The sequence below is a fragment of the Podarcis liolepis genome, assembly GCF_965112155.1.
Source record: "Podarcis liolepis genome assembly, chromosome: 8".
NCBI lineage: Eukaryota > Metazoa > Chordata > Lepidosauria > Squamata > Lacertidae > Podarcis > Podarcis liolepis.
The window spans coordinates 47,942,183-48,064,078 of record NC_139560.1 but is presented as its reverse complement, the minus strand read 5'-3'; the positions used below and the strand labels follow the sequence as shown (position 1 = coordinate 48,064,078).

General features: G+C 41.7%; 1 protein-coding gene and 1 long non-coding RNA gene across 3 annotated transcripts in view; both read right to left on the bottom strand.

The window, feature by feature from the left end:
- Window positions 1–1,777: 1,777 nt before the first annotated feature.
- ARHGAP28 (Rho GTPase activating protein 28) lies at window positions 1,778–64,087 on the bottom strand. 2 transcript variants are annotated; one of them, XM_083518657.1, is made up of 15 exons: window positions 63,720–64,087; window positions 21,942–22,144; window positions 19,876–20,093; window positions 18,925–19,012; window positions 17,554–17,711; window positions 15,492–15,657; window positions 12,448–12,539; window positions 11,556–11,633; window positions 9,833–9,995; window positions 8,663–8,745; window positions 6,794–6,991; window positions 4,997–5,140; window positions 3,990–4,114; window positions 3,484–3,542; window positions 1,778–2,496 (listed from the first exon to the last, which is right to left on the bottom strand). In XM_083518657.1, the coding sequence occupies exons 1-15, from the start codon at window positions 64,070–64,072 to the stop codon at window positions 2,405–2,407; spliced, it is 2,220 nt and encodes a 739-aa protein (XP_083374783.1). In that variant the 5' UTR covers window positions 64,073–64,087; the 3' UTR covers window positions 1,778–2,404. The 2 variants fall into 2 exon arrangements, with proteins under 2 accessions (XP_083374783.1, XP_083374784.1); XM_083518658.1 differs by lacking the exon at window positions 63,720–64,087 and adding an exon at window positions 30,978–31,253.
- A 57,633-nt stretch (window positions 64,088–121,720) lies between these two features.
- LOC310713869 overlaps window positions 121,721–121,896 on the bottom strand; it is a 2,542-nt gene continuing 2,366 nt past the window's right edge. The window contains exon 2 of the long non-coding RNA XR_014529470.1: window positions 121,721–121,896. This exon is cut by the window's right edge and continues 585 nt beyond it. This is a non-coding gene — a long non-coding RNA (uncharacterized lncRNA).

Here is a 121,896-nt window from a genome sequence, read left to right as displayed (position 1 = left end):
TATCCTTAAGCTATTGATCATGCTGGCAGTGGCTGATGAGAGCTGCAATCTGAAACATCTACTTCTGCAGTAATGGGGCCCTGACCCAACAGATGAAAACCAATGGTCTAAAATGCCTCTTACTAAAAACACACTTCATTAAGGCTCTGATTAAAAGAATCTAAGATCACTTCTCCCATATTTCTGTAAACGTGAAAGAGAAGCCATTGTTTTAAACACTGCTGGTTCAAAATTAAAAGGCAAAAGAAATAAAAGGAGGAATGGGCACCTCTCAAATAAGTCATCACATCTCATAGGCTGAGAATGCTTAACAGTATGGCTGGTTTTTCAAAGCAGACTTGAAAATTTCATGAACAATCAAGGCCTCCATCTATCATTTAGTTCTTTCCAAGTGGTTCACGTGTAGCTCAATCAATAGCACAGTATGTGAAATGAATGTGTTACAAATCAACTTGTATTATTTGTTACACATTACCGTAGTTTTCGCTCCATAACACGCGTTTTTTTCCTCCTAGAAAGTAAGGGGAAATGTCTGTGCGTGTTACGGAGCGAATGCTTCCCTCCTCCGTGGTTTCCAGCGGGAGAAGAGCCGCTGAGTGGGGAGGAGAGAGGGACAGAGTGCCTGCTTCTTTAAAGGAGCAAAGCGAGAGGGGAGAGGAGCCGCTTACACGAGTGTAAGCGGCTCCTGTCCGGTTGGCTCCTTTAAAGCAAGCAGGTTCTGCTTCTCTCCCTCCTCCCCACTCAGCGGCTCTTCTCCCCTCTCGCTCTTTCAGCTCGCTAAGGTGGGGGCGGGGAGGGAGAGAAGCAGAGCCTGCTTGCTTTAAAGGAGCAAAGTGGGAGAGGAGCCGCTTACACGAGTGTAAGCGGCTCCTGTCCGGTTGGCTCCTTTAAAGCAAGCTGGCTCTCTGTATCCCTTTCCTGCCGCTTTGCTGGAAATAGCAGGCAAGATTTTCAGTGTCCTCCCGCTTTGCTTTTCAGCTCGCTAAGGGTGGGGGGGAGGGGGAGGAGGGAGAGAAGCAGAATCTGCTTGCTTTAAAGGAGCCTACCGGACAGGAGCCGCTTACACTCGTGTAAGTGGCTCCTGTCCGGTAGGCTCCTTTAAAGCAAGCAGGCTCTCTGTCCCTCCAGCAAAGTTTTTCAGCTTGCTAAGGAGGGAGAGAAGCAGAACCTGCTTGCTTTAAAGGAGCCTACCGGACAGGAGCCACTTACACTCGTGTAAGCGGCTCCTGTCCGGCAGGCTCCTTTAAAGCAAGCAGGCTCTCTGTCCCTTCAGCAAAGTTTTTCAGCTTGCTAAGGGGGGGGGGGAGAGAGAAGCAGAGCCTGCTCCACGCGTGCTCCTTGTCCCTTAAGTGCTTTTCCTTCCCTCCCCACTTAAAACATGGTTACAAAGCACAGATCCACATGGATCCTCAGGATTTTTGCACTGGGTCACCCCAAATTCACCATCAGGTCACATAGCATGTCCATGGCTACAGTTTGTACCAAAAAAATTTACGCACCCACTGTTGCCTGGGGCTGCAGTGGTGCAAAAACATTGTTACAAACATGGATCCACATGGATCCTCAGGATTTTTGCATTGGGCTACCCCAAACTCACCGTCAGATCACATGTCTGTGGCCACAGTATGAACCACAAAAATCATACATCCACTGTTTCGTTTAGAATATTTTTTTCTTGTTTTCCTCCTCTAAAAACTACATGCGTGTTATGGTCGGGTGCGTGTTATAGAGCGAAAAATACGGTAATTTGAACATTGGTAAAGTCAGAGAAATGCCATTAAAATGCTGAATACCTATATGTTTATATACATGCACGGTAAATTAACAGTAAAAAAAAAAAAAGCCTTTACACAGTAGTTTCCCCCTTCTCATTGGCAGTAGTAATAAGAACTGAGGCACAGGTATTAACATTTGACAATAAAAGCTTTCCTTTCAACATGAATAAGTTGTCACAGAATTTTGGCACTGCCTTTTTCCATATTGAATGATACTTCCTGTTTTCCTTTGACTATCTTGTTATTAGTGGTTCATCCTTTGTCTCCTGGGAGGCCTCAGAATTTCTTCCATATAAAAGGCAGGTGGCAAGATAAGGAAAAAATCCAGTTTTTATATTCTGTTAAACAAAAAGTTCTATCTATATTCCTTCATGTCAGTTGAAACAGGCACCAGTAAAACCAGTATTAAAATGTACTCATTTCAAAATAAATTATTATAACAAACCCTAAGGTTGGGTTGTATGATGCATTGGAAGGGACAATATTATAAAATATGTTCAGAAGATCATGCAGAGTAGCAACTACTTTGGTTTCATCCTTAGCAAGATGGCTCTTCTTCATGTGGAAGCTTTTCAACCATCCTTTTGGCATTTTCAGAAGTGATTTGCCAAGGTGTCTTTTTACAAGTTTCAACTTATTTTTGGTTTTATCACCCATTCCGCTTGAGGATTTGCATGGTAAACATCCAGCATGTAAGCATCTGGATCCAAACAGTGCTGTCCTGAAAGAAACATAGGATTAAAAAAAAAAAAGTTTTTAGCTTTGTTTATAAGCTGTGGTAGATTTTTATAAAGTCATTTTTTTCATTCAGGGACAGGGAACCTGTGGCACGCTGTATACTGCTCGGAGTACAACTGCTGTCAGCCCCCACCAGAAGGCTAATAGTCAAGGATGACAAGAGCTATAGTCCAACAACAACTGGAAGGCCACAGATTTCCTTCTCCCTGTTCCAATATAAATCCTCCATAGCTGTAATGTGTGAATTCTACATTTCCTGAAATATCTCCTTTTGCCTTTGAATGATGCTCGAAATTCAGTAAAACCATCAGGGTACAGGAACTCCCATAACTGCGGTAAACCCCACAAATATTTATCTGCTGGCCTTGTAGTTTCTGTTTGAACTGGGGACTCTCTAAACAGGGAAGACAGGGGATTGGGACATAAGGAAGAACAAATTCATTTTCTGTGCAATAAACGGAACATACGTTAAGGTCTTAAGGGTATTCCTGCAGACACATAGTAAATGAAAAATTGCACTCTTCCTACCTGTCCCTCAACAAAGCGTGTGAGCAAGAAGTTCTATGTGTTTTCATCTTTCACATTCAAAACCTATCTTAATGTTTAAAAGCTACAACATTATGCAAATTTGACTTTAATTTAATAATTATTGAAATAATAACGATATTTTTGATGCCCATTTTTGTCCCTACTCAGGTTGGGGCCTTGGGCAGGTGCTTTTATTACCCACTCTAACTAGAGTACTGGCAGTAGTACTTTCATGGTAAGCTATACATGAGGCAGCAGAATGAGACTTTTAATGCTACCCCATGATTCCATTATTTCAGTAGTATGTGGCGCATGGGTCAATTTCGCCTGGCAAAGCTAGATGACTCTGCCTTGCTTGCTGCTTATCACAGTTGACTTTAGGCACATATCTAAAAACCAATCTAGAAGACAAGGTTGTTATTGCTTCGATTTAAGCACTAACCTATATTTCCTCCGATTTCATGTAAACTTTGAATCTGCATCTTCTCTGATGATCCGTGGCTACAAAAGAAAACAAACAAAACATTAACAATCAGACTGCTGGTAGTGGTAAAGTTTAATCTGATGAGATTTTAACCGCCTACAGAGTGCCCTGATGGGCTTGCGTCACCTTTCTGTCTCCCATAATGGTCTCAGCTGTTGTTGTTTGATGCTCAGAGGCAACAAATTATTGGAAGTTGTTTGATGACTGGTGAAAACAAATTGGGCTGTAAACTGTGTGCCTGCAAAGCAATCACCTGGCAGCTTTACATTAGCCTGACTCTTGTCAGCTCTTGCTTGTGTGAAACTTGCACGTATAACCATTCAGAAGAATGTAAAGAATGAATGGAAGCTTCTCTTGCTCCTCACACAGTTAGATACAATGAAGTTGGAATAATGAAAGGAATAGTATGGTTCTCCTCCAAAATCTTCCCATGAGCTGTTGCTCATCTTCTTGCTTTTACTCACCTGTTTTCACAGTAAAACCGTGCCAGAATATCTTTGGCTTTTGTTTGATTGTTCAGCTGGATTGCCATAGAGACTTTTGAATGCAATGGAGCATGAACTCTTATCACCCCTTCTGGTATATCAGACTGTAGAAACAGAGGAGAAAAACAACTTGCTAAAGTCAACAAATTGGTTGGGCAAAGAATCCTTTTCAAAGGCAGTACCATCCATTCATCTAATATAATATGGGATAGCTGCTAGTCTTCATTTTCTGAAAAGCCCTGGGACCGATGAAAAAGACTCTAAAAGAAAGCTGGGGGTGGGGGGCCGGAGATAGGTTGTTCTCCCCCTCCCACCTTTTGCCCTACGGAGCCCAAGCCCAAGCAGAACTTTGATTTGGTGTGTCAGCCACTACCCACCCAGTAGAATTGCACTGCCTGGAAATAAATTAAGGCATGTCTGGGCCTTTTGAGTAGACTGTTGGTGGCTCTTAATTACTTAACTCATTCATATTTTAACACTTTATACCCTGCATTTTAGAGGAACTCCCCCCCAAAGCAGATATCAACAGAAAACAATTCAGCTAATGTAAATTAAAAAACAAAATTCAAAAAAACCTTAAAAGCAATAAAAATAAAATACAGAAGCAAAATAAAACAATGCTTAAGAAGGGCAAAACCACACAGAACAAAAACAGCGAGCAGGAGTCGTGCAAGGAAAGCTCTGAAGGAAGACACCAAGGCATGTCCTAGGCTCCAGCTGATGTCTCAGACTCCACTTGGAGCCCCTTGTATGGAAGGATTGGGGTTCATGCCCGAATTATAATACATCTGTCCTTCAGTAGTTGAAAAGCCTTGCTACTGGCACAATTCAGTGTGTTGGCTTCATTCTATAAAGCCCCAGAACAGCCTTCCCTGTATCACATTCTTTTAATGCCATTGTTGTGAACTGCCTCTGGCATAATTTTTATTTAAAATAAATAAATGCAACTAACTAACCACCACAAACAGTAAAAATATTAATACCACCTCTGTTCTTTCAGGCCTCTCCCGTTCCATAGTTTTTCTTCTCAACAGCCTCCGCACACCCTTGTCAAACATCAGCTGTCTCTTTGTATTGTTTATGGCGGCTTCGTTCATCTTTCTCACCTGAGATATCAGAAATGTTGGAACCTAAAAAGAAGGGAGAAAATAAAACTGAGTCTGCATTACAAATTACTTCCTAAAAGCCTTTCCACCCCAGTGCACACACACACTCCTGGAACATAATCCTACTGTAGAAAATCCCAGCGTACAATCTTGAAAACAGAGGTCTCATTTCAACTTCCTGAAAAGAAGCATGCAGAATCTTAAGTAGCATTTTCTGCACTATCTCATCAATCATAGCTTTCATCCCTGAAATTGAAGTAACAGTTCTGGCTGTAAATCTACTTATTCAGCTTCTTAATTCTCTACAGAGAAAGGTGATGAGTTCCTGCAATATCCCCTTTTAAGCCTTTTTCCTACTGCAAAGTTCTTGAACGTACCAATAGTTTGACATGCTAACAGTGCACTTATTACAAAGCTTCAGAAGTCCCATTTGTAACAAGGTGGATCAAGCCCAGCCTTCATGGTCTTGCATAATGACAAATCAAAGAGATTATAGATGAAAAATGCTTGTCACTACTGGGTTATCATTCTTCCAGCTTCTCAGACTTCCTGCCTTAGGTTTCCCAAATCCTTGCTAAGAGAAAGAAGCTTTAACAAATATATCTTTCATGTGTGCCTTTACTACAGCTGTTCCCCTGATTTATTACTTTAAAAGAAATAGTTTGCCTATAAATGCTCTGTGCGCTTTATATTTTGCACTTCAGTCCCTATTTCTGTGAAATTACTAAACATATCTGCATTAGTTCTCAGCCTGGACTTGTTCAGCTTGTATGAAAATTAGCAACCTCAGCACGAGACTGTGAAATTAGCATTTGTAAAAATAGAGATGATGCATTTGCAAGGGTCTCCAAGACTGCAAGACAGAGATTAGGCTGGCATGAAGCCTGTTTTTTTTTTCTACTGGAAAATGGTACTCAGTATATGCTCAGAGGTGCTTTCTCTTGCCAGCTAGACTGAATGTTCAGAAACAAGTGTGAGAGGTATCATTGATGATCCTCAAAAGTGGATCTTCTTGGTCAAGAAACATGGTCATTTAAATCAAACCTGGAGAAGTAATGTTCATCTGGTATGCAGAGACCAGTATGCAGAAAAACCAGTATATTGCTGTGCAACAACAAGAGGAGTAATCTGGAAAGCCAGCAAGTGGGAAAGCTATACCTGTATGGAAATTAATTTGTATCTTAATATACAAAAAGAACTATTTTAAATTAAGCCCTAGCTGCTATATTTTTCAAGTAACAGAATTTTATCCATTAAAAAAATAAAAAATCTTAACTGCTTGGAATTATCAAGGTAGCATATTCTCTAGCATCAGTTTTATCTCATATTTGGCAGAGCTTCTTCAGAGTTTGCTTGCATAATTGATTAATTGATTGATTGACTGACTGATTGATTGATGTTATTATTTACAGCCCAGCAACTCTGGGCAGTTTCCAGTACATATAAAAACATAATAAAACATCAGATATGAAAAACTACCCGATACAGGGGTGCCTTCAGAAAAACAAGGAATAAACTCCACAAGCATTCTCCATCAATGCATTTCCATGTTTTGAAAATATGCGTCTGTTGGATTCTGCCTGGCACCCATCAGTTAAAATCACAGGAGCTCTATGAAGGAGATGTGATAAGTCTATTTAACCTTAATAATAAGACAGAATAAAAACTTTTGCTTACCATCCACAGGATATCCTGATATTTAATCAAAAGTCTCACGACATGTGCTGTAGTGGCTGCTGCTAGCATCTCTTCTTGGTTTGCACGTTTGCCTTTGTAGATGAAGAGGTTTGGGGCAACAATCATGGATACATTCCATAAAGTCATTTTGTTTTTCCTTTCATTTGCAACCACCTTCTTCAAGAACTGTAAAAGGGCCTAGTAGAGAGAAGGCTACTCAGACTCAATTTACTGGATCACAGAGACCCTTTAGGGTGTTTCCTGACCTGCATGGCTATTAATTTTATTCAGTTTAGCCAAAGTAAATCATAGACTTGGAAGTTGGAAGGGACTGTGAGGGTCATCTAGTCCCAACCCCTTGCAATGCAGGAATCTTTTGCCCAACATGGGGCTTGAACCCACAACACTGAGATTAAGAGTCTCATGTTCTACTGAGTTACACATAAGCTAGGGACGACTTTTCAATGGATTTAATTATGCTTAGTTCAGTACTGAATTGTGGCAAAATAAACATCAAAGGATGCCTGAAATTAATTACCATGCACAATCATTCCTGAATGCCATTGATGTTATTTAACAAGTTATTCAATTTGACCTGCATGTACTTCCACTAAACATATTGTGTAAAGAGATGTTTCCAAAACAGTGGACATTCTGGTGGGATTTGGGCCACTTTCAGGTGGGCCTGAGTGCTGCCACAGCCCCCAGTGCCTCCTCTCTTGCCACCACAGCCATGCTATAGCCTTTTGATTGGACCAAGGACAGCACCTCCTTGCATGCTGACGAAAGGGTGGCTGGGAGACAAAGAAGTTCCAGGGGAGAGGAGGGAAGGGAGGCCTCTCTCCTTTGAGGGGAAAGGACTAGAGGGGTTGAAGGAATTTAGAAAGTGAAATAAAAGGTTGATATTTATTATTAATAATAATAACAAACAGTATTTTGGGTTTTGGGGCAAAGTTAAAAACTGGGTGTGAAAAAAGAAGGGGAGGAGAAATTACAGGACAGTTAAAAACACATCGAAAGGTATGCGACAGCGGAAAGGGCAAAATTATATAAAAGGCTGCCTTCACTTAAGAGTCTCTGCATGAACACATTCTTTGTAAATTGGGAAGCAGAGTCACAATACCTTCAGAGCAAAGGTTTGTGCATAGCGTGAGAAAAACTGGATCTATGGAACTCCTTGTCAAAGGAAAATGCTGTGGCAAATAATTTAGCAATTTCCAATGATGAATTAGATATGAGTAGGCAATTACAGTGGTACCTTGGGTTACATACGCTGCAGGTTACATATGCTTCAGGTTACAGACTCCGCTAACCCAGAAATAGTACCTCGGGTTAAGAACTTTGCTTCAGGATGAGAACAGAAATCGCGTGGCAGCGGTGTGGCAGCAGCGGGAGGCCCCATTAGCTAAAGTGGTGCTTCAGGTTAAGAACAGTTTCAGGTTAAGAACGGACCTCAGGAACGAATTAAGTACTTAACCTGAGGTACCACTGTATGTCAGTAACTGTCAGCTGATTATGCCAAACTGTCTTCATTTGCCACTAATCTGTGACTGACTCTGCCCTTGCATCACCATTTTGTGACTGGTGGGCTTCAGCCATTTCACGTGAGTGCTGGGTGTGTGTGTGTAGAAACTGAGAGTCCTTGCTGCGGAGCATTTTTGTAAGCTTGCAAGAGAAGGAGTTCCATTAATTACAGAAATAATTCAACTAGCCTTCTCTACGTTTTCCCCACAGGAAAGCCTTTTCCTGAGCTGAGGAAAGGAAAATGACAAGTTTGGGGAGTTTTTGCTTCTAGGTTCTACATATAGAATTGGCTCGTTTAAAAATAAACAAATACAGATGGCAAACCTCATTGAGCAACGTGCCTACCTTGGCTGCGTCCCTGCTGGCATCGGGAAGCAACATGATCAGCAAATGCAAAGCTTGCAGCTGTAATTTGACTTTGGAGATTTCTAAGAATAAAATGATGGGGGAGAGTCTGTTAAAGAACCGTCTGGGGGAAAGCCGACACTTTATATTTATATTTGGGGTTTTTTTAAAAAAATTACTGTAATACCTAAGATACTGGCTTTGGGCTGGATGCAAAAGCCTGTGCAATGTCATCTTCTAACACAACTGAGCTTTCCCCCTTCTTCCCTCTGCATCCACACACCCCAAACTGGCTGAGGAGGGTGGGAAGGGGAACTCCCAGAAGCGCACAAGGGGGGAAGAGAGGGGAAATAATTCCCCCAGGCAAACAGAAATGCTTGAGCTGACAGAGTGATCTCCTTAGCTCTGCATTTAATCTCTCCCTTTAATCCTACGCACAGCAGGTTGTATTAAACTAACTTTTACCCATCGAAATTAACAGCCACGATTAACTCAAGTCCATTAATTTCTGCATGTCTACTCTGAGTAAAAGTTAGTTGATTGCAACCCAGTTACTTGAATGTAAGTCCCCCCAAAACTAAGTGGGATTTACTCAAGAGTAAACATTCTCTCTCTTCTTTACACACTGTATCAGGCAGATAATCAGGCAGATAAATTAAATCAGAAAATGTCTGTTCTGGTTTTCAAAGGAGCAAGTCTCTTAGAAGGAAGCCTTGTATTCAGGGACAAATTCCCTTCATACTTTATCCTTTGGGTCACGAGCAGGACATCTTTCACTGCAGACTTCCCATCAACTCTTCTTTGATATCTCAGAAAGCCTGCCCTGTAGCTCAAAGCAGTCTTCTGTAGAACATAGCACATACCAGTCTCAAGGTAAAACAATATAATTCACTTTCAAATGTTTTTGTTTGTGTCACATTGTTTAATGGTGTTCAGGCCCCAGTTATCATTAGGTCATAGATTTATTGTTCTGTTAGTCTCAGTTCACCATATAAACCCATCTCTGTAAATATATATTGGGATTGCCATGTTCTGGCAGATGTAAGTCTTCAAATGGTCTGTATTCAGGGTCTTATAGTGACTGGAGGATGCAGAGACAAAGTTTTTCCTGCTCCCTCTGACTTGCTTTTAAAAACAACAGTTCAACAACTTTAATTCCTCTCTACTTACTTTCCACTAATGTGATGAAAGCAGGCAGATATTCCACAGTGAAGAGTGGGCTTGGAAGGTCTCGTATAAACATCTTCAGCAGACCTGCTGCATCATTGTTGCGTACCTGATCCCAGTCAAATGTATCTTCATCAAATTTTGCTTCAATTTCTTGGCGAAGGCTCTACAGGACAAGACAAAAATGGCATTTATGAATTACTGCTAATAAAGAGAATTCTGTCTTTTTAATTTTGCCATATCCTGTTTGGCAAGAATGTAACATCCTGAATCAAAGCAAACACTAGAGTAAAAATAAACAAATCTTTCTCTTATTAAATTTAAGCTTCTGAAAATCATCTTATATGGCTTGAATATGACCTAGTACCTATTTAGGTAGCTTTTTAAAAAACAAAGCCATAATTCTCAGCTGTTAACTGTCAAAATGCAGACCAACTTGCTTTTGTTGGTAGGTGGCAGATGTTCCAATTCAGGGGTGGTCGATACACGGAGGAAATTAGACACAGCCCTCAGGACACACCCTTTATGTGCCAAAACAATAAATAAATTTTAGGCACAAGGGAACTCCAACTTGGGACTCAGGCAACAAATAACAAATATTTTTATTCCCCACACCACTAGGACAGAAAATGTGTGCAGTCACAGTGACCTAAGCCAAACAACACTGCTAAAAACAAAAGGAAAACAAGGGCTTTAATTGTGCCTTTTAAGGAGAAAAAATGCAGGGAGGAAACTGATTACAAACAAACCAAAACATAAAAATTTATGTCGCTGGCATGGGCTGAAATGCATCTGGAAAGTTATGTGGCCTAGAATGGAATTCCGATGACTCTCATGTAACCACTTCAAAACCATGCATGTATAAATTTAAAAAACTAGTCATGTTACCCTGCTAGTAATTGTATAGGGTTTTTTTTTTTAAAAAAAACACACCACCACCAAAGGACAACTTAAAATTGTATTCACTAATCGTTCTCAAAAGACACAATGTGTAGCAACAGTCTGACTTTGTGTGGTGGTTGGGAGGGAGCTTGAGGGAAAAAAAGAAAATAAAGAGTTTTGGTAGGGATGTTATGAGCAGGATTAGATTTTACATGCTGGTCTTAAGTTCATTGTGGAATATTAAAATTGCTTAAAGAAGAATTTACAAAAGGGTAGTTACTGCACTTCTCATATTGATGTAGGGAAATTAAAGGTCAGGCATGATTATAAAAAATTAGTAAGATAGCTCAAGATTTGTGCCTCAAGCAGGTAGAGGCCAAATGTGCCGAGGAAGTGAATGAGAAGTCATGTGTGGAAACAAGTCCAAATTCTCCTCCTCTGTGTAATAGCCAGGGCAGTATGCATCTGGTCCTTTTTAAAAAATCTGAAATCTCATGAGCAGTTGCTCAGGAGCTGAGGCCTTGGTGAGTGAGGGGCACTGAATTTAGTCCCACCTCCCTTGGTTGCCAGCCTGCATTTGCAGTGTCAATAGCTGCTCTTCAGCAATGAAACCTTGTCTCCTAAGTATTTTGTCTTCATTCTTTTCCCCATCTTCATCACACACTGTCCAGTTTTGCTGAATCTTGACCTATCCGTTTCAGTGGGCTTGAGTTCAAGCAAGCACTAGTCATACAAAAAAGATTTATGCAGCCTTACAAAAGCAAATGCTTTTATACAGCTTGCCCACTTTCTGTCTTCGAAAGCTTCATTGGTCTTTAAAAATAGGTGAGAAAAACCTACGTACTTTAACTCTTGAAGCAGATCCAGGCACTCGAAGAATTCCTTCTGTTTCCAGACCCGTCTCTTCAAGCTTGAGCAACAGCTAAAGCACCACAGACAAAAGATACTGTTTGTTGGTGCAGAAATGAAACATTCACAGTTTGTTGAACACTCAAGTCTCTGAAAACATGAAATGGTAAGGCTGCAAAGCTAGCATAGAGTTAATAATTTTTCTTTCATTGGCTAGATAGCTTCCACTATTTTTATATAAGTAAAAATAAAAAAATTCCTTCCAATAGCACCTTAAAGACCAACTAAGTTAGTTCTTGGTATGAGCTTTCGTGTGCATGCACACTTCTTCAGATACACTGAAACAGAAGTTGCCAGATCCTTTATATAAGTAGTTAGATACTCCAGTCACTGTACAGCTTTTTATACAAGAAGATCCTAGTTTTTAAGTGAAATTAAAGAACAAAGTATCTCATGGCATCTTGAGGACCAAAAATGTAATAAATGTCAACAAATGCCATAAAACCCTAAACTAGGGGTCACCAACCTAAGGCCCACAGAGATCGTTTGACCGGCCCATGAGCCACCCCCAATCCGAGGTGCCCGCTCGCATGCTGCGCTAAAGTGGCGCAGGGACTCGCTTCCGTGGCGCTGGAAATCCAAAGGGCCTGAGAAGTAGATCTTGAGATATGGGCAGTTTGGTACAAGTAAAAGTAATCCTCTGTTCACCTGGTCCTATATTTTTTAATATGACTTTAAAGGTCACATTGAATTGGATTAATCATATGAGAAGTCACCCCAGTTATTTTTCTCAAACCTCACAATAAGGATTCAATCTCAAATGCATCTAAAGTGAAAGATACATTTCCACAAAGAGGGAGGAACTGAAGTCAGTTTGCTCCACTCACTTTCTGAAAGATGAGAGGAACTTTTATTCCAGGAATCTTCTTCTGATCATTTTCCAGCAGGACTGCTAGTGGAACACCAAAAAGGCCATTTTCTTTAGAAAGAGAATTTAAAATTAGAGATTCTTGATTAATAACATGTTGCTGACAAATGGTGTAAATCACTTGTATATCAGTTAAAGGAACAACCAAAGAAAAGAAAAAAATCTCTACAATAAATAGGGGGAAATTATACAGTAAAGTCCTGTGAAGCGCTATCAATTTAAGTTCTATAAGTCAACAAACCTAAGAGTTACTTCATCCAGCCCACATTCTACCAGCTTCTCTGCTCTAATATCACGGGGGGACTTTGTCAAAAGCCTTACTGAATTCAAGCTACACTACATCCACAGCATTCCCTAGATCCATCAAGCTTGTAATTTGTATCATCTGCCCATCTCTAGACTGCAGGGACCTGTTCTCCAAGAATTCACAAAGATTATAAACAGAGGCTCTGAGATAACACCCATAAGTTTCCTTAGCACCCTTGGGTGCACCTCACTAGGTCCTGAAGATTTGAATTCATTTAATGTAGGGAGGTGTTCCCTTTCCACCTCTTTTTGTATCTTCAGCTGTAGCTCCCTCCTTGCATCATTTGTTCTGTTATCACCAGGTTGTGCACTGCTTTTGTTTTAGGTGAAGACAGAGGCAAAGTAGATGTTGAGCAGTTCCACCTTTCTGTCAGCCAATAGCATTTCTCCTTCTTCTCCATGCAGAGGACCTACTACTAGTTTATTCTTCCTCTTGCTTCAAACATAGCCAAAGAAACTTTTATTATTATTTTTTCTAACCTCTCTTACAAGCCTGAGCTGATTCTGAGCTTGGGCCTCCCTGACTTTCTCCCTGCAACTGTTGGCTACTTGTGTACACTATTTCTTCAGGATTTTCCCTTTCTTCAGTTTCTTATATATACCCTTCTCACCCCATCTGTAAGCTACATCTGCTTTACATGCCCTCACTTTTCTTTCTTGTTGGGATTGTCTGCAATTGTACCTCTAGTATTTCACATTTAAGAAACTCCCATCCACCTTGGACTCCCTTTTCTTTGAGTATTTCTGACCATGGTATCTCACCCAGTAGTTCCTTCAGCCTTCAGAAATCAGCCTTCTTAAAGTCCAGAGATAATGTCCAACTACACTCAGCTTTCCCTTGCCTGTGCATAAAACCTAAGAGGACATTATCACTTCCACCCAAGATTCCCAATACTTCCACATCCACATCAGTTCCTCCCTGTTGGTGAGGACCAGGTCCAAGATAGATGATTCCCTTGTTGCTTCTTCCGCCTTCTGGGAAATGAAATTGTCAGCAGGGCAATGGAGGAATTTGTTGGACCTTACATTGTTGGCAGACTTTGAGTTCCAACAGATATCGGGGTAGTTGAAGTCTCCCATGACTACTATATTTCTCCTTTTTGAATGTTTGGTAATCTGCTGTGTTGTTGTTGTTTAGTCATTTAGTCATGTCCGACTCTTCGTGACCCCCTGGACCAGAGCACGCCAGGCACTCCTGTCTTCCACTGCCTCCCACAGTTTGGTCAGACTCATGTTTGTAGCTTCCAACCATCTCATCCTCTGTCGTCCCCTTCTTCTTGTGCCCTCAATCTTTCCCAACGTCAGGGTCTTTTCCAGGGAGTCTTCTCTTCTCATGAGGTGGCCAAAGTATTGGAGCCTCAGGTTCAGGATCTGTCCTTCCAGTGAGCACTCAGGGCTGATTTCCTTAAGAATGGATACGTTTGATCTTCTTGCAGTCCATGGGACTCTCAGGAGTCTCCTCCAGCACCATAATTCAAAAGTATCAATTCTTTGGCGATCAGCCTTCTTTATGGTCCAGCTCTCACTGCTGTAGGAAAGCATAATCCAAGTCTTCAGTCTATAGTCTTGGTGGTCTATAGCAGACACTAACAGTAAGGTCACTGTTGTTTCCCTCTCCTATAATTGTTATTTATATACTCCAAATCCCATGCTCCAGGTCATGGATCTCTTCACATGTGTATATATCCTTTACATATCCTTTACATATAATACTCCTCCTCCTTTCCTGTTTGGTCTATTGTTTTGTAAACCTTGAGTCAATAAATACATCAGTTAGCATTCATATAATGTTAGTGACCATCAGAAACATTTAGGTAACAGATTTTTATAATACCTTGTTGCTACAACTACTACTATTAATTATCCCTCCTTCACCTTAAGGTCCCAGAGCAGGTTACAACGTTAAAAAAAACATGTACAACACAATATTTAAAATCAAGTAGGTCCTAAAAATATACACTTAAAAGTGCCAAAACAAGGGATAGTAAATATAAATGTATATATAGGCACCAAGAAGAAAAGAATGGATCCATGTGATATATCTTTCCTCTAATTATCAGTTTTGTATTGGCAAAATCCTTGAAATTTGTGGATGGTAACGTACTTTTAAATTACATTCCTATTGTATAGGGATTAACAACAGGACCAGAATAGATCTTATGGCTGCTATGGTCTAATAGTCACTAAGAGACTTGTACTTAAAACCTGGAAGAATACTTGCCATCTATTATGCAATGGTTTGATGCCCTTAACACACTTCTGAGTATACTTTCTATAAACCCAACTTCACTTGGATACATATTTATTGATCAAAATGTGTAACCTAAGATGGATGTATTGGTTTTTAAATGCATTGTTAATGTGAGATGGGATGTGTGTGTCCTTATGGTTATTTTTTTCCCTTTTTCCTTTCAGGTTTTGCTTCCTTTTTCTTTAATGAATTTGCAATTTAAAAAAGCAATAAAAATGTAGACTCGCCTCTGATATTGTATTTTAGTGTATATAGAGATAATAGCTTGCAATCCCTTTCTTTTTCTTACTGCATATTTGTATTGTGTAATTTAGTAAAAAAATTAAAAATGTAAAATAAAAATACATTTTTTTTAAAAAAAAGCCTTACTGAGTAATAAAATTCTCAGAAGTTTTTGCTTTTATTTTTTATTTATTAGCCACGGTTTCGTTAACACATGCAGTTACCTCGTCCTTTGACTCTTTCTGTTCGGTTCCTCTTCAGCTCTATTCCTAAAGCATCATAGAAGGCTGTTAGCTCAATCAGAGAGAGATAACGAATTTTCTTCATGTCATCAAGAGACAAATCTCCAACTTCCGTCAGTCCAAAACGGCTTTTCCTAATCGTAAAGTTCTATAATATATGTTAAAGAATTGCTTTAATTAAAAGTTTTGGAAAAAATATTATTTTTTGTGTGAGAGCAAAATTTCATCTTAAAATATGTTTGCGCTACTATTGAAATCTTAAGAATGCAATTGTGCCATTAAAGCTGTAATCCTATGAAACATGTTTTGGTGTAGACCCCATTAAACACAGTGGGTTTTCCTTCCAAATATTGGGCTAAATAATCTCCCACTTTATAAAGAAAACATGCATTCACATACAGCATCGGGGGGAAATACTGTTACAGTTTTACCATGGCAGCTTGGCAGCTTGGGGCTTCCAGGTGTTTTGGCACAAATGGGTTGCCAGGAATTGTAGTAAAAAAACTTCTGGAGGGTACCAGGTAGGCAGAGGGTGGCAGAATGGATTCTACATTAACTTTATAGGCAAGGGCAGAAACACATCCTGTAGTATTGCATAGTGTTCAAGCAGAGAACTTACGGAAAGCTCCATACTTCTTTGGACCCTACATTCATATGCATAGTTTGTGGTTTTAGAAATCATCTGATATTTTACTTCCACAGATTGATAAGAGGACATCCAACCAGTTACAAAAGTCTACAGGTAATAGGCTACCTGTGTGGAAGGGCAGTTTCTGCCTTTCCCCATCTTATGAGAACCTCTGAAGTAATTTGGTATGAATACAAATACAAGTTTATGCATCCCCAGGGAAAGCTGAGGGGTGGAAGTCTAATGGCTTTGGTACAGGACTAAGATACAAGAATGTCTGAACACAGGCCATCTTGCCTGCATTATTCAATTACAATAAATTACTTTAATGTTAAAGGGCAAAGAAACCCACTGAGAATGAATTCATGCATTATTTACATAAATGAAACTCTGTTTAGAAACTATTAGGAGACAGCTATAGTGGTCCAGCAACACAGCTTGGCAGGGCAATGAATTATGGCATTCATCCTTTTAAAATTTTGTTTAACAGTAAGGGGGAAAAAGCTATTTGTTCATGTTTTTTATATTATGGGATTTCCCTCACAATTTTGCCACTTATTATTTTGTCATTAAATGTGTATTATATACTTGACCTTCCTTTGTAATGTCTCATTTTGAAATATTTTAAGATAATAGTTTCCTGTCAATTATGTTGCTCTGAATGCATTTTTTTTTAATATCTGATTTTCTTCTGTAATGTTTTATTTGATGTTTTAATGTAGGTTGTAAATCGCATTGAGTCCCCCCCCCCCCCAATATAAAGTGGTAGAGAAATGGAATGGAATGAATGGATGAATTCTTGAGGCAGCATCCATTCTTCAGGGCATACTTTGATTTTGATCCAGCTTTACTGATGTTAAAATTGATCCACGAACAATGCTTTGACTTTATTAGGCATTTCTTTTTAACAAAAAGAAAAGGAGGTGATGAAGTGGACTCAAGGAAGAAGTAAATGAACAGATTATCTCTTGTCTTTTGTAATTTGCTCCTGAGGCATACTTCTGTCAGGGGCAATGCTTCTTTTGTTCCAACATGAAAATATTGTGAGTCGTCCAAAACAAGGCAAGTCCCAGGGTGGGCAATTTTGGTAGCTTCATCTATGCAACTTGTTACTCACCTAGAAACCATCCCCAGTATTCCAGCAGTTATTATTATTATTATTATCATTGTTGTTGTTGTTTATAGTTGTAAATCACTTTATACAAAATAAGAAGTCTCAAAGCAACTTAACAAGATAAATACCACAGATAAAACTGTCACAACCATAACATTTAAAACAAGGTCTGCTCCCTCACACAACCCCCCCAAAAAGACACACAAGGTACTGTAATCTTTTTTTAAGATAGCCATTGTAGTAGAAAGCAGAAACCAACTGAAGGATTAAATAATGTCAAAATAGGAAGAGCTTCAACTTACAGGCAAGGAAGATTCATCCTTTCTTAATCTTTGGTTTTTGTGCCATTCTCTGTGCTTTGGAATAACCACAATTGATTCGGAGAAGGAGACCTCAAAAGATAGCTCTTCTTTCACCAACTGACTGTCTTTCTCGAATTCACATTCTAGGCAGCTACCAGCTAAAAATAAGAGATATTTTTAATGAATACTGTGTTCTCTGTGGAGGAATAACAGAGAAAGAAAACTGCTAGCCACTGAGAAAGCAGCAATCATTCCAGTCAGAAGACCTTTAAATTGGGGTGGGAAATGGTTAGCTCTCCATTGTTGCTGGACTCCAACTCCCACCAGTCCCAGCCAGCATAGCCATTGGTTAGAGATGAGGATATTGTAGTCCAGCAACATCCGGGAGAGCCACAGCTTCCTCACTCTTGTTTTAAACCATCAGTGTTTGCCTATAGTGAAGGCTAACTATAGATGGAGGCCATTTGCAGATTCACAAAAGACTTGCATATATTTGTAACTGAAATCTCCCTTCCGTTCTTTACTGAGTTTCTGATGCAGACAAAGCATCTGACAGTGAAGAAATGGTGAGGCACTTAATGGCTTATTGCTATGGCACTAGCGATGAAAGCAACACCTGGGTAAGGGAATTCCAAGAAATGCAATTCTGTGCATCCCCCTTGCGAAGCATGGACTAGAGCATTCTGCACACCAGCACCATTAGGTGTAACCTAGATAATTCTTTGTGCATTACCGAAAGAGAGCCCAGAAGAATGCTGTTCCTGCTATTGCTACCACTGAGCAATGGAGCAAGATAACCCCATTTCTTGGCTTAGTGTTAACAGCATTAGCAGTGCATTATCCAGGGACGTAAATGGCTTGGCTAGAGCAGTGGTAGCCAAAGTAGTTTTCTCCAGATGTTGTTGAACTACGATTTCAACAAGCCACAGCCATATGCAATGGGCATTATAGGGCAGAACATATGAAGGGCATCACACTGGCTACCCCTGACCTAGAGAGGAAGAGATGAGGAAAAGGAGTGGAGAAAAGACGGAAGCTGTGCTGTTATCAGAAAGCTGCATGTGCTTTTCTCCCCAACACTGAAATAATGGAACTAAAAAGTGCTTGATTTTAGCCGGATTGTGCCCTTTGTCATTTACAAACACAACCTATATTAACTGAGATTAGGCCATAAGCACTTTGCCAATGGAGTACCTAATAAAAGCACAAATATTTTGCTCATTTAGTACACTGACAGTGGGTTTCAAACCAGAAGTCCCAGTGAGTTTGGTAGGGCTTGCTCAGAGATAATTATGAATAGATAATAGCCTATAAAATAAGGCAATGCTACCATGGACCAAGAATCCCCGTGTTTGTTTCGTGTGTACTTACAGTTAACCTTCTCCCAACCTGGTTTCTGTGCAGGAAGTTGGATGCCATTGGTTGCAACAGGTGACACTGGTATGGCCTCGAATGTGGGCTGAGGACAAGAAAGCATAAGAATTATTAATACAAAGATGCAATATGAAGTTTGTGTCAAGTTTTATTTTTGTTCTATGATTTACTTTTTATGGGATCCGTTATTATAGATATCAGCACCTAATGGGCACCTGGGTGGTGGTGGCAGCTGATTATTATTTTTTTATGACATGCACTTCCTTCACCCATGAAAGTGTGTAGGAAGTGCTCAAGTACACTCTCTGTGTGTGACTGAGATGAATGCACTTGGGCACAGAGAACAGGGTCTGTGTGTAAGTGTGGTCTAGGTGAGGCAGAGATGCACTTGGGCAGAGGAAGGAAGTTATATATGTGTGTGAGTGTGAAAGAGAGGGGACAGAAGGCGGTGGGAGGGAAGTATATGTGGTCTGTTATGAAAGGGACAGGTGTCTGTGGTGTGCATGTGAGAGAGATGCATGAGTGTCTGGGGTCTGGGGTGCACTAAGCACCAAATAAAAAAAGAAGAGAGGAGAAATTGGCAGAATTACAGGTGCAATGCATCAGATGAATCCATATCACAAGGGCAGGTGGAAAGAAGTTTGCCTCTGTTGCACATTATAAGAATATTTTTGTTTATGCTACTAATTACCATCTTTACATAGTCTTCTAATGTATGGACTCTTAAACAGAGACAGGTTATACAAAGCTAAGCAAACTGATGCAGCACTTTTTCCTGGAAAAATGTGCATTTGCTTAACTTGCAGGTTGGAAAATTCAAGGTGTGTTTTCAGTGCGTTTCCTCAACATTTAGGTGCCCACTAGTATGCCCAAAGGCCCTTTAAACCGAACCCTTATCCTTAATAAAAGACAGTTCCAACAATTTCCAGTAATAAACATACTACTTACAGGAGTGTCATGAATACCAAAAATATCACGCACATCTCTGACTGCGTGTTTATTCTTCTTTCTCATGGTTTGAGTATAGGTGTTATATCTCCTTTGCACTGCTGCTGCTTGAGTGCGGGTCAGAGTGGACAGCAGTGCTTCTCCATCTTCCTCTTCAGAGCCTGATATTAATGTAGACAGACCGACATCTTGCAACCATTCAGCTTCCAGCTCCCCTTCTGTGGAAGAGTAGGCATGTGTTAATATGGCAATAAGGAGTGGGAAAGGGAAGCAGCAGCAGCAACAGCACAAAATTCCTTAATAAGTTCTGCTATTCAGAACATCTGGCTTCAAATCTGCATGAGGCAGTTGATCCTCAGATGGGGAGCTGGGCCCCAATGGGCAATGGAAGCCTTGAGAGAGTAGGTAAGCAGAGAGTGTTAAGATCATTGGGGGGTGGGGTGTAGGATGTATGGGGAAAGAGGGTGATGGACATTCCATTGTGCACATGAAACTCTTTCCACATACACAATGGCCGTGCAGAACCCACAGTTTTATGGGGGAAAGTAAAGAAGTGACAGACATTAAAAAAGGAAATTAGAAAATCATATCCCAGCCAATTCTTAAGCCTCTCAGAAAATGTTGGACTAGTCTTGCAGACACAGACATAGAAAATTAAATTGCCATCTGCTCCAAGAAAGTGAAGTTTTCCCTCTCTCAGCCTGAGAGAATGCTTCCTCGTAATCTTTATCAACACAATCTCAGTATAGCAGCATGACCAACTCATTGATTCGGCCCCTGAGGCCAATGAAACTGTATGCGTCTTCTGAAACTGTTTGGAAGACCACAAACAGGACTAATAACTCATTCTCCTGTCTCCAAGCTGATATTTAACCTCCAGGTCGCCTCAATGGCACTTTCACATACTTTTTTTTTAAAAAAATACAATATATAAAGGATCTCTGTTTGGGATACATTTAGAGCCTGGGCTAATCTAGGCAACGTTAAGTACTTTAAAACCTGCAACGCTAAGCAGACTTGCTAGGAAGTAAGTCCTACTGACCTATGTGGGAGTACTCAGAAATGAACACATTTTGGGTCATTCTGCCTGCTTCGCTGATTTCAGTGGGAGAGTTCGAAAGTTGCTTAGCTCCAGGGAATTTACTCCACTTGAAATCAGAGGGACTGAAAAGATGACCTTAATGCTGGCTGGACAGTTGCCAAGATTTTGAAGATGCTACTGTTTAAAAACACGAGTGAGCCAATTAAGGTGCAGCCTTTGATGAATTATAGGGCAAGTTTATAAAATTACACAACTTGTATGACTATAGAGAAGATATTTAAAACTTTTAAGTTTTCTTTTTTAAAAAGAAAATATTTTCAAAAAACTGTTAACTCGCTACCCTACAAAAACCTGAGTTTGTATGAGGTCTTATTCACACCACGTTTAATTAATTTATTACCTAACCAGTCTGCCCACTATAGAGAGAGAATGTGAGATTAGTTTAAAATGTTCCAGATGTCAAAGGACTGTTTAGCAGATCAATATTTTTTGGAGGGGGGGATATATCCATGTGGTTGCAATGGTGAAGGATAGGACTGACCTACCTGGTGTTTGCCTCCCTCCCTCCTCTCTTATGGCACAGACTGTGGCCCATACTGTCACAGGTGGATGTGCCCAATACATGCGCCACTCACTGAACATCTGCATTTATCTTAAATTACTACACCTATATTGTATACACATATAACATGCAGTCCACAACGCTGTGAAATTTACTACTGGTACTTACTGTATAGATTGTACCCAGTTCTTTGTGTAAAACAGGGAGTTTTTCAAAGAATTTGCAATTCTAAAGCAGATGTAATGGGTTGTATTTAATGTTGTGCTAAGGACATCATTCCACCAGCACAAGCAGTTCTTGTGCATGAACCCTCTCCTCCTCCTGCATGCCCTTTTGGGCATTTTCCTGTGTCTCTGAAGCAGATTTGGGGAGGGCGCTGGTGGAGAGGGGGCAAAGTCCCATTTTGCCAGCACAATGTAAGGCAAGCACATGTAAGGATGTATTTGAAGTGTCTATACACACCGTCTGGAGCCTTGACATCTAATAGGGTTTGCTCATCTTGCCTATCTTCTGTGTTCTCTTTGATATTTTCTACCTCACACCAGAAATCTTCCATGGAAGTGCTGTCAACAGAGGCTTGAGAATTGGAGCGGCTGTACACTGGAGGCCGCAAGGATTCATTGGACAGCATTCTGTTAATTCTTTGGCATCGAGGAAGAGATTTCCTGTAGAAAGACACGGATTAAAGAATTTAAAAAATCACAGAATCTTACTAGTCAAGTTTTGAGTGTATTTGCAAAGACTTAACAGCATAATCCAAATCCAAGATCTGCTGGAATGAGTGGGTGGAGTAGGTGGATCTGGGGCTCCCCCGGCTTAGCCATGGCTATGCCATTCTTACATTCTCAACCCCAATTCAGCAGGAAGCATGTAACTTCCTCAAACCAGCTGAGCGCTTATGCTGGCTGAATCTGAAGCCTCTCACAGCCACTTATCCTTTGTCATACCATCAACCAGGAAGCTTCAGCCTTAAGCAGAAAGCCATCTTCCTGCTTGTTTGTTGTTTGGCTACACATAGCATGAAATCAATATCTGCTTAATTTGCGCCCATAGGTTGGAAGAGGTTTTTTTCAACCTTTAAAAAGGTAAAGATAAAGGTAAAGGACCCCTGACAGTTAAGTCCAGTCGCAAATGACTCTGGGGTTGTGGTGCTCATCTCGCTTTACTGGCCAAGGGAGCCGAAGTTTGTCCGCAGACGGTTTTTCTGGGTCATGTGGTCAGCATGACTTTAGCTGATGGCTAAAGAGAATAAGGAGCATAATCATAGCTGTCGTTTCCCTTTTCTAAAGGAAAATTCCCTTATTCTGAATAGGATTCCTGGCAAGAAAAGGGAAAAGTTGACAGCTATGAGCATAATATGGCTTGCTTGGATTACATTTTCTGTCAGTCACTGTGAAGGAATTAGTTTCCAGCCTCCTAGAGGGAGAATACTGACCAAGAACCTTGCCATCCCTACACCTCACACCTTCATCACTTCAGTTAGCCCCAGCTGGTGATGCACACTCCCATATTAGGCAGAAAGAGTTTATAGTCCCAGCAACAGGGTGTTCTTCCAACCATATAACAAACACAGAACAGATTGTGTAATGCTAGCAAAATCTAAAATAACCAACAATATTAAACAAATCTATGTAACATACTCACAGGCAAAATCGCACCTACTCAACACAAATTTAAAATATAAAACACATCAGTAATCTCTAAATTGCAGAAGTATTTGCAATTTGCTCAAAATAATAGGTGAAAGCCAGACACATATTCATTAGTAATAGTGGCATGACTCTAAAACCATTTTATAAGGAGGTGTCCTATTGACTGAAATAAAGATTATTTCTAGTTAATATTTTTTTCAGATAACAGCCTAGGGCAGCTTCACTTTTACACTGATTTTTATTTTTCCATGAAGAAAGTTAAACATGTGAAGCACATTAACATGTGACAGCATTGTGACAGCACTATAAATGGAACTGTGATAGTAAGCAACCTGTGTCGCTGAGCTTCACATTTAATGTGTGTGTATTCAGCTTTACGTCCAAGGCAAGGAAGAGAATTTTTTAAAAAGGGGACAGAAAAGAAAAATGACTTTGGCAATCTCACCAGCCATTGAACCCCATACAGTACGTGATTTTGCCTTTAGGCACCACCCCCAGAACATAACCTCTGTATAAGTTTTGGGCTTGCTGTATAAGAAAGTGAAACTGTTGCAATTCAGCTAACCTGGAATTTATCATTAGTCTATTAATTCAAAATGTTTGGCTTATTCCATTGACCTGACCTACCTTCCAACTGCTGTGAAGTTGATCACACAGCCAAAATCAGTTTGAACAGCTCAACATGAGATCCGTGGGGTTCAATTTTAAGCCAGATGCATTCAATAAAATATGTGGGAAATATATACTGTAGAATGATGCTGTCTGGGTAGGATGATTGGTGGGGTTGAGAACTCCCCCCAGTGTAAAACAAACACCACCATGCAGTTGCCATTTGCCAAGTGTTTATTGCATATGCAAGGTTCGAAAATGGTTCCAATGCATCCTGATCTTAGATTAACTTCATCCCAGAAAAAAATTGCAAAAGAAAAGCTCCCTGGGAAATCATTTTGTTGGCAAAGAAAGATCATAAGCTTCATGGACCATTATGTTTCCATTAGTAATGGAATAAAACAGGGATTAGTTATTTTCCTTGCTGATACACATAGATTTTTACCATGTCTCTGCATAATACTGGTGCAACATTTAAAAGTCGATCAGACACATTGATTGTTGTATAGGCTTTATCAATCTAATTAGCAGTTACATTCATGTACTCAAAGGCTAAATAAATCATACTACACAAAGAGCTAGTTTAGTGACACCTAATCAGAGGCTGAGTAATGATAGCAGAATGACTGTGCTTTCCATTCAATTAAGCGATGCATAGCAAAGAATCCACAGAACAGAAGAGCAGCAACAGAACCACATTGTAGTTAACAGACATATTTAATCCTCGTTTATAGAGAGGGTTCTTATTTGGATAGCAGTGGATCATTATGTGCAGGCACTGAGTATGAAGCAGAATAATTAGTCTGGGTAAATACTGAAAAGGCGTAATTTTAAGATGACATGCAATGCTTTTTTTACATTTACTGTAACTTTAGAATCAATCGTATATCATTACATGGATAGGAAGCTCCAGTAATCATGAAAGTTTGCCCCAAAGCAGTTAGCATAAAGGAAGTAGGGCCTTTAATTTGTAACCAGGCCCGCTTAGTTGACTCACAAAAGCCCTACAACATTATCTATTCAGTCAGCATATTAACCAATAGATCTGCCACATACTCAGTCATGTCATCTAAGCCAGCATTGGCTACTGCTGATTCACAGAGACTCTCGAGCAGAGGCATCTCCTATCGTTTCCTAACTCACCTTCTACCCAGAGAATCCAGGAATTGAAACGGGGTACTTCTGCATACAAAGCATATGCACAACTATTGTGTTATAGTCCAATTGCATTATAAATGCTCAGAACTGTATCATCCGGCTTGTAACAACTCACATTTCAAGCTGAAAATTCTACCAAAGATCCTGAAGACACCAGGGAGTGGATCTGGGTCCTTCTACATGCAGAGCACGTTCTCTATCACTGAACTATGGCTCTTTCTACAAATTAAACTGAATAATTATAGTAAATATGGACATCTAGTAAAACTCTGTATTTGTATGGCTACCTGGTAATTTCCTTGGAGTTACCTATGTCATAGCTGTTGCCTTAATTTTGCTTTATTGGCAGCTTTATTGCTGCAGAAAGTAAAGCCTAATGTCTCTGAGAAAAGCTATCTTGATGAGCAGCCAGGATAAGCGAGGAGCGCCGTTTCATCCACAAGTGATGAATCTTGCTTTACACCCATTATGTTCACCCTGCCTCTCTGGGATGCAAGCCTGAGCAGCGTGCACATGTGCTCATGTACACAAAAATGAGGAAATGGCAAGTTAGGAGTGCAATTACATTAGAAGATAAACACTGTAGAACAAAAAAGCCCACTATTCTACGTCACAGCTCACCTGCCTCAGTTCTTCCTTTCATCGACTTAGAAATCATTCACAGGTTGCATTTTTAAGAGATTGAGAAACTTAGAATATGATGTTATATTGGTTTCAGGTGGAAAATCTCATTTGTGCTTCAGCATTGCTTGAAAACTGTTGCTGCTTCTGACATGTTAATGTTTCACTAATCACTCTTGTATGAAAGCCAGAGAAGTCTTGGACATAGAATATGAAACAACCACCACCCCACAATTAAGTGATCACAGTGGTCACAGACGATGCACTACCAAAACATACCAAGGAATGGGCAACTTGGTGTGTGAATGCAACTGGTAGTTGCTAACTAGCAACCAAAACATCTATTTTACGTCTCCCAGAGCAGGGAAGCTGAGGGCAGCCTCAGCTTCTCTTGCTCTGGTTCTCTGTGGTCCAATCTTTTTTGTTGTTGTTGTTGTTTAATACAGAAAGTTTTGCCTTACAGCAGGTGGGAGTAGTGTGGGAGAAAATGCAGATATTGTACATCATCACCTGCCTTCTTGGCACTTTTCATTGTATTTTCAGCAGCCCCACATTGCTACATAGTGATAGGTAGACAACTGACCTGGTGGTGTTTGATAAGGGATACTCATAGGTTACCCACTGTTTGTGTTTTAATTGCTTGGTCAATTAAATCTGCATTAATTTGCATATGGCCAACTGTTGGGGGGGATGCATACTTCCCCTTATTCCTCACGTTCCTTATAACCCCATTTGACTGTTTTGACCTGCAGAACTGGCACTGTTACAGGTTGCAAATAATACTAATTCCACCACTTGAAAGAAATCAGTCTGATACTATGGAACTCCCTGATTGTTGGCATCAGGCAGACAACTTTGCTGTACTCTTTTTGCTGCCTGCTTTAAACATTTTTGTTTATGCAAGCCTATCCATACATAAGTCACATGTGTTTTATTTCTTTTTAGCTACTCTGGATTTTAATAATCATTTGAATATTATAAATACCTATTTTAACTAATAATTTTAATGGTTTTATTTTTAAAAAACTGTGGAATGGTTACAGGTTTTTTTAAAAAATACAATCAAATGGTATACGCATTTTGTTAAAGAAAATAATTTGGATAATCATGCACATGTATACTTCAGCCACCAACTTAAAAGAGTCGTTCCCTTATGTGTGACGGAATATTTTTTAAAATATGCTGTTTGCTGCTATCTTTTTTTTAAAGTTCTTATACATGTAAACTTTTTAAAAAGTTAATTCTGCTGCTGTCCGATTAATCAGGGATCCCGATTAATCAGGGATCAATTAAAGGCTTTTAAATTAATCCGACTTGCACCCCTAGTACTTATATTACTTTGTGTAGCTATGATATACTGGAATATTCCATTTCTCAGAGTATACTAAAATACACAGGTGTATAATATATACCCAAAGAGGGAGCAGGGAAGAATAGTAAACACTACTGTCTGAACCAAGACTAAATTAAAATTAGTACTAAAAGCTTACAGATGGATAAATTGGTGGACTTAAACCCTGAACAGTATTGAAATACAACTAGACCATGCAGCTCTGTGATTAAGAACTGGAATAGGATAAGGGTTTGGATGCATACATTGAAGTTGCCACATGAGAAGATGGATCATATCACACTTGCCGTAAAATGGAAATATATCTAATTCTTTGTATTCAAGGACTTCTAGTGGTGTCTGAGGGAGGTACTAATATCTCTAGCAAACACTATGTACTATTTCCCATTTTTGCCAAGGCTGCAGTCTGCACTGTACAGCCTGCAGCATCACTAAAATCAAACAAGAGTAAAAAAACAGCAGCTGAATCGGCAGGGTGGCTTTGAGCAGCGCTTTGCCAGCAACTCACATGCTGCTATACAAATTATTTATAACAAGTACAAGATACAGTTGCTACCGCAAACTTAAGAAACCTGGAAATTGGGAGAAGCTTAAATAATTCAACAAGCAAAGAAGGAAGGGAAGAAAAAGCCAGATGTCATTTATACTGGTTTATTTCTTCTTCTTCTTCTTCTTCTTCTTCTTCTTCTTCTTCTTCTTCTTCTTCTTCTTCTTCTTCTTCGTCGTTCTTAAATGACTACTTCTGAATCAAAGACAACATAAATGTTTTGAACAGCCACATGGCTTCTTGTGTTGCACAAGGCAATGTACTAACTTTGTGATTAATCCCTTGAACAGGTGCAGGAGACATGAGTGAAACACGCTTATCTCCAATCTAATGCTGACAATATGTTTTAGGAAACCATGGGCAGTAGAGTAAAGCCTTATTGCTACTCGAGGTATTTTTCTCCTTGTTTCAGTTCCATGAAAGAGTAAACAACATTGTAAGAGCAATTCACAATGCATTATTCAAAATGTGTGTCTGGCAAACCTTGCATATCAGAGAGTTATAAGCAGTGTTTTTTTCTAAAAAAATGTTTAGGGGTACTCTCACTTTCCTACTCATATTGAAATAGTGCCCCTCAATGTGGCCAAACTTAGATTCACAAAATGTTTAGGGGTATGCCTACTCCTGCCCTCCCCCTAGAAAAAAAGCACTGTGTATAAGTAACCACCTTCAGATCTAAAGGCAAGGGAGGCATAATCCAATTATTTACTTAGAAAATGTATAGCCCACATTTTGGTATAACAGTTCTCAAGGCAGAGAACAAGAAGAAAGCTTAAAAGCATCAGAAAATATATAGAGTAGAGCAATTAGACATCAACCATGAAAAGCTTGTCTCTAAAGCCTAGCAATATGACAAAACTCAATGTGCAATTGCTTCCATAATTTGTTCAACACCCACAAAAAAGCCCTCGTCACACTAATGTGACAGAAAATCAACCAGTCAAAAACTTACAGGAAATCATTCCCTCAAGTGGACCTGGTTCATAAAGGGAAGCACCAGCACTTTGAATTTAGCTTGGTGCAAGCTAGTAGTCACTGGAGCTCACAGAGGATCCATGTTTTACGCTCTATGTGACTAACACCACAATACATTAACATGGCCGCCACATCCAGCACCTGTTGCAACTTCCAAACAACTTTCTTTCTTTCTTTTTTAAATTTGCACATGGATTGTGTTACAGTGGCCTAATCAGGAGTATATCAGAATATGCAGCACATGGAGCAAATTCTTTCAGGAAAAATCATTGTCAAATAAGTCATGGCTGATAAAAGTGATTCAATACAACATCCTAAATACCATTCCAAATGTGATGCCCAGTGGAATGCTAGTTTCACATTTACTTACGCTGAGCATCCAGATATTAACTGCAATAAATACAAGACATTGCTTATAAAGCAGCATAGTAAAGTGTTATTCTTCACTGCTTGGCTTGCCATATTAACTTGTAAAATTGTCTGGAGAGCGCTAGAACCATTTGGTTGTTATTATGTACCTTCCTGGTTTTTTTGTTAGAAGTACAACTTGAGCTTCAATTTATTTATTTTATTTATTTTTGAGACATATAGATTGCTTTCCAAACAAAGTGCTTCCCAAAGGAATTTATAAAAAACATACACAACAAATCGTCAGTGTACTCCTTGCCTACTATGGAAAGACTTGGTTACCGATGATTCAAACTTTAAAAGGGATTGTTTAAAAATGATTTAAAATGTGTATGTTTAAAATGTTACATTAATAATAATAATAATAATAGATGTATATGACAACCCTCTGTGGCATTTAATTGGCTGTATATATATATATATATCTGTTCAGGTGTTGCTCCTGGGCAACCTTTGATGTGTGCATGTCACATGCACTGGAGGATAGCGGGGTAGAGACAGAGACAAAAATGGGTGGCACTAAAGGAAAAGGAAGGCAGGCCAATGAATGACATTCTTGCCTTTGTACTGTAAGCTGCATTCCAGCCATGTAAAGTAAGGTTTCAGTACAAACCTTTCCACCCACCAAGCAAGAGGAGTTGTCACAGTCCAATGGCACATTCCAGGGAATATAGCCTGGGGAAAGAGGTTGTGGCCTGGGGATATTGTGTGGCTTATTGTGAGACCCCAACACTGAGATTCAGAGAGCTGCATTGTTCCCAGGGCCTGAGATAGCTCACCCCTGGTTTAAGTGATGACAAAGAGCATCAGAATTTGAAGTGTTTGGTAATTACCAGATTCTACTAGTGAGTCCTCACTCCTTTTTTGTATAGGTTCTGTATACTTTCAGTCTCACTTTAACCACATTAGCCCTGTTTGTAAGCATTCTTTAGCCTTCTCCTCCCATATAAGCAGCAACTCTCAGAATTCTGCCCTTGTGCACTTCAGCTGCTACTTCATTTTCCAAGATGCAAGCAAGCAAGGATGGACTGCCAGGCTGCCCAAAGGGGTAGCTCTTCCAGAACCTCTGCTGCTCTCTATACTTGCAAAGAAAGGGTTAACAAGAGCCCTTTGTTTGTGGCAAAGGGAAAATCCAACATAGCTGATGCTCCACTGATCAATTCAAAATATGCCTCCTGTTCAGAATTGGTTGCCTCTCAGGATGATACAGTATGGGTGCACCAAGCATCTGTGATGCATTATGTGATCAGCTGCATGTAGATGCTCTACTCTAAAAAGGCTGTTAAAAATTAGGATCCTTTTAACTTTGCAAGGTTTCCCCTTATGCATTGATAAATCCCTTATATGAGCAAATATTTTATGGATGATTTCCCATATTTCGAAGGTTTTCTCGCTTCTCTCTGTCTCTCTCTGCAAGCACTCTAGGAACATAAGCACAATAAGTGGTTGTAATGCTATCTTCCCATGAGCCTCCCAAATTGTTTATCCTGGCTTTTACTGTAATGTAGCTTTTAAAGCCCACTTCCTACTGAAATGCATGTTAGGCAAGGCTGTCATTTATGGTCAATCCGTTCAGTCTAGATTTAAACAGAATTTTTTAGTATCTTCCTGTGCAAGTACAGGCTACATCTGCTAAAATATTATGATGTGTTGCATGCTTTTAATATACTATATTTGACATAATATTGTTCTGTATCTAACATAAGAAGAGCAGGAACAGTTAAGGCAGTTTTAATCTCTTGGATTTTACATCCTGGGGTGGGTTTCTTAGTTTCTTAGAACATTCATGTATAACTTTAAGGTTTAAGCTTCAAAACTTTCTTTAATTAGAATAACTGTGATATATATTAAATTTATTGAATTAACCATAATTTCTGTCAGGGGTTTTGAATAACAAGTGTGTTTGATCCAAACTAATTACACTGTACTTAAGTCACACTGAAATCAGTGTGAAATTTTAGCCATAGCTTAAGTTCCTTCGATTTCAATGGGAATTAAATGCAACTAACTTAGTCTCAGTATACATTGTACTGTGGTACTAACATTTTTTTGCCCATATTGCCCATCAAGACGATTACATACATGCAGATATCTTATCAATATATAACAAGGATTTTCAACCCATAAATAAAACCCATAAAGAAAATAATGACTCTTCACAAATATGCAAATCTTACCTTTAGCCGATCCAAGTTTCAGTGAAGATATATTAAAGATGGGAGTGAGAGAGAACAAGTTTTGCCATAACCAAGTGACAATAGAGCCTTCCTTAAACAAGCATTTGCATTCTGAGTTTTCAAAGCGTGTTGAAAATGAGATAAAATAAAGCTTTGTGCTTCTAGTCTTGAAAGAATAAGGAACAAGAGAATTGCTGGTCCTTGAGGGAAATAGACTATCACTGCACAGTGACTATTTAGGGTTTCATGCCTTTAGGACAAATGCTTGGACTCTGTTTTCCTGTTTGTGTCAAGACTTAAAACCTTTCATGCACTTCCCAAGAAAAGAAATGAAAGCTCAATCAGCCGCTAGTAGCCCTGGAGATTCATAAGAGCCCCTGTTGTGAGAGTGAAACTAAGAGACAAAAAATGATTTGTTTCTTTTCCACTAGAAGGCTATAAGTCATTTGCCATTAACTTAAAAAAAGGAAAGGAAAAAAGAGAAGAGAGGAATGAAAAAGGCTCTTTGTATTGACACTGCCTTGTCCAGACTGCTAGTACACAATGCAATATATAAATAAATGAAAATGCACAAAACATTTAGAAAGAACTTTTAAGAAAAACAAACATTTACCATTATGGTTTGGGAAAGTCTCCTGTGTAACAAGGTGGATCTTTTAACATTTGCAAAAGAGTTGGAATAAGATTCGTTTCACACAATAACCACAGAGCATTGGACACCACTGTAGCTAAAGGGATCAGGGATCCAGATTCCATCAGTGGCAGTTATAATATGTGTAAATTAATACAGGGTTTTGGGAGAGTACAGAATTCTATGTGTTATATGCATAGCATTTTGATTTTTGGAAACACCCTCAAAAAACGCATGAACTTTCTGAAAAGATCAGCAAGTAGTGTAACTCCAGCACATCTTGAGAAATCACATTACATTAGCCGTATTTTTAACACTAAAATATGACATAGATATATGAACAACAACAAATGTCTAAATAAGACATCTCAAAGGGAATTTTGTAAAGTAAAAAAAAAAAGCCATACAATTTCGATGGTCTCCTTCGAAATTTACTTTTTGAAATGGTAACCCTAGTGTTGACCATTGTATGTAACTGAATTATGTATCCAGAGAACATAGAGAATAATAATAATAATAATAATTTATTATTTATACCCCGCCCATCTGGCTGGGCCTCCCCAGCCACTCTGGGCGGCTTCCATAAAAACCAAAAATACAATAAAATATCACACGTTAAAAACTTCCCTGAACAGGGCTGCCTTAAGATGTCTCCTGAATGTCAGGTAGTTGTTTATCGCCTTGACATCTGCTGGAAGGGTGTTCCACAGGGCGGGCGCCACTACCGAGAAGGCCCTCTGCCTGGTTCCCTGTAGCTTTGCTTCTCGCAATGAGGGAACCGCCAGAAGGCCCTCGGCGCTGGACCTCAGCGTCCGGCCAGAATGATGGAGGTGGAGACGCTCCTTCAGGTATACTGGACCGAGGCCGTTTAGGGCTTTAAAGGTCAGCACCAACACTTTGAATTGTGCTCGGAAACGTACTGGGAGCCAATGCAGGTCTTTCAAGACCGGTGTTATATGGTCTCGGCGGCCGCTCCCAGTCACCAGTCTAGCTGCCGCATTCTGGATTAGTTGTAGTTTCCGAGTCACCTTCAAAGGTAGCCCCACGTAGAGTGCATTGCAGTAGTCCAAGCGGGAGATAACCAGAGCATGCACCACGCTGGCGAGACAGTCCGCAGGCAGATAGGGTCTCAGCCTACGTACCAGATGGAGCTGGTAAACAGCTGCCCTGGACACAGATTTGACCTGTGCCTCCATGGACAGCTGTGAGTCCAAAATGACTCCCAGGCTGCGCACCTGGTCCTTCAGGGGCACAGTTACCCCATTCAGGACCAGGGAATCCTCCACACCTGCCCGCCTTCTGTCCCCCAAGAACAGTACTTCTGTCTTGTCAGGATTCAACCTCAATCTGTTAGCCGCCATCCATCCTCCAACCGCCTCCAGACACTCACACAGGACCTTCACCGCCTTCACTGGTTCTGATTTAAAAGAGAGGTAGAGCTGGGTATCATCGGCATACTGATGAACACCCAGCCCAGACCTCCTGATGATCTCTCCCAGCGGCCGCATGTAGATGTTGAAAAGCATGGGGGAGAGGACAGAACCCTGAGGCACCCCACAAGTGAGAGCCCAGGGGTCTGAACACTCATCCCCCACCACCACTTTCTGAACACGGCCCAGGAGGAAGGAGCGGAACCACTGTATAACAGTGCCCCCAGCTCCCAGCCCCTCAAGATGGTCCAGAAGGATGCTATGGTCGATGGTATCGAACGCCGCTGAGAGATCCAGCAGAACTAGGAAACAGCTCTCACCTTTGTCCCTAGCCCGCCGGAGATCATCAACCAGTGCGACCAAGGCAGTTTCAGTCCCATGATGAGGCCTGAATCCCGACTGGAAGGGATCCAAATGGTCCGCTTCTTCCAGGCGTGCCTGGAGTTGTTCGGCAACAATAGAATAATGCCAAGAGAATGGTCTGAAGGCACATGACACTCCAAATATCCAAATCTTGTTGATGTCTACCAGCAAATTGTCACAGAACTGAGGCCTATTTGATAACTTCTACAATTAATAACTACACACAATCAACACATCTTACTGTAATAGAAGGGATACTGCAAAGATATTTGGTGCTTACTGAAATGCTCTATGGTGTTGAAATCAGGTGCTCTGATGTGAACTCCACTGAAGTTTTGGAAACTGTGTAGATGATGATGATGATGATTATTACTATTATTACCACCTATACTCTCTACCATCAGGAATATCAACAGCTCTTCTTTGTACAGAATCTGGGTGGCCAACAATTAAGGCAAGAGTGAACTGCGCTCAGTTAAAATATTTTGAAAATTGCTACTATGCTACTATTGCTACTATACCATTGAGTGCTGTGTTATATGGAGTTGAAAGATAAGCACCTCTGGAAAGCAGTTTGTTAAGATCTGTAAGACTATTATTAATTTCCAGAACTGAGCTCTGCTTTGATCTTGAATAAGTGTCAAGTAAGGGATTGGCACTTCTGGATAGAATTCAGAAAAGGGACGCCAATTTTCCCCCTTGGTACTCACTCTTAAGAACAGAGCATTGCAGAACTGGTTCTCTGACCAACCTCTCACAAATTTCCTTTAGAAATGCAGTTATTGAGCTGTGTTTCCAAGTGATGCTCACTGCAGTATTGGATGGCTCTACAACAAAGTCCCATATGCAGACAGACTTTGTCTTTGTCGTCAACCTCAGATGGAAGACATCACTCATTTTGTTAAGAGACCCAGAGATCACTTTCTGAAATCTTTGTTCACACAAAGAAGTAGGCACACCCTGGCAAAAATGATGAGGTTCTTTTGAGTGACAATAATATCACGGATCTAGACTTCCGGAGGCGGCGCGTTCGGTAATGGCTGCCTGCTCCTGGTAAGGAGAGGGAGCTCCGCTGAAAACGGGTCGTCCGCTACGGCGAAGCGGAGACCCACTCAGGAAAACCACAGGGGGTAAGAGCCTGTGGTCCCGGGACCCGGCGGGTGCCAGAAGCAGCCTCTGAAACGTTGAAGGGACCCCGTAACGGGGCTCCGGATCGCGGAGGGGGTAGCGGCACTGAGGGTCGTTTCGCAGTCAGCGGAGCGAAGCCGCGCTGCTGTTGCCGATCAGCGCTGACCTTTCTTCCTGAAACCTTCAATTTCGGAAAACAACAACCCGTGAGTAATTGGGACTTTACAACCTTAAGATCCTTAAGAATTTCAAGATTTTAAATTTGGCTGAAAGCGGAGTGACGAGAAACAGGAAGTCCGTCTTCCGGCAAAGCTTATAGATCAAAGGCAAAGTAACTGACAGGCTGGACGCAATGAATAAGGATTTTAAAGTGGAAGCATTATGCGTCTGACAGTACTGAGGCTTGAAATGAAAGGCAAGTTTTTTTATTAATTTATTCTACAGTGAGGAAGCAATTTGGGAACCTTCTCCTTTGGTGGAATTTAAAAGTTCAAGACCCAGCCTCGGGGTGGCAGGGGGAAGAGAATTTCTTTTGTGGATACAATTTATAAAACTGAAACAGATACATAGAGGCAACTTTGGACTAGATAACTAAGTAACTGTATCCTGCACCTTGAGAGGTGATACTTGTGACAATTTCGGAAGGGCTCTGCCAGTGGAAAAAGTTTTAAGGACTATTGGAAAGTTGCAGGAACTTTAATGGCGACCATAACTTTTTTCCTTTCTTTCTGAACTCCAACTTTACTCCCTCCAACTGCACTCCCTCTAGTGGAGATTGGGATTTACAACTTCTTGGGAACTAACTTTGTTTTGTCTCTCCGCTGTTGTTATCTACACTGAGGTCTGTCCTTCCCATGGAACTTTTGACAGCTTGACCTTGATTCATAGACAGGTGGGGAATGAGTGGCCAACCGAAAACAAGATCTGCAAAAGCGAAAGCAACAAAAGGCCAGCTTGTGCAAACAACTCTGACTTCTCAGTCACGTAGATCATCAGTCCCCGCTGTACTGAAGGGAATTGAACTTCCAACAGTAGCTGAATTGAAGGGAACTGAATCTTCAACAACAGCTGAACTTAAGGAAGCTGAACAACCAGCAACAGAGGATATGGCTGCAGGTGGATCTGATACTCTTATGAAGGAGATGCTTCAACAATTTGCGATTTTAAATAAGAAGGTTGATGACCAAACAGCAAAAATTGACTTAGCCACATCCTCTATTACAAAGCTATCGGAACAAGTGGCACAGCACTCACAAGAAATTGGGAATCTAAAAGACGCTACTTCTGAGAATCGGAAATTGGCCGAAGCCGCGAACGAAAAAGCTGACCGAGCAATTCAAAAAGTGGATGAATTGAAAGGAGAGGTAAGGCCACTACATAAGCACATCAGTGACCAGCAGGCCTACCTGTCTATGGTGGAATTGAGAAATAGGGAAAATAATTTAAGATTACGCTCTATCCCAGAGATTGAAAAAGAAGATTTGATTGGTTTCTTGACAGCAGAATTCTCCAAATTTTGGGGAATAAAGGAAGACGAAGACTTTAAAATAACAACGGCATTTAGACTGGGAAGTGTTACCAGAAAGGACAGACCTAGAGACTGCCTGATCATCCTAAAGACTAAACAGGAGAGAGACAAAATACTTGACCTTCATTTTAACAAATCACTGGAGATCCAGGACAGAAGAGCGGAAATTTATAAGGACATACCAAAACAGCTACTGGATCTCAGAGCTATCTATACTGACCTAGCAAGACTTTTGAGAGGCAACGGAATACCTTACAGGTGGGAGTTCCCACAAGGTCTATCATTTAAATACAAAGGAAAGAAGGTTAGAATTAAGTCTAAAGAGGACAACCAGAAGTTCCTGCACGACAACGGAGAAGATCTTCAGAAGGGAACAGCAGTCCCTTGGCCTCTGCCACAGCCTGGACTGGAACCAACACCATCTCCTCCCTCGGATCCGGACAAAAAGGAGGACACCCCATAAAGAGCAACAACAGATCGATACAGGATGTCTCTGCAGCTGTATAGCTGGAATATTAATGGCGTAAATTCCCCGGAAAAACGAAAAAAGATCTTTCATATTTTGAAAAAAGAAAATTTGGATATAATTTGCTTGCAAGAAACCCACGTGACTAGGCTCCACAGGAAGGTATTAATCAACAAAAGACTAGGCCAAGAATTTATTTCATCAGACAAAGTAAAAAAGAGAGGCCTGGTGATCTACGCTAAGGAGAACTTAGCACCGAAATTCTTGTTTAAAGATGAGCAAGGGAGAATCTTGGCAATTGAAATACAATCTCAAGGAGAAAAAGTTTTGATAGTAGGAATCTATGCACCAAATGAGGGGAAAGCAGAATTTTACAAGAAGCTACATGAGACACTACTGGACTATCTGGACTATTCAAACATCATTATGATGGGAGACATGAATGGGGTGGTCTCCACTTTGATGGATAAGTCACAAAACCAAATAACTAAGGACGGCAGACTACCGAAAACCTTTTTTGAACTGACAGACAATGTGGACTTGATTGACATTTGGCGGGCAAGGAACCCCCTAGGTAGAGAGGGAACTTTCTTTTCTGAGGCCCACTCATCATGGACGAGAATCGACCAAATTTGGACAACTAGAGGGCTGGCAACGAAGACTACAAGAGTGGAAATCTGCCCAAAGACTTGCTCCGACCACAACGCCCTGAAAATGGAATTGAGACTTACTCCAGCCGGTTCCTTTAGATGGAAAATGAATGACACCCTCTTTAGAGATCAAGAGATCGTAAAGAAGGCCCAAAAAACTTTAAAGGACTATTTTGAAATCAACTTGAATACTTCAGTGGAAAAAAGAACAATCTGGGACGCTAGTAAAGCTGTAATGAGGGGGTTTCTGATACAACAAAATACTATCAAGAAGAAACTCTGGAATGGGAAGAAGGATAAAATATTAGAGAAGATAAGTGATGGAGAGAAAAGGTTAAGATCTAAACCAAAATCTAAAGAGATCTTGCGAGAAATTAAATTCCATCAGGCACAATATTTGAAATTGATAAACCAAGAAGTGGAATGGAAAATTAAACAAATGAGACAAAGATCTTTTGAGTCAGCAAATAAATGTGGGAAACTGCTGGCATGGCAGTTGAAGAAAAGACAGAAATTAAACTATGTTACCAATCTAGAGGTGGAAGGGAAAAATATCCAGAAACCAGGTGAAATTAGAAAGTGTTTCCAGAAATATTTCAAAAAGTTGTATAAACAAGGGCCTGAGGATGTGTCTGAGATTGAACAATTTCTGAAACTCAATGGCTTACCAGAATTGTCTCAGGAGAAGAGATCAATTTTGGATTGTAAAATAACACAACAGGAAATTGAGGATGCCATTCAGAATATGCAGCTGGGCAAATCCCCAGGCCCAGATGGACTTACCTCCAAATATTATAAGATATTAAAAGACCACTTGACTTTACCATTAATGGAGGTTTGCAACCAGATTATGGGGGGAGGAAGGGCACCGGAAACGTGGAAAGAAGCTTTCATCACATTGATACCCAAAGTGGAAACTGAAAAGACTCAACTTAGGAACTACCGTCCCATCTCACTCCTAAATGTGGATTACAAAATATTTGCAGACATTTTGGCAAGTAGATTGAAAAAGGTTTTAAATGAAGTAATTCATAAGGACCAAGCAGGCTTTCTTCCTGGCAGGCATTTGTTTGATAATACTCGGAATATTATCGATATTCTGGAACTTTTACAAACAAATATTAACACTAAAGCAGTGCTAATCTTTATTGACGCTGAGAAGGCCTTTGACAATATTTCTTGGAAATTTATGAAGAAAAACTTGGAAGGGATGGGAGTGGGACGAGGGTTTGAAAATGGTATAGAAGCAATTTATTCAGAACAAAAAGCTAAGTTGATAGTGAACAATGTGGTGACAGAGGAGTTCCATATTGAAAAAGGAACACGTCAGGGGTGCCCCCTATCCCCCCTACTATTTATATCAGTCCTGGAGGTTTTGCTGAACATGATTAGGAGGGACCGGCAAATACAGGGGATCACGGTCGGAGTGAAACAATATAAACTGAAAGCATTTGCAGATGACTTAGTAATAACATTACAGGAGCCAGAATCTGGTACAAAAAGAGTTTTGGAACTGATACAAGAATTTGGTCGGGTGGCAGGATTTAAGTTGAACAAACAAAAGACTAAAGTTTTGGGGAAAAACTTAACGCCCTTAGAAATAGAGGGGTTTCAGAAGGAAACAGAGTTAGTTGTGGTTAAGAAGGTGAAATACCTGGGGGTAAACTTGACGCCTAAAAACTTGAACTTGTTTAAGGACAACTATGAGAAATGTTGGGCAGAAGTCAAGAAAGATTTGGAAACATGGTCGAGACTGAAGCTTTCCTTGCTGGGCCGAATTGCTGCTGTTAAGATGAATGTTTTGCCAAAAATGTTGTTTTTATTTCAAACCTTGCAGGTCGTGGACAGAATGGAATGTTTTGGAAAGTGGCAGAGGGACATCTCAAAGTTTGTCTGGCAGGGCAAAAAGCCCCGAATAAAGTTTAAAATACTAACTGATGCAAAAGAAAGAGGGGGGTTTGCCCTGCCAGACTTAAGGTTATACTACGAGGCGGCAGCCTTCTGCTGGTTGAAAGATTGGATTTTATTAGAGAATACAGATGTCCTAGACCTGGAAGGTTTTAACAATTCGCTAGGATGGCATGCTTATCTGTGGTACGGCAAGGCAAAAACGCATGGAATGTTCAAAAACCATATTGTCAGGAAAGCAATTTTCATGGTCTGGTTGAAATACAAAGACTTACTGGAAAGTAAGACTCCGAGGTGGTTATCACCAGTGGAGGCTAAGGCGTGGAAAAAACCCAATATGGAGACCGGCTGGCCGAAATATTGGGAACTAATAGAAAAAGTTGGTGACAATTGGAGGATGCGGAGCTTTGAAAATTTAAAAGATAAGGTGCAAGATTGGTTTCACTATGCCCAAATTAACGAGGTTGTTAAGTTGGATAAAAAAATAGGATTCCAGGTGGAAAAATCGAAACTTGAGACAGAGTTGTTAGAACCAAAGACCAAGGTTTTATCGAGAATGTATAACTTGCTGCTTAAGTGGAATACACAGGATGAGACAGTTAAATCAGCCATGATAAAGTGGGCTCAAGACATTGGTCACAATATTATGGCTGAAGACTGGGAAAGGTTATGGACCACCGGTATGAAATTTACGGCATGCAATGCCTTGAAAGAAAACATTATGAAAATGGTATACAGGTGGTACATGACCCCAGTCAAGCTTGCTAAGATATACCATTTGTCTGATAACAAGTGTTGGAAGTGCAAGGAAGCTGAAGGAACATTCTTTCACCTTTGGTGGACTTGCCCAAGAGTGAAGGCCTTCTGGGAAATGATCTACAACGAGTTAAAAAAGGTGTTTAAGTACACCTTTCCTAAAAAACCGGAGGCCTTCCTCTTGGGTATGGTCGGCCAAAAGGTCTTAAAGAAGGATAGAACGTTTTTTATGTATGCTACCACTGCAGCAAGAATTTTGATCGCCAAATATTGGAAGACTCAAGATTTACCCACGCTGGAAGAGTGGCAAACGCAACTGATTGACTACATGGAGTTGGCCGAAATGACTGCCAGAATCCGAGACCTGGGAGAAGAAGCAATGGAGGAGGACTGGAAAAAATTTAAGAACTATTTGCAAAAATTTTATAAGTTATATGAATTATAAATTGACCATAATTGGAAATGTTAGCCCCAGCAATGAGAGCGCAATATTTATGAAATTGGATAACAATATTGAAGGGATCAAAGTTTAAATGTTAAAAAGGATAATATATTTTGTTTCTAGAATAAATGGACAATAAGGGATTTAAACTTAAATTGCTATCAAAAGTACCAAAGAAACACATGAAACAAGGTTACAATTTGCTGATAAATTTATTGTCGGGAATGCTTTGTGCGGGAGATGTGGGGAAGTTCGATGGAATGTTGAAACAAGCTGTTGAAGGGTTATGATTCTTTTTACTTTTTTTCACATCTTTTGTTTTTCTTTTTTTCTTTTTTCTCTGGTTGTTTTCTGTATGTATCTGGAAAAATGTAATAAAAACTATTTAAAAAAAATAAAAAAATATCACGGATCTAATACGTGTGCTGCGCTGGCTCGCCAGATGCGGCTTTGTCACGCTGGCCACGTGACCCGGAAGTGTCTCCGGACAGCGCTGGCCCTCGGCCTCTTAAGTGAGATGGGCGCACAACCCTAGAGTCTGTCAAGACTGGCCCGTACGGGCAGGGGTACCTTTACCTTTTTAATATCTTTATAACACAGAGAGTAGCCCTCTATGCACTGGCTGCAAAAAATAACAATAATCAGAAAAAGGGAGTTAAATAAAATTGCAATAAATTGTGATGATTCGGAGTTTTAATCCGAAATCAAGCCGGATTTGAGTCTGCTGGTGTCTCTAGTAACTTTTCTTTCTTACATCATGGATGCTGGCAGATTTCATTTTTAAAAGGCTAATAAATATTGAATTGGAACTGTCAGAGATGGAGAAGGGAAACTGTATTTTAATGCTCAGGACCTTGGCAAAGTCGTCATTGATTTTTATATTATGGATGCGTGTTCTGTATTATTTTATTAATACTATTGCCTAATAAAAGTTTGTCCTGGCCTTTGGCTACAGCAATAAACATATGAACTCCCCTGCTCAGCACCTGAGGGCCCCAGTCCTGCCACTCACCACCTGGCCTGGGGCGGGGCCTGATGGGCTCTATAAAGGACTGCTGCCACTGCTGCTGGGCAGAGAGGGCTCCGTTTTCTTTTCTTTTTGTTTAAATTGTTGTTATTTTTTACCTATGTCATTTTAAACTGTGATGTTAATGCTGTATTCTTAGTTTTAGATTTTGATTTATGTGGAAATTGTTTCCCATTGGGTTGTGTATTTTTTTGATGTGGTTTATTTATTGTTTATGATTTTTGTAATTATGTAAATCTTGTCATGCTGTAAGCCGTCTTGAGCATTGTTTTTTTAACTATGGAAAGGCGGCATACAAATAAAAAATGATGATGATGATGTTGATGATGAACTCAAACTACAGTCAATTTCTTTTCTGTAAGTACCTGCATGAAATGCCTAGTTAGGCTCATACAATAAATAAAACCCACCATTTCAGGTCCAGTCTGGAGCATTCCACCGCAGGCTTCCAACAAGCTCTTTAACTCAACCTGTGATTACTGGGAAATGTTTACATTATACCTCCTCCATAGAGTGGTGCAATTATGTGAAAGTGCATTTTCTCTTCAACCACTTGGAATATTCTGCTTAACATCACAATACTACTGCATGTTGGTCCACACAATTATCACCCAAAGAAGCATTTTATCTGTTTGTAGGAAAGCTGGAAAATGATAACCTAATGCTTCCTCAGCTTTTGCAAGAAAAAGTTGCTGAGGAGAGCTTTGAGGAAGTGCACAAAAGAGGTGGATCAAAGTGGGGAAATTTAACAGAAGTGATAAGCTTATCGTGTTTCAGATGGGATTGCTGGCAACACACTTGCCCAACTTCACTGACAGTATTAAATCAGTCATCATAATGGTAGACAAAGTTTTCCAAACACTGCATAGCCCTGATTATTACAACGATGGAACAGGCTGCCTTAAGGAGGCATGGGCAGAGAGGGAAATTATTTCCAAAGCACATTTGTAAGGTAGGCTACTGAAGTCAAACATTTCTTTCATTCAGTTTAGTGGGACGGGGTGAGATTGAAGCACCAGAGCCAAACTCCATGGGGCAATAGTCATATTCATAGACTGGCCATTCCCTTTCTTTCCATAAAGGTGTGGCAAAGTAACAAAGAAGGAAAATTGCTGATTACCACATAAGGCCTTGTGGAGTTGCTTTTGGGCTATAACAGCAGTTTCTCCCCCATGTCACTCTTGCACCATGGAGGTGTAAGTGGTGTGGGCTGAGGTATCTGAAGGCTAGTGTGGGCATGATGAGACTGGAATTTGGGGTTCATATTATTGACTTCTATAAGGTCCACACAGCTTTTTTCCAAGGACCTGAAAAGTGGAAACAGAGCTTAGAATGCATTGTGCCCCAGCAGGTGCTGCTTCTTGTCTTCCAAAGCCCTTGGTCGCAGTGAAGTGACAGTCATTTTACAATGTTGTACACGAATGCCATTTCAGGATTCTTGCAAGTTATCTAATTTTCTATTATTGTTGAGCCAGTTGTACTAGTCAGAAAACAAATACGATTCTATTGTGGAGGTGCAGGGGTAATGGTTCCTTGGTACAGCTGGAACCCAGGTGTGTGTGTGGAGGGTAGAAAAGCTGTGGGGAGAAGGGGCACTGATAGCACTATGCAGTCCTTTTGCTCTTAAAATGGGCCCCAAACCACAGTTTTATGCATCCATGGGGCAAAGCCTGATTTTTACAGAGGAATTTGCTGCTGTCATGCAAAGTTAGGATCACAGTATGGCATAAACTTAGAATTTTCACCAGGATGGTCCAGCTTTTCATACCAAGTGGGCTGCAAGAGTACTTGGACACGGAACCCGCAAGCCGAATGCTGCCTTGTCACATGTGGTGGTGGGGGAGAGCAGGCCCAAAATTTGACACACACAATGACATTCCATCACTCTCAGAGGAAATTGCACAGGGGGGCAATGTCTGGCTCTGATTTTTATTTGGGGGGAGCCATGTTTTCCCCACACAGTTTCCTGTGAAAGAATGTAAGTTACTCAATGTCACCCTGGGAGCTTTATGGCGAAAAGGGAATGGAACCTAATCTAAGCATTCCAACCACAGTGGCTCCAAGGCCCAGTAGTTGCTAAGGTGTACCTCAAAGACTGCATTCAGGATGTACATGAAACATGTTAAAGCCCAAGGTATATGGTTCAAAGAGCAAGAGAAGGAAAAATTGTATCCATAGCTGGCACTCTTGCTCAAACTATCTGTAACAATCTCTAGTGGCTAGGCTAGAAATCCCCCAGTGCCTAAGAAATTGTACTATTGTATTCTTTGTTAAAGAGAACTTTCATACAAATGAAAATTGATAAGGTAATGCCTGTGGAAATTCTGTGTTCTGCATCACAGGGAGGGGTGGAAGCCAACAAGTCTAGATTTCCTCACCAGCATATGTCCACACTGATTATTTTCCATCTATTAGTGCTTGGCCATCAGAACTAGACCAAGGTCTGTTTCCTTTTACATGGAGCCAAGAAGTTCCAGCCCCCTCCTGTTCAAGTCAGTGTCTACGCAGAGCTATGGCACTATCTTGTTTGCCAGACCAAACTTGTGGATTAGTTAAGGTGATGCCCCAGGGCTTAAATTTTAAATCTGGAGTTTAAATTTTGTGCATTGCAGTAGTAAAGCCTCAAGGCTACCAACATATAAACCACAGTGGGCAAGTTATAGCTATATATGGGAAGGGTCAATGCTGGGAGACGAAGCAACGCTAGTTAAAGGCACTCCTAAGAACCAAGGTCACCTGGGTCTCAGGTGACAGAGAAGCACCCCCAGAAGCATCTAGGAGCACCCCCAGACTAAGGACCTGATCCTCCTGAGGGAGTGCGATCCCCTCCAGACCAGGCAGTTGACCAGTTTCCTGGACCTGCGAACCATTTACTTGCAGGTCTTACATCTTTCTGAGATTCCATTTGAGTTTATTGGCCCACATGCAGCCTATTACTGTGGCCAGGCACAGGTTCTGTGTCTAGGCATCTCTATCATTGGCTATTAGTCAAATCACATTTACAACCAGACAGAGGGCCTTTTCGGTAGTGGCGCCCGCCCTGTGGAACTCCCTCCTATCAGATGTCAAAGAGATAAACAATTACCTGACATTCAGAAGACATCTTAAGGCAGCCCTGTTCAGGGAAGTTTTTAATATGTAACGCTGTACTGTTTTTAACACTTGATTGGGAGCCGCCCAGAGTGGCTGGGGAAACTCAGCCAGATGGCCGGGGTACAAATAAAAAAATATTATTATTATTACAATGGGATTCACTTTGTCAAATCTTCCAAGGACTGTGATGCTGTTGCTTCCTTTACATTTATTCAATTGCATTCTGTATTGAGACATGTTTCCTTCAGGCATTTCTTGCTGAAACACAGTCATAACTCTGAATGGAACAAACCTGACTTTACCTAAACAAAAACTGCTTAAATCTACCTACATGAAAAACTTTCTGTGCAATCTATTTATATGTCTTTTACAGAATCCATTGGTTTTAAAATTATCTGCAGTCTCTATCACTGATTTAAGCATGTCTATAGACCTGTGTTGTAAATAACGAGGGATTAACTCCTCGGTGTGGCTTTATTTCTTAGTAAACAAGTTTAGGATTAGTAAACACAGTAGCTCCGCATTGTGACCAATATTATTATCAACAGAGAGACAATGAATAAGGATTTGCCTTATGCATCTTTAAAATGTGCTCAATTAGTTATTTAAAATTTTAATTAAAAGAAAGGGGTGTTTTTTAAAAAAACAACACCTTGGCTTTCAAATAAGTTTGTACCCTGTTACCATAGGATCCATGCTTTAGCTCATACAAATACATAAAATACATCCTTGCCCATGGAACTAGCACAAAACAACATTATTCCCATCTTAAACAGCCTGAATTTATAAATTAAATTATTATTTCCATTGCTATCATCCAATCAAAATCAAGAGCATACAATAGAAAGAAGTTACACAGATAAATAGATAGAAGACAAAAATAGAGCTTTTATATCCAATCTTTTATCACTTTAATATGTCACAAATATATTCACAAGAAATAGTACTGCATATATAATGAAAAACAAAAGAAAGAATACTGCATTTGTAAAGATAAAAATGAAAATGAAATGAAAGTTGTGTTACAAATACTCATAGAATATATTCAAAGTGTAACCATCTCTTCCAAGTACCTAGGCAGGCTTTTATTTGATGCAGAAACATTGTTAGGTTCCACACAACAGCTCCTCTGTTACCTGTCTTTACCTTTGATTCAACAAAAGTGAAGAGCTCTTCTGTCACTACACAGCACACCTGACTACAGAATGATAAGAAGGGATCAAACAAAATCCACACGAGCTTCTGTATCTGCCTTTGCCATCTTTAAAATACTTGGTCTTGGTAAATACATTTTTGTTTTTATTTCTGTTGAATTTATAGCTGCCTCATGCTTCACTTCATTATAAATGATTTCCTCTAACAAAGCATTACAGATGCAGAGGAATTCAGACACGGAGGACTGTGAGAAATACATTCAGAAGTTTCTTTTTAAAAATAAATAAATAAAATAAAATCCCTTTATATTAGTCAACGGTTCCAGTGATATAATCAGAAAAAGGAAGGAAGATCTGTGTTGCTTCATTGTTTTATTTGCAGTTTTGCATCCAAGGTTAACATGTGATAAAATTCTCATTTTATCTCAACTCAAAAAGTTTTTGAGTTGGTTCCAATTTTTTTTTTAAAAAATAAATCATGTAACAAAAGGTGAGGGAAAATAGCCTTTTGAATGAATAACTGTTTGTAATATGTTCCTGTAAACAATACTATGGTCATTTCTATTACTAGTTAGTAGGTATATGTGAGTGGTTTATAATAAAATGAACAACACAAGAGACCTATGCCAATGACTAAAATATGGGAATGATCATTTGGAACAGGAAGTATGAGATGGTATCTGCTGGTCCTGAACTTTCACACATTGATGGGCTCTTCTGTAAAGTCATTGAGTGCAAACTGTATGTGCAGCAGTTTTCTCCAACAATTTGTGTCGTGCAGTTTTGTGAGTACAGATTATAAGGATTCTGCACATACCACTTGTATGCCTTCTGCCATATTGTTAACCAGTTCATCTGGCTGGGATCACATGATACAAATCAGAATTGTTTACACTGGTTGCCTTTACACATCCAGGAAGAGTTCAAAGTGTTTACACTGGTCTATCAGACCTTGGCTAGGACCCTAATCACTGAAATAGTGTTTTTCCTTGCTTGTGTCACATTTAAAGGAAACCTTGACTTGTGTTCCACCACTGGGAGATAGACATTATGCAATGATGATAGAAAGGCCATTCTCTGCGGCAGTGACCACCTGTGGAATGCCCTCCATTTGGGAGCATGTTTGGCACCTACCCTTTTAGCATTTTGATGCCAAATAAAGGTTTGTCTGTTTGCACAAGGCATTTGTATGTTATTTTTAATGCACAGCAAGTAACCCGCTCTGCAGTGTTTTAGTACTTCTAATGCTATATTTTCAGCTATTCTTCTTGTCAAGTTGCTTTAGTTTATTATTTTCAGGGCTTTTGTTTTCCAGGCAAAATTCACCAGAACTGTTTCAGTACCTCTCAGGTGGGCACCATTTCCATTATAAGAGAACAAGGGAGGTGAGTTCCAGCACCTCATTTCCTAGAAAAATAGCACTAATTTTTTTTACTGAATACAGTGGTGCCCCGCAAGAAGAATGCCTCGCAAAACAAAAAACTCGCTAGACGAAAGGTTTTTCCGTTCGCGATTTGCCTCGCAAGACGAATTTCCCCTATGGGCTTGCTTCGCAAGACGAAAACGTCTCGCGACTTTTTTTCTTTGACTAAAAACAAAGACATGTTTTGTTTATAAAGTTAATTTATTTTCCCTTAAATTTTCGAACTGCTCTTTACAGTATGTGTGACTTTAAAGAGCAGTTAATAAACTGTTGTTGTACCAAATTTGGCTTTGTTTGGACTTTTTTTGACCATAGGAACGCATTAATTGATTTTCAATGCATTCCTATGGGATTTCGTGCTTCGCAAGACGAAAAATTCGTTAGACAACAAAAATTGCGGAACGAATTAATTTCGTCTTGCGGGGCACCACTGTATATGACATCCACATACTGTAAACTGGTTATGGTATCTTGCCCTAGGATCTATTTATGATGGGTGGAAGGCTAAAATTTATATAATAAATAAATATTTTTAATGATGATGATTAATTTGAGGCCTGAATAAGCAGGTTTCACCAATAACAAGACTGCAGGGCCAGAGGCCTTCTAAACGAGTCTGGGGGAAAAAATAATGGGAGAAACTGTCAGTTTTCCCATAGCAGTTATTTAAAATGATATATATTTAGGGACGTTACTGTAGCAGGGGCCACTGGGATGAGCAACTCTGGCTTAGCTGCCTGATTCCTGGTTCAGCTATTATTAAGTTCCCAACCCCAGCTCCGCAGACGATAGGCCAGCAAATCTTGCTCATTCCACTCAGCCAGCTGAGCAAAAGCTGGCTGAGATGAGGCCAGTGTAAGCCCTCAAAAAGGGGTGAGCTGGGGTCGAAGCAGAGAGGGAGGACTTAGGGTGGATTCTAAAACTGTTCAGTTTGGCCATGTGACTTGCACCCCAACATAAAACACTGTTTTAAAGACTTAGGCAGAGCCGCAGAACCCTGCTGCTGACAGGGTTTGGATTGAGTGCAACTCTATGCAGGCTTAATTTGCTTTATGTCAGCTTCTTGTGGATAGGTTTCTAAAACTTAAAAATCTCCACCAGTCCAAGTCCAGTGGAAGCAAAAATGTCACTTCCAACAGAATTTTGTTTGTGGAATCAGATAAAACAGAAACAAATGCAAGTAATTAAGATCAATGCACTTTCAAAGTCAGATATGTTATTTTGGGTATGATAAAACATAAATTCCAACCTGATGATAAAAACTCATTTAAGATCATCACAGAGTCTGTAATGTAATCTAGCTCTCCATTTACTGATGCAGCCAGGAATGTACTTTGTCAGCCTACGCAGGCTTAGCTGCAGTTGGCAGGGCTAGTCTAAAATTCAAGCTGTTATTAGCAACACAAAATTCCTGAAATAATTTCAGTGGGCATTGCCCATGCCATGCAACTGCTAAGTAATGACTTTTTATTTCAAAACAGTTATGATGTAGAGGTTATATTTTTGCCCCTGCAGATGTGCTTCCTGGTGCTTATGTGGGAAATAGAAGTGAATAAACTTAGAATGCCATGCAGTTTTCCATTTACATGTGCTATTAAAAGTCATTTAAAACTTGTTAGTTGAATTATACAACACTTTTGACATAGCAGAATGGGGGCTACTGTGTCAGATTTCCATTAAAATCTATGTATAATTGGCTCACCAGGAATTAGTCCTTTCTGACTCATCCCACTCCGTGCTGTGTGAACCCATTTTTAGTTACACCCTGAACAGCTTCTGCTCAGCTTTCTAAGTACCACATACAATATATATCCCCCCCACACATATGAAGAAATGGTTGAGCATAGCATAATATAGATATTTCTCAGGTGTGATCATGCCTCATTATGTAATTTTATTCATCATGGCTAATATTTCATAAGTCTCTTCTCTGTGAATTGGGCTAACCCCTTTTTTTAAACCATCTAAAACCTACTCCATATGAACATGTGCATGAAATTCAGCTGCTAGCCTCCCCCTGACCCTTGCATGGTTACCAGAACATGTGACTACAGCACAGATATGGAACTGTCTAAACTATTTTCAGACATTGTGATGGATGCGTGGATGTCACAGGTGGGTTAAGGGGCTACAATGCTATCCCACCATGTGTTCAGATTACACAACTCATTTAATGAGCAGCACTTGTGAGTGACAATCACCACTATTTCAACTCTTCTTTGAGACGTGTGTGTTTAATGAACTCCTTCTATGTTTGGGGGGAAAACCCTTCAGGAAGAACAGGTAATTGGAAAATTAACCTGGTGCTAAGAGAACTTCCCTCTGAAGTCCTTGCTCTGTTTCTCAGGAACTAGCATTTCTGCCAAATTAATGGCAGAAGAGCATGGGTAACTTTGGTCTACACAGTGGGGCGTACCAAGTAAGGTTTCCGGGAAGAGGAAACATGGCTGAGACTTTAGGACTTGTTCCAGAAAAGAGGTTTATTAAAAGATAATACAACAAATATCATCTTAATTGTGATATATTCATGCAGTACAAGCTACTGAAGAATTGGGAGAGAGGGAGAATGGAGGAATGGCAGCAAGACATAGATGGCTGCATCTAGACAGAGTGTCAGGGCAGAATGAGAGGGAAATGCACTGCAGTTCCTAGTCCAATCTGAAATCTCTAGGTAGGACTGAGAGAGACTCCACTCTGGAATCCTGGAGTGTCTTTCACAGTCTGTGTAGACAGTACAGAACTAGATGGACTCAGCATAAGGGAGCTTCCTATGTTCCAAAGAAGGGCAAATGAGGGCAAATGGAAGATCGGCAAATGGGAAATCTGCCAACAGAGTGAATGGGAGGGAAATTTTACCTGTAGTTTTCTGAGACAACTGGAAGAGGGGGGCATCCTTAGCAGTAGATTAGTTTCAAAGCTTCAACCCCCATTTTAAGACCTTGCATGTCATTAAGCATTCACCTGTTTCCATAGTGAGTGGTATGAGTGAAGGGTAGGGGCGGGAGCAATATAGATCCTCATTAGGGATAATAACAGGGTTATGGGATGAGGAGGGCAAAGTAATGCATGAACAGGCACTTCATGTTGCATTTCAATAACAACTTTGTTCTGGCAGCTTCATGCTGTAGTCCCCATTCCCCCCCCTCCCCCCGCCACATACAGAAAACAATGACTGGTTAGAAAAGTCTAGACTCAGAAAATGTTATAACTGATAATTAATTTCATATTTGTTTGTGGCCGTGCTCATTTTATACTTCAGGCTGGTTTGACATTACTGCTTCATCACTGCCAGGGATTTTAACTATCACTAGCTTCACGAAGTCCTGTTTTTAAAATTATACGTGTAATATAAAAATGAATGCCAAAACTGCATTAGGAATAAAAAGCTGTATTTGTTGAAACACAGATCAGGGCACACAGCTGCAGAATAAACCTGGCCTTTTCTCTTTCCTTCCTTCCTTCCTTCCTTCCTTCCTTCCTTCCTTCCTTCCTTCTCTTTCTCTTTCTCTTTCTTTCTTTCTTTCTTTCTTTCTTTCTTTCATGACTTAAAATAGAGATCCTTTCTTGTGCCACCATTTAAATCAATGGGTTCTAACAAGATCTGTTACTAACACCAAGAAGAAACATATACATTACTCCATTTTGTATCAGTTGCAGCAACTTGTGAGGTTTCTTTCAGCAGAAAATGTTAAGCGTTCCACATGTGATACGTTATTTTTTCTTTTATAAATGCTGGAGATTCAAACATGTTTTACATATATGCCATATATTCTGTGAATCAGCAGGAAGACAGATGGAAGTTTTACAGGTTTCCTGTGTGAATGTATGTGTGTACAGTGCAAATGTCCTGGCTTAATAGAAATATTTAATGTTAAATTTGAAAGTCTTCAGATATACAGTTGTACCTTGGAAGTCAAACGGAATCCGTTCCGGGAGTCCGTTCGTCTTCCAAAATGTTCAAAAACCAAATCATGGCTTCTGATTGGCTGGAGGAAGCTCCTGCAGCCAATCAGAAGCCACGGAAGCTCCACTGGACATTCGGGTTCCAAAAGAACATTCACAAACCAGAACAATCACTTCCGGGTTTGTGGCTTTCGGGAGCCAAAACGTCCGAGTTCCAGGGCGTTCGAGGTCCAAGGTATGACTGTATTCTGTTCTGCTAGTAGTTGTAAGTGAAAGGAAACATGAAGGAGCCTTTAAGCATCATTGCCCACCATTGGCTCCTGGCACGCTTGCCTGGTAGTAACTGTAGCAACATGCCAGACATTTTGGTCCAGCTGCCATATTATTTTTTTACAGTGCCCCTAATACAGCATTGTTCAGGGGCATGGTATGAAATTTAAATATCAGGCTAAGAAAAATGAAAACACCTAAAAGGACCCCCAAGGCAGGAGTTGGTGATAGGCCCTGTTGGGACACTGGAACCCCAGCAGCTGTCCAAGGTGCTGATGCTCACCCTGAAACCATGTCAGTTTCATGGACAAAACCAACAAATGGAAGCACATATTCAATAAATAAAACAAGTTACACAAAATAAATTGCTTTAAGATAATGCTCTGAATTATATTCAACAACTGGAGAAAATTCCATTCACACACCTCAGTGCAAACAGATGGCATGAAAATGTTCTAATAAAATATAGTTTAGAGCTACTGAACTCCATTTTCAACTGTAAGCATGATTGAAGTTATTACACAAAAAACAAAATAGCAACATGGGCAATAGCATCAAAGGGAAGCACATATCCAGGAAATAAAAAAAAAGTTACACATGAACAAAGCAAAGCAGGAGGTATTATTTCCTCCACCATACTTGTTTTTGGAGCTCTTCACTAAACAGTAGTTCGGTGAAGATTTGGAAAGGTGAACAAAGTAAATGCAGGCAGGGAAGAAAGTAAAATCTTGAAAAGAAAAGCCCCAGCAAAGAAAAGCTGAAAAGTGAAAAGTATAGTCAATTGCAATCTAGAGGTCACCATTGCACTATTTCCTGCCTTTTACCCATTAGCCTCACTTTCTGGTTCCTTTAATTGTCACTGCTAATGTCCAGTAATACTTTATATGGCACAGAGAGAAATAAAAGGAGCAGGAGCATATAACATAGAAAAGGCACTATCTAAAACTAATTTATTAAACATTTCAATTATTGAACTTCATTCACCATATCATCCACAAATCTCTATGGCAACGTAACAATATACGAGCTTTCTTGTTTAGTTTGTCTTACTGTTGTGTTATTTGGCTAAATAAAGTTGTGATGTAAATCTATAATGCACTGTTGTACTGATGCTGGTTACCAATGGCAAAATAGAAAAGCTTTAAAGGGCTGATCTTGGGCCATGTTCAATGTGCTGTTCTTGTTCATATAAAGCCCTGAGCAACTCAGGACCATGTTACCTGAAAGACCACCTGCCCCAGTATAGACCTTTATGATCCCTGAGAAATATCATAGGGTGATGACCCCCAAAATAGCATTTTCTAATATTGTCCCTGTACCATAAAATGTTGTCCCTCTGTCATACAGTTGCTTCAGACAACCTGTAAAGAGATACAATTTTGTCTAGGCTTTCCTTGACCCAGAAGATTGGACCCTGTTCTTTATTTTGTTTTTAATTCCCCAAATCCACTACTATTTCTTTTTCTTTTCCAGGCAGCTTTAAGCATCATTTAATCAGTGTGCCATAAGTGACATAGCTAAAATGAATGGATGGCAGCTGGCCAAATGTTCAACTGACAAGCTGATCAAAAAGACGGTGCCAGATGTTTTCCATAAGTTCTGCATATGAAAGCACCAGGGAAATCAGCAGGGGCACCATACTAAAGAAATCAGAGAAGCCAACTCTAGTTTCAACCATAACATGAAATTCTATAAAGACTATAAATACTGCATTCCTTAGTGAAGGTCTCAAAGGACATGTTGTAGATGTTTCTAAAGCCTACAGGAAAAAGTGAGTCTACTATTGTCTGCCTATTTATAAGCATTACCTCCTGAATGGTTTAATAATAATTTGTAGAGAGATGTTTAAATGGGTTTTAAAATTCCAGTTAAGAAGCTGTTTAAAATTCCAGTCTGAAATAAGTCATATGCTGTTCTTCCCTTATCTCTACCACTACCCCTCAAAAAAAGATATAGCCTTTCACATTTTTCCTAGGTTACAGCTTATTTGACATGAGAAACTGAATTAAACCAAGTTCTATTTTAGAATTTTGATGCACTCTGAAATTTAAGATTTCAACAACAAATACTCAATGTCTATAAAAACTTTGGGGTGTTTTAAAAGATGTTATTGAAAGAAGGTTGTTTTTGTGTGTGTATTCCTGTCCCCTGAGAAAGTTTATTGTACCATGAGATAAACATCAAAAATAGTTAAGATTGTTTACACTGCACCTTAACAGAAGGGGTTTGACATCATTTGTATATAAATGTGAACTGCAGGGCCTGCTCAATCAGATCTGCCAGACAATCAGACCAAGATTATAGTGACCATGGAGTGCCGCTATACTTTCTCCACATCAGTGACGTAGGCAGGTATAGAAGATTGGTAGCTTAAGACGCAGTGGCTTCTAAACCATTTTGCACCAACGCATTATGAAGTAATTCAACAATTTGCTTAGGATACATTTTTTTAAAAAATGGTGAAAATTTCACAGTTACTTAGAAGTCCATGGAGCAGTGCCACAAATGTATTGGTACAGTATTGAATGACCTCACTTAGGGGACTTTATACGTTACTGCTTTACCTATCAAAAAAGAGTTGATGAGAACTGAAGCAGAAGCACACATTTGGTACTGCAGGTACCGATTTCGACTCTGCCACTGGTGTTGATTCTGCTAAGAATAGACGTATAGTTGAAAAGTGCAGAAACACTAAGCTGATATGTCTGATACCTGAAACACTCAACAGGAACCATTGCAATTGGTATGTTATCTCTAAGATTCTTTACTTATGAGATATCAAGCTGGGTCAGATGCAGTATTCCAACAAACTATAAGAATTAGAGATGGACATGAGATCCTCTCCGCTCTTTTCTTCCTCCTCTTGGACATTCAGCTATAGAAATGGCTCCCAATTGGTATTGGGAGACTTCAACTTCCACGCTGATGCCACTCCCTCCTCACAGGCTCTGGACCTGGTGTCTTCCATGGCGACACTAGGGCTCTCCCAGTTTGTTTCGGGCCCCACACATCAAGCAGGCCACACGCTGGATTTGATCTTTGGCGCCGGTATAGATGTGATCATGTCTCCTTCGATGAAGGTGCCATGGTCTGATCACTACGCTCTGAAAGCCAGGATTGACTTTCCACCCCCACCCTGCTTAGGTGGCGAGCCGATTTGGGCTCGCCCGCAGAGGCTGATGGACCCGGATAGATTCCGTCAAGCCTTGCGGGACCTTACTCCCCCTGGCGACTCATTGACTGAGCTTGTTGAGGGCTGGAATACCCAGCTCCTGGCAGCCATCGATGAGATCGCACCTAAGCGCCCTCTGCGACCCCGCAGAAACCGGGCTCCCTGGTTTACCGAGGAGCTTCGGAAAATGAAGCGGGACCTCAGACGGCTAGAGCGAGTATGGCGGGGTGCCCGTGACGGAGCCTCAAGAACATCTTATAGGGTTTTTATGAAAACCTATGAGATGGCAGTGAAGGCTGCTAAGAAGTCTTACTTCTCGGCCTCCATTGCATCCGCTAGCTCTCGCCCGGCACAATTATTTAGTATAATTCGGTCTTTAACGTCCCTTGAAGGACAGCCAAATTTAAATAACAATCTGACACACAGCTGTGAGGCATTTGCGAGCTTTTTTGCGGAGAAGGTCCTGATGCTCCGCCATGACCTCCCTGCCAATTTGGATACAATAAAGGAACTGGAGGCCCCTCGACTGTCCTCGGGTCCAGTATTGGACCACTTTGACCGGATATCTCCAGCCGATGTGGACAGATTCCTCCAAGCTGGAAAGCCCACCACCTGTCCTCTTGACCCGTGCCCGTCATGGCTGATTAGAGCGTGTCCAGACGAGGTGCGGGGCCCCCTGGGGGATATCATCAACTTGTCCCTTGGCACCGGGATATTCCCAGGGGAACTGAAGGAGGCGGTGGTGCGTCCGCTCTTAAAGAAAACATCATTAGATCCCTCAGATCTATCCAATTACCGCCCGGTCTCGAATCTTCCATTCCTGGGTAAAGTGATTGAGAGAGCAGTTGCTGAACAGCTTGGTAGGTTTCTGGATGAAACATCTGCTCTAGACCCATTCCAGTCCGGCTTCCGCGCTGGTCATGGGACCGAGACGGCTCTGGTCGCCCTAACAGATGATCTCCGCAGGCAGCTGGATCAAGGCGGGTCAGGGCTGCTGATTCTTCTAGATCTGTCAGCAGCCTTTGACATGGTTGATCACGAACTCCTGGACCACCGCCTTGCCGACGTGGGGATCCAGGGCACAGTCCTTCAATGGCTGCGCTCGTTTCTCTCTGGTCGGGGACAGAGGGTGGCGCTTGGGGGGGAATTGACATCACGCCACTCCTTGGTGTGTGGAGTGCCTCAGGGTGCAATTCTCTCCCCGATGCTTTTTAACATCTTTATGCGCCCCCTCGCCCAGCTTGTCCGGAGTTTTGGGCTGGGTTGCCATCAGTATGCTGATGACACCCAACTCTATCTGTTGATGGATGGCCATCCTGACTCGGCCCCAGACACGCTGACCAGATGTCTGGAAGCGGTGGCTGGATGGTTACGTGGGAGCCGGTTGAAGTTAAATCCTTCGAAGACAGAGGTCCTCTGGCTGGGGCGGGACGATATGGGATCGAGGGGGCAACTCCCATCTCTTGCGGGGGTGCAATTAGTGCCAGCACCGTCCGTTAAGAGTTTGGGTGTAATCTTCGATACCTCCCTCTCTATGGAGTCGCAGATTACAGCTATAACAAAGGCGGCATTTTTTCATCTCCGCCAAGCTAAGCAGTTGGCCCCTTATCTCTCTCGTCCTGACCTAGCCACTGTGATCCATGCGACGGTCACCTCCAGACTGGATTATTGTAACTCGCTCTACGTGGGGCTGCCCTTGAGACTGACCCAGAAACTCCAGCGGGTGCAGAATGCCGCGGCGAGACTCCTTATGGGGTCTTCGCTGCGAGAGCACATTCATCCGGTATTATACCAGCTGCACTGGCTCCCGGTGGAGTACAGGATCAGGTTTAAGGTGCTGGTTTTAACCTTTAAAGCCCTATACGGCCTAGGACCCTCGTACCTACGGGACCGCCTCTCCTGGTATGCCCCACAGAGAAACCTACGGTCTGCAAATAATAACATCCTCAAGGTCCCAGGCCTCAGAGAGGTTAGGCTGGCCTCAACTAGAGCCAGGGCCTTCTCGGCTGCAGCTCCAAACTGGTGGAATGCTCTGTCACAAGAGACTAGGGCCCTGCGGGACCTGACATCTTTCCGCAGGGCCTGCAAGACAGAGTTGTTCCGCCAGGCTTTTGGTCAGGGCGCAGCCTGACTCCCTCCTCTGGCAACCTGCACAGAATTTTGTTTAATCGGTTGCCATCAATTTGATTTTAACTAATTTTTATAATGAAATATTTTTAGAATGTGTTATTATTTGATTGTTTATTTGATTGTTGTTAGCCGCCCTGAGCCCGGCTTTGGCTGGGGAGGGCGGGATATAAATAAAAATTATTATATTATTATTATTATTATTCCTGGTTTGTTAAATTACAACTTCCCTGTGATATCCAAAACAGGACACTGTGATTTAAGTGCTCCCTGGTTTGGATTACTAACTTGTGAAGAGTACTTTAAATCACACGTGGTAGTTTCCTCTGCAGTTGGGCATACAAAAGGAGAACGGGAACGCTTGAGCTCATGGTCATTTGCATTCCAACAAACCACGGTTTGTTGGATTGGGAATGGCATGTCTGAACCATGCCACCATGGAGGCTTACTTCACCTTTCGGAAAAGGAAACTCAGCAAGTGTGTAAAACAAAGTAAAAAGGAATGTGCATGTTTGTACATGCCCCTATGTGCTACAGGTGACTTCCAAAATTGGTTGGCATACTGAACTATCCCTGGAGACTAGTCTTCTGTAAGTAAATAACCTAGTATGAAGATAAATGAATTTGGGATTAACCTCTGCTGAAACACACGTTTCTTTTTCAGTTAGATTAATGAACTCAATTGGAGTAAAAAAGAAACCCTGCCAGTATCTTGCCTTTATGAGAAACAGTAAGAAAATGTAAATAAGTCAGCAATGAATTATGCATCTAATCATTGGTATATGAAACATAGCAAATAAAACAATGGAGCTAACATTCTCTAGAGTACACTGAAAAATAAACTTAACTGTGAAGCAATCCAGATACTTTTTTTCCCCAGTCCTAGAAAGCTTTTAAGAATTTTAAGACATTCTAGTAGTTTAAACCAGAAAGCAGATGGAGCAAAATGTTCAGTAGAACAAACTCACAGAACAATAATGGAATGGAAAAATCCCTACCTTTAAAACAAATTAAATTCTGTGTTTATTCCATGTGGGTGAGTAGCTCCTGTGTCCAAGAAATTGGTCAGTTTTCTACCATGGATGGGGTTGAGGTTCCCTTGAAGGAGCAGGTTCACAGTTGGGGGGCACTTCTGGGTCCAGTTCTGTCACTGGAGCCTCAAGTAGCCTCAATGGCTAGATGTGCCTTTTACTAACTGCAACTGGTTTGACAGCTATGGTCATTCCTGAACCAGGAAAGCCTTACCACAGTAGTTCATGTGTTGGTAACTTCAAGACTGGATTATTGCAAAGCACTCTATGTAGTGCTTCCCTCATGCTTGATCTGGAAGCTGCAGTTGCTGCAGAATACTGTGGCACAACTGCTGACAGGAATGAGGCCTTGTCAGCATATAACACCTGTGCTCAGAGATTTGCACTGATTGCCAATTTGCTACTGGGCCAAGTTCAAGGTGTTACTATTAGTATATAAAGCCCTTAACGACTTAGGACCAGTTTCCCCATGATATCACCGTATCCCACATGTGTCCACTCACGTGCTTTGTTCAATGAAATTGGTACTACTACAGGTGCCACATAATACCTGTTTCACATAGAAGTAAGAACTCAATCATTTAGAGTGGCAAAACATGCACTTTGGAACTCCCTGCCTAACTCAAGGAGGCACCTTCACGATTCCCTTTTCAGCATCTGCTGAAAACATTATTGTTTGGACAAGCCTACCCATATGCTTAGAAAGCTGAGATAATTTCAATCACTTTTAGTATTTTAACTTTGTTTACAGCTTTGAGGGTGTTTTTTTTACAATCTAACAGTGTATACATTTTAGTAAGTAAGTAAGTAAGTAAGTAAGTAAGTAAGTAAGTAAATAAATAAATAAACGTTGAACTCATCCTATGAACTAAGTTTTAACTTGTGCCAACGGCTTCTAAGTAATGTGAAGAAAATGAAATAAAAATGCTTACAGCCTGATCCTATAAGCCACTACACTGGCACATGTTTTATGACATTGCACGCTAACTTATGAATGAATGTAATGTGATGTCACAATCTCTATAACTTTGCTGGCATTACAAAGCAACCCTCATCACTGACTATTACAGCATCATGGGCTACTGGCAGTCATATAACAAGGTGTAGCACAGTAATACTGAGTAAAGCTGATTATGGAACACAACAGACAAAGAATGTTGACAATTCAATTGTGGGGCATTATAACGGCATTTGAGGGACGCGGGTGGCGCTGTGGGTAAAACCTCAGCACCTAGGACTTGCCGATCGCATGGTCTGCGGTTCGAATCCCTGCGGCAGGGTGCGCTCCCGTTGCTCGGTCCCAGCGCCTGCCAACCTTGCAGTTCAAAAGCACCCCCGGGTGCAAGTAGATAAATAGGGACCGCTTACTAGCGGGAAGGTAAACGATGTTTCTGTGTGCTGCGCTGGCTCGCCAGAGCAGCTTCGTCATGCTGGCCACGTGACCCGGAAGTGTCTGCGGACAGCGCTGGCTCCCGGCCTCTAGAGTGAGATGAGCGCACAACCCTAGAGTCTGTCAAGACTGGCCCGTACGGGCAGGGGTACCTTTACCTTTACCTTTTATAAAGGCATTTGAGCATTTCGGAATGCCAGCTAAAAGTAGTCGCTTCCTCAGTACCAGGAAAATCACAAAGGAGAAACAACCACAGCCATGCTTTATTCTATATATTCAGCATGTAATGAAAAGGGTATTAATCTTCTACCACAGTCACACCCACTTTTACACCATGACCATGTCCTACTTTTCCATTTGGGCCACAGCCACTTTAGCAGGCAGCTCCTGCAGGAAAAGGGTTAGCCACCCTTATCATATCATATCACATCAAAACAGTTAATGGACTTCATACAAATTAGAAGTATATTTTCCTGCACAATCACCACACTAGTGCAACACAAGAGGAAATAGCTAGCTCTAGTGGAGTGTGTGTGTGTGTGTGTGTGTGTGTGTGTTGGTGAGTGAAGTATCCCCATGAGGTCTGTCAATACTATGTTAAAACTAAACTTTGCTGTTCATTTTTTTAGCTTTTTAATGAAAGCAAGAATCTGAATTTATAAATTAAAATTCTTCATTTCTACACTTTAAAATGTACTAAATAATACCATATACTTAAGTCATTTTGGGTACAAATAATAAATTATTCAACTAATTTTATATGCATGTTTCATCTGCATAATCAAAGTGGTCAAAGTAGAATGAGACTCCAAGGTCCAATTACTAAATATAAGAAAAACTGTAGTTGTTTTTTTTTTAAAAAAAAAATCTTTAGCTACAGAAAACCCATTTCCAGATTGCTGTCTTAATGAACCCAAACTGAACACACTGTACTAACTGGAGACAGAAAATGGAGAATAATTATGACAACAATACTTATTATAAAGAATTAGAAGAATGAAAAAGGCCATGGATTCAAACACAGACTTTTCTGTCCTTCGCTAAAACAACTAGTACATTTTCTTTCATGCATTCTGCATTCCACTGGACCACATGCTGAGGTAATACAACCTCTTTCCACAGCAAGCTTCGGAAACACAGATGGAGTTTCTGACTGCCCATATGGCAAAAACCACTTACTGCAACCAGACAGCTGCAGGAAGTGGGCAACTTTACTGGGAGAGGGGTGTGTGTGTGTAAAACATTACAGAAGCTTAAGAAACTTGCTGTTCATATGTATAGCCTATAAATTAGCTTAACATTTTCATTTATATTTCTAAATAGTAGTTCTTATTTGTATTCTTTCCTGGCACAACTTCAGAGTTTGGAACTCAAGCGAGTTTAGAAACTATTGTTAAAAGCAACATGAATTGACACAACATAACTCTTTTGTTTAAGTAACAGCAATGTTGTATTTTTAAATTTATTGGGTCCATTCTGTGAATGGAAGGGCTCCTTCCATTTGTGGAAGGGGATGAGATCCAGAGGAAGCTGCTACTGGAGGAATGGGTATTGCTGATTCACCTGTGGCTCCCTATTCTGCCTTCCACACTCCTCCAGAGCAACTTTTCAGTGGGCACAAAGGTCTGCAATGTGAAGGAGGATTCAGCAAAAAAAAATCTCCTCCCTTCCTCTAGTAGGAGTGTCTCTTGAGTGCTCTGGATCCAAGCCATTTTCTTTCTGCTCCCTGATAATGAAATGATGGTTTCAGCAATAATTTAACAATGAGTCATTACTGTGTTGTTTTTATTACTTGGGATGCCAACTATGCATATCAAACATCATTTTATTCCCCCCCCCCAAAAAAAACACCACAACTGCCAGGGCTAACCTTATAATAATAATAATTTTATTATTATTTTTATTATTAATTTATTCAATAATAAATAAAAATAATTTATTTATTATTGTTAATAATAATTTTTTAAAGGTCACTAAATTAAGCATATTTCAAGTCCCATAGATTTCAAGTCCCATAAATCAAACCAAACACATGAACATCAGCATTAAAATACTTAACATTCTCCCCAACAAACACTGCTAGATAACTGAACGTCAGTGCCATCTTTGCTGTGAAACTATCTAGATGACAAGTGGACTGGATAGACTGGACTTTGACTAGTTTCATTAGGTCCAAGGTTCTAAGGAATTACAAGTTGATTCATTCATTGAAATCTACCAGAGGCTATATATATTTCCCTGTTAGCACTCACACTAAATTCTAGGGCCACTGGGCTTAGGGCTATGGATATGGGCCTCAAATTTCCTCCTATCATTATAATACATTTGATATCACATTAAGAAAGAAAAGCAAAAGCAAACCTACGTTGATCCCAGGGCCTTCACGCACTGACACTCATTCATGCAAAATGTTTAAATATTTAATTCATTTCTATCCTACCTTTCCATACAACTTGGATCCACAAAACAGCTAACACCCACAATATATTTTCGAAATCTGAGTAAATTAATACAGTCACTATAATGCCAATTCCCAGGCTGCAATCCTAAGCAAATATGCCATGAATGAATGCTACTAACCACAGTTGGCCCTAATTCTGAGTAAAATTGTGCTATAAAATGAATATAAAATAGAAGACTGTTTATGGACATGGGTATCCTATAAATCTATCACAACTACTGTTCCAGATGGGGAAATGAAACAAGACAACAAGAACCCAGAGACAACGTGCCACAAACCATTCACAAACTCTACAGAAGAATGATAATCCATACCAAACTGTCATATATTATAGTCCAGCCTATTTCTTCTAATTTTGGATTGGTAGACAATGACATGACGACTGGCATGGAAATTGCTTTCAGTCCAAAATAGAAAATGTGTGGCTGTAACACCCATCATCCCTGTTAGGCTACAACACCCATCACACCTGACTACCAGCCATGCTGCCTGAGGCTGATGGGAATAGGGTCCAACAACATCTGGAGGACCACAAGAATTGTGGACTTGGGTACCATGGCACCCTGTGGAAGGCCAAAATTTGGCACCCACCCACCCTCCCACTCCAGCTGTTGTGCTGCCTTCCCAAAGCCAAGCCAAGCCTAGTTAGCGCTTTCCCAGCTTTGGGAAGTAGGTGGGAGGGCTCTAGGACCCTACCAGAGACCTCCTTCCTCCTTCCCAAAGCCATACACCTCCTTACTCGCTTTTGGAAAGGCAGTGCCTCAGACAGCTGCCTCATCTCAGCGCCCAGTACATGAACACTGCTCACACAGCTCTAAATCCAGCCTTGGCCACATGTTCCTTATCCATGTTTTAAATTATTTCACATAGGACTAAAACACTATCTGGCAAGTTGTTTACAAAAAGCAATTCATTGTGCATATTGTTCATTGCCCCCATGACACCTGCACACCTTTGGTCATTTGTGGCAGTGTGGAGAAAATAGTTCAATGTACATGGTAGGCCTCTAAACTTAAACTGACACCTGCTGATGGCTGTAATGTAGAATGTAGCATGCCCTTAGTTTGGCTACCATAATATGTGCACTGGTCATTGTTAAAGTTCCAAGAATGCAGCATATGACTATTGCTTTAATATCTTAATTGTATGCATGTTAACTTTTTCCATTTCTAAAACAGGAGAACTTCCCATTTCCAGGAAAAGACCCCCCCCCCACCTCTACAGACTTCCACAAACACATTGTTTGCTGACATTAGCTAAAACAGGCTGGTCTTTAGAAGAAAGGTCAGCTTCACTAAGACCAAAGGTATCACTAGGGAAGATGTTACCCAAACAATTTCCTTTATCAGCAAACTTATCTGGGACAAATGCAAGGAATGTCTGCAAGATGCACACTTCATATTGTGAAATTCCTGCTTGTGGGGATTGCTGGCGTTTGGATGAAAACTCTTGTAATGGTCACCTCTCCTGACCTTCTGTATGTGAGAAGTATTTTATAATGTAATAAATACATTAAATATCCTTGTTTCTGTTCAATCTTGTTTCTGCATTGCATAAATTATTGTGACCGGCCCTTGGGATGAGATGGGTTAGGCATTTCATATACTATCAGCAGATACCTAAAAACCAAAGGGTGTACAATGATAATAAATAACCCTGCTCCAAAGAAATAAATAAATCACCTAGGCTGCAATCCTGTGTCCACTTTAGCTAAAAGCCCCACAGAATTCGGGGCGACTCAACTTCTGAGTAGCCATGCCTAGGATTACACTGGGATAGCTCAGCACGAGACTCTTAATCTGAGGGTCGTAGGTTTGAGTCCTGCGTTGGGCGAAAAATTCCTCAGGGTCCCTTCTGATTCTGTGAGTTTATATATAAACTGGGGAGAAGGGGAAACTGCTCAAGTTTGCCTATGAAGCCGGCTCTGGCTGTCAGCTGACTCTTCCCCTTCCTAAACGGTGCAGCTCGTCCATAAGTGACCATTCCCCGCTCTCTTTCCCTCCCGCTTCGTTCCCTCGCTGCTTCTCGGCAGGTTATCTGGACGCTCATCTCGGCCAGCAAACAAACTTGATCCGCAGCTCTCCGGAGACTTTAAACGGAAGACCTTTCGCCAAACCCGTCTCCCTGCCTCCCTCGACGCACGTCTGGTCAAGGGCGCAGCCAAAACTGCAGCGGGAAGAGGAAGGGAGACTTCCTCGGCGCCTCGTAAGAAAACGAGGAGAAAAGCCGGGACGGGAGAAGGAGCGTGTCTGAGGGCGACCCTCACGCGCTCTCCTGCCTGTCTGCCTCTCTCTCTCGCGCGCGCGCGCACACACAATGACTGACCTCGAGACAAAAGCTGGCCGAGCCCCGCGCGCCCCTCGCCAGCTCCCCGCGCGCTTCCTTTTACCTGAGAGGCGACCGGCTGGGGGGGCTCTCCGGAGCGAAGCTGGGCTCCAGCCGGGATGGAGTGTAAGAGTGGTAGGCTGTTAGAACCACGCTGCCCGTGTCTTTTATCTCCATTATGGCAACGGGCGCATGTCTTCCTCCTCCTCCTCCTCTCCGCCCGGCGACAACTGCCTGCCTCAGCCGGCGGCGGCGCGGCTCCTCGGGATCAAAGGACCCTGTCACAAAAGCAGCGGCATGCTCGGGCCCTTTAAGACTCGCCCCGACCTCCCCCTCCCCACCCTCGCCGCCGAGCGCTGCTGCCGGGCTGGCGAGACCTCGGGGCTCTTCCTCCGGGCCCAGCAGCGGAATTAGCATAGGTTCAAAAACGCCGCCCCCCGCCCGCCCGCCACGCCTCCACCCCAGGAGAACCCGCGTTTCTCCTGAAGGAATCCTTCGTGGCGCGTGCTGGCTCTCAGAATACAGACTCAGAACTAGTCCTTGGGCCAAGGCAAGGGAGGCAAAATAAAGATCATCGTTCCTCAGGGCAGGGCAGAAACTAGGCTTTCTGTCACCCGGGTCAAAGACCCAGTTTGGTACGTATGTATGCTAACACGGATGCGTGTCAGTGTACATACATACATATACATACGTGCATATATACAAACAAAAGCACCTCAACACATTTATTGATAAAGGGCATAAAAAGTAGGCAATATATCATTCGAATACAAAGGAATCCTATTAAATATTATGACTGTATGACCAAAGGGAAAATGAGCGTTCCTTCCAGTAAATGCAAATTGTTTGTTAAAAGTAGAACCTCCATGTGCAGCAACTGTCTATCTGAGGTCAGGTTTCGAATTGGATTTATTTGGTCACAGGATCATTAAAATACTGTATTTCCGTAAGATCAGCCAAGACCCTCTGGTTTCCTTTTAAACCTGTTTGTTTCCTTTGAGGCTTTTTGCCACCCACCCCTCCTCTTGGTTCTGTGCAAACCCCTTTCAAGGAGTTTTGATGTGTAAATTTACTCCCAAGTAAGCTTCATCAAGATTCCTTTCAATCTGTATCAAAGGGCATGGGGAAGGGCTGTAGCTCAGGGTTAGAGCATGTGCTTTGCATGCCAAAGAGCCCAGTTTTGTGGCTGTGCTACTGCCAGTCAGTGTGGGGAATACTGAACTAGATGGACCAATAGTCTGACTTGGCACAAGGCAGCTTTCTGTGTTGCCCTGAATTTTAATATATTGAGCAAAATATAGTGAGTGAGAGATCCAATGAAATTAAGAGATGGGTGATCTGGCCTCAATTAAAAGTGAGGAATGTATCAAACGTCTTTCTAATGTTTGGGGTCAGCACAATACAAAATGACAGGGTGTCAGTCTGTGGCCACCAGTATTCACATTCAGCTTTCCTATGAACTTCAACTCTGCTGTTTTTAGGAGTTTTTTCAATACTGAAATGTGGGTTTTGGTAACAAAGGGCAAACAAGTCTCATACCCTCCGATTGTTCCTCCATCAATAAGCATAATTTTCATCTTACTGATTTCAAATATATATCAGTTTTAGGAGTATATTTTCAGCCTTCCATATATGGAATGAAAGTTTGCTACATTTCTCTCCTTTGTTCATTGTTTCCAATGATACATTTATATAAAGTCATGGCGGTTATGAAAGTATGCAGATATAAGATAAAGAAAATATGTTCTTTGAAATCCACATCTCAGGTAATTGTTGATGAATAAATCGTTGAGAGATTCTGTTGAAAGAGGCATTTGTACTTTGAAATATTACACCTTGTTTTGCTTGTGAAGCAGATGTGCTTAATTGATAAATTGACGTTCTTATGAAGTAAAAATCCGAACTCATGAATAGAAGTCTTTTGAGATTAAGGCCTTTGAGGATTATTGTTACAAATTACAGTGTATGTCTGGAAAGTTATTCCTCTGCTAGCATTACTGTATTCAGTTAGCTGCAATGACTTTTTAAAAGTTTCGATTTCTTCAGATTGTTTAAATGGACTATCAAATGTAACATCTAAAAAGCAGGTTAAGGGCATGTTTGTATCCTCTGGGCAAGTAGACAGATTAACACTCAATAGTTCATCCCACACTTTTCAGTTTTTTTTAAGATGGGATTGTTACACTAGCAGGACAGAGTGCTTTAATCCATTTTAATAACACAGACCTAAATTTCTGGTTGGCACATGAACCACTTCCACAAAATAGGGACAGTGAGGAGGCGCCCACCGTCTCCAAAACATGCAGACTTAGAAGATATAGAAATGATTAATCTGCTCTTCATAGCAGAAATAATAGTCATCACACACAGGTGAAAAAAGCAATCCACCAGATAACTTATTACGTTGCTGTCTTTTGCATCTTAATATAGAACACAATGGCAATTTCATTAAATCTTCAAAGAGCAAGTTAGAATGTTATGGTAACAATTAATGTTAATTTTCTAGGGCTTCTAAAGCTACTTTTTCTGTATCTTATATCTATTTCCTGTTTATTGTTCACATAGCCTTAATTTAAAAGGGATGTTGTAGTTCTAGTTGGCTTCTGTTTCTTATATGCAACTTTTGATCTGTTTCAGCTCAGAGTACTGACATCATTTCTGTGTTGTGATCTGGATTGCTGAAGCAGGAAGTAAACATTAACCAATGAATGGTGCAGTAGTTAGCTTAGAAGCTGTGGGGAAAATTGGCACTTCTTCAAAACACAAAAAGGAATTTGGTGTATGGCATTGTAGCAGAAAGGGAACTTACATCAGGACAGTGGCATACACACAACAGAAGCAACAAAGGTTGCAAACAGAAAATAGCATTCGGGCAGGGATCTACATACAGCATAAAAAGGCAAATAGCGCATCACTATAGATTTTGCCTATCCCTTCTTAAGGAAATCAGCCCTGAGTGCTCACTGGAAGGACAGATCCTGAAGCTGAGGCTCCAATACTTTGGCCACCTCATGAGAAGAAAAGACTCCCTGGAAAAGACCCTGATGTTGGGAAAGATTGGGGGCACAAGGAGAAGGGGACGACAGAGGATGAGATGGTTGGACAGTGTTATCGAAGCTACCAGCATGAGTTTGACCAAACTGTGGGAGGCAGTGGAAGACAGGAGTGCCTGGTGTGCTCTGGTCCATGGGGTAACGAAGAGTCGGACACGACTAAACGACTAAACAATAACAAATAGATTTTGCCCCACTGTTTTAATTCCTTCACAATTCATTCCATTGTAGCAACCTGAGATTGCAGCATATGCACAGCATTAGCATTCCAGGACAACTAACTCAGTGCTTTTCCACACCACAAGAGATTTGGCTCCAATGATGTATTGCTAAGGACCAAAACCATAACTAAAGAAAACCATCACAGTGGCCTTCCCAGTTGTAAAGGAAAGAGAAATTAGAGGGTTACTTCTTCCTTCTCTCCCGAGACAGATGGATACCAATAAACATGACAAAACACAAAAGTAGAACCCAAGACCGAGAAAGATGTTGAATGTGTAATGGAAGGAGATTAAATAAGCACAAGATGAGCCCTCAATGAATGACTTTAATGAACATAACGCTATGAGTTGTGGGCTGCAGGTCCCACAATTCTTAATTTAGTAAAAGCATGGCTGGCTTCTGCTCTAGACTCAAGCTTGCTGAAGTTATTAAAGGAGCAACAAGAGACACTCTTGGGGTGTAATGTTCTGCATTTCCTCCATAAAATTCAGGTGTAAATATGTGTAAATAAACCATATTTCTTAAAGACACCATAGTATCCACTGTGCCTCATTCTAAAGGAACGCAAACCCTGGTTAAGTGCCCAGACCCCTGTAATCTTGCAGAGATTGGGGTGGCCTCTAACAGTAAGTATATTGCTAATAAAAGGTAAAGGTAAAGGGACCCCTGACCATTAGGTCCAGTCGTGACCGACTCTGGGGTTGCGGCGCTCATCTCGCTTTATTGGCCGAGGGAGCCGGCGTACAGCTTCCGGGTCATGTGGCCAGCATGACTAAGCCGCTTCTGGCGAACCAGAGCAGCACACGGAAACGCCGTTTACCTTCCCGCCGGAGTGGTACCTATTTATCTACTTGCACTTTGACGTGTTTTTGAACTGCTAGGTTGGCAGGAGCAGGGACCGAGTAACGGGAGCTCACCCCATCGCGGGAAGTCGAACTGCTGCCCTTCTGATCGGCAAGTCCTAGGCTCCCTAATATAGCTAATAACTGAGCCTATAAAAGGTGTTCTGCTGCTAGAGTCTAGTTCCCCACCATCAATTGCTTCATCTCTATTTTCTAATTTGTTGGCTTGTCCACATCACAGTTTACTGTGTGTTTGTAGCTGGCTGAATTCACATTTTACTTGCATAGTCCCCATGATGCATCTGTAGAACAATTTCTGCTAGCAATCAAAATGAACTTTAATAGTAGAAGGCATTCTATATATAGGTTGATCTTAAAGATTTTCCATTGAGTATTCTGCCCTATTATTTCAAATGAATAGATCCATTAATTCTATTCTTGTCTTCAGCATAAAATATATTGTACCTGTATAGCTCAAACTTCAGCTGCTGGTGCACAGTGGTGTCTGAACCTCTATCATCTTCAACATTATAACACAACATACTAATTCGGGCAATGAAAGGGAAACAAATTATATATTAACTCCCAGCTGGGCTAGACTTGAATCAGTTCTTAAAGCACACTTCAAAGACCTGATGCACTGGTCTCAAAATCACAACTGCTTGTGACCATTGCTGCTAGAAAGGAATGGTCACAATTAGAAAGCGTAAGCTAGACCCAAATAAATCTGTGTGGGAATTTTCCCAATATGAAAAACTATAGTTTTCTAAAACAAACAAACAAACAAACAACACTGAAACCTTTTTCCACAGTCTACCAATAATGTACAATTGATTTGTGGAGAGGGAGCAGAATTGCACATGTGGTTCCCACATGTTTGAACTGTGTGCACAAAGGCTTTGTTCGTGTGCTTTCGTACCCTACAAAATGCAGAGTTTGTGGAATAAAAGTATAATCTGTAGTGAATAGTAGGTCCATGACAAACTTTGATTGTCATACAAAAAAGAATGTTGCTATGTTAGCTCATAAGAAAAAGCAAGCAAGTAAAAATTCTTAAGATGGGGAATCAACCATTTTTTTGTTTATTCTTCTCAAATGGTCGTGGTACAACCTGAAATCTGCACGGCACCTACAAAGCCTTATTTGAAAACTTCCCACATTCCAGCTTAAGACTCCTACAATATGCAGACTCACAGCTTTTTAGTACAACCCAACTTTCTCTTCTCCCTCCCTCCACTTCCAGCATTGTTTATCATGCAGAATGATAAAGAATTCTGGAGAAATTGAAAGCTTGCATGCCTGATAAAGATACTGCCCTAATGCAGAATACAGAATTTTAAATTTCATGAAAGTCCAATATTTCACAGTGGGACAACACTAACAAGCTAGTTCAGCAACGTGAAGATTTGTGTTGTGGCTGCACTACTTTATGTGATGGCTACACACAACCTTTGATCTTGTAGATATCTCTCAAAAGGAAGCAACACGTTCGCTCTTGTTTGATCAGAGACAGTGTGATTATATTCCCATAACAAAGCAATCATTATGGATAGAAAGCTTTGTAAGACTCCACATAACTTATAGTGGGGAGTAATGATTGATGGACTACAAAGTAATTAGTTTATACATGTTACGGGTGGGAGAATACTCAGTTACTCTCAATGGGTTTAAATCTCCCCAGTCCCCTGCAATATTCCTAGGTTAGTTCAAAGGCAAGGTCTGTATTGGATCATGAACAGCTATAAGACTAGTTATAATATACCAACCATTTATACCCCAAAATTCCCCATTTAAAGGTGATCTGCCTAGGACTGTAGCCTTTGCTGCAGTGCAAGCTGTCTAATTGCATTGAGAAAGTGGTGATAAACAGAGGAAGACAGATACCAGAGAATTCAACCATGGGACACATCTTTGAAAAGGCTTGCAGTCAGATGGAAGAGGTCAACCAGAAGTCATCCTTTTGGTGCCAGTGAGTACCAGGATTTGTTTCAAACATGACAAATGTATGCATCAGAACTTGAGAGCATTTCAGTGCAAACTGTCTGTGGTGTTCTTTGAGTCTTCATTGCAAATTATATTGAGAATTAGTATGTCAACATAGAAGTGCAAATCTCTGGGTTTTAAAAGGCAGCTTTCACTCTGTCCCAAAGGCAGCCAGCAGTTTCCTCCTGTCAACCTTGCTTCCCTCCCTTACACATCTGTCTGCAGATTCAGTGATCCAAGATAACTTTTTAAAGCTTCACTGAAGCAGAAACAAAGTTACACATCACTAGTTTTTCAAAGCAGTTTAGCGCTGGATTCCATTCAATATTTGCAAGGGCCCTGGGTTTCTTTCAAATGCATATCTCCAGTCCATACACTGGTGAGCAGACGAGTTCATATGCCTCTTTCTGCTTCCATCTGCTAAAGATATCAGGGATGCAGTGGTGCTTCAACCATGTTCCTGTGCAAAAGAAGTGGAACAAGAGCTCCATAAATGAAGCAACAGCACAAAAGGAGACTTTCTATTGCATGTAAATGGTATTAGTTTTATATATATAATTTTGATGCATTATAACTAAATATACTCTTTTTTCTTCCTCTGTGGTTTGGTCCATATGGTCAAATCATCTGGACCTTTTTGTTCTGTGGGTACACCAGTGAAGTTCAATAAAGCCCCGAGTACAAATCCAGCGAGTTAAAAAGATTTTCCAGAAAACAACACACTCATTTCCCTTCTACTTGGAGTGTTCAGCTTCAGTTACTTGCAGAGAATCTTTCAATGTTTATCTACATTTAGTGCGTGCAGTAATGATAATAAAGAAGGCCTATGCATATGCAATGTGTTTCAGTCAATAAGAAGCCATTTGCATCTGGGGTAATGAATCATACAACCAAGTTTTCCATCCTTCTCATGGTTGTTTTTAGCACTTTGTTCTCCAGTCTGTGTACTTCAGTTTTTAAATCCATTAATTTACTAAGTGTTCTTAGGAATGGCATCTTTGCTTTCTATCTTTGTAGCTAGTTTGGTTTGCAAAATTCACATTGCCTCCATGGATAGCGGGTGGGAGACAAATATTGTAAAAACAAATAAATTATGAAACAAGCTTGGGGAGAAAAATGGGGAGAAACATGCAACAACCTAGAGCTTAATAAGGTCACAAGAGGAAAGGATGTGTGTCCATTACAGTGGTGCCTTGGGTTAAGAACTTAATTCGTTCTGGAGGGCCGTTCTTAACCTGAAAGTGTTCTTAACTTGAGGTACCACTTTAGCTAATGGGGCCTCCCGCCGCCGCCACACAATTTCTGTTCTCATCCTGAAGCAAAGTTCTTAACCCAAGGTACTATTTCTGGGTTAGTGGAGTCTGTAACCTGAAGCGTCTGTAACCCAAGGTACCACTGTATATTATATTATTCGTATTAACTGAGATCAATATCCCTAGAACATCAATGTGAGGTTTAGCATAAGACTCACTTATTTGATATTGTGGCTCCTAATTGATGCCTTAGGGAGAGCAAAGAACATGCCTTTCCCATGTTTTAGTTAGAACCAGCCACATAGTAGATGAAAGACACAGAGTGACATGGTTCTTTGTCAGAGGAATCTAATTCCTGGTAAAATATGTAAGATTATGTTGAAGAAACAGAACAATGCTCAGCTCAGCAAAGCAGTGCAGAGGACTGGGTGAGTCTTTAGACTGGTAAGTAAGGAGACAGTATAGAGAAAAGCCAAACTATGATGACCAAATAAAAGCTTTGCTGAAAAAGTGGGGTTAGAAGGTCAGAAGTGGTACATCAACTAACAGGGACAGTTCTGCAAAGCATGGAAAAAGCATAGCAGAAGGCACCATTTTTTTGAAATAGAGAAGGTAACAAACAGATTGGTGAACTTCTTTAAGGAGCCCTGAATCCAACTACTAAAGCATCTATTGATTCAATATTAAAAGATCTATTTTATGCCATTTATTTTTGTGGGTACTTGAAGCATCAGTAGATTGGTAAATCACAACCTATGTGGTCTAAGTAGAACGATAAGCGGACAGTGTCATAGGTAAGTTATTTCTTGTTGATGCTGATGCACTTGGAACAAGCTCTTAAGGGTTAAGAGCTGTGGTCAGTACTGGTCAGTACTGATTTATGTGGCAGCTTGCTACTTGGATAGAAAATTTCCAGAAAACAGTTATGACAAAAACAATTATTCAGACATGGAACAAATGCTTAGTTGTCCTGAGGCAATCTGTGCTGCTAAACATATACTAAAATGGACCAAGTCATAAGTGCATAGAAAATGATCTATGAATTGGTACAGGAATATACAACAATAACTTGATTAGGCAATTCAGCATGGAGCAAAGTACTTTACTGAACAAGAGTTTCTGTTTGAAAACAGTGATTACCTTATTTGCTAAAAGCTCAGATCATCATTATGTTAGTAATTTTGCCCTTGTGATAGCATTGTTTTCTGCTTATGAGCAATGGTAGTGAGATTTTTGCATTATACAGTATTATTATCTGTGTATTACAGGAAAACTTAATATAGCACAGAACATGTTCTAAAGTTATTTAACAATTACCAAGGAATGCCTTGATTTTACTACAATTAAGATTCCTGTTACTAATAAGTCACTCATGAAAAAGTCTAGGGCCAGCAAGGAGTCAGTTTCTTCTACTCACTTGTCCCTGAAAATATAAAGAGTAAGCACACTGTGATTTTCCCGTCTTCCTGTTCACATAAAAGGCAATAAACCCTATTTTGTTGTTGTATGAAAACCTTACAATGGGAAGGCCTTCATATCAGAATTGTGTGGCTGTATATAATATTTTCAATGTAAGAGAGGCAAATGAATCATATATTTTTCATTAAAAAAACCCTTATTTGGGCTGCTGAGGTTGTCGGAGAGCAGGAGGTTTGTGAAGAGCAGGAATGGGGATTTGTGCCCCTCTGGATGTTGTTGGATTACAATTCCCATCGTACCTGACTATTGGCCATGCTGAGAATCTAAGCTCAACAACATTGTGGGTGGGGGTGACAGGTTCCCTACCCCTGATGTACAGGAATTTAATATCTGTAACATTCAGGTTCAGAAGGGTAAACGAATTCTAGTTCTTTACTTCAGAAATCATCAACACTTCAGGAAATTGGTTATCATACTCATGGAAATAAAAACAGAGCTAAGTATGCTCCTTTGAAATATGTGATTAGAGAACAGACAGAAATGTTAAGACTAAAGACAGGAAAAGCCTTTCTAGACAACACGCCGGCTGGGTTGGGTGTTTCTTTTTGGTTTTTGGTTTTAATAATCTTAAGCCTACTTTCCTTCATCATTGTTCACCTTCAGTACCTTTCTTCTTCTATTATTGTTGTTATGGTTTTATTTTTTAAAATAATTTCTTCCCCTTGTTTAAGTTTACTACCATGAATGCTAGTAACTACTATAAGCTTGCTCTGCAGGAAGAAAGCTAACTGACTTTTCATCTGAAACCAACAATTTCACCGATGGAAGTATTGACAAAAGTTCATGGACAGAGCTCAACACAGTTACTGAGTAACACATGGAATCGGATTCTGATAGTTTTCCCTCTATCATTGGTGAAACAAATTTTATAGAATTATTATTCACCTCAGAATGTGCATGACTTCCAAAACACAGATGGATCAACACACAACACTGATAGGATCAGGAACACGGAGGGAAATGTTGAGCTCTGTGTGGCTGCATATTGAACTGAGCAAAGGATAGTTCTAGGAACCTACCCAAATAAATGCAGACCCTTTCAACAAAAAGCATGTTAGCTATCTCCCCTGACGGCAAAGGCAGGCGTATGAGCCAAACTACATGTGTTGCTCAACGTGTCATTAAGAACTACATTTTAAAATTATTTAAGGATCTGATCTTCACCAGGGCCACAACATTCCTGGAAAGGTGTCTCTCTTACAGCCATGGTTCACTGGTAGCAATGTGAGCCTTTGTCCCTAACTCTTAACAATTTCCCCAGGGCACCCAATTTTCACCAGGATTGTGGTTGGAGAGGGAAGACTTAAGCCTCCCCATCCCATGTGTTGCATTCCTAATGACGTTTAAAATAAATAAAAGATCTCAAGGAGATTAGAGACCCCTTGGGGCAGGGGGAAACCTTTTTTGGTCACATTCATTTGGGGCAGTCTGTCCAGGACTGCATGCCAGCAATAGGCAGAACCAAAGATATCAGAAGAGGGAGGCAACACTTGCCAGATGTCTGAACAGATCTCTCGCAGAGGGCTTTTGAAAAATTGCAGATGACTGTAGGTTGCCTGCAGCTGCCTCTGACTACGCATTAGGACGTCTTCTTCCAACCCTTCCTTTAATTCTGCCCCCCATACACCTATTATTACATTTTTTTAAAAATGTGACCTAATTGTGAAAACTCAGCTGTGACAAAGATACTTCGTTGCTATCATTAAAAAAAGAGAGAGGAACCAGTAATTTAATTTTTTGGAGCTGGGTAAACTGCGTTGAGGTCAAGCTATGGAAATTATATTTTTTTATGACTCTTGAAATGAACCCCGGCGGAGCCATTCACCAAAGAAACTTGCTTTTGAGGTTCCCCACCCCCTCAGAACATTGTCTTCTATCTGTATAGAAATGTCCTCAGGCAGATTTTTTTATGTGTGCTAGAAATAGCTATGACCCACCGCTTAAAATAATCTGGGCTATTTTCCCCTTGGGTGCAGAGGAATGGGTGTGCTAAGGAAATTTACTGTGGGTGAAGGGACAATTAAAGTGACATAAAAAGGGCCACATTGCAATCTACATTTTTATGCTAACTTGTTTATCTCTTCCAAGGTCTTAAAACAAGCTGGCACTGCAGCCCTGCTGTGGCACTTCTTGAGTGCTGGGGGTGAAGAGTGCAGCAGGTGCTTCTGTGAATTTAATACAGAAAAAACAATCGCATGTTGATTTTTGAATTTAAATAAGACAAAGCAAAAATCTATTTTGAAGTTAGTATTAATTTTAATCCAGTTTCTCTTTTTGCCAGACAAAAAAATACCATCAGAAAACTCTAGTCCATCAGTTAATCATGATGCTTCCTCTGTTTGAAATCACACTGACTGACTGAAATTACATAATGCTGCAACAAATGTTACCTCAACGTATGTCTGAAAGTAATCATCAGTAGCCAATTACTATTTTTAAAGCAGTTAAAACTAATCTAGAAAAAAACAGCCAAAATTTATTTCCTATTTCAAGTCCACTCCTTCCTTGCTTCCTTCCTTCCTTTTTAGATAATGGACAAAGTGTCCCATTATTTAGGTGAGTGCTCCAATATTTTAGTTCTAGAAGAACCCCTTTCTCTCACTTAATGCATTTCTATCCCTCTGCTATTCTATCTCATTTTTCATTCTCTTCAGATTTGGTTAAACATGACAATTATTTACCTTATCTTAACTTTTTCTTTGGAACCAGACAAGTCTGTTGTGGAATCTGCCTCTGCTAATGTCGTTAACATGCCACACTTTAAACTTATTCTAACCTCCTCTTCCTTGAGATTGCCACTTCACTTGACATGGCTGATCATTTTTGTTCCTCCCTCATTTACTTTGCTCCTTATGATTCCTCACTATAGTCACTGGCTATTTCTGCCTTGTGATTTGCACTTTCTGTATAATTCACTAATCTCTGTTCTTCAGTTTCTTACTTTGTGCCCTTTTCTCACACAGAGAGCTATGTATCATGGGTGCAGATATTTCCTTACAATCTAGATACATAACCATAGATGCTTCCCCTCCCTCTTCCTCTTCTTTTCTATCTGTTGTTTAACTTTATACTGTATGGTAAGCAAGAGCTTAAACACCATGGCAAGACTCTTTCATGCTCAGGCTGACCTGTGACCTCCAGATGATTTTTACTTGCCAGTATGTTTGTGTCGCAGAAATACATTCTAGTCTGCTTTGCTTCAAAAGCGGAAAATCAGAAGCATTTATCTTTTAGTGCTGATGGGCTACAATATCAAAAACTGGCAGCCAGAGCAGGATTTGCTCTTCCTTTGGAAAGCACCTCAAAAGCTGCCTGGTGTGGTGTCTACATGTATGCATGTGGGAGCGGGAAGGTGGGGTGGAGTTTAGTGAACAGGGACAACAGTTTCTAGAAGTAGAGTTTTAAAGGTTTACTCTGAATCCAAATCATTTTCTGTGGCCCTTTGTTGTAGTTCTAGACCTCATTGGTCGATCTGTGCTGAAACAAAATCAAATAAAAAGTGGGTAACTTATATATGTCATAGCTGTCCTGAAGGAAACGGAACTATAAAGATTTTAGGCAATGTTTACATTTACTGGATAAATGCACTGCACTTTACCTCTCATTTTTAACTTTCACTATCAGTTGCTTATTAAAATCTTCACATCACTGTCAGCATCGCTCCTTCCCAACTTTTATTTGAGTCAATAGCAGGGAAGCCATAAACATACCACCCAGCCTACACAGCTGGTTTCCATTTCTGTTACTTACCCTCCCTTCTCCCCCATCTTCTCATTCTCTGGTCAAACATTTAGCCTACTCAGCATATTACTAAGCTGAAATGCCTTTGTGTGTCAATGTTGCCTCTGTCTGGAGCACAGAGCTCATTTTGACTCTTCACTTGCTCTTTGATGCCTTCTATAATCACTTCCAAGTTTATCATTGGTTTAGATGTCATGCCAAACCATGGTCGTAATTCAGAACTTGAACCATAGTTTGACTTCTCAAACAGGCTCTGTGCAAACCAGGCATTTTAAGCACCCCTGCAAAGAAGCCTAGGTTCCCAGCACCTTCAACAAACTACAGTTCCTAGGATTCTTTTTTTGTGGAGGGTGAATCATGCTTTAAATGTGTTTTAGATGAATGCTGTGTATGCAGCCATGGAGGTAAGCAATATTTGTATGCTTTCATGTTTACCTCCACTGCTCAACACTCTGTAGCTGCAATAGCCACTCATAACCACGGTCTGTAATGATTTCTCAAGACATTCATGTCAAACTAGTTGGTGCAAACCATGATTTGCAAGCCCACTTCAAACTCTGGTTTCTTGGTGTGGTTCATTGGACTACCACAAATAATGGTTTGTCAATTCAGATAATTTCAAACCATAGTTAAGCTTCCTTAATCATGACCTGGTATGATGTCTGAACTGAACAAGTGACAAAGCATTAACTGTAATTTGTCTCCAAGCCCGGAATTGAAAGCATCTGAAATGACAATATAATATTTCAATAAACTCGTTCACAACAGCCTTGTAATGCAGGCCAGTATTAGAATCCATCTATTGCTAACAGAAGATGGGGCTGAAATAGAGTGGCGGAGCTTCATCCTCTGGCACTGGGGGACGGAGCGCAGGTGGGGGCAGGGCTAGCGAGCATCCTGGGGGTGTGACGGGGTGCCTGCGGGGGTGGGGCGCCCAGCGTGGACGGGGGGGGCAGCCGTGATGGCACCCTGCCAGGATCGTGCTGCCGGGGGTGGTGCACTCCCTCTGCACTCCTCTTCCTCCACCAGTGCTGAAATAATTAGTGGCTCATCTAGGATTGCATATGGAGTTCGTGGCTGAAGTAAGACTAGGAGCAGGAATGATCAACCCTTCATCTTACACAGATGGTCACCCTCCATTCTCCAACCTTTATTATATTAAACTTGTTTTTCTTTTATGTTATGTGGACTTACATGACCTTTCATTCCAACGTTATTTTTTTCAAATGGACCATTACATAATAATTCAATTTGCAGCATGCTTGCAAGCCCATGATCTGAATTTATACTGGATCTTTTCAAAACTAAGAAGTACCTGCATATCTGATGCAAAATGCCTGGAAAAGTCAGCTTGCAAAGTTTCATGAATTCTTTTTTCATTCCAAAAAGAAGTAATCTGCTGTGAAAAATGCATTGTCATGTTAAATTACGAACCCCTCAAAGCAGTAGAATCAGAGATATGCTCTGGCAGGTTAGTTCACAGTTTCAGCTTGAATTGCATCTTAAGTGATAAGCACAGGACTAGGTTACTGATAGAACAAAAAGAATTGTTAAATTATAACCGCTTGTTTTGTTAGTCTTGTGATTACAGCAAACAGGTTTCGTAGCAAGACATTTATCTGACGCATACTTGTAAATCAGCCAAAAAGGATTTCCTAGTAAAACAAAGCAGGCTTTAACCTAAAATAAGAAAACAAAAAAACAAAAAAACGGATCTCTCAATAAATATGTGTTCAGTTAGTGATGTGGTTCAGAACCCAAGAAGGAGGTTGCTTCCACACTAACTCTAGTCTCCAGAATTGTCACCTGTTGTTTGTTTACTTTTTACAGAGAAGAATGCAGATGCAGCTCAACTTCTGGGGTGGATCTGCAATATTCGCTTCACAATAGTGAGGTTGCTGCCATTTCGCAGGAGGAAGAGGGAAAGTGCAAGATGGCAGGGAGGTTGATGCCATGCAGCTATACTGTATTGGTTCCATTGGTGCAGCCTCCCCATCATTTCTCATCACCCCCTGCCAGTATGTGGCAGTGGCTGGTGGCCCCATTGCTGGGAAGTTAGCTTTGAGGCTCTGCCTCACAGCACCCATCAGCCTAGGGTTGCTTTTAAAGGCCACTGTGCCTTTAATTTAAAGCTTCTGTTCATAGATTGTGTATTTTTATTTCTTCTTGTTCATCATAGTTGAGGGAATGGTGACGAATGGTCCCTGAATAAACTTATTATTGATTTCCTTGTATTTTAAATAAATGCTGCTGGTAGAAGATAATGCAGGGAAACAAATAATTATAATAAGAACTCTCTTATGGGGAATAAAAGCTGACTAAAGACAACTGGGATTCAGCCAGTGAGCAACCATCCAGTGGCTGGGCCAATGGCATGACATAGGCTCAGTGGCAGAGTGACATGCTCCGGCACCTGGAGCGGCGAACAGGTGGGGGTGGGGCACGTGTTGCGGAGTGTGCGCATTGCACGTTGCACATCCCCAGGGGTGTAGCAAGTGGCTCGCGTCCTGGGGGGGGGGGGGGCAGCCGCGATGGCTCTCCCCCAGGATGGCACCCGGGGCATACTGCTCCCCCCGCCCCCACCTTCGTCTGCCAGTGCATAGGATCAGCTCAAGACTGTCTTGTTCCAGTCTGGCTGAGTTCAACAGGCTCTGCAAGTTTTGTTGTTGCATTTGGGAAGGAACAATTTTGGGTTGTTGAAGGACAAGTCCCGAATTTTGCAAAAACGTATGACTATTAGGGTGAACAGGCAGAGATGGCCTAGGGTTGTTATACTATAGAGTTTGGAGACAGTACAAGGCGTTTAAACAGGGCTTGTAAAAAAAGTTGATAGGGAGCTAGATCCAACATTGGCCGGGTCAGGGAGAGCTGTGGTGCCAAACTCTGAAATTAAGATGGCCAGGGCTGAATTATATTGTGCCAATGACATCAATTTGTCAGATCTGAGTTATGACAACTTCCTGAAGGGCTTACAGGTGGGGTCTGTGTGATTTTATCATTGGCAGATAAGGCTAGTGGGATTAAACAGAGCTTTTTTCCCTGCCCTATGGCAGGAAGGCAGGAGAAATTAACTGGAAGGGATAACAGTAACTGAGAGTGATGAGAGTTTCTAAAGGCCAGCTGTTCAGGGCTGTGGGACCCTTAGCTAGGATATGGAGCATCCTTGAGACGAAGCTGCTTTTCTGCCTCGAGTTGTAGTGCTGTGGGTGGGACTGAGGTCAGGACAGCTTTCCTACTCACCTAAACAATCTAGCCCAGGTAAAGAGGTCATGACCTTGTCCTGGACAGTTTGACTATCTCATTTTACTTGAATAGCTTCCCACATTGCTCATTTCCCCCCTGCAACAGTTTGTAATAATAAAAATGTGGTCCTAGTTCAACAAATCTTTTCTATCTTGCCACTTCTTACGTTGGCTCAGGTCACAAATATGAATATAGGACCAAGTTTCTTAGGCCTCAAGTGTTACTTCAAGTGTTACATATTTGGAGTGATACACTCCCTGGCATATCCCATCCCTTGAGGAGATGGTGGCAGTGTTAGAAGCGCAGAGGATTGCAAAGTGGATTTAAGTTGGGACAACTTCCCCACTCTCAGGTTGGTCAGTCGAATGGCCCTAAGAGGAGAATACAACTGAGTGGGAAGAAGTGAATTCTTAAGAAACAGAGTTCCTGTAAGACAACTTACACAACATGTAAAATATAACTCCACATTCAGCTCCCACGCAATGCCAACCCTGCATTTGGAAGTGTAGGAAGTACTCATGAGGAGAGGGAGGAAAGAGGAGGGAGGCCTGGATTAGTGCCATCAAAGCTGACCGTGCCTGGCATTTGCCTGGCGTCACCCATGGCTGCCAATTCAGTATCAGGAAATGTGCACACGGTCTTGAGTGTGCTAGATGTCAGAAGCCCGCCCCAGGAACCAGATTTACAACACAGTTTTGTATATTAAATCTGCAGAGCAATAGATATGTTGAAGCCCTTGCTGAATCAGGGCAAATGGGGCACACTTGAGTAGGTCCCCATCAGATTTATCGTTCTTAAAAGCAGGAGGGAAGAAAGAGAGATAAGACTGGAATTTGTTTTTGGCACTTCTTCCACAACAGATGATCTAATTACAAGCTGTGTATTTGGGGAAGAACATAATCAGTGGCGTGGCTCCAGTTTCCCTTCCTCCTTACAGAACAAATTGTTAAAGGAAGTGGTCTTTGGTGAAATGAAGGAATTCAGTGCAGATGGCACAACCTGATTCTAATTCCAGCTCCAGTAATCCAATTCTCAGTGTGGAAAATGTAGTGCAGATTCAGAACTGGAGGATGACATATCAGAGGTGGCCCAGACCCAAGTCCTGGTCCTGTTAGAAAGGATTGCTAATAGCTTTAATGTCAGCAGACTTTTGCCTGAGTCAACAAAACAGATGTGCAGCATCTCCCCACCAAATCCCCGTAGCCTTGCCTGTCAGAGTTGAAATACTTGCTGTGGCAGGCATCTGTCTGGGAACAGCTGCTGCCATGTCTGCCACACCATATACTTCAAGGGTGGGCTGCCTATAGTCTTCCATGGTCTGCTTAAAAACAAACAAACTAGAACCCCTGAGGCCCACCAATGTGTTTTACATTTACAAAGCAAGAGTGCCTAGTCTGGATCTCTTATGAACTGAGAGGCAACTCTTCTGTTTCAGTGATCCCAAATATGAGAAGTATCTCACTGCATTAAATTAATGCTCTGGGGAAGTAAAAAGCAGGGAGTTGGAGCAGCTGAGGCTGGTATATTAGGGGCACTGCCTCACTAACCTTACTCTGCCCTCAGCCAGCCCCGATCGGCCTGCCTTCTTGCTTACAGTCAGTCCATGGTTACCAGGTTCCTCCTCCTTAGCCTCAGTTTTGCTCTTGTACTCAGGAGGGAGGAGGATGGGGACAAAACTAAAATTAGTTCTGCCTCTCATTGATTCTGGTCCTACCTTCATTTGGCTTCTCTGCTTTTTGCCTTATCAGCTCCAATGAGCACTAGCTGCCACTGATTTAAAACTTGGCTCCCCATACCCATAACATAAGAATTACATCTCCATATTGTTGGCACCCATCTGTCTCGAGAGACGATGGAGTGCACCTCCAGGGGTGAAGTCAAACTGCTACATTAGCAGCACCAAAGTGACCTCCTTGGGGAACAAGCCTGAGCAGTGTGTATGGAGGTCTATGGCAACACCCCCTCTGGGCCTCACTGATGTGGTCCAAAGGAAAGCACTAGCTTGGCTGCAGGAGCTGCCAGAAGGAAGAGTACCACCATCTTAGGGAATCTACTCTGGATTTGTGTAGGGTTTACTCCTTAACCATTTTTGTCCTAAAGATATCCTGCAAGTTAGCAGAGGTTAGGATCAGAGGTTCCTTTTCCTAGATGGACTACCTTCCCAGGTCAACAAGCCCTATCTGCCCCTCACTTCCCTCTACAGCACGTGCATAAACTGCCTTCTTAACCCACCATTGGTCTTGTCTGCTTGATCTGCTGGAGCCTGTCTTCACAAGCAGGGAAGTCCCTAACTCACTGAGGGTTTGAGACCCATTGGCTACCCTCACCTGGTTTAGCTGGCCAGTCAAAGATGTTCCTGGATTGTGGCCGCTGTCACCTGCTGACAGCTTCTACAAGCCACAGGTGAGAGCTTAGTGCAGGGCGGGGACCAAAGATAGACATACTGCCCCAGAAGGAGCCCTGACATCCCACGTCTCCATATAATACTTTGTACTTATAGCTTTTGTCAAGTCATACATCTGGCCAACTGGATACTATAGATTTCCTTAAGGCTATCTAGATAAGTGAAGTTGCACTGTATTTGCAACTCTGGCTGAAAGAGGCTATATTTGTGATACCCACTTGTGTTTTCTCTTTCAGTTTAAAAAATTTCTAAAAGCTAAGCCCACAAGCACTTCTAAAGGACTCAAGAGCTGTCAAATAATATTTGCTAGCATATGTGACCCACATATAATTTTGTAAAATAAATACAGGAAGTGTTGAAATAACCAATCTCTCTCTCTCTCTCCTTTCCTTTCTTTTCCTCTTTACCCCTTTCTGCTCTTTATGTGAACACCCAAAACATCCAGAATGACCCCATTATAATCATTAGTATTTTTCCATTGCAAAATAGAAATTTCCACCATGAGACGTATATATTCAAAACTTGATTACTGAGTCAGAGTCCATAGAGACAGAAAGCTTATGACACAAAACTTGGAAGAGTTCCTAGGAAGATCCTAGGAGAACTTTAAAGGGTGTTAACAGACTATCTCTGAAAGATAAATGTATTTCCAGATGTAGAATGGCATGCTCCATGCAGCTAACTGGGCTATGAGATAAGCAGCTGAGAATAACAAAGAGTCCTGTGGTACCTTCAGGACTGACAAATTTATTATGGCATAAGCTTTTATTTATTTATACAGCTTATGCATGCAAATGATCGCTAAGCTATTCATCAAAGGAGCTTTGGGGACTACAGTCCACTTCATCAGATGCATTATCTTCAGTTGATAGATACAGATGAGCGTGCGCACACACATACACACAAATATACTGTTTACTTAGACGCACATACATATGTATTTGGGTGGAGAGAGAGGGAAAAGGAAATGATGAGGTCAGATGGAAATGCAAAACAAAAAGCGGTCTCTGACAATTGTGGTAAAGCTGATATGTATGAAAAACAAGCACAGGTTGTTTGGGTACAACAAACTAGCATGGCTATCCCTCTAGAAATTGTGGCTAAAAGTGACTCCTAGATGCATGAAAATTATTGGAAGGCTCTGAAGGTTATGCTGTTCATTTTACACAAAAATAATTCTCTGTGAGTACTTTTGTCTAGATTCTTGCATTCATTTTTGTGTCGTAACACAACCTCAAAAGTATTCTTAGCCCTCTTTTTTTGTATGGTGGCTAGCTTTGTTGAATGTGAACATGAGGAGCAACTTTTCTCTGACATTAAAGACTCTGAGTTTGCCTCTGTTTTCACTGGTTCCATGTGCGTATTGGAGAGCTTCACCTGGGCAAATGGGTTAAGAACATGGACAGTTTGCCAAGACACTGGTAAGCTGAGTGAAAAAATACATTGGAAACGTAACCACCAGAGCTAAATCAATATGTGGAAGGCAGCTATGGGGTGGGGCAATAAAGAAGCAGAAACCAATGCAAAGTATGTTGATGTTGTCCTTATTTTCCTCCCACTCACTGCATCTATTAATATATGTCAAGAACTGGCATCTGTGAAGTTGGGAGAAAACTTGAGAAGGCCTTAACAGCTGCAAAGTAAGGAAGCTGGGACAAGAAAGAGAGGAACTGGAGCAAGTAGCCATGACCTTTGTGCACTCTCAAGGAATTTCAAACCCACAGTAATTTGGGCGAGGCTGACTAATGTCATATGGGGAAAATATCTGTGACAGACTTGGGACTATGGCACTGCTATTTACTGCTTGCCAGGCAACTACAAATTCAAACACTAGGGGCTGGTTTCAGACTATGCCCTCCTGTTGCAGAAGGAACTGAGATCCAGTGGAGGTTCCTGCTGGAGAAAGGAAAGGAGGTGATTTTCAAGGATTCCCCCATTTGCCCGCAGCATCTCACATCAGATCCTTTACTGTTTTAAAAAGTCTCCAACCCTCAAAAGAAGCTTTTCGGAGGGCCACAGAGAGAAGGAAGTAGCAGCAAGAATAGTTTCTGCCTTTTTTTTTTTTTTGCCATGAGTGACATTCTGGGACCAGCAACCTTATGACTGGAAAGTGTTAAGGGGAAATGGTGCAGCTTATGCCCCAAAATCAACCACCCATTGGGCAGTTGAGATAAACTGACCATACGGACTCCCATCCCCTACTAGATCTGAAGCAGCATTCAAATCTTTAATTCAAACATTTTGTTGGCGAGCATTACCATGGGCAAAGAGTACAAACTTGCTCATAATGTGATATGAAAATATCAGAGCTATCAGTGTTCAAGAGGCTGAAAGTTGTAACTCAAGCAGTGAAGTTTTGCTACTACTCCTGTTGTATTGCATCTAACATTGAACAGATGAAGCTGAGTTATTGTGAGTCATGCTCTGATGGCAACTTTTTGGGGTCAGGTGGGAGGCGTTCCTATACGTGATCGGGACTGGGAAACCTGTGGCCCTCCAGAATGCTGTTGGACTACAACTCCCATCAAGCCCAATCAACCTTGCAAATGGCCAGGGGTTATGGAAATTGTAGTCCATCAATATTTGGAGGTTCCCCAGTCCTGCTTAAATTAGAGACATTGCAGATTATGGTTGAAACCTTCTAGAAGCCAAGCATGTGCTCTGCAACTGTCCTTCAGAATCCATGCTGCAAACAGCTACTCCAACACACTACTGAATAAGTTATACTGTTCTAGACACACTTTGATAGTAAGTCTAACTAAAATCAGTGGGGTTTCCAAGTAGACATATGCAGGATTTTACTGTAGCTCTTTTATATATTTGCTTTCTTTTGGTGCCAGATTTTGATATAAAATGTTTGTCATAACAGTTTGCCTGTGGTTATTTCAATGCTAAATCCTGCAAGTATACACTTTCAACTGGCACTGCCTTTTCTGCCAGCTGGATGTAAAAGGCTGCCTTTGCTTCCTTCCTAGATTCCTTATCTGGCACAAAATGCATGTTCGGTTGAGGTCTGAAAAGCATGAATATTTGGTCCATGCAGTTGGTTTCCTGAGGGCATTTTGATGGCAATTTGACTATTTTCCACCCATAATTCTTGGTTTCATACCAACCAAAGATAGGCAGCTGGCAGCCTGCAAGCAGAATCTGGCTCTTCTATGATGTGTGGGTGGGTGGGGGGTAAACTTGAAGTGCATGTGGGTAGATGTGCAGGATTTTCTCTTTCCACAAGCAATGACTTCTTCTTATGGCAATACCAGCTCTGCTATGCCTATTTTTCAGTCTCTGTGCTCAGTAAGCAAGGAACAAACTGCTCAGTATTACACAGCAACCAAGGAACAAAGGAAAACTCCAAGCCAAGACTAAAAAAATGTGCAAAACCAAGCAACAGGGGGCAGACAATAATTAATTATAGTCGGTGCTCTTTTTTTTTTAATAGAAAAAAGGAGCCAATACTCACCATGAAGTTGTTACACTAAGTGCCACATTTCTAACATTTGGGGGAAAAGGTCCTGATACTGCATACCCTTGCGTACCCCCAGAAAAAGGCACTGCTTATAGTCTATCGAGATTAAGCATTATAAATATCAAATAAAGGTGACTCAGTAGCAAATGAATAAAAAGATCATGGTACCTCTGAGCACATTCTGAGCCTAGGAATTCATTTTCAGTGCAAGAGTTGAACCCAACTCACTATCTGTTTGCATGGAAGTCCATTCTTGGTGAGCTTTCTTTGCTTCACCAACTTAATTTATTAAGTGGGAAAAGTCATGTTGTTGACTATTGTTAAGCAGCTGGGTGTCAGAACCCCCTTGCCAATCTACTGTAAATCCCTCAAAGGCCCTCTATTAGATCCCAATCTCTCTTCTGTCCACTCCTACTGTACACAGTGTCCCAAGTTTGGTAGCATTATTGATAATTTTCTTAAAATTGTCAGTAAGGGCACCTTTCCTATTCATCTTTTCCTTTCTTGCTTGAAACACAGTAAGATTTCTTCTTCTTAACCAATGTAATGTTATTCATGTTTCTTCCAATATATATTTTTCTTTCTTTCTCTTGATTTAATTTAGTAGTACATGTTTAAACTTTTTTTCTTTGTGCTAGTGGCTCATTCTGGAAAAGAGATTTAACCACGGACTACAAGGAAAGCACAACTAATTCCCCAGGGTTTGGGAAACCATCTCTGCAGAAGGCATTTGCCAGGAAATGTATTTTACTAAGCACATTAAATATTAATTGCCAAGGTACATGATGACTTTTTACGATTTCTTTGCTTCCATTAAAGCCTCAGATAATATTAAGGACAAGCTGAGGGAACTTCAGCCTGGAGAAGGAAAGGCCTCTTTGGGAGTTGCTCAGTAATGGCCAAGTGCTGGATAAAGAGTTATTGCATTTTCAAAGGATTATATTTTGATGCACTGACAGAATAATAAATAATAAATAATAATAATTGCTATACATACTTTCATATTTTATATAGAAAGGTTTATTTTGCTTCTCTTTCAGGATAAAAATTAAGGCAAGAGTTTTAAATGAATGTCCGATGAACCCAAATGTTGCTTCTGTCCTAATACACATAGGTTTCTCCTAATATACATATGTTTATATGCAATTTTGCCCAATCTACACACTTTTGGCAAAGTATTTTCTCCTAACAGAATGTATTTTTGTATATTATTTCCACCAGTACATTTATTTGTATGCGTGTTTAACGTGACATATGCATTTCCTTAAACATTACCTGGCTGGAAAAGTGCACTGAAAAAAATGAGAGGTGTGAATTTTGAAGGATGCCTGTGTTTTGGTTCTCAGATTGTTTTGGAAAGTGCAAATTAGGTAGATTTGCCTATTAATGCCAACTGAATTAATTCCCCCCTCCCATCTCTACCCACAGCCTGCTACCCATCAGAATGACTGCCTACCGGTGGGGAGTTTTATAGCAGGCAAAATCAGCCGCCCTGAATAACTTGATGCCCAAGGCTAGGAGGATAACAGACAAGCTATCATTGCCTGCGGCTCTCCTTTAGCCTGTGGCTCCAAGGTGTTTTCAGGCAATAACATTAACATACCAATGCTAAAACCAAGGGTGTTGACAGAGTGCACACAGAACCACAACCCCCAACATCCCAGGTGTGTCGGCTCCTGTTTAGACTTTCATGATTAGTCTGAAGAGTTTTTTAAACAAGGAGACCAAGGAGAAGGAAGCTGACAGGCTGAAGGAAGCTGACAGGACTCATAAGTAAAATGGCAGGTAGGTGGGGCCTGGCTGAGGGAAGACTGATGTTGGTGGGACAGGGACTTATTTGCCCTAATGGGTCAGCTTCCACTGCTAAAGGTTCTCTGTTTGACAACCATGATGTCCGCCACATTTATAGGACTTCGAAACTCTTGAGCATTCTGTCTATAATCCTGCAAATTGAGGTGGAATGATGTGAATTGCTCCCTTGGGTTTCTTCTCTTTCTGAGAATGGGTTTCAGTTGCCTAAGGCATACTTGGGCAAAGCTTTGGACTTGCTGGTGGCCAATGGTTTTCAATAGCTGAATCACAATGTCTAGGGAATGAGCAAAGAGACTGTTCCGGAAAGAGATACAGTGGTACCTCGGTTTATGAACTTAATCTGTTCTGGAAGTCCGTTCTTGAGGTGCACTTTCCCTAATGAGGCCTTCCGCCGCCTGTGCCCTTCCACCGTTCGGCTTCCGTTCTTAGACTGAGGTAAAGTTTGCAAACCGGGACACTACTTTCGGTTTTGTGGAGTTCGTAAACTGAATAGTTCATAAACAGGGCTGTTCTTAAACTGAGGTACCACTGTATGTCTCTTCTGCCCCCTCCCAGCTAAGGAATGTGGTAACCCAGGTCTCTGTGGAAGCAGAAAATGAAAAGAACAGACCGGCAGACTGAGGAAAGGCCAGAGCTGGGATTGTTGGGGCTCTGAAGATGTTAGCCGTTCTCCCTGTGGCTGCAATGAACTGGGGAACTTGCTGGGGTGTTTAATGCTGAACCCCTCTCTAAGGTCAACCTGTATATATGTAATAAAAATAAGTATTACAAAATGTGAGCAAGTATCCTTCCAAAGGAAACCAAGCCTTGGTAGGGTTGGATTTTTCCACCCTTTGGCATTTTTTGAGAGTATAAAAGGGAAAGAGAGGGGCAAGGAAAGAGAAAGGATGAGAGGCGAAATGAATGGTCACCAACCATGTTGCAGGTGATCTTGCAAAGTGGAGGATTGTTGTCTTACATAAGTTATAAGTAAAGGAAGCAACTTAATGGAATAGGACAAAAAATGGCATTGCTTAGAAAATTAGCACATTAAGTGAAGGTACTGCATGTTACGGTAATTTCTATTATTAGAATTTTCCGGGAACATTAAACTTTAAATTTTACAACTTTTTAAAAAGAAGGAAGTGATTAAGAAGTACAAAGTCTGCAATCTCACTGTCCAAGAATACAAATACCCTCCCGCCCACCCGCTATCTATTATCCATGTCCAGATAACAAACTGGAATCATATCATGTTGGGTGGAAAGTTTCATTGTATAATTAATTCTCCATGCTGGTTAGCTCAGCTGCACCACAATTTCTTATTTTTCAAAAAACAAACAAACAACAAATTTGGGGTCTTCTCTCCCTGACCCCAAAAGGCACTGAAAACATCCAATAGTTCCAGCATGTACACTGCAGCTATTGAGCTTTGTGTGTCAAAGTGTAACGGCCATTGCACATGGAATGTATCAGATGTCTGCAGTACATCTGCAGAACATCACTATGAGATCTCATATACAGGTGATAGTGGACATATCTAAATTGCATTTGTTTAGAATTAATCTAAAACACACTGTGACATGGATATACAGTGGTACCTCGAGTTAAGAACATAATTCGTTCTGGAGGTCCATTCTTAACCTGAAACTGTTCTTAACCTGAGGTACCACTTTAGCTAATGGGGCCTCCCGCTGCCGCTGCACCACTGGAGCACGATTTCTGTTCTCACCCTGAAGCAAAGTTCTTAACCCAAGGAACTATTTCTGGGTTAGCGGTGTCTGTAACCTGAAACGTCTGTAACCTGAAGCATCTGTAACCTGAGGTACCACTGTAATATTATCCTTTTAGTACTGCATTTCGTATAAGATGACCAAAATGCTACAGGAGCTTTTGATAAATATTTTGGAGGACACGGGAAGAAAATACTAAACCATAAATTAAACCTCTGAATTCTTTTAATAAAGGACAAGCAAATGTATATCATGACAGAGAATTTCAGGGAAGCAAGCTATTAAATATTAAGCAATTACATTATGTGAATTAAATTAGCAGTGCCAGTAAGGCAGAACCTGTTCCAAACAAGTCTGTAGAGAACAAATTTCCAAGGCTGCCATAGTTTAAGAAAACAAAATAGTTTCAATACACACATAGTTTAAATACAGAAAATTAGAAAATGCAGAAATAAAGTTCGATGAATAAGTAAAAGTTTTTTTTGGCATGCAAAATACCCAGGTACTAAATTATTTCTGAACATAAGACATGAGATTGTTTGGTGGCTTTTCAAATTGACTGAAAACTTCCCAAAGCGAAACAGCATCTAAGCTAAAATCAAGACTGCCCATATGTTGGAAGAGCTTTGAAGGTACTGAGTGATCCATATTTGAAGATAAAAATCTGTGAAGCAGGCCAGTTCAGATTGGTGTTTGTTGCTAAACATTAATTGCGGAACCATATGCTCTGAACTGGATCTCACAGAAGAAGAAAATCTTATTTCAGAGAAGCCACTTAACACAAGTAGCCACAGAGTCTGAAGAGAAATCTACAGTAAGTCTTCATTATATATTCAGGCCATACCAGGGGAAGAGCACGTGCAATTCTAATAGCAAATTTAACAAAATAATTATCACTTCCAAATTTAGAAGAGAGGAGGCCAGAAGTTGGGGCTCTATGTTAGGGGTAGAAAACTGTTGGGTTATAACCTTAAAAGGGTATCTGTTAATACCACTGAACTTTATAGAGTTCAGAGGGACTACAGTGTACAGAAAGCAAATTCATAGCCAGTTTCTATAGAACAACCTCCCCCAACTTGGTGCCCTTCAGATGTTTTGGACTACAACTTCCATCAACCCCAGCTACCAAGGCCACCTGTTTAGGAGTTATGGAAGCTTTCATCCAAAACTTCAGGAGGGCAGGATCTGCTGCTGTGGACCAAAGGTCAGAATGAGTAACCATTAAGTAGACACGTTCTTATTAAACAGGTACTTTCTAATGAATACAAACTTGCAAAACTTGCAAATAGAGTTATGGAGCTAGAATTCAGCAAAGCAAAGAAAGCCTAACCAAAGAACAGAGTGTTGCTTTTATCTGCACACATTTCCTGTAAGTTCCCTTTTATTGTGGGAGAAACATCAGCTTGAGGAGGCTGGGTTTTTGCTTGCAAAATAGAAAGGGAAGGGACTTAGCAGTCCCTCCCTGTTTTCCATCTCCCTCAAGCGGCTTCATTTTTTTGTTTTTGTTTTAAGCACCAGCTGAAGAAAGAATCCCATAATGCCTAATGTGCACTTGATCCTGAAAAATTCTCCACCTTCCATTTTCTACCATGAGAATTGTTGAGCAAAAAAACCAACCCCCCCCCAAAGATAAGGACTCAGGTTTCAGCAGAAACATTATAACACATTCAGGATCTTATCAGGAATATGTCACTGTGTTAACATTTGTACAATTTTGATAGATTTTTATATTTTCCATGTCTGGAAAATAATACAACCGCAGATTAATAAAGCTTTTCTCCATCGTGCATCTCTAAGAATGAATTTTTTAAACATGAGCTGACCTCAATGTTATTTGCACATCTCTTGATTGTGTACAGGAACACCCATAGTTTGTTGTGACTTGGAGATGCTTTAGATGTTCCCTTGGGAGAGCTGGGGAGGCTCTGTTTATCTGACCTCTTGTGGAATGAAGAAATTCTGAATCATATGACAGGCTTTTGTTGTCAGGGTGCCAGTGACTGTCCTCAAATGCCCACTGAGGAACAAACTGATCTTAATGAAATCTTCCCTGTATAGAGCATAAATAAATACATTCAGTAAAACCAAAGATGTGTACTTTGTTAGTCAACACACATAATACTATCGGTATCATTACATATTTTGGGATCGATCAGAGACTTTATCATGCAGAACAACTACAAAGCTATTTATAGGCTATTCTGCAAAATAGATGCAAGGGTTGTTAACTGACCAACCTGGTGCTGTGTCTTCAATAGAATTTGATCTTTCAGCTGTTGTTGGCATCCGTCTACCTTGGGAGACAATAGAGAAGTGTACCTTTGTGGCATACTTTGTGGGTGAAGTCCAACTGTTGGAAGGTTACAGTGCCTGCTGTGGCTGTAGAGTCCAAAAAGGAGAGACATGTTTTGTTGCAGCTGGGGCAGATGAAGGCATCCAGCTGTGTTGCTGCAGAAGCACCATGGCATTTCTTCTGTCTGCAGTCCTCCTAGCAGGCATTCCTCCTTTGGTCACTGCTATGGATGCACGACCTGACCTTCTGTCTCCAGGCACTGCGGTTGTCTGCAAGGGATTCCCATATTGCGGGGTTGATGTTGCCAACCTTCATGTCTCATCTTTGTAAGACACCTCCATGGCCTCCTCTTGCAGTGTTGGGGAAAAGGATCCATGCCAAAACACATGCTTGACTCTAGCATTGTGACCCTCTGCAAGAACAAAGGTGGCCACCATGACTGTAACAACTACCATGCAATTCCCCGGCTGAGTACTCACTGACAGAGTCATAATGTGGCTTTAGAAGTCAACCGTCAACATGATTTTCTCACTGTGCCAGCTGCAGGAGAAATTCTAATGGGGCCTCTTGCTGCCGCCATGCCACTGGCACATAATTTCCGTTCTCATCCTGGGGCAAAGTTCTCAACTCGAGGTAACTCTTCCAGGTTAGCTGAGTTTGTAACCTGAAGCATTTGTAACCTGAGGCATTTGTAACTCGAGGTACCACCATACTTCCATTTGAGGAGTGACAGGCGTCTGTTCAACTTGGCATGTCCCTACACCAAGGCAAAACTGTGGTGGGTTCTTATCTGAGAGATGTTGTTTGCAGATGACACAGCCTTGACAGTGCAGTCCAAATCTACAGAGACTCATCAACTGTTTTGCCCAAGCCTGCAGGGAGTTACCATCAGCCTGATGAAGGCCATCATCCTGGGTCAGGATGTCACCAGCACTCAATGCATCAGCACTGGTGACCACACCCTTGAGGTGATAGACTATTTTGTCTGCCTAGGTTCCACCATAACCAGCAACCTCTCCATTGACGCTGAGCTAGACAGGCATTATTAGCAAGGCAGCTACAGCAGTAGCTTGCCTCTCCGAAAGGGTATGGAAGAATGAAGGTCTACCAAGGCTTGCCTGTTCAGCATGCTGTTTTATGGAAGCAACGCCTCAACGCCTTCCACATGTGCTGCATCAGGAAGACTTTAGGCATCACACAGCATGACAGTGTCTCAAACAAAGATGCGCTCACTCAAGCCCACATTGCCAGACTTGGCCAATTTTTTTAAGCCTTTGGAGTAAACAGGAGGAAAGGTCCCAAATGGCAAGCCTTTTGCTTGCCTAGTTCACTTGCCCTTCAAAAGGACAGTTCAGGGAACATATTGCTTGTGCATAGCCATGTGTCTATACCTATTATGTACCTTCCACATTCTGTAACCTGTGCCTTCTCTATGTACCAATTAGGCACACAGTATAAAGGATATGTCCTGGAAGGTCCTAAGTAAAACACACACTTTTTGTTGTGTATATATCTGCTCTCTGAGATTGAGAATCAAATTGCCACTTCCTTCTAACTTCAAAAAGTGCCATATTCTTGGGGGGCAAAAGGGATCATTTTTTTTTCCATTTTCTGTTTCAGAGTGCCTGTGGTATTTTGTATTAATAAAGTGGCCCAAATGAAATAATAAATAATTCTTTTTTTAAAAAAGCAACCACCACCAAATCAAACAAACCCAACTCTACATTTACATTAAAATTGCCTGATCTGTGTACATCTGCTCAATTCTTATGAAAACATTTCCATCATGTTGGAGGAAATTACCTTTTAATGCATGGGTATAGTGGCTCCCATATGAGCAATGAATTATCTTGGTGGTCTATGCATTAGATGTGCTGCTTTGTTTTCAGGCTATACAGATGGAGCCACCAAGATCTCTTCTCTCTGAGGGTTGGATTACTTTTAATGGGTAGTGCACCATTTTTGATCCCTGTTTCATCTAGGAAAGATTAATGCTTTTTTAGAGTGGATGGGAGAAATTATGAAGTTTAACAAGGGAAATTCCAGAGACCCACTCCAAGAATCCTGTTTAGCATTACAATCCACAATCAAAAGTGAGCTGAGGTAGTAGCCATATACTTGTTTCATTTTTTTAAAAAAACCATTTGCTTAATGTCCTAGCTGCCTCTTATCTGCATTCCCCCCCTCCTTTTAACAGAACTACAGTGTGGGTCAATGCCCTTTTTATTCATGGAAATATTTTAACATATGCATGGTATCACTGGCTATCATAAAATGGTTCCAGTTGTTCTATTCACATATTCTTGCATACATAACTGTAAAATTGCTTGCAATTGTGTGTGCTATCCCACTTCCGCTGTGGAATTCCCCTTACCTAGGCCTCTGAATGATGGAACACCTTCTTAATTTTCTGAAAGTTATCTCTTCTGTTTTCCTGATATACCATGTTAGAAACATCTCTGAGTCTCCAGACGGTACCAATCTGGAAACCAGATTACCCATATCTTAAGAAATGAATATGGGGATCCTGTTGCCCTAGGGAGACCAGAATACATGTATTCTTGGTAAACAGATTTGAGTCAACAGAACCCTGATGCTCACAAATGTATTTCATAAATGTATGACAACAATAACATGCATAAATACATATTAGAATCATGTGCAATACATTTTTACTCACAATTAAGCCCCATTTACTTTCTTCCAGGGAAGCATGCATAGGATTGGAGTATTAACTTTTAAAATTGTTATTAAAGATTAGAACTACCCCAACCACCCCAGCGATGCCTCCAAACAAACAAACAAACAAACAAAAAATACCCCAACCTCTTAAATGTATCCTTGCCGTTGCACAGATTTTTCTGATGCATATAAGTTTTCCATTACGTAACAAGTGGTAATGATAAAAAGAGCAAATGATAAAATGAGTAGTAAACATGTCGCCAGTTTTAGTAACAGTAATTAAATAAATTACTAAGCATAAATGCAGGCTCACTTACTGCAGGCAATACGTTTTCTCAAAACAAATGCATTCTGTTTCTATAACATTACAGCTACAGCCATGAGGAACATGTGCTAGATAAGATACACAATCAACATAAGCAGAGTTTATGTTTCACAGGCATATCCGTTCAGGAAAGCATGGAAATGCCTGAAATGGGGGGATGCAAAGGGGAAAGTGAGACACAAATATTGAGGGAGAAAGGGAGATATTAATATTCAGTGGTATGCCTGCTGATATATCACTATGAATGACAGAAAGTGGAATTTTTCAAGAACTATAGAAAAAGGTTAACAAAAACCTTTCCCTGGACAAACTATAAAGGTAGTTCCCTTTTCAGAAGCTAAAAATTTATGTGGCTAAAGGCCAGATGTGAAGTTAAATGCATGAATGCATTAAGAACACAATCCTGTACATGGACTCCTTCAGGAGAAAGCATAGGATATAAATCAAATTAATAAATGTGAATAATAATACAAAGAAATAAGTTCAATTGAGTTCAATGCTGCTTACTTCAAGGAAACTGGGGATAAGACTCCAGATTGTTTCCCCCCTTTGATGTTGTTGGGTACAGCTCCTTTTACCCCCAGCCTGCATGGCCAAAGATCAGGGATTATGGGATTTGTAGTCCAAAAACATCCTGAGGGCCTTTAGCTCCCCACTCCTGCCTTAAGGGGGAAAACAGGCTGCAGCCTTGATACAAAACTTCAGGCAGTTTATGAGGCTTCTAAACTAAACTAAGTCCAGGTATCTGGGAACTATGTGAAAGTCAACAGGAAAGCAGCAGAAAACTAGTGATCTTCCTCTTATGCTCCACTTTTCTATACATTTCCCCACGTTAAAAAATATCAATGAAACAAAGCAAATATAACGTGATTAGGGGTATGCCATTTTCAGAGGGCCAACGAAGCTCTTAGCATCTCTCCACACCTTTTAATTATTCATCTTTTAAAAGCCAAGATGCTGCTCATTAAATATTGAAGAATAAGTTACAATAATGTAACAGCAACAAATGGAAAGGATATGTTAGGAGGTGAAGCTGCCATATGGACAATGATATTACTGCCCTTGCTTTGAATCCCCCCCCCCGAAAAGAGGCTAGCAAACAGATGTTTCTCCAAGCATGCATTGCACATTGTGTCTAGTGCTGGGGCGTTAATGACTACCATTTACAGGAAACAATGTTTCAGATTCAATGTTTCAGGTCTACGATTTGAATTTTCTAATACATACTGCATGCTGGACTCCTTGTGTGGTCTTCTTCAAGGTTTCTATTTAGGTTTGTCTGCATTAGACTGAAGCCAGACATAAAAGTCTAAATATGGGAAAGTTGTTTGAACACACCATTCTGGAAACAGCTATGCTAAAATGCAGCAAATGTGGTTTGATGATGACACTTCCACTTCGCACAGGTCTTAAATGTGACATCTGTCTTTATCCTTACCTCACAAACCTAAGCACATTTACATGGCAAAAGTGTCCACTGAACTTGGAACACAGTATTGAAGTTCTTCCTCTCTTTCCCCTAATAATCTCAATGTGAAATAATATTTCTTTTCAAAGCAGTCCCCTAAACATCCTGACCCTTGTTCCCAAAGAATAGACATAACATGAAAAAGTCTTGCGCTCTGAGAAAGGGTGTCCCTGCAGACTTCCTTCCTGACTGGACTTCGGAAGTGGGTCTCGACATCACCGAACCCATGAAATCAAGTCGCTTGGTAAACCCACAGTCACAGATTTACGAGAGCGCAGCCTTTATTTTACTACACTACATCAAATTCTGTTGCATTACATGTTTGGCAAGAAAAATATATATTTTGGAGTTTTAATGCTAGCTAGCTCACTCTCGTGAACTGCTGGACGGCGGAAACAAGAACATTTTATTAGCCTAGAAAATGACTTGCAATGTTTTCTGATTAAAGTGTTTTGTTAAGACAAAATGAAAACCAAAGCTTTTCCTTCTTCAGGAAACTACGCCTCAAACAACAAGTTACACACAAATGCATATAATGGTCACCAGAAGGCTTTAGAAAACAAAACCATGAACTTCAACCTTCCCTTCTCAATTACTGATGGATTTAACTGAATGTGGTCTTTCCCCTATTATTATACATTACATTTGCATGTAACCTGATGGAGGAGGATGATCAGGCCTGCCAGACATGTCCCTTGCATGCTAGTGCACACCTATCACCTGCCCCTCCTGTGCCATGTGCCTGATATCAGTGAGAAAGAAGTGCACACAGGGCTTCCTGTCACATGGATGAAACTGAGTACTTGGCAAGTGGGAGGCATGGCTGGTGTGCATGCTCCCACTCCATCTCACACATTCACTAATACATATCTTGATTGTGTAAAGCCCTCTGTGTAGTTTGGGCCTAGATACTGAACATTTATCTTGGTTAGGGTGAGCAAACTAAGGCACACGACCTTTTCTTGCAAGCAGTTTCAAGGCTTCATATAATCTGAGGGCCAATGGCAATGGAGTTGGACTGATTCAGACTTTGTTTAGCTCAACCACCCCTAACCTGGTGTTCTCCAGCTGTTTTGGTTTACAAATTCTGGAATGGCCATGCTGCCTGGGTGAAGTGGAACCTGCAGTCCAAAACAGGTGGGCTTCTAGCTGAGGAAGGGTGCCTTAACTGATATTGTTGTAAGACCATGCAGCTTGAATGAATTAGATTATAGTAATCACTTACAGTTTATGGAGTTCAAAGGCTTTATTCATGCAAGAACTATTTACAGGATGAGTGGAGGTGAGAGAAAGTAGGAGACATCTCATCTGGAGAGAACAAACAAAAATGGCTCAGATTTTAGGGGTGGAGTTAACTTAGATGAAGCAAAGACTACAAGCAAGTCTTGCCCTCTTGTGGTTTAAAGCAGTGTTTCCCAAACGTTTTTGGGCAACGGCACACCTGTTAGCCGGAAAAAAAATCTCGCGGCACACCACCATTAAAGCCCCGCCCCGTGACGTCAGCGCGCAGCGTCACGCCGGGAGGGACGCACAAAAGCGAAAGTTTTTTCCCTCCCCCTTGCCGGGGTGGGAGGAGGCAGCAGAGCGAGGGCAGCTGAGGCGGCGGCGGTGATAGCGGGCGGAGGAGGGGGCGGCGGCGGGAGTTGCTGCTGCTGTTGTTGCTGCTGCTGCCCGGACATGCCGGCCTCCTCCTCCTCCGCTGTCTCGCGCTCCTCCCTTTTGCGCGCGCTGCCCCGCCGCTCGGCACCACCACCGCGGAGCCGCCCCCGGCTCGACGCGGATCCTCGCCGCCGCCGCCGCCTCTCACCGCCCGACTCGCCCGCCTTCCTCCCACGGCACACCAGCCGGTGTCTCACGGCACACTAGTGTGCCGCGGAACACCGGTTGGGAAACACTGGTTTAAAGTAACACATGAATCCACTAGTTCAGGAGAAGGAAATGTGTTTGCTTTCTCCAACAGATATTCCATTGCTGCTTCCCCTATAACATTCAGAGCATCAATCTTTTCCTTTCTGCATATACAAATAAATTTCCTTTCCATGAGCTTTCAGCCTCCACTCTCACATGTGCAATCTCTGCCTCTCGTCGGCTTCAAATATATAAGTCCAACCCACTTCAGAAGAGGTAAAGGCAAAAAGTTGTAGACCGCCCATTGCTCCTTTAAAGCTAAGGAGGAAACTTGCTTTCTCTTCACCATCCATCCTAATCAACTAGGATAATGTATAAAAATAGAATAGAATAGAGCGATAGAAACTGGAGCATGCAGAGTTTGCCGCAGCTGCCTTTACCTCCATTTCACTTGCATCCACTCGCTTCCCCATATCACCTATATATATATGCAAATATCTATAAAACTGCCTTCCCCCAGATCTTGGATGATACATATTTCTGTCCAGATTCTTTTTTGTGTGTGTGCAGCTTTTGGCTGATGCACTTGAAAGTGGTAATACAAAAGATTATGGATATAACTGCATGCAAAATCAGATTAAATTTTCTCTCCCTCTACCCAACACTTTATTAATGCACATAAGTGCATGTGAGCATTGATAACACAGCACACTGAAAGAATCTGGATAGAATCATGCATTTGATCAAAGCATTTCATTCTCCAAAATCATATGGACATTTCTTACATGAAAGGAAGGGCTTAGGTTCTGTACTCTTTTATTTACTCCAGATGTGGCAGTTTTCGCCCATGTCATAATGAAGAAATTAAGTCAGCACTTCATTAACAAAACCAGGTCTTTATGAGAGGCCATGGTGACATTCCTGCTTTGAATGTACTACTGTACTTTCTGGTTACATACTACAGTAATCACAAAGCTGATCCCTTTCCTTATGACCAATGTTTTACTTACACAATGGCTTTCTACTAAAGGCCAAATTAGTGAATAATCAAAACAAATACTGGAGCTGTTTGTAGAAGTGATGCGATGTAGAAGGGAGCTTTTCTATTATTCCTGGCTCAGGAGTGCAATCAATCTCACCCTTTCCTTTTGGCATAACAAAATCACAGAGGCCCCCGCTGGGTTGTTTTCGTTCCATTAACCATAAGTCAACTTCACCACTTTTGTTCGGAATAATGAATCATTCTGCCAGGACCCTGGCTCCTCCTTGCCTTTAAGTCATGTTTGAAGTATTTGGGAATTTAAAAATAGTAAATAAGTGTCAGGGAACTGCCATCGGAAGGACAGGAGGTGCAAAGGCTCCCTGAGGTTGAAAGAGACGTAGCAGCTGAAGAGGGAACCAGTAGGGGGCGAGCAGGAACTTCCAGGGAAAGTGAGTCGGAGGGATGGCTCAGAGACGTTTCCAGCGAAAACAGTGGAGAGGTTTCAGGACCTCCTATAGGGACACCCACTCCTCGCCGGAAACTGTCACGCAGAGAGTCCAGAAGACGTGTTTCCGTGAAAGAGCTCTTATGTTGGAAACGTTTCCGAAAACAACCACTTTCGGATTCTACTAGCGATTGACGCAGCCATGCCGGAGGGGCTCCGTCACAGGCAGAGGTTTGAAAACCTGATCAAACTCTGAGGGACTTGCATTTTACGCACAAGCAGCTCATCATCCCATCACAGCAATCCGAAAGTCCCTGAAAGCCAGCTTGTGCAAGCAGCGGCATCATGAGCGACCCAGCCGGAACCGGAGGAGCAGGAGCAGCTGGAGGAGGTCCAAGCCTGGAAGAAAGGTACAGGGCGTTGGAGATCCAGCTTGCCATGCAAACGGCGAGGCTTGAGGAGAGGAGGGCTCAGGATGCAGAAAAGGGAAAGGAGAAAACCACCTCGATCGCCAGAAAGGTGCCAGGATTGGTGCAGAAATTCGGGGGGGATCCCAGAAACTATCATGCCTTTAGAACTGAGATGCAATACGCTCTCAACCTGCAGTATGATGACTTCCCCGACGAGGAATCGCGAGTGGCTTTTGTAATTGGCCATCTCGAAGGGGGGGCGAAGGATTGGGTTCGACCCCTGATGGCAGTGAATAATGAGATCCTAAAGGACACGAGGAAGTTTTTTCGTGCCATGGACCTGATGTTTTCCAGCGACATTGAGCAGGGAGTGGTGCGAAGGCAGTTAATGGCTTGCAAACAGGGGAGTCGATCTGTCCGTGAGTACTGGACTGAGTTTACTATGTTGATTCACAAATTGGGGTGGGACCTATCGGCGGAACCCATCCAGATGCTTTTCGAAGAGGGGCTTTCTTCGGCCGTTAAAGATGAATTGTCCCGGGGGCCAAGGGCCGAGTCTATGGATCAGCTGACCAAATCAGCGCTGGCCATAGGAGCGCGCCAGGAAGCGAGGGCTTTGGAAAGGCGGGAAGGGAAAGGAGAACGTTGGAGGGAACTGCGCATTCCAGACATTCCAGAGCCACCTTTCCCGCCGGCAGAGCCGATGGAAGTTGGAACAGCGCGGGCGCGGGCAGTTTCAAATCCCAGTGAAGGGCGGAAGAAGGAGGGAAAGAGCGCCAAGAAATGTTATCTCTGCCAACAGCCAGGGCACTTTGCCAGAGTCTGCCCACAAAGAAAGGAATGGCAAGGGATGGCAGGAGCTGTTGGGGAGAGGGAGGAAGAAAGCAAGGAGCAAGTAAAAGCCAACGCCTGGCTGCCACCGTTGGGGCACAGCAGCCAGGCCAAAGAGCAGTGAAAGTGCCCACGCCAGAACCACCCAGACCTGCTTTAGTGATAGAAGTGTCACTAGAGCTGCAAAATGGACACCCACTACAGGTCAAGGCGCTTTTGGATTCAGGCAGCTCCTGTAATTTTATGAGTAAGGAGTTTGCAGCTGAGCACCAGATACAGACCATCCCTTTAAGTAACCCCTTGCAGGTGACCACGATTGACGGCAGAGAGCTGTTGGGAGGAGAAGTTAGCCAACAGACTGTCCCAATGATAATGAGGGTGGCAAGGCACACTGAACCAATAGCATTTAATGTGGCCACCTTGGGAGGAGCGCCCATCATTTTGGGGATGAGCTGGCTGGCACTACATGACCCGCTAGTGGGCTGGCATCAGAGGGTGGTCTCATTTGGGTCAGCGTATTGCCTAGAACACTGCAAGCAGGGGAAGGTTCCGGGAGGAGCTGGCGTCACCCTAGCCGGGATGGAAGTAATGGATAAAGGGAAAGTGCCCCCACAATACGCAGATCTGAGCAACGTATTCAGCGAAAGGGAAGCAGACAAGCTGCCGCCGCATAGACCCTTTGACTGTCAAATCAACCTACTCCCTGGGGCTCAACTCCCAGTGGGCAAGCTGTACGCCATGTCTGACAGGGAGATGCAGGAGTTGAGGGAGTTCATTGACAAGAACCTGAAGCGAGGTTTCATCAGAGAGTCACGAGCGGTGGGGGGCAGCCCAGTGTTTTTTGTGGACAAAAAAAACACCGATAAGCCGAGATTGGTTGTGGACTTTAGGGCCCTCAATGCCGTGTCGGAACCCCTGGCTTTTCCGATGCCCCGAATTGATGACCTTTTGACCCGGGTGAGGAAGGGGAAAATTTTTACAAAGCTGGACCTGCGGGGGGCGTACAATCTGATACGCATAAGGAAGGGGGATGAATGGAAGACCACCATGTTCACCCCTTTGGGGGCCTTTGAATACCTCGTTATGCCCTTCGGTCTACAAGCAGGCTCGGCGTGCTTTCAAGCTTTTATGAACCACGTCCTGGGACCTTTGCTCTACAAGAATTGTGTGGCCTTTTTAGACGACGTGTTGGTGTATTCGGAGGATGAGGAGCAGCACGTGAAGGACGTTCGAGAAGTGTTGGGCAAGCTGCAAGCCAACCAGTTGTGGGTGAAACTGGAGAAGTGCCAGTTTCATACCAAGGAGGTGGAATTCCTGGGGTACCGCTTGTCAGACAAGGGATTGGCCATGGACCCAGGCAAGGTCCAAGCGGTACTGGAATGGAAGACACCGAAGACCAAGAAGGATGTGCAAAGATTCCTGGGGTTTGGGAACTTTTATAGGAAGTTCATCAAGAACTTTGCACATTTGACGGCGCCCATCACCGACTGCCTCAGCAGCAAGAAGAAATTTGTTTGGACGGCGGAGGCGGAGCGAGCATTTGAAGAACTGAAAAGGGCTTTCGCCTCGGAAGAACAACTTCTGCATGTGGACTTACGAAAACCCATGAGAGTGGAAACCGATGCGTCCGACCGGGCTATCGGAGCAGTACTTCTTCAACCCGGGAGGAGTACGTTGGAGTGGAGACCTTGTGCCTTCTTCTCGAGGAAGCTGAATAAATCCGAGAGGAACTACACGGTGTATGACAGGGAACTACTCGCCATCCACGAAGCGTTCCGGAGGTGGAGACATTTATTGATTGGGGCACAACACAAGGTGCAAGTGTGCACCGACCACAAGAATTTAGAGTATTGGAGAACAGCTCGAGTACTCAACCAACGACAAGTCAGATGGGCCCAGGAATTTTCCAAATTCCACTTTGAAATTTGTTATGTGCCAGGCCCAGAAAACGTCAGGGCGGATGCCCTCTCACGCAAACCAGAGTATTTGGAGGGGGAGGGGGCAATCGAAGAGAGACATGTCATCCCTGAGGACCGCTGGGTGTGTGGGGCGGTGATGGTGGGGCAACGTGAACTGGTACAGGAAACGGAAAATGATGAATATGCCCAGGATAAGCTCAGAGGTCTCAGGGGGGAGGGCGAGAGCCCCGGAGGTTTTGAGGAAAGAAATGGGGCATTGTATTACAAAGGGGCACTGTATATACCCGAAGGTGAATTGAGGGGAAGAATACTCAAGCAGTTGCACGATAGCCCCACGGCGGGACATTTTGGGCAACACAAGACCATGTGGTTGGTGACCCGGGAATTTTGGTGGCCCAAGGTGAGGGAAGATGTAAAGGAGTATGTAAGAGGGTGTGACCAATGTCAGCGAGCCAAAGGGGAAAGAAGGGCACCGGCAGGGTTATTAGAACCATTACCCACACCAGAACGGCCTTGGGAAGCGGTATCAATAGATTTTATGACGGATCTGCCGAAATCCAAGGGGAAAACAGCCATCATGGTAGTAGTAGACCTGTTAACTAAGATGTGCCACTTTGTGGCATGCTCACATGCAGTCACAGCGGAAGAAACAGCGAAGTTGTTTGTAGAACACATCTTTAGGTTGCACGGCGCCCCCTTGAGGGTGATCTCAGACCGCGGCAAACAATTTACTTCCAGGTTCTGGAGGAAGCTCATGAGCTTGCTGCATGTGGAAGTCAATTTTTCGACTGCCCGGCACCCAGAAACCAACGGGCAGGCGGAAAGAGCAAATGGCATACTCCAACAATATCTGAGGTGTTATGTCAATGACAGAGAGAACGATTGGGCCGAAAAGTTGGCGCTGGCAGAATTTGCCTACAATAATGCGGAGAATGTGTCCACAGGGATGAGCCCCTTTTTGGCTAATTACGGGTGTCACCCCAGGGCTTTTCCAGGGGAGGGAGGGGAGAGATGGAGCGTCCCAGCGGCCGAGCATTTTGTAGAAGAGATGGAAGCGATCCATCAGCAGCTCCAGCTCAACTTAGAAAGGGCCAAGGCACAATATAAGAAGCAGGCAGACAAGAACAGGAGGGAAGGTGAAACCATAAGGGTGGGCGATCAGGTGTGGCTGTCAACCCAAGGGTTGCCGTTCAAAGGGGGCTGTAAGAAATTGAGGCCCAAAAGATTGGGACCCTTCGAGGTCATTCAGCAGGTCAACCCAGTGGCTTTCAAACTCCGGTTACCCAACCACATGAAATTGCACCCAGTGTTCCACAGGTCGTTACTGTCACCATACAGGGGGGGGCGTGCAGGGGAGCACGCCAGGGGACCAGCCTTGGAAGAAAGGGAACGCAGCAACCATGTAGCGGAAATTCTCGATTCCAGGTGGAAGGGAAATCAGGTAGAGTATTTGGTGGCGTGGGAAGGGGAACCGGAGTCAGAAAACACCTGGGTGACTGCAGGGGAGGTCAATGACGAGGTTTTAACAGAAACGTTCCACCGAAGATTCCCTAGGAAACCACAGCCGGTAGAAAGGTTTAGGAGGGAGTACTTTGGCACCACCGACGAGGAACAGGAAATGGAAGGATTTGCGGAGTCGGATTTGGAAGAGGGAATAGACTCCGATGACGAGGAGTATCGAGAGACGAGGGAAGTAGTAGGTGGAGGGAAGTGTTCGAAACTTCGGACGATGATGAAGGTTCTTTCAGGGGTTTTACTTCCTCCCAGCCCGGAGGAGAGGAGACGGGAGGGGGTGAAGGGGGCCCTGGAGGGGAGGTGGATGTCAGGGAACTGCCATCGGAAGGACAGGAGGTGCAAAGGCTCCCTGAGGTTGAAAGAGACGTAGCAGCTGAAGAGGGAACCAGTAGGGGGCGAGCAGGAACTTCCAGGGAAAGTGAGTCGGAGGGATGGCTCAGAGACGTTTCCAGCGAAAACAGTGGAGAGGTTTCAGGACCTCCTATAGGGACACCCACTCCTCGCCGGAAACTGTCACGCAGAGAGTCCAGAAGACGTGTTTCCGTGAAAGAGCTCTTATGTTGGAAACGTTTCCGAAAACAACCACTTTCGGATTCTACTAGCGATTGACGCAGCCATGCCGGAGGGGCTCCGTCACAGGCAGAGGTTTGAAAACCTGATCAAACTCTGAGGGACTTGCATTTTACGCACAAGCAGCTCATCATCCCATCACAATAAGCAATAGTAAACATGCACAATGTCATCACGAGCAATATACCACAAACAAAAGTGTTTCAGATTATTTAAAAAGCAAACCAAGACAGAAGTGCCACTCCCTTTCCTCCAACAATTGGGGGGGTCTCCATTTACTAGGGAGAATTTCAGTTTTCTGGTATCTGTCCCTTGTAAACCACTGTCCCTAATTTTACCTAGTTAAACTAGTTGTTGTCGGTGGTTCAACTTGCTCTCCTAAGTTCCTAGACCAGCCTTCCTCAGCCTTCAGATATTTTAGGCTATAACTCCCATCATCCCTGACCTTTGGCAATACTGGATGGGGCTGTCACATACATAAAATAGCTGGACAGGGATAGATGCATTTTGTTTTCAGTACATGTGTATGTAAATGGATGCATATGAACACAAGCACTGCAATCCAATACCCTTTCAGCTAGGTGTCCCATTGTACTTAATGTGATTTAATTCTGAGTAGATATATATAGGATTGTACTAGTGGCCACCAGGTAGTACAGAACCTGCCATTTCCCTTACTGCAGCACCTGCGGTACATTTTGTACTGTTGATAACAATATATTATATATTTTACAAGTTTATTGTACAATGCACACGTTTGTCTAACATTAACATTTTAAAATGTTTCTGGGGTTGTTGTTTAGACCTGAAAACTGTATATTGCATCCAGTGTTAGTCATGTTCAGAGTAGTCCCATTGAAATTAATGTGCATGACTAATTTAATTCATTTGTTTCAATGGATCTACTCTAAGTAAAACTTCATTGGCTCCAACCCTGTATCACAAAATTTAGGGAAGTGCAAAATTTGGGTCCAATTTTAGTGCAGATCAGAAGCACTTCATTTCAGGTTGCACCAGATTTCACAGACATAGAATTTGTTAAACTGTGTGCATAAGGTATCTGAGCAGAAATGTTGCTTTTTCCAGAAGTTGTACACGGTAGGGTAAATAGGGCACTGCCCCACCAACCTCCATCTCTCCTCTGTCAGCCGCCACCTGCAAGTTCCCTTGCTTAAGATCAGTCCGTGGTCCTCTTTCTTAGTCTCTGTTTTCCCTTGTAGCTTTCAGAAGGGAGGAAGATAAAACTAGGATTAGCCCACTCTGCCTGCCATCGCCTCTGGCTCTACTTACTGTAATCTCCATTAATTGTGAAAAACTTAATCTCTGGTATGAGCTTGAATCCCTCCTGGAACACACTGAGGCAACCTCAGTGAAGGCAATCTGAGGCTCATAAGCCCTTAGGAGGCATCTGGAAGTTTCCAGCATCTTACCACTCCCACCCATCCCCAAATGCTGCCTGTTCAACTTGATTGGTCAAGCTACTCTTGAGCAAGCAACTGGTCTAGCAGTTCCTTCCTTCCTTCCCTACAACCAAGGTATATGCACCACACTGTCTTCTGAAACATATTTTTAAAAATGTAAATTTTAAAAAGCCCACTTACATATGGTTGCTGAACTTTATTTGTTAAGTATGCTTACTGTATAGTGCATATCTTGAATTTAGATGCTGAATCGATGCCATCTAGTGGTTGTAGTACATGCTGAACTTTAGTGCAATAGTTCATAGAATCATAGAATCATAGAGTTGGAAGAGACCACAAGGGCCATCGAGTCCAACCCCCTGCCAAGCAGGAAACACCATCAGAGCACTCCTGACATATGGTTGTCAAGCCTCTGCTTAAAGACCTCCAAAGAAGGAGACTCCACCACACTCCTTGGCAGCAAATTCCACTGTCGAACAGCTCTTACTGTCAGGAAGTTCTTCCTAATGTTTAGGTGGAATCTTCTTGTAGTTTGGATCCATTGCTCCGTGTCCGCTTACCTTTTTTGACATCGTTTCTTCATCACTGTTCTAGTGAACAAGCAGGGGAGTGAATGAAGTCTCCATTTTGTTTTTGGTTTTACAAGAAATGCCACAGACTGCACAAAGTAAATATAGCAGAGAAGCAAATAAGAGAGGGGAAAGAAACATAACTGACTGAAATGAACCCCTCCTACTGCTGTCAAAGTTTAACAGTCCAACCATCTCTTCAGCAGGTGTTCCTTCAGACTAGCCTTGTACCAACAAGGACTTTCATCATACACTAACTCTGAGTGCCGGAGGTTGGGATATTACATGCGCGGCAACTTTTTCCATGAAAGGCAGCTGTGTATAGGAGCCTATTTCCACATGAAACTTGCCCTTCTACCATAATCACACCAGTCCAGCAGTAGAAACCATGAGCAGCTCCAGTTTGGAGGGAGCCCTCAGCAAAGTGTCTGCCACAAGCTTTCTTCTGTGATGACGATATCCCCAGCCATGGGCCTCTCTGGCAACAGTAGAGGGCTGTCGCAAAACATGATTTTCAGTTTCCACAATGCCCCAGAGCACCGGATGTTGTCTAATTCTGGAACATCATAAGAAATAACAGCTTGTAGCTGCCTTAGAGTGGGTTCTGGAGTCCTGGTCCTGAAACTGGCCCTGGGGTGGGAGGTCAACTATTATGTGGGAAAGCCAACAGCACTTGCCGTTTGTCTGGTGGGTTGCCTCACATGATAGTAGCTGGCTCACCTGGGGCAAAGATCTCTGGATGACAAGCAAAGCAAAAATGCCTAGAGAAATGTGTTATATGAGCTGCTCTGACAGACGTTTTCTCTCTGACAGAAATTTTCATCTAGACAAATGAAAGATAGAAGGCAAGGCAACACTGACAATGTTCTCAGCTACATTTGCTTTACGAGTCTCAAGGTCAGTCTTTCTTTACCTGGTGTCATCATAATCTTCTGATGTGTTGGACTACAGCTCCCATTATCTATTGCCACTGGCCATGTTGTCAGGGCTGATGGGAGTTGTAGTCCAAAACATCTGAAAGGCGCCAGATTGGCGAATGCTGCCCTAGGTCCTACTTCACCATCCTTTTCTACTGCCCAAACCTTATCTAGTAGGAGTAAGGACAATGATGGGAAGGCATGATTGGTTCATTTCTTGTCATTCCTTTGCACCTGGAATGTTGGAGCAACAGTTTCCCAGGGCCACCCTGAGCTCCATAGCAGGTGCCCTGGATTTCCCAGGGTCCCTGGTACATGGGATGCTCCGGTCTCAGCCTTCCAGACCTGAAGGGAATTGAAGTCTCAAGAGAGGCCTCATTGTTTTGCTTCTGCCAGCAGGTAAGCTATGGAGAAAGGAAGGTGGTACCTGGGGGTGGTAAGTGGTGAAAATGCAGAGCTGAATTCATCATGGCAGGGGTCCAGTCAAGGAGGGTTACTTTTCAGTGTAAGTGGGCCTCAACTAGACTAGTTTACCTCACAGGATTGTTGTGGGGATAAATAACATAAGAACTTAAATATACCACAGAAGTAATTGTGTTCAACTATTTTCTACTTACATAGAAGGCCTTTATTTGAGATAAATAGCACATGTTCGAGTGGCTATGGAGGAAAGGGTCTGTAAAAAATTCTCCAATGGGCTCTGAAGTCTTTTAAACCACACAATTATATCCACTTTCATGCTGCAATTCAAAATAAGAGTGGAAAAGCAGCAGCAGCAGCTCTATAGCACCAGATTGATTTCATCCATTTGTGATACAGGATGAGAGAAATCAAATCTTTTTTACTGCCCTCAAATCTTTTTTACTGCCCATATGAATGTGTTTTCCGCATTTTTGAGCTGCAGCGATACAATTACTTTTCTCACCAGACTACACAAGGAAGCCAGTGAGCATATTTCTCTGAAATACTGCTGAGTATGAATATCTTTATTATTCACATCAGCTGTCTTATGAAAAGTAGAAGTTGCCTCTTTGGGTCTCAATCTTTCAAATTTGCATTAAGAACGTCTTAAAATATTCCGGTGCAGTGAGAAACTGGCTTAATTCAGATGATATTGCATTATTTCCCCACAGGATAATAAAATTAAGGCTGACTGAGCTCCATACAGCATCTTATAGAGAGATACACTAGTTTCTGGGAAAAAAAATCCAAAGGGCATGATCTATCTGACTTGAATACTTTTAAAGTCTCATCTATTTTAGTAGCAGTGTTAAGCACATTCAAATACCGTATTTTCCCGTGTATAAGATGCCCCCGTGTATAAGACAACCCTTATTTTTTGAGCCCCATATTAAGAAATAAATAATTGCAACATTCTGTGTATAAGACAACCCCCAATTTTAAACTTAAATTTTTTTTGGGGGGGGAAATATAGTCTTATACACGGGAAAATATAGTATCTCTTCACTGGAATCAATGGAACTTAATGTCCTTTACCCACTGTCATGTGGAACATCTTTAGGAGAAGAAAAGTCTCAGGAGGAAACCCTACACCAGTGGTCTTCAACCTTTTTGAATCCACGGTGTCCTTGACCAGCCACCTTCTTTCTGCAGCTCCCTTGTGGGGAACCACTTACACTGGAGTTCCATTATAGGATGTGATTAAGTGGGAATTCCCCCGTTGAAATTTCCCCCCAAAACAAATCCTACTCAGCAGCTTCTACAAACTACAGAAGAGAGGAACTGATGGTTACCCATGTGGTACTTCTCACACTGAAATGAATACTGGTAGGAGAAAGGTGGTTTTTCAGTTAAAGAAATGGTACAGGGGTCGGGGGTTAACCTGGCCCTCAAGTATCATAGCATCAATCCAAATCTGGGTTTGCTTTTCAGGCTAAGGCAATATGTGAGATTTTATCTTGGTTCTCCTGTTGGGTCACATGTAATGTACTGATTACCATACAAACCGTGGCCTTTCTTATACTTATTGAATTTCAAGGAACATTATAGACCAATTTATGAGCACAGAAGAGAAAAAGTATGCTATTAAGCATTTATCAGAACAGGTTCTTTTAATCCAGCTGGTTTCCCGCCCCGTTACAAGCTGAAACAAAAAATGCAGCTTCTTAATATGATAAAAACGAAATTCATTCTGAGAGTTCAGATTTTATCTGATATATTTTCTCAACTCACTTTTAAAAAGAAGAGCTTCTACGTCACTGAATTACAATAAACCTGAGAAATATACTGTTGGGAGATGATGGTTATCTCTGTAATCTGATAGGAAAAAAGAAAAGCCTCATTTATGGGGAAAATTCTTCTTCTAAAGAAATCTCCCTGTCACTGTTCATTTTAATAGGGTTTCATATAGAAGATGCAAGCAATTCAGTTTTTAAATGGTCTTTCACAAGTAGTTCCTGGGCTAGTTGCATGAATTAGCAATAGAGAATGTGTCAGTAAATCCACCACAGCAGTATACTCAGTGGCGTAGCGTGGGGGGTGCAGGGGGGGGCGTCCGCACCGGGCGCAACATCTGGGGGTTAGGGTTAGGGGGCGCAAATCCACGGGTTAGGGGGCGCAAATCCACGGGTTAGGGGGTGCAAATTACTTGCCTTGCCCCGGGTGCTGACAACCCACGCTACACCGCTGAGTATACTTGACATAAAATAATGCTACAACTGCAAACACTATAGACATAGGTCACCAGCCTGGTGCCCACAGGCCACATGTCTCTGCAGAGATCTTCCCTGGTGTCTGCAGGGTCTCATTTCTCCTTCATCCAGTGCAGTTAGGCTTCAAAGAAGCTCTCTATTGTACCCAAAACAAAGCTTCATTCAATGCTAATTATGGTGGGAGAGATTCAGCGGTGAGGGTTGCAGTTGGGAAGGGAAGGGTTAAGTCTCATCTTCCCAGCTAGTAAATCCCCTGCCAAAAAATGCTATGGGGGCAGCAGGCATGTGTGCATGTGTTCGTGATGTGTGTGTATGATTGCAGTGTGTGTGTGGGGGGGGGGGTTAGTGGTGTGTGTGGCTATGGTATGTGCATAGTGCCAATGGCAGTTTCTCTGGTTTGTAAATGTGCCCATTGGCCCAAAACTTTTGGAAACCTCTGCTGTCAGGATTTACAAAAGTTCCTCTTGGTAAGGAATTGGCTTATATACCTGTTGGGATTGAAAAGGCATCTGACCCTCACCTGAATCTCATAGCTCTCCTGACGAGTGCTTTGGTCTGCCCACCAAATACCCGGCACTCTACAATTCAAATTAGGCCCCAGTGTTTTTGTTACAATCCCCTTCTCAATTAAGTAATCAATTTTAATCTAGAATTTAATTTTTCAAAACTTTCTTATTTGTTAATTTGAGCAAGTAAACTATTGCTCTCTCTTCATTACAAACAGTATTTCTCCCTACAACACACTTGAGCAAACGTGCTCCTCTTCCTTTCACAGATATTTTGTTGGCATTTATAACTGTAGCTGCCTCTGATTAGTTATCATTGAACTCTTGGGGGAAATAATTAGCATCACACGTCATGTGCATGGAAGTTGCCGAACCAATTAACCAACCAGAAGGATTACTGTTAATAGTACCAGTTCTACTATAACTTGATATTGCTGGATAGTTCTGATGAACTGCAAAAGCATTTTTAGTTTGCTTTCTGTTGCCACCCTGGAACTTTTCTTTATTAGTGCCACTTTGTTTTGTACGATTCCTTGCAAATGAAGGCAAACAACTTCTCTGCTTGTATATGTTGATAACATAATTTTGGTTACTGAGGCCAAACAAGATTGCACAAAAAGAAGTTTAGGTGCAGGCCTGGCCAGGACATAGGCATCCTGACTTCAACAAAGGTGACCTGTGTGCTTGCTTGCTTGCTTGCTTGATTTACAGCTGTTGGGAACTTCAAGGTCCCTGCTCTCCCTTCTTATGATCTTTGTACTGGACCTGGAGACTCCAATAGAGATCATTCCATGTCAAGATGGAGGGCAAGTGGGCACCCTATCAAATGACAGGGCAGGAGCTACACAGAGCAGGGCCTTTTCACTGGTGGTGCCCATTGTATGCCTCGCTCTTCCCAGACCTGCTCTCTTTTGGCCTGTATTTTGGAGCTTTATAATTTAGGAAGACTTTGGAAAAACTGGTTGACAAGTCTTATCAGTCACTGACGTATGAGTGGATTTTATTTGCTGCTATTCCTGGCTTCTGGTGCACTAGGGTTTACACCAGTGTAATAGGGTTGGCCAGGATGCCAGAAGGTATACAATTTACGAGCTTTCTCCATTATCTGCACAGCAGAGGGTCTTCAGTAAACAGGGCAAAGGCTGAGCTGAAACATTCCCTGCTAGTTACCTGCTTTCAGCAATAGGGGTCACTGTTTGGTAGTACCCAATTGGTTAGCTGTCAGATTCTAGAGCTTCCTATTGGTGGCTCTTAGGTAATTCACAAAACACTGAGTCCATTCATAAAACACAGTGTTAATTCATAAAGCAGTAGGGACCTAGAAGGTGCAGGGCTTGTCAGTCCAACCCCTGCACAGTCTCATCAGAGCTGACCTTAGGGCAATTGGAGCAATTTGGCCAAATTGGGCCCCGTGTACCGCTCCTAAGGGACCCCCGCATCAGGGCAATCTAGATGGATTTTATTTATATCTATAAGATTTTGCAGACTTCGGCTGTGATATGGGGCCCAAAAAAATAAAATAAATAAAGTTGCGCCCCACTGCTTCAAATTGGGCCCCACTGGCTAGCCCTGAGTCTCATAGTTGCTGGGCCTGAGTTGCCCTGCCCTCACATGAAGTCTTGGGTTTGCAATTTTTGGAGAGGGGAGATTGCGGCACTGGGAGGAGGGCAGGCTGGTTAGGCCCCCTAGATTTAGAGGCCTGAGTTGCCTTGCCCTTGCATGAAGTATTGGGTTTGCAATTTTGGGAGATGGAAGACTGCCCACTGGGGAGTGGGTGGGTCGGCAAGGCCCCCTAGATTTAGAGGCCCAAGGCTTCAGCCTACTTAGCCTATACATAAATCCGGCATTGCATCCTTCCCCATCTAGGCAGTCATTCAACATAGTCAACCTTCAGATAGGGGCGTGGATATTGTAACCAATGCCATCATATGAGACCATCTTCTTGGTCATGTTTTATGCAGCATTCAAACGATGGTACCTTTTGGCAGTGTTTTGCTGTGAGCACACAAATAATTGAAGGCTGAAACTGCAGCAGATTACAACAAAAGCTATGAGAAGACTGTACACAGGCAGAATTTAGTTAACCGATTTGGCATTTAGCCACTGTGCTAAATTAAGCATCCCCATTTCAATGACCAGGGTAATTTTCTAGTCACATAAAAAGGTATTTGCAGTTGCTCCCTTTTTAAAGGGAAAAAAAGATCCTATTGTTAAAAATGTATCCACCTACTAAATGAGAATTCTTCTGAAAAGTATTTAGGTAATTAAAGAAGGATTCATTGGCCATAATGTATAATACACAGAAATCCTTAACAAGGATGTTCTGCCTGCAATCTTTAGCTCCTCTGCTCTCCTTGGTACATGACCATCAGTCATGCTGCCTTCAAAGCACCTGTCATCCTCAAGAAGAGTCCCCCCCCCTTCAAGTCAAATTCACCTTCTGTTGCGCCCCTAAACAACGAAGTGGCACCTTAAAGACTAACAAATTTATTGTGACTTTAGCTTTCTTGTTCTAGAACTGACTTGGCTAGATGCACAAATCATTATTCTCAGTCAGCAGCTCCAGAGGAAGACCACTGTGGGATATAACCCTATACTCCATCCATCACCAGCCTGGTGCCTTCCCAACGTTTGGACTACAACTCCCATCATCCTTGAACATTGACTGTAGTGGCTGAGGTTAATGGGAATCGGAGCAATATCTGGACTGCACCAGCTATTTATTTATTTGGCACAATGAAATGATACTGTGAGTCTCAATTTGACTTGAACCAAAATGTTTTCTAAAAATTGACCTGTGGTAGTATGATTAAATATTAAAAGAAAATCCTGCAGCAGTATCCAAGTGTAATTTTAATAATAATAATAATAATAATAATAATAATAATAATAATAATAATAATTTAAAGTGCACCTTAGCAAAATTTGAGTTTTTAAATCTGCAGATAGGTGGCACTCTTTCCTTTTTTAAAAGGAAAGCCTGTTTTCAAATGCAGCAATCAGATGGGGTGTTGTAACCTTTTGCATTAAGTAGATTAAAGAAAGGCCATTTTCTGAAAAGAACTGGAATACCCGCATGTATCTCGAAAGACATAACTCATTGATTATAGATGAAAAATTATTACTACCAAGAGCATTCTCAGAAACTTTCTACAACTATGGAAACTGTTTCTGACTACAAGACTAGGGGGATTAGGTCCTTAGGATACAAATCTGCTCTGCTTTACCTTTAACTAAATAAAGATATGCCACCCACCTCACTGTACATTAAGACCATAGCATCATGAACATGAGCAAGGCCTCTGGAGTAATGATATTATGTATCACCTTTCATCTTAACAAATTTTATAACACTGACCAGAGGAACTGAGGGATTTAGGATGAAACCATGTGGCTATATTATCAGGACCACAGTTGGGTACCAGAGCTATGGGTGCAAGTCACTCATAATTCCCAAAATTAGTAAAGTGAGAATTAATAAAAATTTCAGTAAAACTGTGCTAAACACTGCTTGATTAAGTTTAAGATAATAGGCCATGCCAGCTTGACTAGTTAACCAGCTATAAGCCATTAAGAAACAAAGGCTGAAATGGGCAGTCATTAACCCATCAATGCAATTCATTAACAAAAAGAAGACACTGTCAGGCACAGAGGAGGAAGTTGCCAGGGTTACAGTGGGTGATGATCATAGATGCCAGCTCCTGGGGGCTGAGGCCCTTTGGGCCACCCAATATTTTTTTGAGTGGGCCGTGGTTCCTCAATATACTGAGGACATTAAGCTCCTCCCCAGGCTCCTCGCAATGTCACACATTTGACATCGGGCACCCTCTATCCTCCTGAGAAGCTGGCACCTCTGGTGATGATGTAAGCGGAAGGGGAAGTGGGCAGAACTCCATGCAGATTGGCAGGGAGAGGCTGTATCCAGAGACTGGGAAGCATGGCTGGCTTCTGCTCTGGACCCAAGCTTGCCAAAGCTATGGGAGAAGCAACCAGAGACACTCTTGGGCTGTAATATACTCCTTCCATAAAGAGTAAGGTGTATGTGTGTGTGTGTGTGTGTGTGTGTGTGTGTGTAAATAAAACCACAGATCTTAAAGAAACTATAGTCTCTGCTGTGCCTCATTTTTCCCAAAGGAAACACAAACTCTGGTTAAGTGCTAAGATCCCTGGAATCTCACATCACTTGGCGGAGATTGGGGTGGCATGTAACCCTATTATAAACTTCATTAGCAGGATCACATACCACTTCATATCACCATTTTATTGCTTAACCCTTTAACTAGATCCACATGATGACTTGATTGTAGAAAAAACCTCAAAGTGGTTTACATAATGCTTGTCCTGGAGTTTCATTGAAAAAGTTTTACTCTGGAAGATGGAACTATGCAGCAATACAAATGTCTAAACTAACCTGTGATGAGTTATTTTGTTCCTGGACAGTTTGTTCATCTATATCCAACTACCAAGAGGTAAGCAAATTTTGCCACTCATTTAACTGCTAATTTGTGGTAGAATGCACAAGAGAACCAATGGCTGTATGGGCTTATTATCTTAATCCAAGTAATTTCATAATACATGTCAATAGATACATTAGAGTTGAGTTTGATCGTTTTTGCCTAGGGACATTATCTCCTCCCAGAGGCCATCTAACGATAATAAAATGATTAGTTAAGGTTGCTATGAACAACTTGACTGCTTTTTCTTAGGGACAGCCTTGATGCAGATTATATTCATTCTATAATTTACAGCAGTCTTTAGTATTGCTAGAGAGGTTATTAATTTGAATCAGCTCAACATAAATGCAACATAAATTATCATGTAGCACTTTAGATTCTAGCACATCAGACTGGAGGAACTGCTTGCCTAAAAGAGCTGACGAATCTCTCTTCTTCATTTACTGTAATTTATTCTCTTTCAGAGAAATCAACTGGACAAAATTTGCAGCATGAAAAAGAAACCTGTTGACTCATTTTCTTTTTAGCCCAAATAAGCTACTTATAGAATCAGTGGGAAATTGGGGGTGGGGGAGTCGTTTGGGGGGATATGTGAGGTTATGCTGCCACTGGGTACAATATAATATCACAATCCACTTGAGGAAGTAATCTAACCTAGTTAGGGGCATAGTTTGGGGTGGGGTGGGGTGGGGTGGGGTGGGGTGCCGTGGCCCCAGGCACACAATTTTTGAGTGGGTGTGAACCAGGCAACCCCAGCATAGCCTTGCCAGGTGCTCCTCTTTGCTTACCAAAGGCCACGTCGGTTGGCCAGGCTCTCCCCTGCCCAGGTGGGCAGGTGGCTCAGCGCAGCTCCACTTTGCTCTGGTGGGGGTGGCATCGCTCCGGTGGCATCGGTGGCAAGGGCTTACCAGTAACCTGGCACCTGTATTTTGAACAAATTGAAGTTTCTGGGTTGTCTTCACTGGCAGCCCCATGCAGTGCACTGCAACCATCCAGTCTGTGGAGTGCAATGGCAAAGTCTTCTCTGTCCAAAAAGAACTGCAGTTGGTGACTTTATCACAGCTGGAAATAGTCACTCTTTGCCACTGAGGCCTCCTGAGCCTCAAGGGGACAGTGTTGGATCTAGGAGTATCCCGTGCTGGTGACCTCTGTTCCTTTTTAAAACAAAGGTAATGTCTTTAACAGGGTAGCCAAACAGATTAAACACATGCACAGAAAAAGAAATTCATTGGGAAAAGATGGATTAGATTGTTTGCAATTGTGTGGGTCCATTAGGAGAGAACTTTTGTAATATTATATCAAAATACCTGTGACTCGTTAGGGCTCATTTTGGGTTTAGTGGTATTTTCTCTCTCTAAGGATTTCCCGCAAGCTGTTGTTTTGAAGTGAGAATTGCTTCCAAGTTTTTCTTAATTTGTCACATCGCATCAATATGACACAGGAGAAGCTATAAATATATTCATCCTTGGTGCCAAACAATCCACTGCAAACTTGCCTCTAGTCAGTGGTATTGAATCTGTTTGAAATCTGAATTCTGCACCTTTATAATTGTTTTGAGGGTGTTTAGAAAAACCAGTTTCTCCAATATTTGCTTTTACCAATGAATTTGGCTTCATTTTATTTGAGAGTTATGTTAACAATATTCACTGAAATAAAATAAAATAAAAATAAATTTATTATTTGTACCCCACCGATTTGACTGGGTTGCCCCAACTACTCTGGGTGGCTTCCAACATATATAAAAACATAATAAAACATTGAACAGTAAAACAACTTCCCTATACAAATGTGTTGACATTATAAAAGGGTAATAACATCCATAACCTGGCTTGTTTAGGATTCTAGTTTATATCATTCAAAAATATCAGGCAGGGATATGAACTAACTGCTCAGCAAAATACATCGCAAAGGCCTCACTAATCATGAGTTCTAATGAAATAACGATAATTGTTTTTCATATTTGGTTACCTAAGTTCAGCATTCTGAATTGCATTGCACTTGGAATGGCTTGGAATGGCCCTAGTTTGGAACCAGTTTTTCTTTTTATCCTGCTTAAAAAAGATCTCTTTAAGGCAACTCATAACACACTGTCAGGTGTTACACTTTATTCCCAGCTAGCACCACTATATTGATCTTATTTATACTATTTGATTTTTATAAACAAATAACGATGTATTTTACTTTACACATCCAAGATGCCACAATTCCAGTGTTTAACAGTGAAATCTTGTGTATATCTACTATGAAGTAAGTGCTATTGAATTCAATGGGACTTAGTCCTGGGGAAGGGTGTGTAGGATTGCAATCTTTCCCCCTTTTTGAATTGTCATCTGTTACATTGTGTGTCAAAATACAAGGCATCACAGAGCGCACTTCTTCTCCCTGTAGTTCTTTCTCCTGTGGCGTTCTTTATGAGATAAAAAAAAAGAAAGCCAGTCAATTTTGCTCACAGCAGGTGACAAAGTGAAGTAGTTTAGGGCAGTCATGTGGTATTTTATGTCCTCTACACACACTTCTGTGTGGAAGATAAGTGAAATTTTATCAAATAAGATACAAATCTATTTTTTTATTGAGTTTCACATACTTAGCTAAACCAGCTTATAGCTTTTGCCTCTTCATTAATAATATTTTCTTTAATCTTCATTAGCCAATAGGTTGAATGAGTCATTATATTTTGCCCTTCACATTACCAGCAAATCATATTCTTTTGATATGAAAGGTGTATTTATTTAGCCACATTTTGACAAAATATTTGGGTCAATTAATATAGGTGCTCTGTGTGTAGCTGAACATGTTTCGCATTTTCAGCTCTTCGATGTATATTATTTTTTATGTTGCATAAAGATATTTGTGGGCATCTGATTGGCCACTGTGAGAACAGGATGCTGGAATAAATGGGCCTTTGGTCTGATCCAGAAGGAGTTCCTTATGCTCTTATACTCAGAAACTTTGCAAATAAAGAAGGAGGAGAAAGTGAGTGTGGCACCCGTTCAAATTGCCTTGCAACCTGGCTCGACAGATTGACAGATTGTATGACAGGAGGCCAATCACAGAAAACGGAACACATTTTAGATAAACTTTAAGGACGAGTGAACAAATGTGGGTTGCTTTAACACGGATGACTTATTTTTCATTCCCAGAAAATTATGAAAAATATTTAACCTGCCAGTTCATACATGTATGCATATCTGCTTGTAGTAGCTGAATGTGTGAACTGACGCAATTACAAAGTATTGCATCTGAGGACAAGTGATGTTTCTTTTCATTAAGTTAGATAGTTTGGTTAATCTAGTCTAGGAGTCGGCAACGTGTGGCCCATGAAGACCGTTTTACCAGCCCCCGAGCCGCCCCCGAACTAAGCTGCCCACTTGGTGAGTCCCCTGCGCACTGCGCTAAACCGGTGCAGCGTGGAGCAGGAGCTCTCCAAGTAGTGCCAGAAATCACGTCGGCGCATGCGCAGATAGAAGAAGAAGAAGAAGAAGAGTTTGGATTTGATATCCCGCCTTTCACTCCCTTTAAGGAGTCTCAAAGCGGCTAACATTCTCCTTTCCCTTCCTCCCCCACAACAAACACTCTGTGAGGTGAGTGGGGCTGAGAGACTTCAGAGAAGTGTGACTGGCCCAAGGTCACCCAGCAGCTGCATGTGGAGGAGCGGAGACGCGAACCCGGTTTCCCAGATTATGTGACTAGCGCTCTTAACCACTACACCACACTGGTGAAATTGCTTCTGTGCATGCCCAGAAGCTGAAAATTGCTTCTGCACAGGCACGACTTTCGGCATCTGGGCATGCTCAGAAGTGATTTCCAGCACCGCAGACATGCGCAGACACAATTTCTGGCGTCATGCTGCGCTGTGTTATTCCAGCCCACGGGAGTGATCTGTCCCTCCACGGGAGTGATCTGGCCCATGGCCGGTAAGCCATGCTGACCCCTGATCTAGTCCACTTCTGTCTATTCCAAATGGCCAATGGTCAGGGGTGCTGGGAGCTACACTCACAATGGGCCACAGGTGCTCCACCTTGATTTACACTTACCAGCTGATTCACTCTTCGATGCAGTGAATTTAGTTCAGTATTTTGTCTACCTAACTGGCAGTAGCTTTCCAGGGTTTCAGGCAGGGATCTTTGCCAGCTCTTCCTGTAGATGCCATGAACACAACCCAGAATCCTGTGTGCTTAAAATATGCGTTGTGCTACAGAGCTACAGGCCTCCCATCAATACATAGTCATCTAATGGCAGTGTATACAAAACAGGCAGTATAGGCCCCAACAGGGTAGGCTCAGTTTGTGCTGCTCCCTTTCTTCCAGGTCTCGCATCTTCCAGCAAGCCAAGCAATGACGACAGGCAATGCTGCACCCTACTTCCACAGTCGTAGCCAGCCTTGCTAGAAAGCAAGTCCTATTGAACTACGTGGTATTTTCTTCTCTGACAAAACATTCTTGGGATTGCACAGCATGTTACACAATCTACTGAAATCACTGTACGATATCTCAAATGCACCCAAAGCCTGCTTTGTAAAATGTAACATTGACTGTCCTGATTGAATGTAATTTCTATACATTGTGGGATTCAGATTAGAAACAAGATCTTTTTCTAAGTGGGGAAGGTGTAGGTCGTTTTCTGGTCTAATTCCTTACTGCACAAAGTGTAATGGAGTGAAGAATTTGCCTTGAAAACTACCTTATCATCTACTTTTTCAGTTTGCAGATTATTCAGTACTTTTCTTCAAAGGCAATACCTGTTTTTTATCAGTGTTTTCTATAGCCAATGTATAATAAACACCCTGAAGATACATTTACTAGAAATGTTTGTAACATAGCAGATGTGTGCACAGTATCTGGATGGATGGTTTTCTCTGAAGTGTTGAATTGTCAATTTAATTTTTCATCAAGGGGATTTAGCAATAGGAAATTTGTATATTATTCTTTTAGCTCTTCCTTTTCAGTACTTAGCAGCTGTTTGCCAGATGTAATCTATCTGCAATCACATTCTGCTTGATTTTTGAGAGAAGGGGGAAAAACCTGCAGACAGTAAAGAAAAAAGAAGAAATACTGTAGTAGTTTGATATGAGCTGCATCCTTCAGAACATCTGCACAAGTGTTATGGCTTGCTAGATGATATTGGAAGATAAATAACACACAGAAATTTGCATATGGATTAGCCACTTTTATAAGGTCCCTTCACTATTTTTGGGTTAGGTTTTCTTAAAAGCTCAACAGTTGGGGTTTGTTCCCCCCCAAAACTTAACAATTTTGTGGGTGTCCAGATCATGGGATGTAATACAGTGGTACCTCCGGTTACCTTAATTCGTTCTGGAGGTCCGTTCTTAAGCTGAAACCATTCTTAACATGAGGTTCACTTTCGCTAATGGAGCCTCCCGCTGCTGCCACGCTGCCAGCACGTGACTTCTGCTCTCATCACAACTAGCGGCATCTACTAGAAATGGCAAAGGTCACAACTAGCGGCATCTACTTCCGGGTTAGAGTAGCAGGTTACCCAAAGCATTCATAAGGGGGATGGTACGTAACACGAGGTTCCACTGTAGTACCACTCTATTCTGCCTTAGTCAGACCACATTTGGAATGTCGTGTCCAATCTGGGTACTACAATTTAAGAAGGATGTTGACAAGCTGGAATGTGTGTAGAGGAGGGCAACCAATATGGTCAAGGGTCTGGTAACCAAGGCTTATGAGGTTGAGAGAGCTGGGTATGTTAAACCCAGAAAAGAGGAGACTGAGAGGAGATGTTATAGTCATCTTCAAATATCTCAAGGGTTGTCACATGGAAGATGGTCAGGCTTGTTTTCTCCTGTTTAGAGGGTAGGACATGAACCAATGGATTTGAGTTACAAGAAAAGGGATTCTGACTAAACATCAGAAAGAACTTTCTGACAGTAAGAGCTGTTCAACAGTGGAATGGTCTCCCTCCGGAGGTTGTGGACTCTCCTTCTTTGGAGGTTTGTAGCAGAGGCTGGATGGCTACCTGTCATAGATGCTTTAGTTGAGATTCCTGCACTGCAAGGGAGTAGACTATATGACGCTTGGTGATTCTATGTTTTATAAAAAATAATTCTGAAATGTGGCCAGCCTATTCAGATCAACCACTGTGTTCTTTTCAGCACCTGCTTAAAACATCATTGTTTAGACAAACCTACCCTGATGCTATAATGTTGAGGTTATTTTATTCTGTTCTAGTATAGTGGTACCTCTGGTTACGAACTTAATTCATTCTGGAGGTCCGTTCTTAACCTGAAACTGTTCTTAACTAGAGGCATGCTTTCGCTAATGGGGCCTTTTGCAGCTACTGTGCCGCTGGCACACGATTTCTGTTCTCATCCTGGGGCAAAGTTCTCAACTCGAGGTAACTCTTCCAGGTTAGCGGACTTTGTAACCTAAAGTGTTTGTAACCTGAGGTGTTTGTATGTTTTGAAAGTATGATTGTGACCCCCCCTCTTATTTTACTGTTTCATCTCTTGCAAACTGCTTTGAGGTTGTTTCCCCCCCCCTTTTCCAATCAAGCGGTATATAAATTTTATGAAATAAATAAATGAATGTTTTGTAAAGGGCTGCAGAAAAAAGCAACACAAATGAATATATTTTTGAAATGTTGTCTTCTCTTCACTGCCACTGCAGCAGCTGACATAACAGCTCTTTGACTTTCAAACAGACATGTTGTTCTCAGGTGTTCCCCGTAAAAATTGGGAATACCATAAAACAAAGGCAACAAATATGGCTGATCTAAGGTTGTGTAGCTTCCTTAGTGTTAATGATTTATTTACATAATCATAGGTCCAGCTCCAGAAACAATTTATTCTTAAATGGCAAGCTGAGAGAAATGTGGTCTCCATGAAGTCGCTGGAGCACTGTGAGCATCAATAGATTCTATCTTCAGAAAGTTGCTCAGAAAGGAGACTTCTCCATCTCATGGAATGCACTTGAGAGAGATTAATCCTTTCAAATAAAACTTGAAACAATTTCCAGGAGAAATGAGAAATGCTAAAAGTTAATAAAACAAATGGGACATGATCAGATTGTCAATTCTCATTAATTAGTCAGTGGACTTGGTAGCATAGGTGGCTGAGAAACACATACATTTTCTTTTTTTCCTTGAAGCAAAACATGTTAGCTATTTAAGCACATGGCAGAGTCCAATAAAACATCAAACAAATGTCACTGTATAACATTAAGAGCTTTCTACTTTTGAG

What these genes read in the sequence shown, in the direction of transcription:
- ARHGAP28 (XM_083518657.1), bottom strand. Translation starts at nt 64,072, where the DNA reads ATGCTAATTCCGCTGCTGGGCCCGGAGGAAGAGCCCCGAGGTCTCGCC. An exon ending in TTGGTATTCATGACACTCCT is followed by an intron (nt 19,013 to 19,875) that starts GTAAGTAGTATG and finishes TCTTGTCCTCAG; the next exon opens with CCCACATTCGAGGCCATACC. An exon ending in AGGATGAATCTTCCTTGCCT is followed by an intron (nt 15,658 to 17,553) that starts GTAAGTTGAAGC and finishes CATATATTATAG; the next exon opens with AACTTTACGATTAGGAAAAG.